This window comes from Phoenix dactylifera, chromosome 18 (assembly GCF_009389715.1).
Source record: "Phoenix dactylifera cultivar Barhee BC4 chromosome 18, palm_55x_up_171113_PBpolish2nd_filt_p, whole genome shotgun sequence".
Taxonomy (NCBI): domain Eukaryota; kingdom Viridiplantae; phylum Streptophyta; class Magnoliopsida; order Arecales; family Arecaceae; genus Phoenix; species Phoenix dactylifera.
In genome coordinates, this window is record NC_052409.1 from 2,146,323 (window position 1) to 2,259,716 (window position 113,394).

General features: G+C 39.1%; 13 protein-coding genes and 1 non-coding gene across 31 annotated transcripts in view; 7 read left to right on the forward strand and 7 right to left on the reverse strand.

The window, feature by feature from the left end:
- Positions 1-1,328, reverse strand: part of LOC103698799 (protein WALLS ARE THIN 1-like) — a 3,359-nt gene extending 2,031 nt beyond the window's left edge. Inside the window, exons 1-4 of the mRNA XM_008780847.3 lie at positions 1,002-1,328; positions 594-656; positions 386-502; positions 1-304 (exon numbers count right to left, since the gene is read on the reverse strand). The exon at positions 1-304 is cut by the window's left edge and continues 114 nt beyond it. Of these exons, the coding sequence (XP_008779069.1) occupies positions 1-304; positions 386-502; positions 594-656; positions 1,002-1,210 (693 nt within the window). The 5' untranslated portion in view covers positions 1,211-1,328. The remainder of the gene's footprint in view (positions 305-385; positions 503-593; positions 657-1,001) is intronic.
- Positions 1,329-9,272: 7,944 nt separating this feature from the next.
- LOC120104456 lies at positions 9,273-12,109 on the forward strand. The gene is made up of 2 exons (XM_039115652.1): positions 9,273-9,499; positions 11,457-12,109. The coding sequence occupies exons 1-2, from the start codon at positions 9,490-9,492 to the stop codon at positions 12,107-12,109; spliced, it is 663 nt and encodes a 220-aa protein (XP_038971580.1). The 5' UTR covers positions 9,273-9,489.
- Positions 12,110-17,571: 5,462 nt separating this feature from the next.
- Positions 17,572-19,404, reverse strand: LOC103698792 (polcalcin Phl p 7-like). The gene has a single exon (XM_008780842.4). It carries the CDS (start codon positions 18,028-18,030, stop codon positions 17,806-17,808), a length of 225 nt encoding a protein of 74 aa, XP_008779064.2. The 5' UTR covers positions 18,031-19,404; the 3' UTR covers positions 17,572-17,805.
- A 370-nt stretch (positions 19,405-19,774) lies between these two features.
- On the reverse strand, positions 19,775-27,030 carry LOC103698773. Of its 10 annotated transcripts, none has more exons than XM_039115352.1 (6): positions 26,823-27,030; positions 23,363-23,538; positions 22,917-23,194; positions 21,897-21,984; positions 20,224-20,314; positions 19,775-20,093 (listed from the first exon to the last, which is right to left on the reverse strand). In XM_039115352.1, exons 2-6 carry the CDS (start codon positions 23,434-23,436, stop codon positions 20,040-20,042), a joined length of 585 nt encoding a protein of 194 aa, XP_038971280.1. In that variant the 5' UTR covers positions 23,437-23,538; positions 26,823-27,030; the 3' UTR covers positions 19,775-20,039. The 10 variants fall into 10 exon arrangements, with proteins under 10 accessions (XP_038971280.1, XP_038971279.1, XP_038971283.1 ...); XM_039115351.1 differs by having other exon boundaries at positions 23,363-23,541; XM_039115355.1 differs by having other exon boundaries at positions 22,917-23,169; positions 23,363-23,619.
- A 7,748-nt stretch (positions 27,031-34,778) lies between these two features.
- Positions 34,779-37,140, forward strand: LOC103698764 (probable xyloglucan endotransglucosylase/hydrolase protein 32). The gene is made up of 4 exons (XM_008780811.3): positions 34,779-35,247; positions 35,336-35,436; positions 35,590-35,807; positions 36,679-37,140. Exons 1-4 carry the CDS (start codon positions 35,052-35,054, stop codon positions 37,040-37,042), a joined length of 879 nt encoding a protein of 292 aa, XP_008779033.2. The 5' UTR covers positions 34,779-35,051; the 3' UTR covers positions 37,043-37,140.
- A 13,451-nt stretch (positions 37,141-50,591) lies between these two features.
- Positions 50,592-56,127, forward strand: LOC103698750 (ACT domain-containing protein ACR10-like). 2 transcript variants are annotated; one of them, XM_008780796.3, is made up of 6 exons: positions 50,592-51,051; positions 51,233-51,460; positions 52,247-52,352; positions 54,160-54,499; positions 55,032-55,316; positions 55,639-56,127. In XM_008780796.3, exons 1-6 carry the CDS (start codon positions 50,898-50,900, stop codon positions 55,774-55,776), a joined length of 1,251 nt encoding a protein of 416 aa, XP_008779018.2. In that variant the 5' UTR covers positions 50,592-50,897; the 3' UTR covers positions 55,777-56,127. The 2 variants fall into 2 exon arrangements, with proteins under 2 accessions (XP_008779018.2, XP_008779027.2); XM_008780805.4 differs by having other exon boundaries at positions 50,851-51,051; positions 51,178-51,460.
- A 397-nt stretch (positions 56,128-56,524) lies between these two features.
- Positions 56,525-56,596, forward strand: TRNAH-GUG. The gene has a single exon. It is a non-coding gene; the product is annotated as a tRNA-His (tRNA).
- Positions 56,597-59,599: 3,003 nt separating this feature from the next.
- On the forward strand, positions 59,600-64,128 carry LOC103698744 (dnaJ homolog subfamily C member 28-like). The gene is made up of 3 exons (XM_008780792.4): positions 59,600-59,921; positions 63,307-63,637; positions 63,730-64,128. The coding sequence occupies exons 1-3, from the start codon at positions 59,659-59,661 to the stop codon at positions 63,811-63,813; spliced, it is 678 nt and encodes a 225-aa protein (XP_008779014.1). The 5' UTR covers positions 59,600-59,658; the 3' UTR covers positions 63,814-64,128.
- Positions 64,129-66,283: 2,155 nt separating this feature from the next.
- LOC103699987 (serine carboxypeptidase-like 51) lies at positions 66,284-75,901 on the reverse strand. The gene is made up of 14 exons (XM_008781973.4): positions 75,622-75,901; positions 75,210-75,503; positions 74,986-75,080; positions 74,749-74,856; positions 74,390-74,630; positions 74,267-74,310; positions 74,103-74,170; positions 73,918-74,023; positions 73,600-73,811; positions 73,399-73,468; positions 73,130-73,180; positions 68,578-68,630; positions 68,305-68,437; positions 66,284-66,529 (listed from the first exon to the last, which is right to left on the reverse strand). Exons 2-14 carry the CDS (start codon positions 75,346-75,348, stop codon positions 66,452-66,454), a joined length of 1,398 nt encoding a protein of 465 aa, XP_008780195.2. The 5' UTR covers positions 75,349-75,503; positions 75,622-75,901; the 3' UTR covers positions 66,284-66,451.
- A 1,640-nt stretch (positions 75,902-77,541) lies between these two features.
- LOC103698713 (serine carboxypeptidase-like 51) lies at positions 77,542-90,196 on the reverse strand. Of its 6 annotated transcripts, none has more exons than XM_008780759.4 (16): positions 89,922-90,177; positions 88,947-89,157; positions 87,566-87,609; positions 83,300-83,597; positions 83,101-83,195; positions 82,859-82,966; positions 82,524-82,764; positions 82,377-82,420; positions 82,211-82,278; positions 81,985-82,090; positions 81,697-81,887; positions 81,497-81,566; positions 81,246-81,296; positions 79,566-79,618; positions 79,333-79,465; positions 77,542-78,006 (listed from the first exon to the last, which is right to left on the reverse strand). In XM_008780759.4, the coding sequence occupies exons 4-16, from the start codon at positions 83,436-83,438 to the stop codon at positions 77,917-77,919; spliced, it is 1,389 nt and encodes a 462-aa protein (XP_008778981.2). In that variant the 5' UTR covers positions 83,439-83,597; positions 87,566-87,609; positions 88,947-89,157; positions 89,922-90,177; the 3' UTR covers positions 77,542-77,916. The 6 variants fall into 6 exon arrangements, 5 of the variants coding, with proteins under 5 accessions (XP_008778981.2, XP_038971289.1, XP_008778988.2 ...); XM_039115361.1 differs by having other exon boundaries at positions 87,566-87,604; positions 89,731-90,177; XM_008780766.3 differs by having other exon boundaries at positions 89,731-90,177.
- Positions 90,197-95,057: 4,861 nt separating this feature from the next.
- On the forward strand, positions 95,058-104,534 carry LOC103698700. 3 transcript variants are annotated; one of them, XM_017841044.3, is made up of 4 exons: positions 95,065-95,509; positions 95,607-95,831; positions 95,939-96,206; positions 104,044-104,534. In XM_017841044.3, exons 1-3 carry the CDS (start codon positions 95,303-95,305, stop codon positions 96,191-96,193), a joined length of 687 nt encoding a protein of 228 aa, XP_017696533.1. In that variant the 5' UTR covers positions 95,065-95,302; the 3' UTR covers positions 96,194-96,206; positions 104,044-104,534. The 3 variants fall into 3 exon arrangements, with proteins under 3 accessions (XP_038971294.1, XP_017696533.1, XP_008778965.1); XM_039115366.1 differs by lacking the exon at positions 104,044-104,534 and having other exon boundaries at positions 95,058-95,509; positions 95,607-95,826; positions 95,939-96,097; XM_008780743.4 differs by lacking the exon at positions 104,044-104,534 and having other exon boundaries at positions 95,066-95,509; positions 95,939-96,368.
- On the forward strand, positions 97,351-101,622 carry LOC103699979 (histone H2B.5-like). The gene has a single exon (XM_039115365.1). It carries the CDS (start codon positions 100,577-100,579, stop codon positions 101,312-101,314), a length of 738 nt encoding a protein of 245 aa, XP_038971293.1. The 5' UTR covers positions 97,351-100,576; the 3' UTR covers positions 101,315-101,622.
- Positions 102,525-106,385, reverse strand: LOC103699971 (probable ADP-ribosylation factor GTPase-activating protein AGD6). Its single transcript, XM_008781958.3, has 3 exons — positions 105,445-106,385; positions 103,413-103,502; positions 102,525-103,079 (listed from the first exon to the last, which is right to left on the reverse strand). The coding sequence occupies exons 1-3, from the start codon at positions 106,084-106,086 to the stop codon at positions 102,717-102,719; spliced, it is 1,095 nt and encodes a 364-aa protein (XP_008780180.2). The 5' UTR covers positions 106,087-106,385; the 3' UTR covers positions 102,525-102,716.
- A 5,526-nt stretch (positions 106,386-111,911) lies between these two features.
- Positions 111,912-112,271, reverse strand: LOC103699962 (cyclin-dependent protein kinase inhibitor SMR1-like). Its single transcript, XM_008781950.1, has one exon. It carries the CDS (start codon positions 112,269-112,271, stop codon positions 111,912-111,914), a length of 360 nt encoding a protein of 119 aa, XP_008780172.1.
- Positions 112,272-113,394: the final 1,123 nt, after the last annotated feature.

The window sequence follows — 113,394 nt, forward strand, 5'->3', positions numbered from 1 at the left end:
CGAGGTCACCGACAGCCTCGCCGGGTACTTCTTCAGCACCGGCGCCTGGAGAACCAGCCACCCCGACCACGACAGACAGTGTCCGATGAGATATACGCAACCCAGCGTCCAGTTCTTCCCCTCGGCGTCACCCAGCCACAGCATCGTCGGTGCGGAGCGAGGGATAGGCTGGTTCAGGGCATGAGACGGCGAGAAGATGGTCGGGCCCTTGTATAGCGTTATGACCGATGCGCCCGCGACGCAGGCCAACGTGCCCGCCACCTTTGCAATCCCGTCCCTTCGGTGGATGCGGACCGTCTCTATCCTGTTGGAGAAGTGGCTCAAAAGCGTTGCACGCGACGAGGAGAGCTATGAGTTGATTAAGGGAGAGGTGGTGCGAGCTTGCCTGACGAGGGCGGCCATGAGGAAGGTGATGGCCGGGACGGAGTTTTGGATGGCGGAGGCGAACGTAGGAGAGGTGTTGTCGAGGCCTAGTAGGTAGAAACCCTGGTTTGCAGTTATACTTGCATGGAGAAAAACACACGCACATACGTAAATAAGTTATTAACAAAAATAAAGAGCGGTATACATGAAATAGTAATCTCTGATCTTACCCACACAAGGCGAGGAGGAAGAATTGAACGAGGAAGGAGAGTGTCATGGCTGGCCTGTCTTTCCTGTTACAGACAAACACCAGAACAAGAGCTCAGAATCTCAACTTTAAGAGGCAAGTCTAAATCATCTATATGTATGCCATCTTTATGAATTGATATGGCCGCTTTGTCTGGTTCCTCCAGATCGATGACTCATGGAACGGCGCCAACCCTTTAAAAATTGTTGCCGATCAATTCTTAGTCTGCTGTACGTAATAAAATATAATGTCCAAGTCGAGAAAGTAAAATGAATATCAGTGGTTACATACTCTCATTGAAATGAGGACAGCTCTTCAAAATCTGGGCTACTAAGAAAGCAATTAATACATCACAATAAAAAAAAAAGAGCATGCTTGCAAGATATCTTACTTCTCGAGGAAGTAGGCAAAAGGCACGAGGAGGATCAAAGCGATGATGTTTCTATAGACAGGGAACACCACCTTGCTGATCCCCATATTAAGGGCCGCCCGGGAGACGACATGAAAGCCGGCGTACCCAAACTGCAGGGCCAGCATGGCCACATGCAGCTGCACCCTCTCCGGCACGCCGCATACACTCTTCCCCGCATCGTCCGCCATTTCTCCACCACCACCACCACCACCACCTCAAGTGACCGGAGGCACAGATGGCGAGAAAAGTAGACTGAGGATGGGTGGAAGGAAGAACGCAGAGAAGTGAGGAGTGATGGGTGGGGGTCTAAATATGGGCGAGAGATGGGGAATAAAAGGGAGCCAAAGGAAGGCGTGGGGCCTAGGAGATGTTAGTGTGGGAGTTGCCCCCACTGTCACCCTCTAAAAAGACGCTACGTCAACTGTTTGTTTCTGGTTGTCTCCCACATTCTTCTCTCTTCTCTCACGCATTATAACTAGCACTCTGAGTCCCTAGTCTATGCACGTATATACGTATGTCTGTGTAATAGTTCTACTATATACTAAGAGAAGTGTAGTACGTAGTAGATATTTTGTAACGTATGAAGCAGAAACTTGCGTATAACTCCTTACAAGTTTGGCTGACAAGGCACCAACTAGCGCACTAAGGGTGCTATCGGATCCATTCGGTGCCGCAACGCTAATGATCATGCTAATTGAGGAGAGTGATTGGAGAGCACGCACGAGGGAGTTAAGTGAGCCCCATGCTTTCAAATACTATAGTATAATATAACATCCTACCTAATAGTTATTAGGCATGTCCCTTGCGTTACATATATATACATATATATATATATATATATATATATATATATATATCTATATCTATATATATCTATATATATATATATATATATATATATATATATAATCAGGATGAGAAACTCATTGTATTGTGATAAGTAGACAGCTGCTCTCAAAGTGTAGTTAGACACCCTAATCCGCATGCTCGGAATCATGGTACAAAGACCAAATAAAAAGAGCAGGAAAAACAAGTTCAAGAAAAAATAACCACCCAAACGTGTATTAAACAAATTAACAAGATACAATATAGTTGATTTGGAGACACTTAATTAGAAACTATTCACTCACTTGGTTACCACACTGTCAAAATGGCTGATTACAGGAATCTACATCGGTGCAATGTGGTCATTTGCATATGATGGATCGCTAAAACCCAAAAACACAATCATCAAATAAATAGGAGAAACCACTTAGAAACGTTAAGAGACATGTTCTTGGATTTCACTATTTACTAGTAATCAACATTTCATTAAATCTTATTTAGCGTGTCTAATTTGTTTACCTAGCAGTAAACACCTCTATAGATGCTAAATCCTAGATCTTGTAGATTCAAGTAATCTTTAATGCCTAATGCTTTTAATTACCTGTCCTTTCCTCAAAAAAGATAGATTCTTTATTCTCTAAACATTCCGTATTTAGTAATTAGGTTCATAAGAGTTTCGTGGAACCTAGATATCAGTATCGACGTGCTATCCATGAGCGAACCGACACCATATCCAAATCCAATCACTTTTGCCTCCTTCCAACTTGCGTCGGGTGCAGTTCAGGATGAAAGACAGAAAGTTGACGGCCTGAATGCTACATATTTAGAAAGTTGATATTGATTTATGATGCATAATAGCATGACAGTGCTTAAGCAGCTCTAGCTAGCAACTTTTATAACTTCTAGGTCCTTGCTTAAGACAAGATACCATATGGAATAGCACTAATTAGCTGAGATCATCAGTATATCATATTTAGGGATCTGATGCTCTAAAAATTCCTTAAAATATAATTATTTTTTATATTTAAACCAAAATATATGTCAATTTTCATATTAATAGAGCCCAAGATACCACTTGCCTCCATATCATTGCACGAACCTCCTATAATGATAATCTTGCAGGTATCATGCCAAAAATTTAAGAACCTCGGTATATTAGTTAGTAAAAGAGGCCTAAATTAGACAATAATTTGGACTAGATGAGGTTCTTTTTCTTCACTACTTTTTCTTACGAGTATCAACATTTTTTGTCCTGATTATCGGACACTTGGTTTGGAGTTATTTAGTTTCTTTTTCTTACATCTGCCCCTCCTCTGCGTCAAAAAAAAAAAAAAAGCTCATCATTTTGCCAGCCATTCTGACCCGCCGTGATTATTTGTGCTAGAAAAATACCATCATTCTAAACTCCTGTGTATGGAAATACAATAGAATCCATGGCATGTATGGATCGAGTTAGCCAAGAAGGGAGCAGCTTTGGAGCCACATCATAATGGACGTACGCCCCGGCCCATAATTAAAATCAATTGCCATACACCTGTTCTCCAACCTCCTTCCCACTCCCACTCACTCCCTGTTCTCAGAGAATCCCACGCTTTAGCTGTCGTTATTAGGGGATCACACGCTTCAAGTGTCTCTTTTTCCTTTACTTTGAGGTACAACCATCGACCTTTCCCTGTTCATTGATCCACCAGCCACTGTCTGGTGAATTCACGAGACCTACCTTGGAGAGTGAGAAGACTCGATTTCTTTCCATCGCCAGTGTCCCAAATAACTCGTATGTCCCCAAATAACGGATCCCTTCCTCATCATAACCCCTAATAACAAATAATAATAATAATAATCCTCGATTATAGACTTATATTTAAAAAATATTAAAAATTAAAAATATTAGCTATTGTACCGGCTATCGTTAACTATTGTGATAAATTTTCTTCTCTTATATTTTTTGAGGAGAAGAGTCGGGCAAAGCTTAGCTCAAACAACAGAAAATCATGATAAATGATGGAAAAAAAACATGATTTTTAAAGTCCTTATTCACTAAATTCTATTTTTTAGAGAACAAAGCTTTAAAAAAAAATAATGGTAATTTGTTTCAGAATATTCCAGAGATTCAAATATTTTTGGAAAGAAGATATGTGGCATTCATTAATAAATTATTAAGATCATCAACTATAGCGAAGGTGAGATGAAAACCTATATTTTTTTTCGTATCAACACACAAACACACACAAAAAAAAAAAAAAAAAAAAACAACTGAACCTTTCTTTTGTTGAAATAACGGCCGTTATTTCACCTCTCGCCTTCCCTTGGTTCACCAAGTTCAAAAACTGGAAAGCCGCTTTTGAAGCTCAGTGAGGAGCCATAGATAGTTTAATGGTGCCACTAAAGTCTCCACTCCCAAAGTTGTTCTCCGGGCGTGGGCTCTTCTTTTCCTCGCATCGGCTTGCGGGCGTGTTCAGGTGCCGAGGCTCTCCTGCTTTAAGGGACAGCCTGCCCGCCCCGGTCGAGACAAGCCATCATTCGTATTATCGCCAAAAGAACTCCAAGAACTGCTCCTTGTTTATAGTGCATTGTTTAGGTGTCTCGATCTCTTGCCTTTCCCTTGCTTCGCCCTTAAATTTAACTTATAAAGCGAAGCCTCCACCTGAGTTCTGAGTTCTGACGTACGACCATCCCATCTTCTACTCTGTGCAGGCTGTTGTGAGAAAGCTTTTCCAACCTTGGGCTGTTGCTTTGTGCTGTGATGGCGAAGTGTTTGTGTATTCATGGGGATCCACGTGAAAGAGATTGTTTAGTGCGAAGCTATGGGGCAGCAGCGGCCTTTTCTTTCGTCTCTCGGTGCTTTCAGCTTAGCTTCTTCGTTTAAGCAATGCCGCTAGCTTGGTGGGTAGTTGGAGGGTTTAATCAGGTTTTTGTGTGTCCATGGATGAAACCTCTTGGCTCCACTAGCCAGTAAGAAAACGAATTTTCTCTGATCGCAGATATCATTATAGTCTTGAGATTTGCATTAGTGATTCGTTCTTAATGGTGTATCTCAACACATTCTTTTGAGTTTGATATTATTTTGAGGAAATATGATGGGAATGGCACCGAATTTGAATCCTAGGCCACAGGAATGCCAACCAGCTGAGCAAAAACTTGATGGGCAAATACTGATACGATTTGAATGACCAACAAAAACTAATTGTATTGGTTAACTCGGGTTTGGCCGAATGTTTCATGCGAAAAAATTATTGGTCTTCTTAATTTTATGACACCGACTGTTGGTCGAGCCTTGCAAAAAATCATAAAGCACTTTAAACTTTTTCATTCATTTATGCATGATAATCTGATCTTGAAAAGGTTATTGTGCGAGATCCGACCAACAGTGGATTCGAAGGAAGGTGAATCCTTCGTTTTTCACACCTGTTCGATCAATCGGTGGGGCAACTTTCTTGGTCATTGGAAGTGTTTTTTGTTAGGCCATCTTTCTTTGATTGTCCTATTAACTAATGGTTTCCGGTGTCTTATTTTAACCATGCGATCAAGTCGCTTGATTTCATATGAAAACAATGGGTTTCTAACCTTCACGCAGAAGATGCTTTACCCGCGGTGGACATGGCATTTGGAGCTTTGTTGGTAATGTGAATTATTGAGAAAAATGAGGACAGCAAGTACATTGGTTGGAGGACAAATTAAGAGTAAATAATTGAAAATTAAACAAGAAAACGATACCAAGACATTAGGATGTGATCTTCCCCGAACATTCACTGAATCAGATCAGTAGTCTCTTTCCAACTAATCCAACTTCTTGTGATTTGTAGCATCATTTGGCATGTATATTGTGTGCCAAATTAATCAACTGCAGAGTTCCAAATCAATTGGATTTACGTGCCATGCATAAATAAGTTACAGCCCGCTGGAATGATAGGAATATGCTCTCTTGTGATCTGGCAAAGACCTGGAAGGTCACATTCTAATAAGATGTAAACTTACAAGACTAACAATGTTTTATCCCCCAGGTATATATGTCCTCGTACGGTGCTTGGCTTTTATCATTCCCAAGCTGGCATTAGGGTTCGGATTATATCTTTCGCGCGAAAGAATAACCAATCTTCTTTTATGATGTCGACCGCTGGATCACATACTACAGGTCTCCAAACTCCAATCTCATTCATTTATCCATCTGCATAGATTTCGAAACATCCAATGGTGGATTCATGTAACGTGAAAGATACATGCACCCCCAACCCAGCTGCATTATATATAGTAACTAATCTCGGTTAAAAACAAAGCTAATTCCCTTAACATCACACCCTCCTGATATAGTAACGGCTACAATATCTAGCCCAAAAATGGACTTCAAAATACCATAGGAATCTTCCTTTAAAATTCACCAACAACTCCTTGGAACATCCTTACCATCATTCAGGAGGATGGATGGGTTTACGTAAAATCCTCGAGACTAGTGGAAAAGGCGCACTATAGAACCTCTGGTGACTTTTGTTTGGCCGCTTGGTGAGGCAAACTTATTCTCAGGGTCCCAAGCCGAGGCTGCTGGCTCGCAAAACGGCAAAACCATGCCCTGTCCTCGTCTAATTGGCCTCGATGCATGCTTCTAAATACTTGCGGCTCCGAGAGGACCCCAAGTTTGTACCTCTAAGCCACGTCTCGGAGTCTCGAATTCCTTCCAGAATTCCAAGCATTCAGAGAGTACGAGCCACTAATCGAAAACTCTGACCAGGACCCGGCAAGCATGCCCAAACCCATCCAAAAGAGTAGGATACAAATAGGTCATTTTCAAAGGAGAGCAAAGCTACATGAAAATTGGTACCATACATAGAAATGGTTGAACGATGAATTGCCAAGGCAACCGAAAAAGAATGAACCTAATGAACTTTTCTAAAGCATTTTTATACCAGGGAGGTCGCAATCTAGTTTATAGTTTAAAAATAAAATTTTAGTACTTTCAACTGGATGAGGCTCCCAATTAATGATAAATTCATTAAGATCGGATGCTGGTATCTACCCATCTCCTCAATCTGATCATCAATCGACCGGATTCTTGTTTGTAACATTTTAAAGAGCACAACAACAAAAGGGTCAAAAAAAAGGAGGGAAAAAAAAACACCAAGCCATCATGTGGAATAGGTACACCATTTTGTGGTCGTGAATGTCCATTCGACACATCAAATCAAGAAAGAGGTTGTACAGAGTTTATCTTATCTGGTAGTTTCTGTGATGGATGGAAATAATTAGAGATAAACTTTATGGATAAGAATACGAGTCCCTATCCTAGCAGTATAAATAAGTTTGTAGATCCATCACCTAAGGCACTCAAATTCTGCATAGATTTAGATGATTCGAGTCTTCTCTCCCTCGTGGACCTTTTCTTCCCTTCTTTTTTTTTTTTGGTGTGACAACCAAGCACAGTATGAACGGACGTCAGCAAAAATTTATTTATTATTTTGCTATATACATTATATATGTCCATTCGCCACATCAAATTGAAGTTTTTTGGCGCATGTATTTATTAACCACAGCTTATTTTATCCCCAAAATTGATAATTAAATTCCATATGAACCCCTCCGCGACTCCCTCCCCATCTGAAAGGCCACTTTGGTGCGGCGACTTTGGCACCCTCCTGGGTCCCTCCACAAAAAAAAAAAAAAAAAAAAAAAAAAAAAAAAAAAAAAAAAAGGCCACTTTGGTGCGGCGACTTTGGCACCCTCCTGGGTCCTCAAAAAAAAAAAAAAAAAAAAAAAACAAAGAAAGAAAGAAAGAGAGAGGGAAAGCCAAAGACGTACCATCCCCTGCAAACCTCCCCCAGATGACATGATAGCACATTCCACCGTCGGCATGGAGAGGATACGAATTACCCGAATATCCCAGATCGGATGCAGTAAAGATGCCGCGATATCATCCATCCCTGATCCCGAGGCCAGAATCCACATTCCTCCTTTGTCGTTATCCAGGATAACATTAGTCGCTGTTGGGGACCCATGATATCGACCCCTTGGCGGGCGACACTTGGAATTTAGAATTTGGAGCCGGTCGAGTTAACTCGGCATCCGGGGACCAATTCCTTGGTGTTGCGGGGAGCAAACTCTGGATATCCGGGATTCGAGAGAATATGTCACGCACGTTTAGCACCTGGTTGGACCCGGAATAGCAGTGATGGGTGTCCGGCGTGGAGGCGTGGACAGGGACAGCGTACATGTACGTGCGATGGATTTCGAGCCGCTTTGAGCTCTGCCGGTGTCGGAGGCTGTCCTGGCCCGGGACACGGCTTTCGGTAGCACCAAAGTCGCCGATGTCCCCAAAATGACGGACCCGAGCTTGCTTTCCATCTCCAATTGGCTGAGACCATCATTGGCCGGAGGATTCGGCAAGCTATCCGTGGGTCCATCTCCTTAAAACATTTGTATAGTGCAATTCCGGGCTGGTCCGTTGGGACTAGGTGACTTGCTCTTCAACAATGGCTCCTCATTGGCTGGGATCTCTAATCTTGTTGAAGCATGATCGTTGGTTTGAAAAAGGCACTTAGTAATGCTGCTAGGGGATGTTGAAATTCTCCTGGCTACATCTTGTAAAAAAATTAGTGTAACTCATAGAAATTGATATGATGCACGAGGTGATTCAATATCAAATCATCGAGCTAGTATATGTGAGCCTGAGAAGCCTTCTCTTCCACACTTAATGGGCATCTTGAAGTGTTTTCCAATAATTAATGAGAAAAGCTGCACACCAGTTGATTGCTGCTGTCTGTTGGGAAATATGAAAGGAGTGAAATGCTTAAATTTTCTTAAAGAAATCAAGTTCTATCTATTGTGTATTGTAGAAAATCTTATCAACTTTCTTCAGCGAGAAGCATTTGTGTTTAGAGAAGCTACTTGACCCTCATCTCAAACTTGGAAATAACCTCGCAGCATTGGCGCCGCACGTTGAGAGATGTTGATCTATTTTTTTTAGAAAAAGGTTGACTCACACCAGGATGCAGAGCTTATATAGTTGCACATTGAAGACACAGAGATCCTTCAAATTACTTATAAGATTGTTCAGCTTATTGATAAGTCTACTTATAGACCACTAGCTTTTATAATAGTTTTTTATTATTTCTTTATATTTTTCTTTCTTGAAATTTTTTTATAAATATTTTATGTAAACTCTATTTTTCTAATAAAGGTCGGGTAGCTTTGCCTCCCTCCTCATTAAAAAAGAAAAAAAAAGAAAAAAAAGAAAAAGAGGAAGTGTTTTCCACTTCATTACCATTATCATTCATTGTCACAAACCACCGTGTATGAGTCCATGTCTGTGCATCAATGCCACCAATTTTCAATAGGTCTCATACAGCCACTTGAATTTTACAAGAACATTCTTTTCTTCATTAAAAAAAGGAAAATAAAAAAATAATATATGAGTTTAGATCTGCTGTTGGTTTTTGACCCACATGACCACATCGTGGTCAGTTACAATCCCGTGAGAAGTGGACGCATTATCCTTGATGGTAGGATAACATAACGGGTCTCACCCTCTGCCTAGTAAGTGAACACAGAAAAAGGACTCCATCGCCTGGGTGTTCGAACAGGGGCCAAGAGGGAGATACGAACAAAAGATTTGATCATCTGGAAGGAAAGGAAGCTTTAAGCAATCAGTCTATCAATGGATCCAGGTATGCTTTGCTTCTTAAAGTTTGGTTCTATTATGATCCTCTATAAAGATGTTTTTACATGTGGTATCAGAGCCTGGTTCATCCTAGAACCAGATCACAGTAAATGGTAAAACCCCTATTTTGACAGTCCCATGGATAGTCTCCACGGCCGCAGGGATGGATCATCCCAATGTTGGATCTAGCCGGCCATGGCACCGAGAGCCGACACGGGATCCAGCGTCGACTCTCGGCCATGGCTTCCATCCCAGGGCCGGATTCATGGATTTGAGAAACAACCATAAAAAAAAAAAAAAAAAGAAAGAATCACCCTGCTGACGCCGGATCTGGCCGGCATATGCCGCCGTGAGCCATCAGAAGATCCGGCGTAGCCGCCGGCCATGGTCTCCCTCCCACTCCATAAAAAAAAAAAAGGGAGACGGGTCGGAAGATAAAACTCACCGGATGATCGCCGTCGGTCGGCGTATTCCTGCGGGTGACGCCGTCGGGCGGCGTTTCGTCCGGCGTCGGGCCCATTTCGGTGGCGCCGTCGGGCGGCACTTCGTCCGGCGGCATGATCGCCTCCCGCTGCTCCTAAGAGCCGACGGGTTGGGTTCGGCGGAACCCCAACCCGCCGGCGTTGCCTGCTGGCGTGCGACCGCCGGTGGGCTCGCCATCGGGCGGCGAGTCCACCGGAGGGAAGCGGCGCGCTCACCGCCCCGGCGACCGGAGGCTGGCGGGCTGGGTTCGGCGGAACCCTAGCCCGCCGCTAAAAGAGGAGGAAGACGGGTCGGGATCGACCCGTCTTCAGTTCTTTTAAAAAAAAATAATAATAATAATTTATTCATAACGGGTTTTGGGCATGAGTTTCGACCCGAACCCGGAATAGATAACCCGTCTGGGGCATAACAGGCATAATGGGTTCGGGTTTTTGGGTTTCGATCCAAAACCCGAGTTCGTTTAGTCAATTGATGGGAAAATTTTCAGTTAAGCCCTTATGAAAATTTTATTGTTTCATACAGCCCTCCCGGGGATGATAAAAGAATGAAATGTTTCTGTTTAAGTCCCTGTGAAACATACCATTTATACTGAAGTCTTAGAGGGCTGTTACAAGTTGAAAATGTTTCTATTAAGTCCCTATAAAATATTTTATTTATTGTGAAGTCCTTAGAGGGCTGTTAAAGGATGAAATTGTTTCTGTTAAGCCCCTGTGAAACATTTTATTTATGCTGACATCCTTCTAGGGCTATAAGAAACAAAATATTTTAATTTAGTCCCTGTAAAGCATATCACTTGTTTAGAGGTCCTCAAAATATGTTAATTTAGTCCCTATAAAATATATTATTTATGCAGAGGTCCTTGTAGGGTAATGTGATAAAAATTTTGTCATTTATTTTACATTTTAGCATACTTGATAGCATGATATGACACATGTACTGATTGTGTAGATTAGTAAAATATTAAATATATGTTTTATTTTAATTTGTCATATTATGAATTGTCAATTATGTGCAATGTCATTATTTTAATTTGATGTCTATATTATGAAATAGTTTGGTAGTTGCCAAAGTAATCCAACTAGAATGTTTAATAGACATCAAGTCATCAAATACTCTAATCCCATGTATTAAGATAATGACTTTGCAAATTATGACTTACAGTTTTTCAATCATGAGATATTATGGATTGGCCCAAAGGTGCACCACTTTCAAATGATTGATTTGCTGAGTTAGGATAATTAATGAGTATCCTTGATTTAATAGGTTTTGGATGCTCAAAGGCAACAGACCTATTTGAATTTTGGACCTATATCATTAATTATTCCTAGGTGAATTGGGAATCACCATAATAGTAATTTAGTATTTCATGATTACTACCCAAAGGTGTATTATGGTAATACTATTTATGTTATTCATCATTATTGCTAACTCAAAGTGTTAATGTTGTAAGCATTTTCTTATTGTTAATTTTCTTATTGCAGTATCTATTCCTGTTTCGCTTCATTCGCAAGCTTCATCTGTTACGATCTTTAATGGAACTAATTTCTCAGAGTGGAATGAACAAGTCCAGTTTCACCTAGGTGTTCTGGATCTTGATTTAGCACTCCGATCTGAGAAACCGGCTGACATTACTGATTTGAGCAGCTCGGAAGAAAGGTCTTTTTATAAGACTTGGGAAAGATCGAACAGATTGAGCATTATGTTTATGCGGATGAGTATAGCGAATAATATCAAGTCAACGCTTCCTGAATGTGACAGTGCTCAAGCATTATTGAAAACTATGGAAGAACGTTTCCGATCTGCTGATAAGTCTCTGGCTGGGACATTAATGGCTAAACTAACCACCATGAAATTTGATGGTACTTGTGGGATGCATGAGCATATCCTTGAAATGACAAATATAGCAGCTAAACTGAAGGCTCTAGGGATGGATGTGAATGAATCCTTTTTGGTTCAATTTATTTTGAACTCCTTGCCTCCTCAATTTGGATCATTTCAAATTCACTATAACACTATTAAGGATAAGTGGAATGTGAATGAATTGACCAGTATGCTTGTTCAAGAGGAGACAAGACTTAAGCAACAAGGATATCATTCTGTCAATCTTGTAAGTCATGGAGCCAGGAAAAAATGAAAGAAGCCAAGAAAGGGCATGAAGAGTGGACCATCCAAGGGTAAAGAGCCTCATCATGATACCGAGGTTCATAAGAAGAAACAAAACAAAGATAGATGCCATTTCTGCAAAAAATTGGGACACTATCAGAAGGACTGCCATAAACGCAAGGCATGGTTTGAAAAGAAAGGTAAGCCTTTGGCTTATGTATGTTTTGAATCAAACCTTACTGAAGTTCCTTCTAATACTTGGTGGTTTGACTCAGGTTCTAATGTTCATGTTTCTAATACGATGCAGGGATTCCTTACAACCCAGATGCAAGATCCAAATGAAAGTTTTATCTTTTTGGGGAATGGGGTTAGAGTTCCTGTAACAGCTGTTGGAACCTATTGTTTGCTTTTAAATACTGGTTGTCATTTAGATTTGCTTCAGACTCTTTATGTTCCTTCTATTTCTAGAAATTTAATTTCTGTTTCTAAACTTGATATTGAAGGATATTTCTTTAAAATTGGAAATGCTAGTTTGCGTCTTTTCAAAGACAATGTCTTTCTTGGTTCTGGTGTTTTGTGTGATGGATTATATAAAGTAAATCTTGATAATCATTTTGCTGAAACTCTTATGACCTTGCATCATAATGTTGGAATTAAACGAAACCTGATAAATGAAAAATCTTCTAACTTGTGGCATAAAAGATTGGGTCATATATCCAAAGAAAGATTAGAGAGATTAGTAAAGGATGGAATTTTGTCAAACTTAGACTTTACTGATCTCGGTATGTGTGTAGACTGCATTAAGGGAAAGCAAACCAAACACACAAAGAAAGTTGCCACAAGAAGTGAAGAACTTCTTGAAATTATCCATACAGACATTTGTGGGCCTTTTGACTCCCCATCATTTGGTGGAGAGAAGTATTTTATCACCTTTATTGATGATTTTTCACGTTATGGTTATGTCTATTTGTTGCATGAAAAATCTCAGGCAGTGGATGTCCTAGAGGTATACATTACTGAGGTTGAAAGACAATTAGATAGAAAGGTGAAAATTGTCAGGTCTGATAGAGGTGGTGAATATTATGGTAGGTATGATGAAACAGGACAACACCCTGGCCCATTTGCTAAACTCTTAGAAAAGCATGGCATACGTGCTCAATACACTATGCCGGGAACGCCACAGCAGAATGGAGTAGCTGAAAGGCGTAATCGTACTCTTATGGATATGGTTAGGAGTATGTTAAGTAATTTTCCGTTACCCATGTCGTTGTGGATGGAAGCCCTTAAGACCGCTGTATACATATTAAACCGGGTTCCTAGTAAGGCAGTTCCAAAAACTCCTTTTGAGTTATGGACAGGAAGGAAACCGAGTTTAAGACACCTGCATGTTTGGGGTTGTCCGGCGGAGGCCAGAATTTATAATCCACATGAAAAGAAATTGGATTTTAGAACGATTAGTGGATACTTTATAGGTTATCCCGAAAAATCCAAAGGGTATAGGATTTACTGTCCTAACCATAGTACAAGAATTATAGAGACCGGTAATGTCAAATTCATTGAGAATGGTGAAACCAGTGAGAGTGATAAACCACAAAATGTGAAAATTCAAGAAGTTAGGGTGCAAGTCCCTTTACCCATGACTTCTAAGAAAATTGTTGTTCCTACAGTTGTCACACAGTTTAATAACAATGAACAACAAATTAATGATCAAACACTCCATAATGAAGTTATCACCACTGAACAAGTTGTAGAAGAACCACAAGGGATGACATTAAGGAGATCTCAAAGAGAAAGGAGATCTGCCATTCCGAATGATTATATGGTTTATCTACAAGAATTTGATTTTGATATAGGGACAAGAAAAGATCCGGTTTCTTTTAAACAAGCCATAGAAAGTATTGATTCTATTAAATGGATTGATGCCATGAAAGATGAGTTGAAATCAATGGATCAGAATGAAGTCTGGGATGTCGTTGATTTGCCCGAAGGTTGTAAGACAGTTGGGTGTAAGTGGGTCTTTAAGACCAAGCTCGACTCAAAGGGTAATGTTGAACGACATAAAGCCAGACTGGTGGCCAAAGGTTTCACTCAGAAAGGAGGCATTGATTATAAAGAGACCTTTTCTCCTGTATCTAAAAAGGACTCATTTAGAATTATTATGGCTTTGGTTGCACATTATGATTTAGAGTTGCACCAAATGGATGTAAAAACTGCTTTTCTGAATGGGAGTTTAGATGAAGAAGTCTATATGGACCAGCCCGAAGGTTTTCCATTAAAGGAAAAAGAACACATGGTTTGCAAATTAAAGAAGTCAATATATGGTCTTAAACAAGCTTCCCGACAATGGTATCGCAAGTTCAATGATACCATCATTTCCTTCGGTTTTAAGGAAAACACTGTTGATCGGTGTATATACCTGAAGGTCAGTGGGAGCAAGTTTATCTTTTTGGTCCTATATGTTGATGACATATTGCTTGCCAGTAGTGATCTTGGCTTATTGTATGAAACTAAGGTTTTTCTCTCAAAGAACTTTGAAATGAAAGATATGAATGAGGCAACCTACGTGATAGGCATTGAAATATTTCGTGATCGATCACGTGGATTGTTAGGGTTGTCTCAAAAGGCATATATAGACAGAGTTCTAGAGAGATTTGGTATGGAGAATTGTTCAGCCAGTGTTGTTCCAATTCAGAAAGGGGATAAATTTAGTCTCATGCAATGCCCACAGAATGAATTGGAACGTAAGCAGATGGAAAATATACCTTATGCTTCTGCAGTTGGTAGCTTGATGTACGCTCAGACCTGTACCAGACCGGACATCAGTTTTGCAGTTGGAATGCTAGGAAGATACCAAAGTAATCCAGGGATGGATCACTGGAAAGCTGCAAAGAAGGTGATGAGATACTTGCAAGGAACAAAGAATTACATGCTTACATATAGAAAGTCAGATAGCCTTGAGGTGATTGGCTATTCGGATTCAGACTTTGCTGGATGTGTGGATAGTAGAAAGTCAACGTTTGGCTATTTGTTCCTATTAGCTGGAGGAGCAATCTCATGGAAAAGTGCCAAACAGACAAGCACTGCTTCGTCCACCATGGAAGCAGAATTTGTGGCATGCTTTGAGGCCACGGTTCATAGTTTGTGGCTGCGTAACTTTATCTCGGGACTTGGGGTTGTCGACTCTATTGCCAGGCCGCTGAGAATCTTTTGTGACAATACTGCAGCCGTCCATTTCTCCAGAAACGACAAATATTCTAATGGTGCCAAGCACATTGAGCTTAAATATTTTGTTGTCAAGGAGGAAGTTCAGAAACAAAATGTGTCTATAGAAAATATGAGGACAGAGCTCATGATTGCAGATCCTTTAACAAAAGGTTTACAACCGAAGACTTTTAAAGAGCATGTTGAAAGAATGGGTCTTAGTTGTAATCCATGATATTAGTTGAGGATTGTATTATGTTTATTTCTTTGACACTTAGATATAATTGATTATGTTTCTGTTTTTCCTGTTCTTCAAATATATGTACATGTATGGGTTTGAATGTATGATTACAGGAATTGTCTTTGACAAAGACATAATGTTTGACCATTAAAGATACTTCTCATTTATGGACTATGGTTAAATAATTTGCTAGTGTTGTGGTACTTGGAAGGAACTGTGTCATTATATTGATGTGGAACCGCCTTGACTCGCATTAGTAAGTTGTTTAATTATGGTATTATGATGACCCAAGTGACTATATATGGATTAGAATGATGCGCGCCTAATGTTTATATCATTTCTAACTAAAGTATGGTCATATGGGTCAAGTGGGAGAATGTTGGGTTTTGACCCACATGACCACATCGTGGTCAGTTACAATCCCGTGAGAAGTGGACGCATTATCCTTGATGGTAGGATAACATAACGGGTCTCACCCTCTGCCTAGTAAGTGAACACAGAAAAAGGACTCCATCGCCTGGGTGTTCGAACAGGGGCCAAGAGGGAGATACGAACAAAAGATTTGATCATCTGGAAGGAAAGGAAGCTTTAAGCAATCAGTCTATCAATGGATCCAGGTATGCTTTGCTTCTTAAAGTTTGGTTCTATTATGATCCTCTATAAAGATGTTTTTACATCTGCCACTAATCATCTGAATTCCTTGTTTGGCCATTTAAATAGCACATAATGCAATATTTTTTTAAAAGAAATTCAACTCTATTTCGAGTACTATTATTTCGGCAAACATGTGACTGTGGAATCCTGATGAAGTATCTTCTTTGTTTCCTCAAAAGAATTACTTTTAATTTATCAATCACGAATATTGATTAGGACTACAATTCCTATGCTGTGACAACATTGTAGCAAATTACTAGTTACGCTCTGGAACAGCTGGGCCTTGAATCGGCTTGCAGCCCACTAAACGTGTTTCGGACTGGGCCACTTAAATCCACTAGCTCTGGCCCAAAGCCCAGCGCCCTGGCTCTGTCTCATTTCTATCATGATAGACCGAAGCCCACCCGTCCTTTTGGCCCGTACCTCAGCGACTTTTTAAGCGCTGGGCCGAGGACTGGATCGTTGGACCTCTATACATTGATCGCTGGATTTTGACAGGTGTAGTGCACGCGAACAGATGCCATTAATATTTTTATTTATTCCAAAAATACAGATTTTTAAGCTTTCTCTCATTTCTTTTTTTATCCTTCCCGAGGAATCGATCGCATCTTGTGCTGGATAATTACATGTACCGCAGATTCCTTGTTCATCCAGCCCATTCCTAGATCTAGTACGCGTCATAGGTCAGCACGTTTGAACAACTTCCGGAGGCATGGTAGGGCCCCACCCTTGGTCATTTTAAAGTAAACTTTGATGGTAGTATATCGGTGGATGGTGCTTTGAAAGGTATGGGCTTTATAATTAAAGACCGTTTTAGCAGACTGATTGCAGCTGGAGGTCGGCGCACTCCAGGTCTGTCCATTGTTGGAGCGGAGTTACGGATAGCCTGAAAAGACATCTCTTATGCGAGGCACGAACTCGATGCCGATAAGGTATGCTTCAAGAGAGACTTCTCCACGGTGATTGACTGGATTCAGAGAGTGGATAGGTATAAAGATGGCCACCCACTGATCCGCAAGACCCGTAAACTGGTCCGAGAGTTTGCTTCCTTCCAGACAGCACATGTGTTTCGGGAGGCAAATCACTTCATTTGTAACCCGACACTCCGAAAAGTTCATCTGAACGACAACAACAGTTATATCCCCTTGATTGTATCTTTTACTTTCATTTGACTTGGCAGGATGTACTTACGTTAGAACCATATAAAATGCTGTTTTTACCAAAAATAAAATAAAATAAAGCAATTGAATTAAATCAAATAACATCTGTTGCCTACATGGGGAGGGGACGAAGGGTTTTACTCCTTTTCCTATAATTCTAAACTAGCCTACTCTTTTCTGCCGTTGAAACGATTTCAAATCACAGTCAAAATCCACGCTTAGTCGAGATAGATACTGTAAAGCAAACCACATTTTCGAATGTTTTATCACGAATTTTCATGACGGTGCACATTAAGCTAATAAAGCTCCATAAATCGTCATTACACAATAAAATATGCATGGCAACGTGGAAGGCCACAAAGACTTCTCAACGGAAACAAGGTATAAGAAAACTCTCAAAAGAAAAAGAAGAAGAAGAAGAAAGAAAGAAAAAACAAAAGAAAGAGAGAAGAAATTAAGAATGGAACGAGCCTAGAACACCTTAGCGACGTCCTTCATAAGGCCAGGGTTGGCGCGGCAGAAGGCGGAGAACTCGCTGAAGTCGATGTAGCCATCACCATCGGCGTCGATCTCCGCCATCATGCGATGGACGTCATCAGCGGAGGTGGAGCCGAGGGTGCGGAGGGCTTCCCCAAGCTCGGCCAATGAGATCTTCCCGTCGCCGTTGGTGTCAAAGCGCTTGAACATCCTCTCCATCTCTGGTGTCAATCCCCCATCTTTGTTAGCCTTATCAGCGCTCTGGGAGTAACTTCTTTTTCTTTCTTCTCTTTATCTCTACGTGTGTGTTTGAGAGAGGAAGGGAAAGAGAGAGAGAGATGGGTGAAGAGGAGGTGGCGAGAAGGGTGTATGATCGAAGACGGGGAATGTACGAGAAATAGTTGGATCTTCCTTTGGAAGCGGGGATTTTTCTTTTGAACAGTAGATCTCTCTGTCTTCTCTTTAGACCCAAAATGGATCATATTTTAGACCCAGTCACGGAACCGAAAAATTAGATCAGGCTATGCCTAAACAAGTTGGGTCATGAGTTAATCCGACTCATTCACAGTACCAGTTGACGGTGTTTTGAAACCATGCTCCTACTGACAATACCCTAGTCTCCGTCACAACTTCCGGGGCAGAATATTAGCCAAGTTAGGATGCACAATTCTTGTGAAATTGTCATATGGAAAGGTATTAAAACTCATTTTAACTTATTGGACATGCTTGAACAAACCTACTGCATATTAATTCCTAGTTTTATTTATTGAGATTTTAATTTTAAAAAGATTTAAATTTTTTCGTATCTTCTAAATTTTAGTTGGTTTAAATGATTTAATTTTTTTTTCTACGTTTTTTTTAGAAGAATTGCGACTCTTTGAAAGAAAACTTTGGTTTCCAATAAGATGCAATGTTTATGAAATATTACGTATCTTTGAAAACCATCATGTCTTCTTAATCATCTGACAGAGTTTATAGGTAGGCTTTACGTCCAGCATCTTAAATTACTCAATCCACTCTCCGCTTTATTTTCTCTGTTTCCTTTGCTTCCTAAGAGTGATTGAGACAGAAAATACTTCTTTTCTTTTTTTTTTTGATTCTTCTATTTTTTTCTAGGCATTTGAAAGAATCAATCGGATAAAGTCTCCTAGCAATTATGCTTGTTAGAGGAGGATCAGGCTGAGCTGGATTGTTGCACCTGGAAGATGAGATATCTGCAGACCCGCATATACGAGGCAAATCACATTCTTAGAGCAGTGTGCATTACGCTTCGATCTAGGCAAATTTTTTTCAATCTTCTAAATTTATTTTAGTAGGTTATTCTTTTATAACCCAGTTCTATAATAACAAAATAGCAATTTCTAGGTAATAGTTCTAACATTATTTACAAATCATGTTTTAAGCTTCGTCTATGAACAAGCCTATCATTTATGAATCATGCTTTAATCTTTCATTTGACTAACTCAATAGCCTATTACTAAAGACTACCCTGAGCTGTTTTGAAACAGCTTGGTTCTTTTGCAACCTAGTAATCCTTAACTCTACTAAATCATACACCATAAACATGATTATATGATTACTCAAAGACTTCCACTAACTACTAGTGTATACTAGGAGGATCAAATAAAACAATCCAAACGGCATCCTTTTTCTTCATCACCACATGATAGAAAATAAATAGTCTTTGTCAACAGATTCCACCTGCCATTGATCCCCCTCTTTTTGGCGAAACATTGCTGGACTGTTCCACAAACGGGGCTGGTATTCAGAAATCGAAATTATGGGCAAAACAATCCTAAGTTCTGATGGATGATCAACAGATGACGCATAAAATTAGCTCGACACATCCTTGGAGGAGTAACATTTTGCTTCCCACATGCAATGACAGGAATTCTAGGCCTCTGAAATATTACTTCCATTCAAGAGCTTTATCTTCAATACTATAATAGGTTTCTTCTAAAACTCATATAGCAAGCTTCCCAGACTTTCCCAAGCGAAATCTTTTTACCTTACTTAACAAGGTCCTTGCATCACAATTGTAATTGAGTATATCTAATAATGCCTTTCTTTAACTGTCAGAGAGAAATCTAATATCGAACATTGTTTTTGTTCTTGACATTTTAAAAAACAAAGTAGATTCTTGTCATGATGCTAAAAGAGCTGCAAGCTGGTGATTATAGGCCTATAAAGAATAGCAACAGCGAAACTGCCATGTAGAGATTCCTCATCTAATCATAGAGCCCTTCTTCATACCAGATATCCACTAAAAAATCTACCATTTCCTGCATAGTTGCTCGAAGTGATAAATTATCATGCATACAGTCAAAAAAGGATACATTTCCAACACCAAAGCACCTCCAAATTCAAAATGGAAAAGCTGCATAAATATAAAATACAAGTGCCATCACTTACAGATAATGGGATTGGCTGAGGAAAAGGTTGACCGACTGACAGTAAGTCCTCGTACGTGGTGCACCAGCTAGAAGGGAAATTTAAGTTCGCACTGAATTAGCCAACAAAGAAATTAAATAAATGGTAACAGATAAGATCTTTCTTAGGATCACTGCCAATGACTTATGCATGAATTGTATGAGACCATAACAACCAGCAAGAAGCTTTTTCCCAACTATTCAACATCTTTGAACACCTATATAGAAATATAAGAAAATAGGAACAGAAATCATTTTTTATAGGAAAATGAGGACTCGCTGCATGTTTTTCTGGTAATCTTATATTGCACAGAAACCCCATGATTTTCCATTTTATTTTTGATGAGGCCATGGATTTACTATTTTATAATTTGCGTTACTGTCTGGCATGGACAAGAATACTTAATACACAATGGAACCTTGTAAGTGCAGTAACACTTGGATAGAGAACATCACTTGGCACTGACCGGCGGGAACCACCAGCAAGAATGCTCTCACCCACCCTTCCAAGTTAAGAGGTACCCTGTGGGCTTAGTTCTTAGTGCCAACAACAAATACTATGGCAAAGAAGTTAGGATTCATCAAAAGGTTTATCATTTCTTGTGAAGAAATTTAGTCGCTTAATAAATTTATGAAAGTATGTTACTTTGGAGTAAATCAACGAACATACTTTCATATCATCCAAGATGAAAGGATTCATTAACAATTTGTAATTCTTTTTTATTATGTTGAATGATCTCAAATACGCTATCATATTCTGAATATTGATAATGCTATATACAAATAGTTATATCAATAATTAGTGACTTTTATGAAAAAGAGCTCTCTTTTTTAGGACATATTTCAAACCTGTATGCTTTCAAGTTAAACAGCAAGAATGCTTGAAAGTCCAGTGCATTATGCATTTTGACCCCAAATACAAATGAAACGTGCTGTGCTTCCTAGAAAAAAAAGAAACAACTAGAAACCAACAGCAAATTATTCATAGTATCCTTAGCTCCACACTGGAATTGACAGCATATGCAGCTCTTAGTAGGATGCATGGAGAAAAAAGAAGCATGTAACTTAAACCTTGGAATAAGGCAACTTTGTATTATTATTATTAATAAATGGGGAGACCTTGCACTATATTGAGCTTAAGAAACGATGTACTTCCTTAAAGCATTTCATCAGCCTCTTAAGACAAATTAAACAAGTTCAGTAATAAATTTTAATGTGATCCATGCACCATAAGAGATGACATAATATATATTAAGTTTTATCCTTTCAGAATACACATACACATATAAATACAAATATATGTAGATTTTATAAACAGATATACTGTGACTTTGGCCAGAAGTAAGACTGTAGGCCTACAAGATATTTGCAGAATAGCAACAGAATAACAGATGATGCTAACACAACATAAGAAGATACTAACATACCAAAGAAGGTTATAAAATTAAGGCATGTAGGGGAGTTCTATCAACCGACAGGAAGCAGGTGGGAAGAAAAATAAATAATGCTTTAATTATTACAAAATAATAGAAGCAAAAAAGCTTATATTGTTGGCTCAATCGAAGGAATTGAATTACAAGGCAAGCCATAAGTACCAATCTAGTTACTGAAAGAACAGAATATGAATGCAACCGATATTCAAATAAGGTACCTTACCTTATTACAGGTTCTCTTGATCTTCTATGGGAATGTTTTGACCGGTCTCCAACCCATTCCCTTCTCATCTCATTCCAGGCTATAGAAGCTACACAACAAAATAAGCAAATTCCCTTAACATTTGTCACAAAAGCATTTTGTACTTTTAAACCAAAGTACAGGAATAAAATAGAAATGGATAGCAAATGGCCGACAAAGTTAAAACTTTCTACCAATGTAAACATACTGAAACCAATGTAGGACCCAAGGAAGAAGACTGTCCGCTAAACTCATGATTGCTACATGATTTAAATTAATTTTTTCCCTCTTAATATTTCTTGTGTACTCTATATTTCACATAAGTTATAGAAATTTTTAATGGACTTGCCAATGAAAATTTTAGGAAATTGAAGTCTTGCTAATTCTTCATAATCTATAGACAAGCAATGAAAAATTTGGTAATCTGCTTCCTGCTTAGATTTTAACAATCAGTTTAAATCAATCAATTCAAACATGTAAATATGTCTTCATTCCCCTTTTCACCCTTGTGGGTTTATCCAAACCTGGAGGACCGGCCAGAGTTTATTTTTTAAATTCATTTTACGGGTGTTACAAAACCATGGTCAAGTCAATCTATCATGGATAAAGGTGAAAGATGTGCATAGCAAGAGAACTTTTGAGCAACTACAGGCTCTTCATTTCCATCCTTTATAAAGCCTTGATATAGATTCTCTAAAGAAGAACAGCCAAGGATATGATTATGTAAGAAGCAACATTAAAGAGGTGGCTACCATGTGTAGGATTAAATTGAAACTATAATTATAAATCAATTGAGGATTAAACTAAATAATGTAAAAGCTAAAAGAAAGTAAATTATGAATCAATAGACTGATCCAACAAGATGAATGGGCATTCCTTTAGGATGTCTTGGAACTTAAATTATATGGTGTGTAGCACAAAGTAGTGAAGCATTAGAGTTATATGCAATAATTTATAATGTATCATGCTCAAAATCTATATCACATTTCAATAAAAACTGACCTTGGTTGATAAATGAAGAGTTATTCCCATTTTCCTCTGAAAATCTCTTTTCTTCACCTACAGAAGCAGGACTTGAAGACAGATGCGCTTCAGGGGAGTGAAAATTGCTGGTATTATTTTCCATTTTGTCTGGACTTGATGACCATAACCTTTTTCTATAGATTGATGAGCAGCCTAAGTTCCACTCTTGATGGACGTTCAATGCTCTGTCTGTTGATTCGCTTTTGGCTAGACCTCCCAAACAACAACTGTTCTGTATAATGATTGACAAAATTGAGCTGGTGCGGTTGGTAGAATGAGTACATACACTAAAATCTCATTACAATTTTAATATCTATGAAACAACAGGACATGCACAAACAGACAAGCATAAGCACAAGAGAATTGCTTTAAAAAGGAAGAAAGGGTGTGTGTGTGAAAGCAGCTTTGTGACAATAAGCACCTACCCCATATAAACCCGGTGGACTATCCATCTAACATCACACAGTAAGCCTGCGTAACAGGTCAAGTAGCAGTACATGGAATGAGCTTCTCACTTCGAATCAGTACCAAAGTCCCAATGTCATCTTCTTGTTCACCAATGTCAGCATCAAAGTCCCAAACTCTTCTTATAGTTTCTTAACTTCTTAAGCAAATGTTTACACCCATTAAGGATCAGAAAGGATAACTAAATTAAAGAAGGTGGATGCCACAGAGATGCAATCTGTAAGTAGTATGCAATCATAAAAGCTTAAATGAAAAGGTTACAAAATAGCCAATAAACCAGCTTTACAAATATAAGAATGTCACCCAGCAAAACTAACTCATGAGCATAATAAGAGCACTGCATGCACAAAGCTAAGTCCTGATAAAACTCAGAAGAACAGAAATCAAAATTAGTAGCTTATAACAAGGTTAAGGGTAGTACTAATAACAGCATAAAAAGGAGCCAATTTGAACTCTTTGGCCACATACAGCATAAGCCAGAGATTACTCCTTAAAGAGGGGGATAACATTGATTTAAAATATCCAAAACTATTAAAAGATCAAACAGAAGTGCCAAAATCAACTTAAATGGGGGTAGTGGATTTCATGACATTTTGCACTTTGCAAGTCTTAGACTTGGATTAGAATTATTTCATAAGTACGAGACACAAAACCAACCCCAAATAGATAGCAGAAGGCAGTTTATTTTTATGATTAACATTCACATCAGCGCGTTTACCTTGTACTTTATGTATCAAGGATCATATTATGTCGGATAGCCTATACTTTCATTACATATCAAGGTGAATTATGGAGTTAACCAGAGACAGGCTCCCTGGCAGTTGCTAGATTGAAATTTTATTTATTAGTTTCTGCTATCACCGTCATTATTGTTCCTTCAATTGTTGTATTCAGTTGCATTGGGCATTTTATGCTCACATGTCTTACATCTTGCCACAGTTCACAACAAAAACATTTAGGGTCTGTTTGGATGCTCACACAGGCTATTCAATGAATATTCTTTATATAGTTGGAGAAAAATATTTGCGATGGGAACAAAGAATTTTTTTTTTTAAAATACAGAAACCTTAGGATCTAAAAATTCCTGAAGGAGCCAGATATGGTAGATCACCTTTTAGATGGAATAAGTAGTCCCAATCTTTTGAAGGAATTGTGTGCTTAGGAGAGCTTTCAATCTCAATGATTCTTCCTCTACGGTTTCTATCTCCTCATATGAAATTCTGATAAGGACCTTATCCAAAGCATAGGTTATTTGGGCATCCAACCACACCCCCCCTTAAGAGTACTATCTTATCCACCTTTTGCAAAACAAAATTGCCTGAGTGGGAACTTTTAGCTCTTCAAAAGCAATATGACTTGCTGCCATGTACTTGGGTTACAACTACCTCTAGTATGGAAGCTTTCCAAGACTACCCCCAAGAAAGCTGTATCAACACTTTACAAAACGAAAATTGTATCAACTTGATTAAGTGTGCATTTAAAGCATAAGAAACTGCCTGTACTTTCTCAATCCATAGTGAGTTACTTATATCTCAATCCATGACTTTCTTGAATTACAACTTGACATTTTAAATAAATTCAACATGATTCCTCCTTCCAAGTAATGTAAGAATGAATGGGATGTTCTCCAGCATGACAGAAGTAACCATTATGTGATAATTTGTTACGATGAAAGTTGATCCTAAATCCATTTTCTAAACTGGCAATAATATATTATCCTTTAGCTCATTAAGCCCAACAACAACTGCATGTTGGAACAAGATCTATGTACCTTTATAACGAGAACACAGAAACTACCATAGATCACCTTTCAGGAATTATATTTATTAAATGAAAATCATTGCATGAAATGAAAAAATATAGTTGCAATGTTGTAATATGTACTATATTAGTCTTTTATAAAAATTGAAACTGTGCATGACTTGACCATTTAGTAAGGGGCTGTTTGGATGCCCAGGCTAATTATTCACAGCTTAGCTGTCCGGGCCACTGAAGGTTCCTTTTAGAAAGAGGCAAAAAAAGTGAGGAAGTTTAAGCAATCAGGGAACCTCTGAATTGCAAATTCTGATTTTTCTTTTTTCTTTCCTTTGGGCTTTTTTTTTTTTTGGGGGGGGGGGGGGGGGGGGGGGTTGGTTAAGATAAATCACCTCTCAGATCAATCAAATTTTCCCCAAAATTGGCATGGATGCTTCAATTTGATCCCCCCATGCCCCCCCCCCCCCCCCCCCCCCATCTCTTCTCTCCATCCCCCCCCCCCCCATCTCTTCTCTCCATCTTCATTCTTGACTTTAAATTCTGCTCTGATGCATGATATATCCCTGAATATTGAGTTCGAGCATCCAAACAGACTCTAAATGTATAATTACCTTTCACCTAATTACCTGCAATTGCCGTAACAATAGCAAGATGTGGCCCAATGTTACTCTAGAAATAACTTGCTTTACTTGAAGAAGCTATGTTTCCTTTCACATGGAAACAAAAGCTTTTTGACCATTTTTAAGATTATCAAGTTAAGTTAATGCATCAGAAAAAAAGAAAAGAAACAAAAAGAAAAGAAAGGAACAGGAACAAAAAATGCAGAAAACTGCATAAAGCATGCTCTGTTTTTATATTTCATTAGCATGAAAGGTAAAATTTACATTGTGTTCATTTACACCTATTTTCATTTTTTCCATAATAAAAAAAATAGAAGCTACTAATAGGATATTCTTAATAACTTAATCTGGTAAAAAAAGAGGAGTAAAAAAGAACAGACGGCATAATAAACATTCCATGTGCGGTATTTGTCAGCTCCAAATTCCAATCTTCAGTCCATTACCTTCCCCATTTATATGATCCCAAGAAAGAAAGTCAATTCAAAAGCTCAACCCAGAAACACTCTTGCCCCCAAAACAACATCGACTTCCATTTATAATCACAACCTGACATTCTTGACCTCAAACTCCATTATCGATCCTAATCTAACTACATGGACCACTACAAGTGAAAGTGTGAACACCATAGTTTAACCCCGCTAGAGAAACCCGTACACAAAACCAATTCCCGATTTTTCTTTCTCCTTTTTTTTCCTATTCGCTTTCAAACTCTACCACCACTTGGCATTGTCGTGCAGACAGTTTCGGGAACAACAAAATGGATTTTACCCAGATGATCATGTCTCTAAGAACTACTTCAATTAAATCAGATCGGAATCCAAAATCGAAAAAAAGAGCACTCATTTCACTAATGCAACCATAAATAAGCAACAAATGATCAAGAAAAAAGGCCCAAAAAAGGCCAAAAAGCACATCAATCAAACCAAATTCATCATCCAATAGAATCGATAACCCAGAGAAGGCTATCACCAGATCGAAAACTCGAGAGTTAGAATGAAACAAGAGATCCCTGCAAGAAAAGCAAGCACGAAGGGTGTTTCCATACCTTCGGTGGGGGATTCGTGGAGAGATACCGGAGTAGGGTAGGGGGAGGGAGCCGGTGTTCTTGGTGTAGGTTGTGGGAGAGTTCGATTTCAGGTGCGGAGGCGGCGGCGGAGACCGGATAAAATGGATTTTATATTAGGACGGCGGATTGCCTTCTTTCTTTCTCTCTCTCTCTCTCTTTCCTTCTTTCTTTCTTTCTTTTTTCAGCCGGATACAATGTACCGTTTAGTATGACTGCGTTCATACAAAAAAAAAAAAAAAAAAAATTGAAGAGAGAGTGAAGCCAACTCATAGCTGTCACAAAACTAGCCGCCAAAATGCTCCAAAACATGTAAGGCCACTCGATCAGCTGTATTATTCGCCTTTTGACAAACATAGATAACCTAAGAAGCAACACAATTCCTCAAAAAATTACAGGCAGATGCTCATCGCTATCCAAACGTGGCTCTGAATCCATCTAATCACAGTCATCAAATCTTTTTTTTTGGGATAAAAATCGTCAAATCTCTTTTCAAGTCTCTGAAACTGACTTGCACATGAGTAATCTCTTTTCAAGTAGCTCTTAGCTCAGCTTAAAAAATAAAAGTATTATAGAGCCTAAAATCAATGTCTCTATAAAATCAGCATCTTTTTGAACTCCATAAGTATCCACACAACCATCGAAGTTCATATGGGAAAAAACCAATCATCTTGCCAATTTGTTCTCTCTCTCTCTCTCTCTCTCGTTTTTTAGTTTTCATCTGATTTTATCTTTTGTGGGAAAGAAGGATTCACCTTCCTCCGCGCGGCTACGCCATTGGATCGCTCTTCGGAATGCTTTGAGATATTTGCGGGGCGCGATCCTAACGGCCAACGTCGCGAGACAACATCAAGCATTCATTCGCCCAAAAAATACAACCCGAACCTTCGTCTTTGGGGGCCCAAACTTCAAACAGTAGGCGCCGATCCACTTTTGGCCACTCAAATCATCCTTCATTCAAACTTTGGGCCGCCATGCTGAGGCTATCCACTACCATACATTTGTTCGCGCTTGCATGTTTTAATCCTCTTTATTATATAAAATTAATTATCTAAAATGTATTTTATTAAAATTTAAGTTAATTATAGTACGTCTCATTGGCAAAAAGATTGTAACACTTTTGCAAAGATGAAATCTGAACCAAGAACCATAGACGTATCCATAAAGTACTTTATATTTGTGGTATTCATATTTTAATTTATTTTGTTAGTAATAATGATGATGATTAAAATTAAGAATAAAATTATTTACCGACTCTTGCTATTTTTTTGAAAAAGTTTCATACAATTGATTGACTATTATTGTCGGCACTCCCAATTGTATTGCACACTGTAGTGTTGCGGAGGATTTTTCGCGGTATCAATTTTAGATTTTTTTTTTTTTGGTACAATGGTTGTTCACATTATTTCAGTATAAATACAACCAGCAGAGTTGAGAGAAAGGAGATGGCGTAAGAGTGGAGGGGCAGCTATCAAATATGTCCGAAGAACTTCTTCTGAGTGGTTTTAAGTACGATAATACGGAATAGCGGTAGTGTAATAATAACTATGGTTTTGAAATAAAACGGTTCATACCTTCTTTAGTACCATACTTGGAGGTGAGTATTGTGAGAGCGAGAATCTCTTTTAACTATGAATTAATCTGATAGTTAATAGGGCTCTAGATTTAACTGTATAAAAATAAGCGAGGACTATATTAAGAAATGAAATATCCTTGTCCTAATCACCCTCCAGCATGAGTACAACCAATAAAATTGAGAGAAAAGAGATGGCGTAAAGGTGGAGGGGCGACTATAAAATATGTCCAAAAAAACCTCTTTCGAGTGGTTGTAAGTATGGTAATATGGGGTAGTGGTACTATAATAATAACTATGGTTTTGAAATAAAACCGTTCATACCTTCTTTAGTACCATACTTGGAGGTGAGTATTGTAAAAGAGAGAATCTCTTTTAACTGTGAAATTAATCCGATAGTTAATAGGGCTCTGGATTTAACTGTATAAAAAATAGAAGGATCATATTAAGAAATGAAGGATCCTTGTCCTATTCACCCTTCCACTGCCTTGATATGTAATGATCAAGCGCCATTAAACTATCCATTGAATCATCTAGACCTTAAGAGGACCTCTCTTACATAGAGACACCCAATAGACTTTCTAACATAGTCTAAATCCATTCATCTTTGGACTTCCGATAGATGAATTAGGGTTTTCATTTTACAATTTCTTGGATTGATTTGGGCTTTTGATTGTGGAGACTCTAGCCCTTCTGTGTCTCTCTCTATTCGGTTATGAACAATTGAATTAATATCTAATAGTTTATATTATTTTTTGAAATTTTATTATATATTAAGAATAGCTTGTGTCTATATCCTCATGATCTAAGAGGTTAAGAATCTTTACTTGAAACAGGCCCAATCGTGAGGTGGTCAGGGATGGATGGCCTGGACCCAAGCCATGAATCTGATCGGTTAGGTTGCATAAGTTAGGTCCAAGTTGGGTCCAGTGATGATAAACAGGTCTAAACCAGGACTATCACCACCGCTACAAATGCATGTTCTCAAAAAAAAAAAAAAAAAATTTGTATAGGTAGATGATAAAGAATTCCCACATTATGACCTTAACTTCCTTCATGATTGCATTGGATCCATCATGTTCAAGTCTATTTTGGTAGTTGGTTTGCAAATTTGCTATAAATGAACCAGTACTCAAATGGTAGGCCAATTGTCATATATCACAGCTTCAACCCAAGCCGATTCGATTTGGAGAAGAAAAGTTTCTTTCAACCTAGTTGACTCGAATCTTTTAGAATCTAATAACAGAAAACAAAAAAATTACGAAAGTTGGGTCATGAATCCCTTTTGTTTCACTAATTCAATAAATAAATTTGATTATAATATCTAGTTTAGGTCCGCCCTTACAAAATTAAAGTCAGAGTTCTCTTCTAGAATAGGTCACGACTTCCTCAAAATAGTCATGAATAAAAAAAATAATCATAAAGAGCTAGTATTTCCTTGTAATAAGATTTTTGCTCCAACCTCAATTTTGTCTTCAACGGCGTTGTCTAATTTTTTCTAGATTAAAGTTATGCCCTATAAATTTTTTTTGAAATTTTTTTTAATTTTGACCAATCCATTTCAAAGCTCAAACATTATTGTATACCTTCAATTATTATGTGAGCCAAACCCTTTGAAGGTAGAGGCATCTTCTTAGTACTCATCGAGAGCTTTGCTTTGGTATTTGACATGGTAAAAGGAGATGCTAAATCATCGAGAGCTTTGCTTTGGTATTTGACATGGTAAAAAGAGATGCTAAATTAGAAAGTTATGCCTTCCAAAAGTTGGGTTCATAGTCGAGCATCATAAGGCAGATTTTGCCTTTGAATCCTATCCAAATCTATGCGAAATGGCCAGAATAATCAGCAGTAGGTCTGGTGATCCGTCCTGATCATAAGAAAATGTTATAAAGAGGGCTTTTTTATCATTTGGACATGTAGAGGTATTGTAAAATATTTACTGAGATTGAACAATGATTTACTGTAATGGTGTATGGCAATGGCCCATACACCTGACCCAAGCTACAAGCCAGTTAACATTGCTTAACCTTCAGCTTAACAAATGTGAATGATCTTTTACCTGTACACAACTTAATTAACCTACAAATTAGAATTTCCTTGTTACATATTATAATTCGACTTGTCCTACCTAATATATCAGTAAGTTTCCAACATAATCTTGTCATGGCTCCAAGACCAATGATCCATCAGGTCACTGGAGCGTAATGCATATCCGAATCATTTAAGATGTGGGGTTAAATGTTTGACAAGAGTATGATTTGAAAACGAAATATGCCTATCAATTTGGGCATCCTATTACAAAAAAAAAGAGAGAAAAATTTCATAGGCTAATAAATTCATATCCACATTCTCTATTAGCACGTTTAAGTAAAAAAGATATTTTTATAAATAAAACAATTTTGTTAGATTACGACTAGAGGTGGCAATTCATGATCAACTTGCCAACTTGACAAGAAACTTGAACCATGATGAGTAAGTTTGAATTTGACATGAAGGGGTTCCGATGAATAGACTCATCAACAAAATCTATTCATTAAATGGACTGGGCTTAAACTTAGAGGTGACTCATTTGATGTATTTGAACTGTTTAATAATTAGACTAAGTCAGGTCCACCTGCTTACAATTCATTTATTCATGTCAAATCAGGTAAGCATCTCATTGCATATTTGACCTAACTTGATCAGCTTTCTTAAGTGTTGCGACGTATAGTTTGTTTGTTCCAATGGTTTAATTCAAATTTTGACTCTTGATCTAATTACTTAGCAAGTTGAGTTTGCATTGATAATTTTTCTCAGATATTTGTATCTCAATCTAATCTGAACCTCACCTCGTCTATCCATTACCACTTCTACTCATTTGTGAAATGGTTTATAGAGACCCAATTCACCTTTGCCTTTGCTTGGATAGAGATTGTATCTTTCACACAGAAGAAATATTCATCTTTCTTCATGCAAATCTACTGTTGGATCACACAATGATCACATCAAAATATGTATAGATGGATGAATGAAAAAAAATGAAATGCTTCTAGATCCATGTGAGGTGCAATACAACGGTCGACATCGCGAAAAAAAAAACACACACACACACATAGAGAGAGAGACACAATCTACCATGCTTTTGCGCCAAAGATGCAACCCCAGCCTCACCTGAACTGCCCCAAAAACTTAGGATGCCCGTCAACACTAAGGGCTCGTTAGGTTCGCAGAAAAAGAAAGGGGGGAACTGTGGTCAACGGAAAAGTAATGAGATGCCTCTTGTTTGGTTGGAGTTTTCAAAGAAGAGAGACGGAAAAGTTGTATTCTCATGGAAATATGATTCATACATTTCATGGGAAAATCTTTTCCATGAGAAACATAGAAAAATTACTTTCCCATGAGCTAGGAATCACTCTATTTTTTTTTTCCCAAAAAGGTCCTTCAGCATTAAAGAGACATTAAAGATCTAATTTTTATTAAGAGTATAATAGGAATTACACATAACTTTCTTAGGAAAGTAGATGGTCAACCAAATATACTCTGAAAATCTGTCACTTTTTCATAGTCAACTAAATATGCTAAAAGTATTTTTTCAGGTATTCTTTTTCTAGTAATCTGATTTTTAGAAATCATATTTTTAGAAGAAAAAATATTTTTCGTGAACTAAATGGGCCCTAATCGGGTCTACACCTTCGACGTTAGTGTGAGGGGTCTTTTCTAGGCTCATGGATTGCTGGCCCCAGGTAGCCAAACAGGACCACTCAGAACTTCCCTTCCCTGTCCTCACAGGAAATCCTTGTCTTGGGGTGATGGTACCCTGACATGATCAGGTAACGTGCCATTTGAACCAACCAGGACCGTTGCCTAGTTGCTCCCTCATAAACGATGCTGCTTCCCACTATTTGATGCTTGTTTCCACGGCTCCATTCCACATCCCATGTACGAAGAATTGTGGAGAAAGATGCACTTCATCATGGGAAACTTGATGTTCACTTGAAATATGCGCAAATATAGCTTGACATGATTAGGTAAAAGACGTTGTTTTCTATTTTTGGTGCTTCTCCCAAGCGCTATATTCGCCTTCATCCTGTGCAGACCAATTGGGAGAAAGATCCACCCAATCATGGAGAAAAGACCAATTGAGCTCCTCCTTCTTGGACAGTCAAACTTTCTGTTCCTTGAATGATAGATTGAAAAATTAGATGCATGTTAGATATTGGAACCATCCTACGACATACATCACGTTGTTCGATAGAGCTTTATAAGTTGTGCAGTTGCGGAACATCCAGTGCTATCCAAGAGAACAATGTTGTGCTGACATTACATCAGACGATCAAATGGTCAAACATGCATTGGACTCATATTTGAGAATCACATAAAACTATGTCCGACTTGAGTAAATTTCAAAACATAATAGCTAATAACAATTGTTCAACTTATTAGGTTTAGCTGGTCTAAGTAGTAGCGAAGCCAAGGACCAAAATGGGATCAGGCATTTTGGAATTGCAAATCTTTTCTGCTGGAAAATCTTTTAACTTTACCTTGAAAATCTTGCACTTCATGATGTGTTTCCCCATGGCTTTAGGCTCTAAGCACAACGTCCTCGTTTCCTCTTTATGTTAGTTATTCCTCAACCATGTAACCAAGAGACCACAATTTGTCCCTAATTCACATATGTGACATGGGTCCGGGCCAAGTATGCATGCATAGCTCCACACAAACCCCGAAGTTACTCCAAGCAAGTAGTCCATGAAAACAACACGACCTTGCGCATAAGGAACGCAAATCCACTGTCCAACATTAGTTGTCACCACTTCTCATCAATGGAGCTGCCTAGCAAAAAACTCTTACGGTTTTAAATTACCACCAAGATTTACCATACCGATCGATACCGTACCGTATCAAACATATTGTATCGTACCGATATGTGGTACCGAACCGTACCAATATTCTGTATACTGAATCTTACCATACTACACCGCATACTGACATTACAATAAGATGATACTGATACGGACTCGGTACCACGACGATAAACTTTGGTTCTTGTTCATCCACGCCAATAGAAAGTTGGCTCAAAATAGTTTTAGCATAAGTCCTACATAGTGAAAATGAGACCAAAACTTTATTTGGATACTTGTATATGATTAAACGATTCAATGAAATTATTAGTTGGACTAAGTTCACCAGCTCAGCAGTGTACCAGTCCAACCACAAAGTGATATGCCTATATTGCTCCCTTCCCCTTCTATTTCTTTTTCAACCATATACATGCGCATCGCTTTGTGGTTAGACCGATCCACCGCTGGTGGACCTAGTCCAATGAATAACTTCTCATTCATGCATGTGTACTCTCACATCTCCTAGCAGGGGTGCTCTATTGGTTGTTTCCTTTATTGCTGTTGTAACCTAAACAAATGCACATATATAAACACATGGGAAAGCGCATATAAGAAAAATAGCATGCCTCATTGGAAGAAATGTGGTTGTATCAAACATAAAACACATTGTCATATTCTTACAAGCATGACACTGGTTCAGCGATCCATGAATATTATGCAAGCATCAAGCATTGACACAAATACTGAAGTCTAATCACACTGACTAATGGAAAACTAAGCAATTAGTCCAATAGCCACACTGCTTGATTTAAATCTTAGTAGGTTCTCACCAAATGTTTTTAACAAAGGTAATTCTCCTATAACTTATTTGAAATAATTAATAGTGTCCCACTGCATGCCTCCGAGCCATCTAAGATGGTAGAGACAACAAACAATCAGCAGTACAATAAGCACGAGACATGGAGCTCGATTGAGACTTGAGATTGGACCACTGCCCAATTTGGTGCCATTCGCCAAGGCTAGTTTTTTGAGGCAAAAAAACTCAAAGGCTAGTTAAAATTGGACTGATGCCCGGATCTACTCACCGTCGTAGATCCTGGCCCACACAAGATAAATATGGTGCAAAGGGGAAGAGTTTGAGAGGCTAACCGAATAGTAAATTAGGTAGTCTTTTATGTGGCCAACTATTTTAGAGATACTTTTTAGATGGAGAAGAGGGGGTTATCTGGTGCGCTTCGAAACTTGTTATTTTTTTATTTTTTTCTTTTATGTATTCGTACCTGCACTATATCATACATCCTTAATTAAAAAGAGAGAAAAAAAAGAAAAGCCAGCAAGCCAAGCCCTAATGATTGGACTGAAATGTCCCATATAATTTGGAGGACTTCACCGCAAGCTGGCAACCCAATGTGGAGTACTCGCACACAATGAGCACCCATCTACCCATGGCCCTCCTCTCTGGCATCCCTTTCCTTTTGCCGCAGGGCATCATAAATGGCCAGGTAGGTTGAAACTAGAGATGATGGGGAGTTGGGAGCACCAGTCCTTGCTCTTTACCACATTGCTCACCAAACTTCTCCAAGTTCTTCCTCTAGGAGACTTGGTTCTTATTGCCTCCTTTACTTCATTTCTACCCAGTCCCTCATATTTTGTCTCCAACTATAGCCTCACATCACTCCCCTTCTTACCAGTCTTCTGGTGGTAGGACCCTGAAATCTTCCTATTTATGCTCTCTGTAAAGCCACACTCTATCCTCATTGGAGCATCAGGCAGAGCCACTCTTGTTCGCCATTCTTCCTTCCCAATTTCCTACTCTTTATGGCTCTCCTTCTCCCATCACTTCTTCTCCTCTTGCTACATTGGAGCAATGCTCAGCCCTCCCCTGGATACTATCCAAGCCACGGGTTGAGCCCCCTGAGGTTTTATCATGGGTTTAACAACCTTTGGGGTCCTGAGCATCAGTACGTCTCCGGAGACCAGTCCTCAGTGACAATATGGCTTGATAGGAACTCGGGTCTATTTCTATGAACCTTTTTTCTAGTACTTCATTCTATCTGGAGTTAATTTCTCATGATCTTAGTTCTTATGTTCACTAAAATCAGGAAGTGGATTTAAGTCCAATCGCCCATTTCGTAGTGGATATTTTAGTGCTTCAATCAAGCTCCAGGCTGGCTACACTGCAGGAGTCATCACTGCCTTCTATGTGAGGAACCTTAAACTCATTACATGTGTGACTATCTCTGTGTTTCAGCATAGATCTATAAAGTTTTTTTTTTTATGATTAGTGATTAATATAGACATCGATGCAATTGTCGCTATAATTCAACACTTCTCTTGTTGTGCCGTGGTATTCTAGCTTTCGAACAATGAAGCACACCCCAGGTTCCATGATGAGGTCGATGTCGAGTTCCTAGGGACGACACCAGGGGAGCCATACACCCTGCAGACTAATGTGTACATCAGAGGGAGCGGAGATGGAAGGATCATCGGTAGGGAGATGAAGTTTCATCTGTGGTTCGACCCAACCGCTGGATTTCACAACTATGCCATACTCTGGAGTCCTAGAGAGATCATGTAAGCATCACAATTTATTGGAGTTCATCTTTACTATTGGGCTTAAGAATGATGCAAGGATAGCCAGATCTAACTTGATAACATGGGAAGCAAAGAAGCCAACTTAATTGCCGTAACAATCCAAGGAGAAGCCATCGAATGTATTCCATCACATCTGCACAACATTGGCATGGCTTTTACTGGAACTAATTTTACGTTCTTTTTAATGTTACTAGATTTATTGATTCACCTTCAGCAGCAGCTTTGATCCAAACTCCATTTGTTGGCCAATTGATATCTCTTTTTATTATTACATGTAACAAAATCGAGAAAAACGAATGCATTCAGTAATTGGCCAAGAAGTGGACGTTTTGATCGAAGCCACTGTTGAACATAAATTTATGATTTCTGCGGAACATAACAACTCTGTCTGTGTTCATGAATACTGGCAAGATGTGCAAAGGCCGTGCACAGGATAGATATCGGTAATAAAGAAGGCCTAGATGTTTTACTGAATGGACCGAGCCTTGTTAAGGTATAGTTCGTGCAAGGAGATGCGTACAATAAGGAAGGGAATATGTTATGTTTAACCTGCTAACAACCTTCAACTCATACAACAACAACAACAACAACAAAAAAAAAGATTTTTGAACATAGAAATGTGTTATGGAAGGAGAATAGAGCTGCTGACTGAATCGCCTCTTTTGCTACTGATCATGCTGAACAAATTTTTTAGACTCACTTTGTATCTATTCCTCCATCTCTATGGAGTATTTTGTCCCTTGACTCACTAAGCAGTGCTCACACGAGACTAATGTAAGCTGACAGTGTACAAAAAAAAAAATTTAGAAATTATTAGTGAAGGGTTGAGACTAATATTAAATCATGACAGATTCTATGTAGACGATGTACCAATACGCCGATATCCGAGAAAGAGTGCGCACATATTTCCTCTCCGGGCGATGTGGCTGTATGGCTCCATCTGGGACGCATCGTCATGGGCAACTGATGACGGCAAATACAAAGCCGACTACCGCTATCAGCCATTCGTCGCGAGGTTCACGAGGTTCGTCGCCCATGGGTGCTCCGCCTACGCCTCGCCCAGCTGCCGCCCAGTGCGCTCCTCGCCATTCGGCGTCGGGCTCAGCTCCCAGCAGTCCATGGCCATGCGCTGGGTCCAGAAGCATTACATGATCTACAACTACTGCCTGGATCCCAAGAGGGACCATTCCTTGACGCCTGAGTGCTGGAACTGATCTACTTGTTTCCTGATACGCTTCACTCCTCTATGGAGTATGGGGTTGTCTATCTCTAAAAGTATTTTAGGGGAGGATCCTTGCCCACTGCATTTTTTCTGTCAAATACTAGAGCCTGCCTGCCTGCCTGCCTGCCTGCCCTTTTCTACCCTTATCAGAGCCTAGATATTGTGTGCCTTGTGTAACTATTGCCTCGCTTTAATTGTATGTGGTGAAATAAATAGTGGAAAGTCTGGATAGTGGCTCTGGGAACGGGAGAGGGACGGGGGATGTGATCGTGGGATGGGATGGGAACTGTGGAAGATGTTTCGTTGGTTTGTCCTCTCCATCTGTTGGGTCACAAGGAAGGAAACGGGACGCGGATGGGAATTGTGTGATGTGACATAAAGATTATTACCCTTGCGTGCCGACGTCGATCCATTTCTTTTCATCGGACATCTTATTTGTGAAGTAGTCAGGTAAATTGATGGGCGGACTGTGGATAAGGATTAGAGTAGTTCCGAGCTCTACGAGCTGACAGTATACGTTGATACGTTTGATAGAAAACTGAACCGCAGTGATCAATAGTTGACGGACGAAAGAACTCATTAAATAAGTGCATGAAATGGGGACTATCATTCAATGCAAGGAGCACTGAATTCACCAGCTCCTTTCAGTCCTACATGGCAAGAGGAGATTGGTGGGCTTTCTAAGAAGAACGAGTGGCTCAATCGACTCAAATAGTTAAACTGACATTCTGATCGAGGTCATTTGCACCCCTATATAAGGGTGGACCCTTCTGTTAGTGCTTGAACCTTTAGCGCAGAAAGAGGGGAGGAGGGGATAACATCTTTTGCTTGCGGAGTTTTCGACCTGAAAAGGTTGATTGGCATACTAAGCCTTCAGCGCGGGACTTGGTCTTCTGCTTGAGTTATTTTTGACCTGAAGAGGTCGATTCACATACTAAGCTTTCGGCACAGAGGCTGGTCTTTTGCCTGGATCGTTTTCAATCTTAAGAGGTCAGTTGACACACCAAGCTTTCGATGCGGGAGGTGGTCTCCTGCTTGGGCTGTTTTTGACTTGAAGAGGTCGGTTGGCACACCAAGCCTTCGGCGTAGGGGCCGGTCTCCTGCTTGGGCCGTTTTCTACTTGAAGAGGTCGGTTGGCACGCAGGCCTTTGGCGCGGGTGTTGGTCTTATCATCTCTAGACTACGGTCCTAGAGGCATCTCTAGACTAAGGTCCTAGAGAAATTCTAAGTGGACTCGATCTTCTTCATCTCTGGAGTTTCACTCTTAGAAGGATCCCAAGCTAGCACGGTTTAAGAAGGCCCTAGGCGTCCCTAGGGTGTCTCCTTTATTGGGGCCTAGGCATCCCTGGGTGCCCCAGGTCGAATACGGTTGTCATAGTCCGATTTAAAAGACAAATTCAACAAGAGAATTTTTATTAAAAATAAGTTTGGATTACAATGGGTCTTATTGATAACAAACGCGGAGATTGTTGGAGTTCCACGTCCATGGGATCGGAGCACCGTCGAGGTGCTCCAGCCAGTATATCCTTGGTCGTACTACTTGATGTCAAGCGGCGCATTCGAGTCAGGACGCAGTCTTCTGCTGGAGACGAAGTGTGTTGCGAAGAGGCGGGCGAGCTGCTCGAAGAAGTGGATGGACTCTGACCGAAGCCCTAAGAACCAAACCGAGCCGCCTTGTGAAGGATTGCAGGGAAGGTCTTGCAAAGCATGATGTCGGTGGTTCCATACAACATTATGAAAGCTTTGAAGCTCTCCAGGTGGTCCAAGAGATCGGTAGTGCCGTTGTATGGCTCCACTTGAGGCATTTTGAACCAAGGCAGGATCGGTTCCTTCATGATCTGTCTGATAAATAGGGGCTTCGAGGAGAAGTCGAGGTCGTTGTTCAGCCTCAGAGCCTATTTTTTGAAGGCCTGAATCTATTTGCCCATCTCCTTGATTCTCCTATCGAGGTCAGTGTCCCGTTGGGGCAGGAGCACTACTAGGCGAACAAGCAAGAGGCTTTGGATGGAGTCTCTGTCGAAATGAGGGTTTGGAGTAAGTCGTTTTCCATCCCGACGGAGATTGTTCTGCCGGGCATGCTGGCTTTAGCGAGACCACCATGAATCTTGGTGTTGAGAGTGGTAACTGATGAGGCACATGTGGTGCATCGGTGATTGAGAGTGGTCGTTGGGCTGGCCGAATTTATGCTGGACCGGCTCCAGTCGTGCCGTTGCCTACTGCCAATCCTGGATCACCGCGATCAGTGCCTGGACCTATTGAATTAGCAGGTCGAATTGCTCGTTGCCCACAGGCGCAGCGAGTTGTTCCGACAGGGTAGGTTTCAAGCTCAACAACAAGCCTCGAGAGGTCAGAGCACAACATTGCGAGGCATGTGATGCATCGTGGGCTCCTCGTGATCTTATACTGGTTGTCTCTTCCTTCGTTAGATATCAATGTAGCTGGGATAAGGCCCTTCCTCTACCGCCAACTATTGCCGCCGAATCCAGACCGAGGTTGGAGTTCAGTTTGAACGACCGTGAGGTCGGCTGTAAGCAAGTTGAGCAGGCTGATGGTGGCGTCGAAAGACAACAGTGTGGAAAGGAGAAATTTTAGCAGAGTGTAGTACTCTGTGTGAAACGAATATCCTATCTGAGGTCCCGCAGGACACCCCTTTATATAGGATAGCCGGATTGTCGTTACCTGGGCTAACGTGGCATGCATTGATGGTTAGGTAACGACCGGAGATACAGCCGCGCGCGACGTGAAGTCAATCTATGTGGGCGGCGTGCGATGCTGGTTGGACGCAGATTGTGGTGTCGCCATGACTGCGGGGTGCCGAGCTGTCGGTTGTTAGGATTGTCAGTCCTTATTGACACAAGCCGATGAGCTCCTCGATCAGGACCAAAGTCAGATCTTCGGCTGGGGCCGAAGTCGTTTACTTCGGGCAGTCGGCTCCTCGACCGGAGCCCGAATCGTCTGAGGTCGAAGTTGGTCTTATTCGAAATCAAGGTGTCCAATATTTCTCCCATCAACATATCTAATTCCCATATGTTGTGCAGGTGGCTCTTTTAAGCAAAATTTCATATTTTTAAGGTTGAGTCTACAGGACGATCTAAACTTATTTAGATACAGGAGTTGAATAAGAATTTTTCATCCTTCACACGAATCAACCGTTGGATTATCAACCAGCAAATCTGGGCAGGCTAATGAATAATGGAGTTTGGATGTTTTGAGATTTGTCCCGTGGGTGATCTAACGGTGGATTTGCATGGAGGGAGAGGAATCCTGCTTATGCACAAAAGAAACAACCCTCTCCGGTTGCACCATAGATGGCACCTGCAAGCAATAGTTCAGTGCAAGTTATAAGTCGATGGTTCTATACATGAGTAGTTTGAGTAGACTACCCATATATAGTGTACGTTGCTAACTCCCTAGGGTGCAGCCCAAGAAAGACTCTGTACGCACGTTGAGGAAGCAAAATTAGTACCAACTTAGAATATTGATATTATCTAGATTGGCAACATTATGCAAGCGAATTAAGAATAGGAGGCTTCGAGACTCGCACGTATCACAATAACAACTCTTCCAATGAAAATCAAATTAAACTTGGCATAACTTGATGTTTGGATGCATGGTTTATTAAGAGGCAAGTATCTGTGGTCCATTCGTCAAGATCTTAACATCATTGTTGTGGACGCCGTTGCCCAATTATTAGATTTCCTTTGTTCCCTAGAAAATTGTTATCTTTTTTTCGTTTTTCAGTTGAGTTTATCAAAATGCAGGACTTCAAGGATGAGCCTATGAAAAGAAGTGAGAACAAAAGAATAGCAGAATTAAGATTAAAGCAGGTCATAAATTTCACTAGGTATTATCATTTTTAACTCCCTCTTGGATCAGGAATTCTGTGACAAATTCTTCAAGATCATAACATGTATCATCCCAGTAATCACCGAGAAAAAGAGTTAACAAAAATCTCTTCAGCGAGGGTTGATGCTCGCCAGCATGAACCCCACGGGACCTCACAGAGAGAATAGTAGTTGGATGTGTGCCTCCTGGACTGGACTCCTCACAACATTTTCCTTGAATTTAATGGTACCATCTTTTGGAAAGCTGGGGGGGACCGCTTTATTCTTCTTTATATCCATCATCGCTCAGAAGATATTTATCTATAGACCAACTCGGGGTGCTTTTCAGGCGATCGTCATCTCGGATCATCTGAAGATTAGCTGTGATGTCAGGGGAAGGCATCATCCTTGTCTTTTGACGGATTGATCAGGTGCGCCATTTCATCAAACACCTGGTAGGCGCCATCTCTTATGGCACCCGCCATGTCCGCGGGCTACAACGATGAAGGTGAAACCTCCCCCGCGTGTAACAGTTCTTATTTGCACAAATTTTATCGGCACAAAGCCGGATGGTGGCAGCGTTTCTTTGGAAGGTGGCACATGGCACGTCCTCAAGGGTCCCATTGCTTGTCATACTTGAAAAGCAAGGAATGGTCCTGCCTTCGATAACATCATGATTAGCCCCAGGTACGAAGGCATTCACCCAAGCAGCATCTGCACTTCGATTTACTTCATATACTTCCTCAAGATTAACTTTAATGATGGAACTAATGATTAGAGAATCTAAAACTCTTGTTTACTTGTGATGGGTGGGACCCACTTGCATGATGTTGCCGGAGCTGAGGAGAGATTGGGAAGGATCAGTGTATGAGACTAAGATCTTGGAGACCATTAATATTGTGCTGGAACAGAACTCCAACACAATTGTTAGTTGGGTTGGGCAGCATATCAATCAGACTGAGGGAGCTCACCTACTCTTAATGGACATTTGGAGAATTGGATCTTCCCTAGCATCATTGGAAGCTATTCATATTTATAGAGAAGCTACTAGTGTAGCTGATTGGACGACAACTTTTAGGGCTAATCTGGCTGAGAGCTTTAGGATTCGATCTCCCCTCTTTTTTGCAATATTTAAGTCTCTAATGCTTCTACTTGTGAGCCGGGGTGGTGTAGAAGGATTCACCTTCCTTCACATGAATCCATTACTGGATGGGACAATGGCAGGTTCTAGCAAATGCATGGAGTTTGGAGAGTTTGAGTTTTGTATAGGGTGCGATCGATGGTCAACATGGTGAAAGAAGATCAATCATTCTTCTATGCGAAAGATACAACCTAAACCCTCTGCTTGTATGCATTCAAGGACTTTGTAATTTGCAGTTCCAAAGAAAAAAGAAAATCAGAATATATTTTTAATAATTGGGATAATTATTTTGGAGGAAGTCGAGAAAAATTGTATATGAATAGATTTAATACATGACACACCAGCTCAGGACCACAATTGATGGAATGAATAATGATATTGGACTTCAGAATGTTTTTGTTCTATCATTCTACGTTTGCATGTGGTATCAGAATTGGATAGAAACCATGGAATTGCAATTTCCTAATTAATTTATATCGACAGGGTTGTACCTAATCATATTGTAAAAAGTAAAGGATGGATCTTGAGATGATGGACTGCATGATATATATTCACTTTGTGGAGATAGATTTGGGAAGAATGTTGGCGTTTGGGTGTAAGTGGTGTCAACAAACTTTTCAGTTTCTTTTTTTTAATTTGATTAAAGATTTTATATTCCTTGCCCAAACATATTTTAGGAGATGTGTTCTCCAAGTCACAAGTTTGTGATTGGGACAGAAAAAACATGGGAAATGTTAGGTCAAATGAGTAGGTAGTGAAAGAAAATTTATTTGGGTTGAAACTAGAGCATGCACTGCAGAAACTCGAAGATAGTTGCATACTATTCCTTAAGTTAGCAATTTAAACTACAAAATATAATTAACTTGCACTATTGTGTAAACTTTCTTACATCGGAAGACCAATCATTCTCATGTTTGGAAACTTGAAGATAGTTGCATAGTGCTTGTATACATTAAGTTAGCAATTGAAACTACAAAGCATGATTAACTTGCACTATTTTGTGAACTCTCTTATGTCTGAATATCAAACATCCTCATGTTTCAAAAGAAAAAACTTCATACTTTTCAGGTACGTGTATGTCCATGCAAAAAGATACTGACAATTCATCTGAATTCCCATTCTACTGTAACCATCTAAAACAGTACATCTACGGTCACATAAAAGAAGAAACAAAGAGATTCCATCTGTTTTAAATAAGTGCAACGTAAATTCATCCTAGACAGGTCTTACTATATATTTATGAATATAGGTCTGGTATGATTTTGTTTGTTGTACTGGCTCAACTCGTGAATTTTATAAGATTTTCAGTCCAATTATTCAGGCAAGTACTAATTTATTTTGTTCTCTACTCTTCAGATCAATAGTTAGACTTTTAATCTAATGGTGAGGATCATTCTGAATTTCTTTTGCTCTGAGACTTTTTGGGATAGGATGAGGACTTTTGACATTTATATCATATATATATATATATATATATCAATGAAAAAAAGACCTTTAATGGACAAAAAAGACAATTGATATAATAGATTATATCTTTCCAATGGGTTTATTGTGCTTTGATGTGAATGAAAATAATCCTCTATGTTGTTAGTTCTACTGCCATATTATTGGTAAACTTAAAACATAATCTTTATGGTCTACAATTTTACAAAGTAACTATTCTCTACATGACTTGTATGTTCATAACATTAGATTCAAGCAACTGATGAAACAAATTCATTATATGTAGTGTCATGTTAACTCATTTGTCATATGCTTTCAAAGTCCAGAATATTTCAATTATGGGTTATAAAGTTTGCTATCATAATGATAAGTTATAATAGCTGGTTCTTTAAATCTAGTTCAAGCCCTTTACAATTTTGCATTGTTTGAGATGCTTTTGCCCTATGGGTTCCCGTTCAGAAACTACACCAGTTGTTTCCATGCCTCTCATGGTTATAAGTCATCCCATTTGCCCAAACCACAAAACATTTGTCGAACACCTAGAAAATTAGTTCCCCAAAAATATCCCCTCGTATGCTTCTTCCCCCACCTTATGGCCGTTTATTTTCTTAGCTTTGTTGTATAAATCCTGTCCTAACCTATTCCTGCATCTATAATTCTATTTTTTGAATGGGATCTTTATCCATGCACACAACTCTGGTAAATAGTAAAAAAATTAAATAATAATTTTATTTTTATAATAAAATCAAGATTCGTCATTTCGATGCCAAACTCCACATCAATACTATTTTATTATAGTGTCGGTATATAGTACCATACAAAATTGCATATCGGTTCAATACCAATATATTATAGTACATCTGATATGGTATGATACCGATCGGCAGGATGAGTTTTGATTAAAATTTTTAGTAATGTCATATAGTGGCTACTATTTAGATGGTGGCGATCGTTGTAATGTTATTGTGGCCTATCATCTTTAACCATATGTCAAATATGTTCGAGAAAATTTTAGTACCCATTGTCACATCCGAAAGCACGCGTTCTCATAGTGAGAGTCTATTACCTAATCCCTGCCCATCACTAAGGTCCACACGCTTCCGGCCAAAGAAGATCTGAGGCGGATCTTGGTAGAAAACAATGCTCCATCCCTGATGATATATAGTAAGTTTGGTGAGATTAGTTAAGGCAAATTGGCGAGGTCCAATTTTATCCAAGCTAAGGTTAAAATAAGATTGAATATCGATTGGATATTAGTATATCCAAATCTATATCCAAATATATCCAAATATGATATATAGTAAGTTTGGTGAGATTAGTTAGGGTTGAAATCAGATTGGACATCAATCGGATACTAGTATATTTATATCCATATTTATTTTATTTTACGAATACAGATATGGATACTAATGTTGATCAGATGTAAAAATTCATATCAATATTTATTTTAAATAGATACATATATAAATCAAATAGTAAAAGTATGAATATAAATACAGATATAAATCAGATAATGATATTTTATAACAATGGAATCAAAGATATTACTAAACCGATGATAAATCAATTAGTAGCACATTAAATGAAGCTATAAATAGAACTAAATATTCAAATACAGATTGTGTAGTTGTTTATCCACGTCCATATCCAATTTTCTTTGATAAATATGAATATAGATACGGATATTAGTTGGAGGCTCGAATATTCATCTCTATCCAGATAGATTTGGATACACAATAGATCGAGATGGACATTATTCAATCTACCTCTAGTTGGAGCTCCACTATGGCACCAGCATTTGGATCACAACCTTCCTTCTTAGCATCCAACGTTCACCATGGACAGGCAGTCAACAGAAAGACAGACTACTGTCTCAGGTCCTTACAGAAGTCCTGTCTTATTTTTTAAAACCAACCTATGTAAAAAGGCTAAACCTACCCCTACCCGGGCATGCACTTAATATATGCAATGCCATTTAACTGCACTTCCCCTTAATATGTGGGCCTCTGATGAATGGACATGGGTGGTCATACTTTATGTAGCATGGTGAATTTAGATCATGCACTATGTATAGAACCTTTTTTGTTTTGTTTTTATTATTATTATTATACAAAGACTCTTATTCTTGAGAGCATATAGCTGGCTCTGAAGTCCTCTGTTACTAGGCACAGCCAACATCAGCAATCTAGCTAAGAACTAGATGTTGCCCAAACCATTCATCACCTGTAGTAACATCAATGTGCCTGTCATTAAGCCACACCAATTCTAAATCTCATAGGCTAGAGCAATTGTAGGAGATTTTTAGTACTCCTATCTTAATAAGCTCCATTTTATTTTAAATTTCACATTTTTAGTGCAGCATACAAATCAAGCAACCAAAGGCTCCTATGCAGATAGCATGTATACATGTAAAAAGCATGGCATGAATGGCGTATATGAAGCCAACCATCTACATAAAAATAATCGAATTACGCCTTAACCATATAAATAAATCTTCAATGCAAAATTTCCATGCTACGAACTTACAAAGATACAATAGCGATTCTCATCTATTGTGTAAGCTTGTACCAATCAAATTCATTATGTACCTTTTTTTATACTGAAATAGATGTATCATACAGAATGGATATCGATAGCACGGGCCTTCTTAGCTGTATAAATAAATCTTCGATGCAAAATAAATATCGACAATCTTGGTCAGCATTAAGGATCGCAAGCACAACAACAAAAAAAATTGTATATATTTAATTTGTTTAAAGCATCACTAAGTAATCTTTCTGGGCTTTGCAGGTATACATGATTAAAATATGAGGAAAAAATAAATAATACCCAATTGCAAGATTCCCAAGTATGCTCATCGGCAGGAGACAAGTGATGGTCCACGTCCAAGCCTCCGTATTTGTGGGTCCCTTAGGCCAAGCAACAAGTGTGGAAACTGGAGAGCAACATGGAGCCCAAGATTCCATAGCCTTGCACTACGTAATATATGACCCCTTAGATGTGCCTCATTAATATATAAATCTTACTTTGAACTTGGTAAGAAAGCAACATTAACCGCTTCGGATGCGAGGCCTGTCCTATTCTCCGCCCCTTTTGGTGGTTGCAACAACACCACCTTCCCTTCTTGCTTTGATCCTTATCTTACCTTGCAATTGTTACAATTAATTTGATCATTGACTTAATTATATTATATAAGATGCAATCAGACTGTATAGAAATTTGATAAGCGCTGATATAAGCTTCCATGACAGGCCATGGCTCTTGCTCATCAACAACCTTGTTTGCAGGGTATATATTTTAAGTTGAAGAGTTATCAGTATGCTGACCGCATCCACATCCGTCGTGTGTGAGCCGTCGTTGTACTAAAAAAAAAGAAAAGAGTTATCAGTATATGACATTAATTATGTTCATCTACATTGACCAAAAGTCATATGAAATCTAGCGATATGCTTTGCATGATCATCATGAAAGTAAGGCATGGCGGCTGTGATTCACTGCTCTTAATACAATTTTACTTTCAATTAATATTCTTTGTTTCCCTTTCAGAAAAAAGCTAAAATAATCAATAGATATTTTTAAAAATATATTTATATATGTTGATCAGTGTCTTGGTAGATGGCGATTTTTTTGTCCCGAACAAGACTTGGTTTGGGGACCATGAATAAAGGCTCAAAACATTTTGCAATAGGACAGGAGAAAACTTCTTGTGTTAGTTGCATGACCTTCAAAGAGCACCATCTTTTATCTAGGACTGAGGTGACTTAGATATTTTAGTCATCGACCTTCACTTTTTGTTTGTCTGTAAATTGTAATGTAGAACCATACACCTGAATTATTATGAGTGCAATTAACTTGCCTAGTTCGTTGGCTAGAACTCTGTGGGTGTATTAGGTAAGCAATGATGTCACACACAAAAAAAAAAATTCATAGCATCTTGGTCCAAAGTTGGACTCTAAATGTTGGTCGATAGGCCTCGTGACATCCCAAATCTCAATCAAATTATTCATCTTAGCTGGTTCAAAGCTTGACGTGAACTAGAACCTTATAGAACCATGCAATCTCATCTTCAGACCAAGCACAGCCTAAATACTAAAAGAAAGTTGGCTCTGGTCGGTATAAGAAAAAGATTAATGGAGTGGGACGCCTTGGTTGGTGCTCTCCGATGTTTACCGGTGCTTCTTTTTCCTCCTCACTCAGCTGATGTCATTTGCCACACGTGTTTGAAAACACTATGTGATAAAAATTCTACTGAGGGCCACCGCAAGTCATGTTCATGATGACATGTCCAGCTCTCCTGTTTTCTCTGAATCTCTACAATAGAGTTGTTATTTTGTTCTAAATTAACATTGTGTCATCAAAATAAGTATGGTGATGTGGTATAATCAGATTCGGCCGACTCACCGATATGGTAGCCCCGACATCTTTTTAATATGATCAGACTAAGTCCACTCCCACCAACTAGACAGTCAAACTAAGCAGATCATAAGCAACCAACCTCTAAGGTTGAATTCTTTGGCTCGACCAAACAACCACTCAGCTCTGTACTAAGCTAACTAGAGCTCTCTTAGCTCGGACAACGGTCGAAAATGCACTTCCCTCACTACACCTAGTATTAAAGTTAGGCACTTACTCACCTAGGCGATCAAAACACATGCTGCCACATTTCTGATACGATCTTAAGCTATTACAAGCATGATTTCAGATGATTATAATAGGATTTCACACAATTACAACAGAATTTCTAATGGTTACAACCAACTCTAGGTTGTCAGAACGCAATCTCCAGAAATTCTATATCTTTCAGCTATAAATAAATTCAGAGATTCTCCATAAAAAATAACTACTAAATCTCAATTAAAACAAAATTATCTAATTTGATTCCTCGTTTCTTCCCATGCAAACACTCCCTCTCACAACATAAATATCGGAGGGCATGAACGAAGCAAAACTCTGGTGAATGATCCTTTTATTATCTCGCAGTCCATATCAGCAATCCAAAGATTAGCAGCAACAGATATATTAAAAAATTTAAATTCACATCACAACATATTTTAAGAAACAATAAAAACTTAAAAAAAGAAATATTAAAAAGCATAAAAGTGATGGTGATCCGAGGAACTTTCCTTGAAGCTTCAATTGACAAATGGCACGCGATTATATATATATATATAGGAATCTTTGACTCGTCTAATATCCTCGCAAAGGAGATACCGTGGGCCCGACAAATAGCAGCCGTCCAATTTAATGCCTGCCGTGGTTGGAGCGGTCCGCAATCAGTTAATGGCTCATCAATTTGAACCGTCGAGTAGGTGGATCTCTGTCCTGACGTCCGAGAAGACGATCCACAGTCCTCGGTTTAAAAATCGACGGTCTAGATTACAACCTTTTGAACTGGTCGAGCCCACATGAAGCTCCCCTTTTTGTACGATTTATCCAGAAATTATTATATTTTCACCTCATGTTTTCGTTCGTCACATCTAGAAGATTTTGGAGGTGTCTGGACGGTGCCATTTTGACGTAGGAATGGAGTAAATATGGGCCGCTCAACCGAGCAAGGATACTGTTTTCATATGCAATTTTTTTATTAATTCACAAAATTTATTTATTTCTACAAGAAAATAAATAATTAAATAATCTTTAGATATTATTATTTTTAGTTGAAAGACTTTTCTATGTCTCTCTCTTTTTCTTTTTTTTTTGCAGCTGGGCGTTTTGGAGCATAAATATAATTAAATTATTGAAGAGCCAAAAAAAAAAAACAGCTTTAAATGCAATTCAGGGATTAACAAAAATTATATAGGACAAACACCAAAAAAAAAAAAGGCGAGCTTCTTATTTTGCCATATTTTTTCTGGTACCTATTTTCAAAGAAAAATTCAAAAATCATAAACTTATTGTACTAACAGAATCATCAGTCCCATTATTAAAAAATACAAAAGAAGAAAAAAAATCGCAGTACATACTGCATGGCCAAATAATAACACTAAACAAATTAGTTATTTAGCAAATCAATACACATATATAGATAAATCGATATACAATTTCTAGAACATAGTGTTTATCATCCTGCAAATTAATCATTCTGCAAGCCAATATATACTCTTAGGTAAAACGATGCATAGTTTTTAAAAACATAGTATTCATCAAAATTGATATACAGTTTTCTAGATTTGTTTAATATAAGAAATTTCGTACATATCATTCATTAGATTCCATGAATCTTTAGGTGCAAAGATTCTAAAAAAGAGAGACATTTGAAGGAGGAGAAAAGAACTAAAAAAAAAACTACGGATGTGATAAACAGCTTGATAAAAAAGAGGATAGATGAAGAGGTTGGACGAGAAAGAAAAAGAATGCAAACGGTCTTTTTGAGAATGATCACTTTTGAGGTATGTAATTGTTTTTATTTTTAGTTACAATAATAATGGACTTTGGTAATCTTAGGAGTTCTATCCCCGTCCGGTTTCTGATTTTTTTAATTAGTGCTAAAAAAATGTGCCGGATTACATATAAAAAAATTATAATTATTGGCATGAATCCTGTGCATCAAATGCAAAAATAATTAATTTTTTTTTAAAAAAAAATTGGCATAAGCCTGCTGGTCAAATAATGTCAAAATAAGTGTGGGGTGCCCAACCCAGGCATAATTGGGGTGACGTTATCACGAATCTTTTTTTTTTTTTGCTAATAAAAAGGGGTAGGGGGAGGAAGGGACAAGCCCACCCCCGCGTAGCAGCCCTCACTGGGCCCCCGCCCCGCCAGGAGAATGTTCGATGCGGGCAGAAATGGCCGTGTGTTGGGCACCCCGACCGGTTTTACTCATATCCTCCCCATCCGTAGGCCCGGCTCAGCTACTCCTCTGAGCTCTGGCTCAAGTCCCATGTATGAGTACATCACACCCGGCACCACCCCGGCAACTAGCGGTTCAAGAGCGGTCCTACACCACAAGTCCAAGCAGTGGCCAAAGTAATGAGCTTCGGTCCACAATTTAATCGTCGCCGCAGCGATTCGAACTTGGGACCTTATGGTTAGAATTGCTGCCTAGTACCACTAGGCTACCACCTTGGTGGCATCACGAATCTTTTTGGAATATAAGAATAAATCAAGCAGAAAAATCTCAACAGTTACAAATATCCAACTGCTCCAAAACGAGAGGCAAAGAACTAGAGAGTAGCATGAGGGATCCGCCGCCACCTCTCATCTCCCTCGCATCTACGTCTCTCTCTGTTTTTTTCTTTAATGGATATTCCAGTCCAATTGGGAACCTTGGCACCGGAATCGAGAACACCATCCTCTCTTCTGTTTTCCCGAAGCCTCTCCTCCCTCGTTAAACCATAGTAGAAAGGGGAAAGCAAGAAGCAGACTTGTTTGATATATATAGAAGGGAAGAAAGGGAAAGAGGTCAAGAAGAGAAGGAAGAGAGAGAGAGAGAGAGAGAGATGGGCCTACCGAGCGACGAGGTGGTGGTCATCCGGCAGCCGGAGCGGCCCGGAGAGCCAAGCGTTATCACCATCAGTTGCCCGGACAAGACCGGCCTCGGCTGCGACCTCTGCCGCGTGATCCTACTCTTCGGCTTGAACGTTGTCAGGGGGGGTAAGTAAAAGTCCGATCTTGGCTTGTATTTCGCCGTTCCCATGAAGAAAGGAACGATCATTGATGTGATTCTTCTGCAAATATCTGAAATTTATGTTTTTTTCGCCGGTCCTGGTTTAAAAAAAGGTACGATTTTTAGTGCGATTCTTTCGAGGAAACTGAAATGGGTGCTGGTTTCCAGACATGAGCACAGATGGGAAGTGGTGCTACATACTGTTCTGGGTGGTGGAGAGGGGAAAGAAGGCGACGAGGTGGGGGCTGCTGAAGAAAAGGCTGTTGGGGGCCTGCCCAGTGGCGTCGTCGCTGTTGGGGATGGATAGCTACTACTATGGGCAGCTGGAAACAGAGCATCAGTCTCAAGTTTTTCTTCTCAAGTTCTCGTGCTACGATCGATTGGGCCTCTTGCATGGTGATTCCCTGTTTCCCCTCTCGTTCCTCTTTTGTTTTTTGGAATTGTCATGTCATTTTTCCTGTTAATTTTTTGTTTTTATGTGGAATCTAATAGTTTCTTTCAGGCATGGAATATGGGATCTTATCTTTTTGTGGAATCTGAAAAATTATTTTATTTATAAGATTTGTAAATCTTCTTTCTGTATAGAATTTTTGAAGTTCTTGTTTTATGATCCTGATATATTTTGGAACCTTATAGGTTAGTAGGATGAAGTGGTTTCTTAATCTCCTTTTCCCTTTATTTTGGAAGAAAAACTGGGAGAAAGAGGACGGGGGGCAATATTTTGGATATTTGAATTTAAGGGTTCCTATTTATTTGGAATTTATTCTAGTTCACAAATAATGAATGACATTTTTCGATAATTTCATCTATTTAATCACTTATATTGTGTAAATCTGGATGTTTTCAAGATTGGTGGTCTGGCACTGCCAAGGCTTTTACAGATTTCTTTGAAATATTGTGGACTTCATTATATAATTTTCTTTTTAGAATACCATATGGAAGTTCTACTGTGGTTCATGTTTGAGTTATTTATCTGCAGATTTGAGATCCTCCACCCCCTCCCCCTCCCCCTCCCCCTCCCCCTCTCAAAACTTTTTTTTAATTTGTTAAAAGGACTTTTCCCTTCTTAGAGCTTTTAAGTTGTTTTAGAAGCAGCTGAGAGTTTTGGGACATGGTTTGGATTTTTAGGTTAAAAATCTCATGGGTCAAAATCTAAGATGATTTTGTCTTGGGGTTTGGCAGATGTGACGCAGGTACTGTGTGAGCTGGAGCTCACAATCAGGAGGGTTAAGGTATCCACCACTCCAGACGGGAAAGTTATGGATCTCTTCTTTATCACTGACACGAGGTAGCACTTAATCCTCTAACTCTTTAGTTCATTACAATGCGAGCTTCTTGTTTTTCTTTATCTATAATACGTAATTTTTTTTATTGTTTTCTCTTCTTATGTGTCAAAATTTATCTTAAACAAGAAAACCATCTGATGCTTATAATGCTAGTGTCAAATATCACTTTGTTGTTTTGCTTAAAATTTTGGAAGTTTTAAGAGCTGTATCCTAAATGTTTAATTACAGAAAACCCTTGTGTTGTATCCTTAAAGATTTAGAGATATGATAAATCACTGTTTCCTTGAATTCTGTTTCATCCACAATGAAAAAATGCTATATATCTGTGCATATTGAAGTATTTAACTTAAATCAGTGGTCATCATATTGAACCTGGAACGCCAGCTCCTCTACATGCAAAAGGGTTGGTGTATCACTTGGGTGTATATGATGATGATGCATGTCCACTTTAATGGTAGAAAAGAGAGGAAGAAGCTGGCTGCCTGCTTGTGCAGGGACATATAACTCATCCTGAGGGCAAGTGTTTGGTACAACTCTCTCTAGTACATGGCCCAACACATTTTGCATCCTAACCAGTTAGCATGACTATATGCTTGAATGTAGGCTCAGAATTACTTTAGGGATTACATATTTGCAAAATGGGTTTCAATTCCACATGTTGGATTATAATTATTCGCACAGAGTTACTGTGCAATAGTTTATTAGGTTTTATTCGAATATCTATTTCTGTAAAACGTTTAATGGTGCACCATTAATAGGTTCTATAGCATACTGATCACCATCACTCTTTTCGATACTTCAACTTGTTTCAAGGGGCAAGGTAATCGACTTTAGGTAGTTGTTACTTGAATTTAATGATGTGAAGTTGCACACAGTATCGTGTTTTGCTTACTGATGAAGTACCTTTTTTCACATGCTTTCTTTAAAATGCTTACTATATGTCTTTCACCAACTTATGGGCCATTCACCCCCCCTGGGATAATCTCAAGATTCATGTGCCACAAGAAAGGAAGCTCTAAATGCTATTTGAAATAAGGAAGCTTCTATATGCAGATTCCCATATTGCAGTTTAAATGATTAAACCTACTTCCATTTCTTTCATCGTTTCTCCTCATGTAAGTGGAAGTGGATACTCTTCTATTAACATACTGCTTATGGAAATTGACCTTGAAGGCGTGCTGCTTTACATCTTTGTAAGCTGGTTTTAGAAGCTTATACTGTAACGGTTATAGTCATGAAAAATAGCTATAATTGTTTTGGGACTCTATCTTTATGTTCAAGTAGTTTAAGGATGTATGTTTAAATTTCTGAAAGTATGGACTTGAGAATAATACAAGGCATAGGGGTTATTGTTACGCTTTGTATATGATGATATAGAAAGAGAAGTACCTTGTTTTGCGAACTTTCAATCCCTTGACTCTGCCTGAAGTCATATTGGCACATGCAACGATCCTTGTGTACAAGCAGTAAGCTTCTCCTGGATTATTATGTGTTTTTGGACTAAAGTATTCTTCTGTTTGGTATTTCTTTTGAATTTCTCATTATTGTAATAAATCTTCATTAGGCTCATATCTGATATATGTAATTGCATTTATGCCAGTATTTGTGACACCAGTCCTAAAACATGAATCGGTGCAACATATAGTGTAGCATATATGTCCTCTTTCTTGGTCTTGCTTTATTCTATCCTGTTGGCATGGATCTCTCCGGCTTTCTGGATTTGATCCTTGTAATTAATGATCTTATCTTGATGTTTATGCATTTACATTAGCTTATGCCTTTGTGCTTCCAATCTCCACATTGTTTCAGAGAACTTCTTCATACAAAGAGCAGAAGGGATGAGACGTGTGCTCAATTGAAAGCTGTTTTAGGGGATTTTATGACTAGTTGCGACATTGAAGTGGCTAGTTCAGAGGTTGCTGCATGTTTGCTGGCTTCATCTTCTCTACCCTATTCAGTCATGGAGGAGATGTTCAACCTAGAGCTTCCAGATGAACCATCCACAGGATCTTTTCCAACATCTAACAATCCTTCAGTCATAATGGATAACACTCTCAGCCCTGCTCATACACTTATTCAACTTTATTGTCATGACCACAAGAGCCTCCTTTATGACATCATGCGAGCTCTGAAGGATTACAACATCCAGGTAATAACATCAAAATCCAACTGGGAATTATCTAACAAATTTCTCCACAGTGGGGGCACACATTAATCTTGATTTGGTAGTTTTTTAAACCTAAACTGTATTATTGTGATAAGGGATTGTTGTACAGCTATTGTCTAAATGAGTTACTATTGAGCCGTAAACCTATACTTCCAGTAATCTTGATTTGGTAGTTTTTTGAACGATATCATGCCTTTGCTGCCCTAACAGAATGAAACTTATTCTCAATGGTGCCTAAGTCATCTGATGATGAAAAAGACTTTTTACAGTTATAGTGATACAACGAACACCTGCCAAGCAACAGGACCATTTTAAATGTTGCAGCTATGCTACCATTCATTGTTATTTTATACCAAACATACTTATAATTTGAAAACTGTCATTTGATTATTTTCCTTACAATAGTCATATGCACAATCTGCCTATACAAAAAAGTTTACATGTTAACAGATAATTTCTTGTTCATTTTTGTCCTACTGTATGATACTGAAATGCCAATACTTGTTCCTGTCAGATTTCCTATGGGCGATTCTATGCATCTCATAATGAAAACTGCGAAATAGATTTGTTTGTGACGCAAATAGATGGAAAGAAAATTGTTGACCCAAATAAGCAGAAGGCATTGTGTGATCGCCTGACAATGGAGTTGTCTCGTCCACTCCGTGTGATGGTGGTGAACCGTGGACCTGACACAGAGCTTTTGGTTGCAAATCCAGTTGAATTATCTGGCAAGGGTCGCCCTCTTGTTTTCTATGATATCACCCTTGCCCTCAAAATGCTCGGCACATGCATCTTTTTGGTTAGTCTTTGGCCCTTTTTGCTGTTCGTGTCATGATGAACTCTTGTTCTTGATTGCCATCTATTCATGAAAAACTGCATTTATGTTCAAAAACTGTAATGAGAAAATATATTATTGCTAATTTATTAGTTCAGTATCATTCTTATTAAACTTTTTGTGCAAATATTTTGCCGTAACATTTGACTTTTTTTTTTCTCTCGAGTCTTCTAAGTTCAGAGCTTCTACTTGCAGATCTATTCCTATGCTAAGAATAATTGATTTAAATTGAAGTTATGAAAGCACTATACCCCATTTCAACTAAAATCTGAATCTGGATATCCAGGCTGAGATTGGGAGGCATGTTGCTGCTGATAGGGAATGGGAGGTTTACAGAATCCACCTTGGTGATGATCTTGAGCTTACAGCATCAAGGAACAAGATTGTGGAGGGAGTCACAAAGATGTTAATGGGTTGGGACTGATTTGCATCGACACTTACACGCTCTCTGCCTCGTTTGGGCATCTAGGAAGTCTTTGACATCAATGAGCTATTTTCAGCATATTTATTGTACAGTCTACTCCATGCTGTATACTTTTCTACTGGCTGTATACTCAGATCGAAGAGTGATCTGACCTGTTTTTCTTGTTTTCCCTTGTACTCAAGAGTTGCTATGTAACAAAGAATGTAGCTCATAAAACATGTTAGTGTATGTGGGAGAAAGAGCAGAAACCTGTGCATTTTTTTAAAAAGAAAAGTTGTAGTAGATGCTGCAAGACATGGGGGCTCATTGTCTGACCATATTATGGTTGCTGTCTTTTAGCAGCTGGTTTTTCTTTTGAGCGAGTAAGTGATCAAAAGTTTTCTGCTGCTCCTTTTTCCACTGGATGACTATGGATCGGTTATGGTTGGCTTTGTTTTCTTTTCTTTATCTCTATGACGTGGGTGGAGGGTGCTCTCTTTCCCTTTTACTAAAATAGAGAAACTTGCTCGATTTTATTTCGAATATGTATGTTTTGACAACTATAATTATTATGAGCATTTCATTAGCTAATTAGAAATTTTCTCTTATTTACTCAAGTCTATGTGGTTCTTGTTTTCCTTTTCTTGTTCATCATGTAAACTTTGATCAATTTTTTTTGTGCTGCCGATTAGCGTGTAACTTTTACTACCGAAAAACTGTGTTTCTTTGCTCATATTTATAAAAAAATGCTTGTCACCCCTTCACGTTTGTGGCTGTAGTTTAGTGGTAAGAATTCTACGTTGTGGCCGTAGAGACCTGGGCTCGAATCCCAGCAGCCACAATCTATTAAAATTTTTACCGCATCTCTTTTTAGGACTTTTTATTTTCACCTCCTTTACTTTTCTTTCTTTAGAATTTTCATCAGGTTTGACTCCTATCTTGCACTGATTTTCTTTCAATTTTTTTTCTTGAACTTTATTTACCGCGCCCCCCCCCCTCTGGCGCTCTTTTACCCATTTTGGCCTTTAATTTTTACTTGGTATCCTTTTAAGGCATTTTATTTTTTCCTCCTCTTTTACCTTTTTCTTCCTTCTAGAATTTTTATTATGGTCCTGCCTTAAATGATCATCTCGATCAACTTTGGATCTAAGTGATCTTGTGGTCCATAGAACAATTTAGCATATTTAGCATTATCTTGTGGTTTCCCTCTCGGTAACCAATATCAACAACGAATCTATAATTTGCAAATAATACAATCACTGTCCGATAATTTTTTTTTAAAAAAATTATAATAGCCTACCTTTGTTATCTTTTCAAGGTAGTGATCATGTTTTTTCTTTATAAAGCCCGTGCTTTTAGAAAATTTTTCCTTGACCTTAATAAATTCACTCCAATTATATACTTGAACATAATATTTTTTCTAGTATATGTACATATTTTTTCTTCCACAATTTTAGATATTTTAAATACTAAATAGACATATTTGTTGAGCATGCAAAGCACAATTACAGAATAGAGTAGCAAAAACATCTAAAAAATTTAAGAAATGCCATTCTTGTGAAAAAAAAGGTGAAAAAAAACTTGTAGATATATAAGAACATAAATTAAGGTAAGCAATACTTTACAAAATCTATAAAATTTTTTAATATTACAAACTCTTCTTTATGAGCTACAGGTAAATTCATCACTATTAGTTTGAACTAAAAAAATCATGTCATTGACAATCATTTGATTCTTCTGTTTCCAAAAGATAATCATTTGATTCATGCCAAAATAACAAATTAAAACTATTGTCTTTTATCGCTATTTTTTATTTTTTAGTCCTATAAACAACTAACCAGGTTAAGTCTAATACCATGCATGCTCTAGTAGACCAATGATATATCTGATTTCTTTATTTGCATTTGGATGATGAAATCAAAATTGTAACGTACGTTTTCTAAATATGGATCATTTGGCGGCAACCTAGAAGTTTGCATCATTAGTAGGGTTATTATCCTATTTGGTTTCTTTTGGAGGAAATTATAGCGGCACCCTTCAATTTTTCGTAATTTTTACTTGCATCCTAAAACTTCTAATTTTTTTAATTAGACCCCAATACTTACTTTTTCGTTGCAATGTGGTCCAACCACACATTCGAACTCTAACATCATTAACAACATGTATGAAATGACTAAATTATCCCGAGGGAGATCCTATTTCTTAATTTATTAAATGATTTTCCAAAACATAGGCATATCTTTTAGGAATGAAGTTCATGGGAGAAGAGATGTGGCCGTGTTTCTCCTTTTCAGGCTGCAGCGCCGCCACTGGCAACGAGGACATTAGAACCCTCTTCACCACCTCCCTCCTCTTCACTATTTGTCTCGCTCTCCCACTCCCTAACTCTTTTCCTCCTCGCTTGGGCATGTCTCTATGCCTCCTCCTCGCCCCTTCACCTTGCTTTTTGCCATTAATGGCAACCCTCACGATGGCCGCGGTCTGCTCCTTCTTGACCCTCCTGCTGCCCCCTTCAACCTCGACGAGCCTCGCAAGAGGACCAATTTGAGAACTATAAGAATTTAGAGATTTTACTCTCTTCTACCTACCATAAGGAACTTTTTCCTCTCTGAGTCCTCCTACAAAAAAACCAAGCTTCATACTTTCAATCCTTGATCATGGGTTCAAGTTGAAAGAGAGAAGCTTTCGAAATCCTCCTTTTTTTTCTCCTATAGGCTTCTGTTGTATCTTTCGTTTGTTTTTACTCTAATTTGATTCTTCTCAACTTCTTTTTTCATTCCTTTAGACAAAAGTTTTATATTTTGTTCCAACCTTATGTGTCATCTAGGCCCTCTAGGGCAAGGGGAAGTTTTCTTTTCCCTACTTGAAAGATTCTTATTTTTTTGTCCTCCAACTTGGGTTGTAGTGAGGACAAAAGAAAAGATGAAGGGTAAGTAATGAAAAGTTTTTTTCTTGAAAAAAATCCTTTCTAATTAGTTTTAGATGTTTTACACTTCTTTTTTTCCTTCTTGTTCACTATTATACATCCGTGTTACATGGGTGTTGAGATCAAAATAAGGACTCCTTTTCTTGATGATAGTGGTGCGATAGAACTTTAGCATAAAAAGAAGGGATGGTAGTGGAAATGTAGGTATAATGAAGTAGCTTATATTGTAACTTTCTATCTATCGTTATCTTAGGAATTAGAACATATTTATTATACCAAAACAACAAATATCTTTCCAAAATAATGGAAGCTTTTCTACCTCTTCTTTGTGCCTTTATCTTTTTCCTTGATTTCATTTTGTTCTATACCTTCATTGCCATCTGCTGCTTGAGATTCATCAATGTTAGATTTTGCGCTCTCCTTCCTCTCTATCTTCATCACACTCTATCAGGTCTAGAAAAATTCAATCAGTAGAAAGATGAACAGGATTGGAAGGGTATTGAAATCTAATCGAAGAAATTAGAAGTTTGGGGTGTAATAGCAAATTGTGAAAAGTTGATGAGTGCCGCTATAACTTTTCCAAAAACTAACTTTTCTCCTAATTCAGGATGGAAAGGTATCTATGAAATATAATGTCTGAAGCTATATCATATGATAATCAAATGCTGACAGATCCTGGACGAATGAGGTACATTATAATCAAACTTAAGTTTTAGGATCTAATTGAAAGAAATTAAATATGTTGGAATGTAAGTGCAAATCATGAAAGTTGAAGGGGTGCATGGGTAATTTTCTTTTTTGTTTTTTATAAGTTCGGGTATTTGATATTACCACGTGGCGTGAACTTATCCGGCAAACGTTGCTGGACGCTGTGGCGGGCACGGGAGGCGGCCACGTGCCCACTCCACCGACTCCAAGGTCTCGGGAATTCTGGTTCTCAAGCCACCGTTGCCTGCCCTCTGCAGCGCTCCACCTCCATGGCCGGAGCGCTCGTAGCTCCTCCGGCACGGCGGCTCGTCGGCTTCCTCCCCCACCTTAGACCCGGTCTCCGGCCCATCTGGTCGTCCTCCTGGATCGACGACGACCCCGTCTTTCCCACCAGCTCAGCCTCCTCCACCGGCGCCGCCTCTTCTTCCCGTGCCCGCCAGAAGAAGCTCTCCCACCGCCTCTCGTCGGTAGTCGACGCCGTCAATGATCGGAAGCTTCCCCCCGAGCTCCGCGGCGGGGCCAACGCCGTCAGGTCCCCCTCCCCTCTCTTTAGCATAGCTTGCTGGCTTGTAGGTTTTCTTAATTCCTATTTTTAAAATCTAACCCATGTCTTGTTTGTGAAATTTTAAATCGAATCGGTTTATGAGTCTCGTTCCATTGTAATCTCCTGAAATATTAATTTGATAATAGTCTGAAAAAAGGTTCCTCGTAAATTTTCGGGTGAATGAGGGAGTTTAAAGGGATTATGATTTCACCCCTCATAAAATGAGGGGTTTTCTGCCATCAAATTTTCGTAAAAATACCGCCTTTTGTGCAGTTCTGTTTTGAAAACCGAAGCTAAAATTGTCGTTCATGAGGCTAATCAATGGTTCCGTTCCTTTCGTATTGATGATCCAACTGGTTTAGAAGATGACATGACATTTTGGAAGAATCTGTGGGTTCGAAGTGCGTGAGATTTTCCCTTGATTCTGCTTTGTTGGTACTGATACCAATATTTTTCTTCTAATTTTGTTTAAATATTTGCTCTTACGTCTCTCGCTACCCCTTTGTTGTGGTCTTTTTGGATTGTTTGAAGACTTCAAGAGGGAAGTATGACATCGAACCTTATCTATCGTCAAATTATAAACAACTTATTGCCCTTGTTATATGCATCATAGTCACAACCAAAAGTTTGGTGAGCCAAATGTTGGAATCAATAGATGTAGAGCATTCTTGAACTTAAGAATCAATTCTTGTACCCCTATGATATTCCATGCAGCCGAAGATAGAGCATTTTTTTTCTTTTCATCTTTGATGTTGCTTGTTTATGTGCCTCCCCATGTATATGGTTATAGTTGATGATTGATTACTCTCATCTCTTCAGGGCTATTAAAGTGTCTATTAGAAAATGGTGCCTCTCTTGATAGATTATCTGTCTCCACTTCATGCCACTTGTTTTCCATGCCTACGTGTAGTTTCGAAGTGATTCCTTATGCCCTTTCTCTCATTCTTTCTTTTGAAATCATCAAAACTTTGATACACTTTCTCAAGCATATTAGGTTGAATTAGTTCGTTTTTTGTCTCACTTACATTAAATACATGTGGACTGGTGTAAAGTGTAGACATTTAATTATTTGCAAAATAAATACTCATTTAATTTCATCATTGTTGTCCTTTTCCACTATTCCTTGCATGTTAGGAGGGTAACCACAATCTTAGATTGTTGGAGAAGCTGGATTTGTTGAACTGCTATTGTTATTCAAGGTCAAGACCCATTTTAGTGTAGTAATTGCTTTCAATGGACACTCCATTAATTGAGAAAATATGATATGTTGAATAGGCTTTTGCTTGCCCATATTAATTGTCCAATTTTCTAACCAACAAGTTTTCCCTCCAACTCTGCTAGGAACTCTTCTCTACTAGCCATGCCAATATTTTTGTCTTGATGTTTACTATTGCATTTCTGAGAGGAATAATAGTGTGCGGTGTCTAAGAATGTAGATTAGTTTTCTAGTAGTAAACAACATCTCTATTCTTCATAATAAAGCTACCCAGTATATCTGCATGAGAAATTAGTCTTTTGGTGTGCATATACTATCTTGAATAGTACCCATTGATATAGTTCTATATCTGTCCGAGCATTTGACACATCATGCTTATTATACCATGGCCCTGACTGCTAAGCTCCTCATAAGCATTCTGTTCAACCCATGGTGGCGACAATGTTGTCTCTTGTACCTAACTTTATAAATATTACAATCCAAAAGCTAAGGAAAAATCTCAGATGTGATGTTGGTAGGGTAGGAAGTTTGGCTTCTTAACTGGAATGTCAAAAAATAAAAGGAAAATATTTGCTTCCAATTTCTGCCAAATTAAGCCATATATTTTTAATGCACAGAACCGTACATACATTAGCAACCATCAATTTGTTGCCCATATATATTTCTCTTCCAGTAACAGGAATGATGACATCACCGGACATCTCAGGATCAACTGCTTCAAAACAAAGTAGGGCAAAATTCTTCAGTTAACAGATCAAGTCATTTGCTACAGCTTCCTTAACCAATGCTAGAGAATTCATCATTTTGTTAACGATAGTCTTTCCACTTGTCTTTTATAATGCTTGAAACATCAGATCAGATCATTGCTGTACATTTATACACAATCATCTGGGAAACCCAGTGTGCATGGAAAAAAGAATGGATAAGTCCCTTAGACATCTAAAGTCAGTGGCTAATTGTTTTATTAATTGCCAGATTAGCATTACCCTGATATAAGAGTCATGCTGCAGTTTTCTCATCAGCATGATAAGAACCAGCATAGAATTAAAATTGTTGTGTGTATCCGTTCATCATCGTTTGTGCTTATGAATCTGTGCATGTATGTTTGCAGAACAAGGTCGCAATGAAGCGATTGTTCGACATGTCAAAATCAGCTGTCAGATTTTGTATATTGATATCTCCTGAGTTAATCTAGTAGACTATTCTCTTTTTCCTGTTAATCATTATGTTAGAAATCTTGTACATTCATAAAATAATGAATGGACTTATCTCCTTCAGTTGAATTATGTGCTTGTTTCAGACTCTTGGTAGTTCATAACTCAGAAAATCTTAATAAGTTAATTAGAATGTAAAGAATGATGACTTTAACATTTAACTATGTTTGGGAACTTAGAAATAAAATCTGGTAACTATTTTGCAATATGTTCATAAGTATACCTTTTAAATAACATTCTGTTTTAACTAAAGACCTTTTAAAAGATGGATTCAGCTCTCTGGAACATGCAAAAATCTGACTCTTTTGTATATTCCCATGCAGCATAATTATTATACTTAATGATGTTTCTCCTCTGTGTGTGCGCGTGCATGTGTGCTTGCAAGAAGCATTTTGTTATTTATGGAATAATCAAATTGAGTAATCATTCTCTTCAACTAATTCATTCAATTCAATTTGGCTAACATTTTGACATGGATTAGAAACTTGAAACTGAGCTTAAGATCAATTTTTAATCAAGGATCATGGCCTTTTGTTTTTAGTGCTGTCTAAAAAAGTAGATAACTGATCTTCGGAAATCTATGGTGTTTGACTGGTTGATCCTGATTGTTATATTTGTCAATAAATTGCGGTAAACAGTTGAACACCCAGTCCCACCTAGAAGTACATTGGAGCAGTGCTAGGATGGCACACAACTCGAATAGCTCCCACCACTGACCTCCACTGTACTTATGAGAATTCCCCCAGAGGGGAAAAGTCACCGCCCAGGCACATAGCCTTTCATTCCTTCTGTAGATTATCTGGGCCTAATATTTTTTCATGGTGGGGATTTGCCAAGTTATATGATGTCATAATCATTGTATTAATAGACTATTTTGGCAAGATTTGGCTATCTGATCTGAACTTGAAAATCTCTTTACTCATGATATTTGCATATTTGGCAGGTCAGAAACAGACATAATTAATGTTGTGGAACGAAGAATATGGCACTCCATGGAAGAAGGCCACTTTGAAAATCTGCCAGGAAAGGGGAAACCTCTCGACCTTAGTGCAAACCCTCATGCAGATCCTGCAGAAGACACCTTGTATAGGATCCTTTCTAGAAATGGTTGTGCGCCTGAGTGGGTTGAATTAAACAAGGAAATTCGTTCGAGCATTGCAGAGTGGAGGTCAGCCTTGAAGAAAGCTTGGGCCAAAAGATCCAATGATGAAGATTCTGGATGGCTTGAGGATTCTGAGGCTCTCAAGGCACAGATGCGCGGCATCAATGATAAGGTGAGTGATTCTATGAAGCAAATTCCTGGTTTTTTTGGTTTGAAACAACAGAGTGAAGCTCTACAGGAGATTTCATGGAGTTAAATTTGCAGGTCTTGCGTTACAATCTCATAGTACCCTTTGGCCGTCAAATGTTTGGACTTAAATGGGAGAAAGAAATGGATAAGTTGGAGTAGCCAATTACAGACGCATCCTTTTATCATGATTCAGACACAGGAGTACATGGATAGGTTCTGAATAAATGCAATAATTACTTGTTACATTATGCTGCTATGGAAGCATAAATGTGATTAACAGTGCAAAAATACATGCTTATTTTTTGAGTAGAAAAATACATGCATGTGGACATGAATCTTTTCAGCTATAGTGTTTAGATGATTTAGAATGTGATGGTTTCTTCTTGTTGCACAAGCTCCATTCAAAATATGCATTCTGAATATATTTGTATTTGGTAGAAGGTCAGCGGAATGACTTACTGCCGTTTGCTGTCATTTTGGGCGTGTCTGTTGCCTGTGAATGTTAAATGTATGCAAAGACTGCTTACTGACCTCTTTGATATGCAATTATAGACTTGTTTTATGTAAACAACATCCAATTATACACCAAAATGATTTGGAGATTTCATTTATGTATATCTTAAAACAGGCCTCTTTGATATGCTTGTTCCATGTTTTTCAGGTCTCTGAATAACTATGATAAATCTTAAAGAAAAGCTACATCTCTTTCTCTTTCATTATAAACTCTAGGAATCACCATAGACACATAGTAACCAAAACAAAAGATCAAAATGCATCTGGGCAATACAAACTGAGAACAGGTAATCTGCACATGATACTAGAAATAATGTGCATAACTTGGCCAAACGTAAAGCAAAAACAAGGGGTGACTAAGGTCATTTTCTTCTCAATAGGAGCCTACAAGGGGTGACACCCATGACACTACATATGGTTAGAGCTTAGGTAGTGTTCGTGGATCCTAATGCGATGGCTAGGCTAACTGTTTATGACTTTTTGAAGGACAATATAGCCTAATTTCTATTTCTGGCTTTGAGTTGAGATGAGTGCTTTCTTGGTGGTAAAATTCTTTAAATGCATATTTTTTAAAAAATAATATCTCCATATAATCTCTTTCTTCTAGTTAATTAAAAAGACTCATCTTTTTATATTTACAAATCAATATCCACCCTATTACAAAAATTATCAATTATGATTTTAATTAAAACTTTTTATTAACAACAACAAAATTTTCTTCCCCTCCTTCTCCTTAATGAATCCTTTGGGTGTTATGATTTTCGTGAGTACCCTACTCCTCGAGATCATCATCTCCATATTTGAGGTAGAAGTAAGATCTTAATTTTGACAATGGTGATAACAAGAAGCTTATAGTTGATTACAACGATGCTGATGTTGCTACTGAACTATGAGCTTGGGGTATTATTAGGAAATTTTTATGATAGAGAAGTTTTGATTTGCAAATATATAAAAGGGAGTCTTTTATGTACAATTAATCAATAAAGGGAGAGGTTGCATGCATTTTATAAAGAATAATATTGGGTTCGCCGCCAACTAAAAGTGCTTATACCGAATAATTAGGAAGGCATTGTCTGAGGTTTGAATATGTTACACCCATTTCCTCCCTTTTAATTGGGTTCTTGTATAATGCTTTTCGTTTCATCTATTTTGGGCCTAAGCTGCTTGAGTTCTTGGCCTTTTTCGTAACCATAGCCTAGGTTTTAGGAATCGCAATTTATGACCCAACTTGACATGCAACCAACCTGATTTAAACTAGTTCATGATTGGTATAAAACAAGTCTGGATCATAAACAAGTAATTGGATTTAATCTTTTTATTAAACTTCTTGGTTTAATTTTAGAATCCTAACTCATTTAACTTGATTCATTCAATAGTTGAAACATGACTCATTTAAAAATCATTCAACCTAATTTTATCAGACTGGGTCGGATTACCAATTTAATAGACAGGTCGAGCCCAAATTTGAACTTTTTATTTCTCTAATAAATGGATTGGATTTGGATTGATAAATATTTGATCTAATCCGGCTCCGACCTTTTACTTTTTGCCTATTTTGGTTCTATTTCTTTAATCCTTTAGGTAAATTTGTGGTGGCCGTATATCAAAAAAAAAAAAAAATCCGGCTCTTGTCACAGTTTTACTCCATAAATAAAGACTATCACACTTTATCTTATTGGGTTCAACTTGTATTAGGATAGGTGGTTTGATTTGTGAGAGACATGCCAAGGTTCCACACTGATACATCCTTACAACCATTTAGAATCAAATGATTCCTTCCATGGGGCCTTGAATAAAGAAAATTAGTGGTAGGTTACCATCTTATTATACTTCATATGAGCACCCGGGTCCATTGGCTGTGGCATTCTTGTCCCATGTTCCGTAAAAGTAGAGAGAAAAAAAAACATATCCAAGAAACTTAAATAAATATCTTAATCTTTTCTATTTAATAGAAAGGAATAAAAAGAAAATGCTGCAAGAGCTCACCCTTAGTTAAGGAAAAAATCAAAAAAGAAGTGTCTGCAATGGAATAAATGAAGACCACTGTGTCATGCTCATCGACCAGCATGACTTTTTGTGCCAGCACCAGAAACTTTACCTTCTCCAGCAGCATTTCAGTCAAACACATGCTCCTTTCTCTCTCCTTTATAATGTTAAACAATTCCAATTGCTAAGACAAAGATAGTACCCAATTTTCTTCCAGTCATTGTGCTTTTATTGACAATGAATTTCTGAGAAAAACTAATTCTTTTATTGACAATGGATTTCTTCTTGATTTCTTTATCTACGGAGAAAAAGCTGCAGGAGATTGAGTAATATAACTCAGCATCTTTAATGCAATGCAAGGTTGGTCGACTGGTACCTGCCCAAATTAAGAGATATTTCAACATCAGAGTATTACAGTAGCTTTTTGTTCTGAACTTGTACTGTTCACATCAAGAGGCTATTGCAGTCACTTTTTCTCTCATGCATTTCTTGGCAATAAACATGCTAGCTAGTTTTTAGGCTTGTTTGAAAAGGGTTTTGTTTTGATCTGGTTTTGGAGAAATAAAATTGGATGCTGTGATTGAGATCTGATTTTATTAGTTTCAAACTCATGTTGTCATCACTATTAGTATGCATGTTATTGGGTCATTGGATATGTTGATGAACTTAACCATTTGTGCGAACGTGGATGGATGCTAAAGAGATTTTAGAACATGTTGTTTTTAGTTGTTTATTGGAGTTGGAAAATATACTTTTAGGATTTGTTTGGCTAGGGTACATTAGATTATAGAGTAATCTGATATTTTTTAAAAAATATTTATCTAAAAAATATTCTATGCCAGATTATCCTCAACTAAAAAGCCTTTTGGTAAATGGATAAGTTTATCCCTCGTTAACCCCTTCCAGCTAATTCAATAAAAAAATTAAAATAAAATAAAAAACATAAAATAAGATTATTAATTTAATAAAATAATAAATATATATATTAAAATATTCTAATAGTATCATGCATTATGTTATAAGATATAATTATTTTATTATTATATATAATAATAATTTAGTGCATAACTGTCTATTCTCCGAAAATCCCCAATCCACATTATTATGTTAGCTGAGAGTTGGGTGCCTTGGACCAGGGCTTTGGTGCTATTAGCTTGGCTCTATTAGCGCACAAGACCCGGTTGACGTGCCGGGTCTCGCAGATCTCAGCCAGGCCGGGGCTTAAAAGCCCGTCTGGCTATTTATCCAGGATAAAACGGGGATAAACCCCCCCATAAAACCCAAACGAAACGGTGCATTAAATGTCAGGGTTAATACTACGGGGCCCACACAAAGGCAGGCAAAATCCACTGTCCCATCAGTGTACAACTTAAGTTATTGGTACCAAGATTGCCAGGGTTCTGTTGTTGAATGGTTCAAGCCTTGAAGGGGCCCACGTATTCGTGCGAGGACAACTCCTATTATAGTGTTCTAGAGGTGACCCCAAGAGGAGATGCACCAAGAAAAGCACTGCAAAAGTTATGAGGTGTGGATGCCTTTCTAGGCCATGTTATAGAAATAATATAAAGGTTCTCAGGATGAGTTTAATTTGTGCTGTCAAAGCCTGCATTGCTGATTGTTTCTTATAAGTTAATAAGCAAAATTCCAAAACCACATACTCTTGAGATGGTGTATTGTCAGAAAAGAGAGAAGTTTTGTGATCAAGATCCATAAACTGTTCTATGGCAGAAAAGGATGATATATTGGATGTTTCAAATTTCTACTCAACTTATTGGTTATGCGTGAGGTAGACCCACAGTTAGGATTTAGCAGCATTGTTTCGTGCAAGCATGGTGGAACTCAACTTATACATTGATCCTTGATTAAATTAACTTATAAAACTCTCGGAATGTCAGTTTTGATGGTCCAACTTGCTAGCTGCTAGGTTGGTGCCATTGTTTCCAACGTAAGCAGCGAAGGTTGGTCGGCCAAGTTGTTGGTCCCATGCAATTACGTGCAACTAAAACCGACCTTATATTGATGACTGCTTCATGTTAGTTAGATATATATATATATATATATATATATATATATATATATATATATATATATATATATATATATATATATATATATATGATGGAATGATGGCGTGTGTTGGAAAATACTTACAAAATGTCCTGCGCCCAAGATCCAGTAGAAATGTAAATTCTTATAGGACTTCACAAAGCCTCTAGTAGCACCATCATCATTGCAGTACAAAGGCTTTCGCTCCAAGTTGTTGAAATCCTTCATCCCCTCCCATCTGAAATGCATGAGACAAAGATACCGTAGTTCCTCAGCTAGCCTCAAACAAAATAAATGGAAGAAAAAGAACAAAGAAATTTACTGAACTACAAATAGAGAGAGAGAGAGAGAAGAGAAAGAAAAGTTTCAGATACTTACTTGAGCTTTCGAACCCACGCCTCGGTGCCCTTGGTTGCACAAATCAGATCAACCTTGACACAAGCGGAAAAAAAAAATCAATGTAGGTTTTATGTTGGTTTATGAATGGGAAAAAAATTACTTCTTCGTTTGTCAAGTATACTAAATGATTTAAACTGGCTTCATCTTATGAAATTAGACATAGTAGAAACTTTTGGCAGGAATTAACTACTAGCATAAAATCAGAAGATTGGAAAGAGGTTGCTTGAATTAAGGTGTGTGATATATATTGTCCTAAGAACGTGATTCACTACCTACATACAGGTCTGTGGTGATCTCGTCTTTAAGATATAAAAATTTGGTGCAACCCGATCCTCCTCTAACGAGCACGATCACTAGGGAGGCTTGACCCGACCAACTCCTTCAGATGCTCAGATAAAAAAGAAAACTTTAAAGAAGGTTGGAAGAAGAGAAAAGAAAAAAAAAGAGAGAAAAATTCTCTGTTTCGTCTCGAAAAATAGAAAAGTAGTAATATGGATTGAGTAATCCAATACCCTAGACCTAGAGCATGTTCATAGACTTCGTTCGGTGACAGATAGGTATGGCATTTTTGAGGTAAAACATTGTATCCCTACAAAATCAACATTCTTTTTCGAAGAGTCACAACTCCTCTGCAAAAAGAGTCTGAAGAAAAAAATAAGTATGTTAAAGTATTTAAACCATCTAAAATTTATGAGATAAGACTGATTTATTTATTTTTTAAATTTAAATCTTTTTATAAATTTAAAACTCCAACAATCCCCCATAAAAGATTTAAATTTAGTAAAAAAATAAAGAAGAATATCAAGGCAGCTTACACTGTGCAATGGGTGATGTGTCCTGCAGACTTGAACCTCACTTAGTATTGATAGTATCTATCTGAAGAAACCATAATGTATTAGACCTTGAACTAGGTTCTTTGACTCAGACTTCTACTTATCATACGTAGTACGAATCAATTGAGTCTTTGTGCGGTCAGCGCTATTTAAAGGTCTTGCGCTTATTGCGTTGATTTTTTTATGAGAATTTTGTTAGGATTAGCCCAAATTGCTAGTCATGGCATATACGACAATTCTCATATAAGTAAGTCCTCTAAAAATATTTGTGACTTAATATCCTGCAGATTTTGTCTTGGACTCATTAAAAGTATAACTCAACCTTTTCAATATAATTTTGTCACTGATAAGAGTACCTCATCATAGGGATGGAAGAAGATGTACTCCAAAAATATGCTATGACATAATCACTCAATCAGCTTTGTTTCTACCATATTGAACCTCCTTCATGGGATCTCCAATCACAAAGGTTGGGTATCCACTATCAGTGACCAAATAATAGGCTTAAGCCCCATCCCTCTCGATGATTTTAAGTGTAACAACTCAGGACCTCACCTACAAAAGCTAGCCAGAAGATATTTTTTTGGGTTCAGGAGAGATCTCTAATCATAGAGGTTGGGTATCTACTGTCGGTGACCAAATAGTAGGCTTAAGCCCCATCCCCCTCGATGATTCTAGGTGTAACAATCCAGGACCTTATCCAAAAAGGCTAGTCGGAAGGTATTCTTTTGGTTCCTCAATCCTATATAAGTATCCAAGATCTTCTCAACAAATATCCGATATAAGACTAAACATATGCTTGCATTGATTTTCGCATACTCCCTCCGTTCAAGCCATGATGTCCTCATCAGGCTTAAGGTTCAAATTCATTCAAATCTAATTACAAGCATCACGATCGGCCTGTGATCAGTCTCCATGAATTCATGCTACAGTGTCCCCTAGTCCACATAGGCTATGGGCCAAGTCTACTCTAATACCATTTATAACAACCCAGGACTTCACCCAAAAAGGCTAGCCAGAAGGTATTTTTTTAGAATTTCTTAGTCCTATATAAGTACCCAAGATTTTCTCGGCAAATAACTGATGTGAAATTAAACATATGCTTGCATGGGTCCTCATACTAGGACTCCACTCCTAGACAAACCCTTTATTAATTGATTTGCCAAGTTTTTCTCAAACTTGACAAACTCTAAACCCTATGAATGACCATTGGACTGCCCATTGGATTCAACCATATTCACTTGAGGTTTAGGTCATCCTTTCTTCCATGGTTTAGTCTTCTTGTGGTGGCAGTCCTTCACCATTTGATTTGTTCGCTCGCATATGAAGCAAAAGGTCTCCTTCCTTTTTGGCTTCTGATATGGATGGTTATGGCTTCTAAGAGGTTTGAAGGAAAAGATAAGGTTTGAAGGATTCTGGATTTTTTCTTTTTAAAGAATTTTCTACGAGGCTTGAAATAGGTTTAACGAATTTGAAATTGTTCTTGGGTCCAAAATCAGGTTTAGGCTTATGTTTAAGTCAATGCTCTTCTTCGATCTTGATAAAGTTTATAATCTCTGATAGAGTTAAGTCACTTTGCTTATAACTTAAATCATGAGAAATATTCGATCAAAAAGGAGGGAGAGAATCAACCAAGGCTTGGACTTTATAATTTTTAGAGAATTTGCAATATGTCGGTTCAACCTTTCTAAGAAGATCTTGAAATTTATGGATTTAGATACTAATAGAGTTGGAATCCACCATAGCATATTTATAAAATTGGATATGGCAAACCGATCAAGACTGGCATTATCTAATCAATATTCTACTTCAAGAGCATCCCAAAACTCCTTAACCGATTTGGTGGAAAGGTATACACCATATGGAGAATCAGCAAGGGCACTAAGAATCCTATGACGGCAATAGAAATCAATTTCTTCAAAGGTATTTGAGTGAGAGTTAGAGGATCCAAAATCTTAAGGACTAGGAGAGGGTTGAGGATTGATTCCGAAGATGGTCTAAGTTTAGGATATTTTATGGCAGAGATCAACTTTAATGTGGTGAGCCAATTTCTTACTTGACTTTTCCACCTTCTAAAAGAAGAATCACTAAATTTTTCGACTTTGATAGAACTATGATCGTCAAAAAAGGCTATTTATATGGTTTTGGTTGTTTAATTGATTCTGCAAGCACAAGTTTCAAGAGGTTTAACCCTATATATTTGAACAATTAATTAATAATCTCTGCACGTCTTTCAAAGCAGCGGCAATATATATTTTGAAAATAACTGATAATATGCACAGTTTTTAAAGATTCAAGAGTTTTCTGTACAGATTTTAAAGAAGCAGAAAATTCTACACAGAAATAAAAGATTGTAGAAAATAGTTTTCACAGAAGTTAAAGCAGTAGAAAATATGCACAGATTTTAAATTTGCAGAAATCTATTTGCACAATTTTTTAAGCAATATGACTTTCTTAAAAGATTGATTTTTGTGAAGAAAACAATCTTTTGAATAAAGTTAAGGCTTTCAAATTTCTACACAATTATATTGAATCTAATTCTATGCTATCAATTAAATTTTGATATTGAAAATATTTTGTCTAAAAACTGCTATATCTTTATTTTATAAAAGTATAACAGTTTTCAGTCAAAATATTCCAGCAAGAATAGTGTAATTATTCAAAAGTGGGTGACCAAAAACTGTTTAGGGTTTGGGCAGATTCTCCGACAGGTCTCCAACATGTTAGGGCATAGGTCCAATGGCAAAATATTCCAGGACAGATGAGTCAAAACCTTTGCTCTCTTCCATCCTCGGATAATGTGCTGATGCTGTCTGAATAATGATGAGAATATCCACATCAACAGAGCATAGGCTTTCACCTCTTCTCAGCTCTGCTTTGTTCATGAACCATGTTTTCGTTTCCCTACTTAAACTTGTCCCTTTACAAGACCTCTCAAAACAAGATTTTGTTTTAAGAGCCATGATGAGCTTGTTCTCATCCTTTCTTACAGCTTGAATTAATTAACATGAGTTTTAACCCCTTCCATGCAAAGACAATAGCATGTGTTTGTGCCTCTAAATGTTTTTAAGTTTTCGATTACTTGCTCCTGATGTTTCTAATATAATACTAACAAGTGGCACTGATCATAACAAGAAAAAACACTCGAATACCGAGTCGCCATACTTAGGGGGCAAAATTAGGAATCTGATAAGCAAATTTTACATTCTTATGCGCAGTTCATGCAGCAAAAAAGCAATGCTCATAACGAAACAGATGATTCGAGCTTCTATAATTTGCTTGCATCATCAAAGCAGCAGGATGAATGAAATTGGAGTTAGTTATAAGTTTAAAATCACATAACATGAAGTGTTTAGTGAAAGAGGGAGCATCTTTTTTGACAAAATATTTAAAAAGATTTTATTTGTTGAGTGAGAAATATCTAGTGCAATCACTTTGGGGAAAAAAGGAAGGAATAGCATATTGATTTTAGAACCAAAACTGACTCTTATATTTGTTTAATTGGATGGATATTTGCATCTTGAAAGTCCTTATCTACTTTTTTATCCAGTGAATAGAAGAATTGGATGGATATTTGCATCTTAAAAGTCTATTCATGCAGTCGAGAAGTTGGAATAAATGCAAGGACTTTGTGCATCTTGTTGAACTGGCCAACTTTCTGTGGGACATGAGGTGAAGACTAAAACTTAGATTCATACCTGTCCATTATAGATAGTGACATTGACTCCCAGAGACAGGAGCTCATCAACCTGTAAATTCCATCATGTGGTATTAGCATTTCTTCGATGGATCTCGAAAGGATCATTGTAGCACCCAAGAAATGAATTTTATTCGAACATATAAGCGAATTGATTAGTTGTAACTCATTAAAATGTATCAATAAATCCTTAATCGGACATAGGTGAAAATATTAATATCAGAAATAAAACAAGCGAATTCTAGGTACTAGTTTAGGCGTTTTGGTTACCTCGTTAATCCTGGGTTTCATGAAATCATTCACCAGAAACTCAAAGACATCACCAGCCTGCCCACCCCAACTGCAAGAGATAAACAATCAATTCTCAGCAATACACAAAAGCTCAACAAAATCCTGCACATCGATCCAAGTGTTAATAGGATGCAGTGAGATCTCATCTTCATATTAGTTATTCTGAAAGTAAATCCTCACCTTACATCCTTGGGGATTATCTTTAGCTTCTTTTTAATTATTCCATTCATGAGATCATCAAGACTACCAGAAGAGGAAGCCTTGGAACCGAGGTACATTGAGTAACTCTTCTTCATGGCTAATTTCTTAGATGTTACCAAGTTATTTGATGATGCCACTGCCATTGTAGAGAGAGGATCGTCTTTGGAATCCAGCAAGAAATTATAAAAATCCTGCAAAATATTTAAAAACAAAACTCTGAAACTGTTCTGAATGCTACTTTATATGATTAAAATCAACTAATTCCCGAGGTCTTAAAAGTATAACAACATCACTTACAACACCATTACTGCTCGAGATGATCACTCTCTCCAGATCGCTCCATGTTTCTGTGGCCTCCCCATACTGCCCTGTTGCTAGTTGTTGCCTAATCTTCTCAGCTAAACTGAAATATGAGAGGGCCATATGTGATCAGAATAAATAAAATGCAACAAAATCCATATTTTCTCCTGAGGGATTTCAACCTGTTTGATTTGTTTGCGCCGATAAAATCGAGCCTCGACACATCCAATAGCAGAGGTCCCCATGAGAACTGCATTAGAGATCGCACACAAAAAAAAAAATTAGTGTAGAAATGAAGCTGGCCGATTGAACTCTGCTCAAGTAGTGCAAAGTTCTCAGAACTAACCACAAAATCTTCTGGCGAAATCCAGCTATCTCCCAGAGCAACCCCTATCAACGTCGATTTCATAAGATGCTGAAATTCTTGCAACTTTATCTAGAATAAGGAGACATCAAAATAAACTGATACCTCCAAATGTAAGTTTCAATTCTCCAGCCTTAATGGCTTTGGCGACTGATATGCCGAGGGTGGCGGCAAACTTCCCACCATAAGACTCTGCTACAATGTAGAGCGGGCTCCTCTGCAATCTTCCATTCTTATTGTAGAGCTTCTTGAGAAGGGTAGTTAAGTCGGTTGCTGCCTCCCAATCAGTCTTCACCAGAGCTTGTTTGTCCTCCACAAAACTGTATCCGGTCCCAACCGGGTTGTCCTAAAATTGGCATGCATGTATCAAAAGGAACAGCCACTAAGTACCACAAAGAAAAAATAAAGCGCAGATAAAAAAGAAGTAGATATACAGAGGAAAAAGGAGAGGAGAGGCGATTCACCACAAAAAGGAGATCAGCTTTCTGCAGCCATGTCGAATTCCGTGGCTTCAGATCGGTATCCAATGGCCCAATCTCCTGGAAGTTTCCAATCCCGACACCCGAAGCTCCCTTTTGCCATTCATGGCCACAATCACAGTTTGGAATTCGGATATAGAAGTTCTTATAAGAGACTAACTTCAAATGTGTGCATGTGTGCATCTACAGTTACTAGTTTGTAGTATATCGATGGAGACTTACAGGTCCACCCTGGAGCCATAGTACTGTCGGCCATGGCTTCGAGGCACGGTCGCCTCTTTGCGGACTCCGGTATAGCCACCAGAACACGTGGGCTTCTGCAGTAGATACTCAGAAACAAAGAAGAGAAACATGGATACATGAGATCTAATTATTTTGAATTGTCACATGAGACCATCAGGAGATGTCTTGTGAACGAATTAGATAAAGAAAGAAGAAGAAATTACTCGGGCGAACTTGAACGTAGCCCCACTCCTCTGATCCATCGGGAGTCCCGAAGGCATCAACAAGCTCAATATGGAATGGAGAGAGGCAAGGGAGAAGGGAATAGAGGAAGAGAAAAAGAAGAGAAGATGACTTCCCCATTGCAAAAGTTGGTGAGGATGTTGAAACCAAACTGAATGGGTGAAGGAATCAATGAACGGATGGAAGATGATGTCTAACAGAAGGAGAAAAAGGCTTCAGAAAGCAAAAGAGAAGGAACGGAGGAAACGAGGAGTCTTCTTCCTTGATGACAAAACCTGAAAAAAGATTTGTATCTATTTATAGCTTTCATATGACTTTTGAGAAGGAAAACAAAAAAAAAAAAAGCATATAAAATAAAAAAACATGAATAACTTTTATAGCTTCGATGATTACTATGGAATGGAACCAAGTGAAGGAAAAAGGAAGCAAATTCTGAGGATTTGGCTGTGGCTCTCCATTTTTCTGAAGAGATGGATGCGTCTCTCCTTGTGTTAAGTAGAACGAAGGTCTATATCCAGGGCCGGTTTGGTTGAATTGACTAAAAGGCCCTATACCAATGACATTTTATGAATGCTTGTATTTATAATTTTTGATAGCATTCGGTCTTGCATGTTATGTTTTCTACAAAACGGAAGAGGCATAATTGTGGATTGCAGATGATTGAGGTTGATTTAGAATTTATATCTATTATTAAAAGATTATAGTTATTTTCCTATTTTATTGAGTCCAGGTCTCTCTCGGAATAAGCTAAAGTGGAACTTTATATTTATTTTCTATTTTGTCGAATTTTTATCTGCATAAAAAAGAAAGAAAATAAAAGAAAGAGGAATCAGCCGACGCATCTCTTTCTTTCCCGCTTTGGTTTCGGCAAGAGTCCATTAGTTTATATGAGGTTTGACATTTGAAAAGTCTCTCAGCGTCCCATGTGATGATTGATTTGGAATTTTTATGATACAGAATTCTATTATCATGAATCCATTAAGAGCCTATCAATTATAAAATTCCTCCTTAAAATAATAAATGCTAAATCTTAAAGTACTTCATCCCCTGTTATCCATTTAGCTCTACAGATCTTAAAGCACTCCATCCTCTATCATCAATCCATTTGTACAGATATGAAAGCACTACGTCCTTCTGTCATTCATCCATCTGCACAGATTTTAAAATATTCCATTCTCTATCATCCATCCACTTACACATATCTCAAAGTGCTCTATTTTATATCATTTATATGCTTGCATAAATCTTAAAGTACTCCATCCTCTATAATTCATCCATTTGCATAAATCTCAAGACGCTCCATTCTTTGTCATCCAACCCCCTACAAATATTTCAAAGTGCTTCATTCTTTGTTATTCATGATCTTCAAGTGCTTCGTCCATGTGACACTCATTTTCCTTCTCTTCAATTCATGTCAAAAGAAAAGCTTCTTGCTAAGTTTGTAGAAAGGGTAGTTTTGAGATTTTATAAAAGTTAGTTATCCGGTGATTCTCAAGTAATAATAATTTAAAACAAAAATAGATAGGAGGGCCACATGAATTTAAATTTTTGGTGGCTAATTGATATTTTATTTTTTTTATCTTTTAAAACTTAAATGGCCCCAACTTGAAGGATGCCTATATTATTTTATCTTCCGTTCCACACCCTCTGCTTCCAAATTATTCAAAATCCTCGCCTGCCATAAGTTGATCCAATTCTCCTTCAACTTTCCTCCCATATGCTGCCTTTGGTACCCCCTGCTTCAAGCCAAGGCGTAGAATAGAGCCTGTAAAAGAAAATGACAGGCTTAGAAAACAGAAAAGAAAAGGAAAGACGACAGAGAAATATATCAGCAGGGCTGTTCACAAAGGCTGAGAGAGAGAGAGAGAGAGTGGTATAGGGATTAGGAAAGTGTGGAAGAAGGTGATCTTTTCCGGATTCGCTGGGCTGTTCGCCCTCCGCAGTCCACCGTCAGTGACTAAGGAACATCAGTGGAAAAAAATATTCATGCTAGAAAATACCATTAAATGTGCAGGCGCATGGATCCACCCCGCTAATTAATGAACTGACAAACTGTAATTCATAGAGTAAACCGGCTTGCTTCCCAATGGAAAGAGGTCCGAATAGGTATCAGATACTTTGCCAATTGGGTGATTGGGCCTTGAATACTGAAAACAAAAATTTGAAGGTAGCTTAATAATGATACTGTCTTATATTTGATAAAATATGCCTACCTCTCTCTCTAGTCCAAGCATTACAGAAAGATCCAGGGTTTGAAACTGGCTGGTGGCATTCCAGTCCAACACGGCAATCAAGAAAAGGAGAGAGATTTGAAAAACAGAAACTTGAACATAACTCTGAATTATTAATCTGCTCCACCAAACTAGAAGTAGCAACAAAGCAATAAGAGGCTAAAAGAAAAGAAAAAAACACACAGAAAACTCCAACATGGTAATCAAGACTATGCGACGGCAGACAATAAATCAGCAGAGTGGACACATGAGACCGACCACCAAGAGTTTATTGTATTCTGTTTTATTTTTGATATTTATCTAGCAAGATACAAACAGATACTTCGTCCACTGCCGAAGTATTCCCACTCAAACTCTGTCTTTCCTTTTCGATCCTAACAAGTGGAATTGCTAGGGGAGCAAGAGGCAGTTTTATTTTTAGCCACTATTACTAGTTTTAAGAATGGATTTTCTTCATTTATGTCTTCATATATGAAGAAGAAGCCGCCGGAGATTGAGTAATATCACCCAGCATCTTCAATGCCATGCAAGGCTGGTCCAATGGTACCTGCCCAATTGAAAGACATGAAAACATCAGAGTAGTATAGAAGCAATGCCGTTGGCTTGTACTCTTTCAACAGAAGGCTATTGCAGTCGCTTCTTCTAGTACGAATGCCTGTACTTTGATGCAGTTCTTGTGCGTGGTGATGAACTTAGCGGTTAGATTCAGAATTTAGAGCTACAACCACAAGAAAAAGGTTTAAATGTACTGAAAATTCAAAGAAACGCGAAACCTCTAAGTCCCACTAAATGTATCAATTTGCAACTTTGGTATTTCATAAGAAGCCTGCACTTGGTCCACCGCTGGATGATTTTAGCATTAATATGCACATGTATTCCAAACAGCATCCTCCATGCAAGGACCATTGCTTTTTTTAGTTTTTCAAAAATACACAAGTGATTGATCCAAGAGGAGGCAAACCAAGAAAAGCACTCCTATAAATATGAGGTGTGTGCGCCTTTTAAATCTATGTTGATAGAAAGTGATGGTCTTGGGATTCAATTATTTAGGCAGACTCTTAATATGCCTGGTTCTTTTTTTTTTTTTTTTTGTGGAGTAATATACCCGGTCTTGACAGAGTTTTTAACTACTGTCTAAATGGGCCTTCTTGTTTTTGTTAACTTAATGGGCACTACAAAACCACTGACTCTATAACTGTGGGTAAAAAAATAATAATCACCTACTTTTAGATAGTTAATATACTACTCCATGGTTAGACTGGTATTAATTTGGATACTTCAGATTCCTACTCAACCATTTGGCTATATATTGGGTAATGGCTGCTGCAGACTCACAATTGGAAGTCAGTAACACCAGAGCAGGATATGCATCGTGCACATGAACCCGGTCAATGCTGGCCCATGCAGAGTCCGAATTGCACTCGTATAAGCAAGTGGGATCGCACTTCTGAGTATTTATGTTATCAAGTAGATTATTCCATGCAAGCATGGCATAACTTATTTGTTTGCTGATCCTCGATAAAGCTCTTTTATCATTTTTTACACTCATGATTCACTCTAGCCATTTTTTTATGCAAAAAAACAAAAACTGCAACTTTCTGAAGATTTGATCAGCTCATGGTAGCCAATTCAAGTCTTCATCAAGTCTTCAACCTATCTCATTTTAAACAATGTAAAATTTGTAAGTCATCATTCCAGTGATCCCACCTGCTAATCGTTAGGCTGGTGCCATATGGTTGGCTAAGTTTTTGGTTACCATTACCCATACAACTACATAGTTGTACAAAACCACAAACTGATCATATAAAGACGACTATTTATTCACTTGGTATATATAAATGGTGCAATGATGGAAGTGTTGGAAAATACTTACAAAATGACCTGCTCCCAAGATCCAGTAGAAACGTAAGTTCTGATAAGACTGGATGTAGCCCTTGGTACTTCCATCATTATCACAGTACAAAGCATATCGACCAGAAGTGGTGAAGTATTCTAGACCCTCCCATCTGCAAAAGCAAGAAACAAAGGACCCATCTGAGGAAGTGGAGAAAAGGAAAAAGGTATCTATTGAACTGCAAAAATATAGAAGAGTTTTAAGATGCTTACTTCAGCTTCTGAACCCATGCTTCAGTGCCCTTGGTTGCACAAATCAGATCAAGCTTGACGAACCAACAAAACCCAATGTTAGTGTATGAAGCATGGTACGCCGTACCAGCCCGAATCAGACGGCATGAAGCGTACCATACCGTACCGGTTCGGTATTGGTATCTAGTGTCCGGTACAGGTGGCGTACCGATACTCGGTATGCCAAAAAAATTTGATACTATACCGCACCGACACTGTACTAATGTGGCATCGGTATGGGATCCGATACCGAATATGAAGTGATAAATAACAACTTAGTTTACTACTATAATTAATTTAGACCGACTTCATCTGATATAGTTACTAATTAAGCTCTTTGATAGATGGGTTATATTTGAAAATTTTGTGGGGAAAAGTAATCACAATATGACTAGCCAAATCATCCAAATCATGACTTACTCCTAGTGTATTGTTGTACATGGAAATATCAACAAGGCTTTTCGAACAGATTCTCCAGTAGGTATTAAGCATGTTACAGCACAAGTCCAATGCCCATTGCCTATATTCTGTACCTCAGCCTATCTCATTAGTTTCAATCAATAAACTCCAGTTTGTTGGACATGTGATTTGTTGGCAGGACCGCAGAGTCAAAACCCTTGTCCACTTCCACCTGCTGCTGACCATCCAAGTTTGGCAGAAGAGTCATCAGAGCATCCGCATCAGGAGGATGGACTTTCACTCCTTTCTAGGAAAATGATTTCGTTAGTGAACTGTTAATCGAGACAATTATCCTTTCATGTCCCTAGTTAGAATTCTCTCTTATAGAACCAGGCAGAGTGGTCCATTTAACATGACATATGGCTGCAACACCTGTACCTTATCCTCAACAGCTATGATAAGCTATTTCATATCCCTTCTCACAGCTTGCATCAATGTTAGTTTACGCATCCCCCTTAACTCCTTACCATGGACCACTGCCCATGTCCATGATATGTCCAGTTTGCTAGTTTAGAACCCTCACATCTTTCAACAAACATGTCCATCTCAATAACAATGTTACAAATATTTTTTTCTATTTTTACTCAAAAGAAAAAGGTTACAAACATTTTTGTTGGTGGCTCCACATTCACTGAAAAACATAATGGATGATGGATAATCTTTAAAAAATTCTTTTCTTTAAAACTATATGCTAATAAGAGACCGTGATAACGTGACTTCTTGTTCTTTTGTTTTCTTTTAAGGCCTGGTAGTGGGGACATCAGTCTAGAACGCCAATAAATTTATGTATTGCAACATGCATACATGTCTAAACTGCTAAATTTTCTAGTACCTGTTTCAGATCTCCTTAATATTAAACTACGCCTAGCACTAATCGCAACAAGAAAAGACAAAGGAACACTGATTCACCATCTCAGGGGGGCAGAGTGCAATAGAGTGTATCGTTCACAAAGCCTCTTAAGTTGGGGGAAAACAAATCTTAAATACATAAGAGGTATTCATGTGTGCAACATCTATACCATAGATGTTACTACATGTTCCTCAGAATTTTCTTTTCCCAGGCTGTCCTCGTAACCATAAAAATGTAAATCCATAATAGGTGACTTTAGCTTTTATAATGTATTTGCATCATTCCAGGGGTAGCCAACTTTTTTTGGGTCACTTAGTGAAGACTACAATGAAGTGAGTTGACGGAATTCATACTTGTCCATTATAGATAGTGACATTGACTCCCAGGGATAGTAGCTCATCAACCTGTTAGAGAGTACACCAAGCATTAATCTGATATTAGAAAATGTCATGATGGATCAAGAAGTATTCTAACACTAAAAGGATGAAAAAGAAATGGTAAATGCCATTGCAAAAGGAATATGGCACTCCTTATTGCTTCCAAAATATAGAGAGCAAGAATTCAATGAGCAGATCAATTAATACAGGTTTAGGTGATTAGTTACCTCATTGATCCTGGGTTTCATGTTCTCGTTCATCAGAGCGTTAAAGACGGAATTGAACTGTCCACCCCAACTGCAAGAGATAAACAATCAAGCAGTTCTCAACAACACCCAAGCTCAATACCAACCTATGCATTGAACCTAGTTTTCATGCCATGTCATGTGATCTTGTCTTCTAAACGATTATCTAAAAGCAACCACACCTTATATTCTTGGGGATTATCTTTAGCTTCTCCTTAATTACACCATTCATGAGACTACCAAGATCAAGAGAGGAAGCATTGGAGCTGAGATACATCGAGTAACTCTTCTTCATGTCTATTTTCTCTGATAATGCCACTGCCATCCCAGAGATAGGGTAGCTTCCAACATCCCGCAAGAAATTATAAAAATCCTGCAAATGATTTGACAAAAATTATAAGGTGTACTGGGTGCTATTTTATTTGAATAAAAATCAAAGAAAGTTTTAAAGAGATAGCAAGATTACTTACAACACCGTGACTGTCCCTGACAATCTGACTCTGCAGAGTTTGGCATGTTATTGTGGCCTCGAAATACTGCCCTTCCACTAGTTGTTGTCTAATCGTTTCAGCTACACTGATATATGAAAATCGGTGAATTAGATAAAAATAAATAAAAACAAATAAAATACCACAAATCAACAGTTTCTCTTATTCTTATACACTCTTTGTTGTTTAAGAAAGAATATATCATAACCTGTTTGATCTGTTCGCATCATTGATACCGAGCCTTGAGACATCTAAAAGCAGAGGTCCCCACGAGAACTAAACACAAAACACCGAAACTTTATATTCTGAAACTAGATCTGGCTAGTATACAGTTCTTTCTTGAAAAACAGATGTACATGGTACTCAGAACAGACCACGAAATCTTCTGGCGAAATCCAGCTATCTCCCAAAACAACTCCTAATAGACAGGTTAAATTATGAGATGCTAAAATGCTTATAACTTTTTCTTTAAATGTCCTTAATAGCAAATTAGGATAAAATAATATGAGAGATATTCATACCTCCAAGTTTAAGTTTCAATCTTCCAGCCTTAATGGCTTTGACAACCAATAAGCCAAGAGTCACAGCAAATTTTCCTCCATAAGACTCTGACACAATGAAGAGCGGACTTTTTTGTAAGCTCCCGTTCTTATTGTAGAGCTTCTTGAGAAGGGTAAGTAAGTCAGTTGCTGCCTCCCAATCAGTCTTTACCAGAAGCTTTTCATCCTCTACAAAACTGTATCCAGTCCCAACTGGGTTGTCCTAAAATTTATATTTAATATCAAAATGAACAGCTATTCAAGAATAGAAAAACATAACAAAAAAATAGACACAAAGGTTAGGATAAGAGATTCACCACAAAAAGGAGATCAGCTTTTTGCAGCCATGTCGAATTTCGTGGCTTTAGACTGGTATCCAACGGTCCGATCTCTTGGAAGTTCCCAATCCCGACACCTGACCCTCCCTTTTTCCATGAATGGCCACAAACATGAATTAGAATCCAGGTTTTAAGGTTTCTATAGGACACTAAATTTAATATAGTGCAGGTGTCCACAGCTAGTCCTCCTTTTTTTCAAAAATATAATAAAAGAGGCTTACAGGTCCACCCTGCAGCCAGAGTACTGTAGGCCATGGAGTTGAAGCATTCTCAACTCTTTGTGGACTCCGGTAAAGCCACCAGAACATGTGGGCTTCTGCATTACTCAAAGAGAAATATAGATGCATAAGTTTTTAAAACTTAAAACTTTCTAGGAAACTAAGAAATATGTAGAATAGCTAAGAAATGTGAAGAAAATACTCGGGCGGACTTGAACATAGCCCCACTGCTCCGATCCATCAACAGTTCCAAAGGCACTAACAAACTTAATATGGAACAGAGAGAGGCAGAAGAGTAGATAAAGGAGGAGGAAGGGAAGAGGAGAAAAGGATTTCTCCATTGCAGAAGTTGGTGAGGATGGAAACCAGACAGAATAGATGAATGAGACCGCCTCGCCAACAACTCAATATAAAGGGATGAACGGTTACCGCCTCACCGACAACTCAATATAAAGGGATGAATGGTGACGACATGGCATAGAACAGTCCTCTGTCTCCATCTGCGACAGCAGGATAAAAGTCTTCACAAAAGAAACAGAAGAAACAAAGGACGAACAGAGTCTTCTGTGATGACAAAACCAAAGGAGAGAGTTTGTATCTACATTCAGCTTTTATATGATAGACATCATGGGAAGAAAAAGGCTCAAATAAATAAAAATAAAAATACATAAATAAATAAATAAATAAAAGCAAATTAAATGCATTTGTAAATGTCAGGATCGATCTCTCTCTCTCTCTCTCTCTCTCTCTCTCTCTCTGATGAGTTGGCCTGCAGCAGCATCTCTCTCTCTGCTTATATATGTAGGAATAGATCTTTTAGCAAAAATGGTTAAAGTATTGGAGAGCCTACAAATTCCTAGGTTGAAGTAATTGTCTTCCAGGTATATTACCCACCAAATTCTCTCCTATTGTACAAAAACAAAGGGTAGAGGATGGAACACTAGATGGATGGTGCAACTTTTTTTTTATAAAAGAAATTCTCTTCTTTGATTTTGATATCAGCATGAGTGCTAGTATTTAAACTCAACGGTTAAACTGTAAGACTATAACTTCAGGTCTACATATGACTAGAATGTGGACTCTTTCTATAAGTACTCCTTCTAGGACTGGGAAATTTCGAGTGCTTGAATTTTATTTATGATATGAATTCTTTCTATCAGCAACCTAAATCCATATTGATGCTGCCTATTGGGGTGGGGAGTAGGGAATGATGGAGAGGGGTTCTCATTTTCTTCCAGACAAGGCTTAGCTTGCTTGGAAGTTCAGGGAATGAGAAGAAACATATAGCCAGTCAAACTATAGTTTTATATAATTTCTTTTTTAGAGAATAAATTTTTAAAGTTTAAAATTTATATCAGTAAATAATAAAAGTAAAGCCAAGGTTAGATCAGTTGTAGACAAGGTCCAGCTTACTTGGGCCCAGATTTGTATGGTTTTGGGTTTGCTAAACTATCCTATTTGGATGCTAATATACCTGCAAGTGATTTTTCTTTACAAAAAATACCTAACTGCAACTTGTGTAGGTTCTAGTCCTATTTGAACTGCAAATATACCTTGCAGTGGTTGCTCTCTCTCTCAAAAAAAAGGAGTAAATTACGAAAAGCACCCTGAGATTAGGAGTAAATTACACTTATACCCAATAGTATGAAAAACCTACACTTACCCTCCTGAGGTTTATTTTTATCCAATACTTCAACCCATAACTTAACAATGTTAGTCAAGCCATTAACTTTTAATAGGACCCAAATGCCATGTCAGAAAAATTTTTGAAAATGGCCAAAATAATCTTAAAAAAACCTTTTTGAGGTTTATGTTTATTACACTTACACCCAATATTTTATAAAAACATACACTTACACTCATTTACATTAACAGCGTTAGTGAAACTGTTTATCTATTGTAAAAAGTCAAAATTACCTCTATAAAAAAATAAAGCTCCTCTTTCACTTTTCCGACTCTCGAAACTCTTCAAAATATTACATCTTCAAGAGTCTTCTTCTCTTCGAGATTAAGCGGCTAGGGGTTCTTTCCCGCTTCACCCCCCACTACAAGCGTCCCTTCTCGTCGAGCGACCAACAACAAGCTTCCTTCCCAACCGACGTCCGACGACGAGCATCCTTCCTGACCAGCCTTCATCCTTTCTAATCAGATTTTGTACTCACTTCCCCACCCACCACATCATAGAAATCGGGATGTCGGTGTTTTATTTGCTGATTTTGAGTTCTACTTGTCCAATACTATAGATATGATTTCTTAATATTGTCGCTGTGAATGAGAATTCCTATATATATAGCTCTAGCATGCTATCATCAAGAGGATCCAAATCAATACGTGCATGAGAACTCTTCTTTTTGGATGTTGCATCAGTTGCGATTCCATAGCTTGGCTTGGACCATTGACAGGCTGGCTCAAGTGACAAAACTCTTAATGTTAGTTTCTGCAACAGAAAATTTTAGAGACATCCACTTGCTTAAGAGATCTAAATTATTTTTTTCTTGACACATGGCTCTTTTTTGATAATTCATCAAGATCAAGCTCAGACCCATGGCGCCTGACAGTTGTTCTCCTCCTTGGATAAATGTTATATCACTTAAGGCTAGTTTCGTCATTTATTAAATTTTTTCTAACGTGACATTTAGTCCCATTTAAGTTAATGGTTTAGCTAACATTCTATTAAATTATGGATTAAAGTGTTGGATAAAAACAAACCCCAGGAGGATAAGTGTAGATTTTTCAAACTATTGAATGTAAGTATAATTTACCCCTAATCTTAGAGCTTTTTGCAATTCACTCATCGTGTAGGGGCAATTTTGACTTTTTCTATGTGGTAAACGGATTTACTAACGCTATTAATTTAACTAGGTGCAAATGTAGGTTTTATAAACTAGTAGGCATAAGTGTAATAAACATAAACCTCAAGGGAATTTTTGTAATTTACTCAAAAAAAAAACTAATGTTGATTGGTTTAGGCTCTAGTACTAATCCAAACGAGCCTATTTTTGGTATCAACCTACCAATTTAATAGGCTAGTTTAGTTAAAAAATTTCTTATGTCAAATGGCCAATCTTAATTAACTGGCCTTTGCTGCAGTGGCCACACCTCTACTCCTGAAAAGATCAAATGAATCTTCCAGTATTTGAACTTGGATAATTTATAATAATCTCTCTCTCTCTCTCTTAAAGATAAAAGGATAAAAAAAATGCATCGACCTTCGGGCATCCCTATTGACGTCAGTGAGCTTGAAGGTATGTGTAGGACTAAGCCTAATATGTGGCTCTTTTCTATTGTTCAGTGCCTATCGTTGGGACAAGTTGCCAGGTCAAGTAACACTTGTGAAGCACTCACCAATGGAGATAAATCACCTTTTAGGGTCAAATGCAGGGCTGCATAGTGCAAGGCATGTTATTGTTGGAGATGTCTGCATTTGAACAAGGCTGGATTGGGGAAGTGAGAAGGTATAGAAGATACTTGACTATATTATATGCCAAACTAGTTGTTGGAGATATTAATGGTCAACATCGCTTGCTGGAGATAATTTTACTTATTTTGCAATATATTTATAATTTATGGCACTCTTCAAAAGTGCATGGGTGACTTACACTCACAAAGAAGAGAACATTCTTGTGGTTGGCTGGTTATTTTTCCATGACATGCAAAGGACTATTATTGTATGCTTGTAACGATGGTTCAAAGGGATACGAGAGAAAGATTTGCTGTAACATATTACTTATTAGCTCACATTTTTCTTTTCTTTTTGTTTTGTAAAACAAAAGAAGAAAATGGGCTCACAAGTGGTAAGATTTGGGTGTATAGCTGAGAATTGGAATTCCATAGATGGTCAAATGTGTCAATGGGCCAAGCTGAGCTTTGGCCTTATTTCAAACTAGGGTTGAAACCTCATGCCTAATACAGAACCGGCGAGGCTTGCATACCTTGAGATTTGGCTCCTTGTCAAGCTAGGCCCTTGCCCAAACTAATTTGGACTTCAAGGTCACATGCTTGAACAGGACCTAAGGTCCTGCTTTCATAAGCTCGAGCATCTTTTTTCTTTTAAGTCAGATCTCTATTCCGACCAAATCTATTGACAGCCCTAAGAAAATCATTGTGTGAAGATCCATCTGCCACTCATTGGCATGCTGAGATTGGTGAACACAAGTCTTTTCATGCTTATAATATTGTAAGAAAATCATTGATGCTAGCGAATGGCAACTGAATGGTAGCAGAAATGCTATTGACAAATGGGTCAATATCGATATGGGGCAAAATAAACTGAACCCAGCTAAGAAAAGTTTCCCTATCAACTTATGCCGAAAAGAGAGGGTGACAAAGCTGATTTAAGAATTCAGTTGTCATAAAAGAACGCTTTAGAGAAACACTATTGAACATGAAAAACGGAATGAAAAGTAAGCAATTCAGTGTGACTCTCAAATTCAATTTTTCGCCTGGTCAAGAGAGTTGAAAAAGGTACTGTATGTCTCCTTGTCGGTCAAAGGTTTTCTCAACTCATCTGTGCTGCACACAACCCAGAATAAAATGATGTTAGAATCAGAAGGGAAGAGAATAATAGTACATGATTGGAAGCTATATAAATACACAATGCATGAAGTAACTTGCTATTTGCTATCCATATCTCAAAGAACATGAGCAACAAACACAGACACCTGGCCCACCTACACACGGATTACCAATTGAAACACCCATTATGCATCAAAGTAGAGTAGCTCTTGACCTTTTAATTCACTTGTTAGCATGAATAAGCTATGAATAATTGATCGTAACAGATACACACAAAAACCAGCACCTCCAATGATTGTGTACCACAAAATAGGACAAAGGGGTATTTTGGGAACTTACTCCACGTTCCTATATCACTATATCCACCAGCTCCATGCCTAATTCCCATCTTTTGGTGCCCCCCCACCACCACCACCGCAAAAAAAAAAAAATGGAAATCTTACATCACCTTGGCATATCCCCCCAACTCTTCCTCTTGTCATAAACAAAGCAGGCACCCCATGCTCTTCTTACAGCAATCATCACTACTGCCACTAAGCAACAATTTCGTTTTTCAAATTCCAAACAGGGAGCTACAGCCCCTAAAGCTATTCAAAGCCATCGAAACCACCATCAAACACATTTTCCTTAAGTGCTGCTAATTATGCCTGATGGAGGAGGGCTAGGCATTCTTAGGTATAGTTTCTTCTAAGGCAGCATATGCAGGAAGGTAGTCTCTGAGTTTGACAAAGCAAAGGCTTTTCTAATTTTCCTCTATCATTAGCATACCATGCATTATTGAATTTTTTTGAGGAAGCATTATTGAATATTAGAATGCCATTAGTTCTTTGTTGCTCACTACTTAATTTATCCTTTTTCCACTCTATCTTTGAATGAAAAGAATGTATTCACTTTGAAATATTAATCGATCTTTCATATTTCAATTTCATGCACATGTAACCTGACTGGCCAAAATATAGTAGTGAATTTTTTATCAATATGAAATTATATTCCAAACTGATTTAGAAATTTCATTCATATTTGTCTTAAAACAATCCTTTATAATATGCTTATCCAATGTCTTTTCAACCTATGTAACCATGATAGAACTTAAAAAAGCAGTTCTCCCCTAGAATACCACTATAAACTCTATGAATCGCCACTAGACATGTAGCAAGCAAAGTCGCCCCCGAGAAAAGAAAAAAGGGTCCAAGTTCATCTGGGCAACATAAACTAAGAATATTGGAAACAATGTGCATAATTTGGCCAAAAGAATGCCAACATAAATCATATATAAAGTAACAGCAGGACTCCAGACTGTGGCGATCAACTGGAATTAAGAAATCAATGGTTACCTTTTACCCTTCGAGCAAGCAATTATCTTGCCTCAGCAAGTGTAGGCTGCTCCTGTGATAGAGACTCGGAGCGTTCTCAAGCTCTTGGATGTATACTAACAACAGAGGCTCTACTTGGTGTGGAAGGTTATGAAGATGAATTAACCACCGATGGAGCGTACCAAGATTATGGAGGAATGTGTTGGAAACGTGACTAGGTTGTAAATTTTACCTGCAAAAGACACCATGGTTGGTTTCATCACATTTCCTACCACATGGCCATATAAGTGAAATTAAAACATTCGTACTACAACTTAATCATTTGACTGACTGAGATTAAACACTTCACGTTTTATACCAGATAATATCAGAAACAAACATAAAAGAAGAAACTGCGCTTATGACACAAACCAATCTAACGCCAGACCCTCAAATCATCCTCATATAAGAACGACAGAGAATAAAAGACAGCGTTATGTCCACAAAACAGATCAGAAACAATACCCTAGAACTCGAAATTGTCAGTGCATCTCTAAGCTCGCCGAAATCCCCTATCGCTCGATGGGAAAAGATAGAGAAAAATTTATACCAGAATGCCTAGAGACACACCCTAAAGAAAAATAAAACTAAAGGAAAAGGGAAAAATTTTACGTATAAATTCTCCAATTATAACAACACCCACCTACAAATCAACGACAAAAAACTTTAAAAAAAAAGTAAGAACTGTTTGTTTGAGAATCACAAAGAAAGGTATAGAAATCGGAGCCTTGAGAGGGAAAAGGAAATATTGAAAAAAATATCATACATTTCAAAGATATTTCGAGTTTGGGAGGTCTGTTGTTTCAAGCAAGCCTGGGGAAACCCTATCTCCGTCCGACGCAAGAAGTGCAAACCCTGCCTACCCAACCTCCTCTCCGAGGATACCAAGAGCTCCGGCAGCCGTCGATGACCGTTGACAGCGGTGGATTCGCTTTCCACGATCAGCTTTGAACATACCTAATCACCCAAGAATCAATATCTTCGTCAGCGGCTCCCATGCCAACCGGGAAGCATGGATGGAAGTGCGGACGAACAAACGGGCACGGTGGGGGGCGGCAACGCCGGAGTCGATGCCGGTGCCAGCGATCGGAGAACCGGGGCGTCATCGCAGAAGACGAGGCGAGGAAAGGAACACACGCTCGAGTGCATATCACGCTGGAACCGGTCACCGACTTTAGGTTCTCGGGAGACCGGGAGTCGGCACACGCGTCCGTGGGTATAACGCAGGCACCGATCGACGACTTCAAGCTCCAGGATGCCCGGAAGTCGGCAAACGGAGCCACTGAGAGTTTTGAGTTGACATGTGAGAATTTTCCTATTTTTTTATTGTGGGAGAGGAGGCAGATGAGGTGGGATTGAATAAATTTTGGAGGAAAAAAAAAACAATGCCAGATTTCTTTGGACGCACTACAGTGATGGCATCACGAAGGCAAGATCATTGGGGGGAAGAAAACACTGGCATCATCATGAATTAAACTGGAAAGTTCATAAAGTAAATGCAACTACCATCTCATCTACTTCTGATAAATTTTTTTCCTGTAGTTTTTAGATGCCTCCAATCTAATAAGTAATGACCCATGACTATAACATATTGGGACGCTGATCAATCGACAGTAAAACCTATTCAACTAACAAGCAAATGTTTACGTTGTGTTGGGGAAAAAAATAGACCACCCCACACACAATTAAAGCACCCAAATCTGACAACAAGTCTGAGATCATCATGCAAGCCGAGCTCAGAAAGCTGTCGAGCTCATCCAGGCCGAGCTCATGCAGGCCGAGCTCAGAAGGCTGCCGAGCTCATCCATGCTGTCGAGCACAGAAGGCTGCCGAGCTCAGAAAGCCGAGCTCATGCAGGCCGAGCCGAGCTCATGCAGGCCGAGCTCAGAAGGCTGCCAAGCTCATCCATGCTGCCGAGCACAGAAGGCTGCCGAGCTCAGAAGGCCGAGCTCATGCAGGCCGAGCCGAGCTCAGAAGGCCGAGCCAAGCTCATGCAGGCCGAGCTCAGAAGGCTGCCGAGCTCATGCAGGCCGAGCTCAGAAGGCTGCCGAGCTCATAGGCCGAGCCGAGCTCCGAAGGCTAAGGCCCAGAAAGCCGAGCACAGAAGCTGCCGAGCTCATCCAGAAGGCCGCCGAGCACAGAAGGCTAATCATAGAAGGCCGAGCTAACCTCAAAAGGCCGACCTTGTCCACATGCTGCGGCCATGCCCTGCAGCAGCCTTACCGCACCATGCTTTGCTTGCCGGCCACGCCATGGCATATCAATCAGGGACCATATCCTGCTACGACTGTCAACGCCTCACCATTCCCAAGAATGTACTGCACTGCGCGCCACAAGCAAGCTCTGGCTACGCGCCATCTCCTCCCATGATGGAAACGGGCCATCCACGGCAACTCAATTACTTCACACGCCCACGTCCAATCGTGACGGTAACTCATTAATTTGTCCAGTCACATCACAGGTAACCCTACCACTCTTTCTATAAAAAAGAAGGCTTCTTCCTCCCAAAAGGGGGCTTCGGACGGGGAAATACGGTCCATCTCCTTCTCCAAAATTAAGCCCCCCTCTGACTTAAGCATCGGAGGGCCGGCGCCGGAAACCCCGGCCACCGGCTTTTTGCAGGCCCCCCATGGAGGATGCCGCTCGCCGACGGATCGCCGCCCGCCAATGTTCGCCGGAGCCCCTTCCTCCTCAGCCGACGGCCGCCCCCGGGTCCAATTTTCAGCAACACATTGTACTCTATTCTCTTTTTGAGCAGCACAAGATTGAAATTTGAAGAATATTGACATAAGCAGCCAGCACGAGCATTGCCATGACCGAAGCTTGGAGAATACTCATAGCAACTCTTTCTTGTTAAAGCGGAAAATAATCTGGCCTTTGGCTTTTAGATGTTGCAACTCATTCATTATTGACACCGTAGTTGGGTGGAGAGTGTGATTTACATTGACTTTCTTCTTATCTTGTCCATAGATCGAGGCTGGTGCTAGCTGATCTAGTAATTATCTTGTCTAATGGACTTTATTAAGAAGGCGAACATGAATTTAAGGAAGTGCATGGGTTAAGAGTAATGCTCATTTGTCGCATATCCAAATCAACAGACAACCCGTTTGCTATTCAATTTAGCCGCAGGGCTTATCGAATAGCCATCAGTTCCATTATGAGTAGCAATCTTTCAATTAAATGACTGCTTTTATGCGGCCAGACTGAACCTCCGTGTGAATGATATTAACATGTTAAGTTCAGGCTATCTTGAATTTTGCAAAGAAAGCAGATGGCCCCAATTGATCCCCGGGAAAAGATTAATCATGCTAATTTTGTAGACTTAACACACCATGGGATCATAACGCTCTTCTTGGCGTATATTCTATGTGTTTGTGTATTCTACAGTAGGGATTTAGACTTGAAGCATGAGAATAATGTCTATCTTGATAGTTTAGATTTATTTAAGTAAATATACGGTAATAACTCAGGATCTCACTCAAAATGGATAGTTAGAAGGTATTATTTGGATTTTTTGATCCTATATAAGTATATAAGATCTACTTAGTAGATAACCGATGTGGAATTAAACACACGCCCGCACGGATCCTTACATAGTGGTTTGGAACGTGACTGATAAATGGTATCAGAATGGACCCGGCCCGTAACCTATGCATACTAGAGAATATTGTAGCACGGATTCATTGGGGCTAACCACGAGCCGATCGTGGTGTTTGTGATTAGATTTGAATGAATTTGAACCCTTAGCCTGACAAGAACGTCAAAACTTAAACAAGTGGAGTATGTGAGGACCCGTGCGAGTATGTGTTTAGTTCCACATCGGTTATTTGTTAAGTAGATCTTAGATACTTATATAGGATCACGGAACCTAAATAATACCTTTCGGCTAGCTATTTTGGATGAGCTCCTAAGTTATTACATATGCCTTAACAACTAAATAAAATATAGATCAGAGTTCTATTCCATAGAGTATATAGATAAAACTCAATGCCTTACTTTCGCATGTCTTACCAAGTCGAGAGGAACCTTGTATCAATCAGAGATAGGTTAGCATCCTTATCATAATTAAATGAACACATGCTTTTGTTCAATCAGAGAATTCCTTAAAACGACGAGGCCATGTGAGAAGGAGAGCATCTTCCAACATTGTCCGGTATGCATCTTTTGCACATGGCGTACTAATATTTTAAAAATCAATGACAGCATTTGTATTGAGATAGGAGATTTAAAATTTAGTTCTTCATTAAAAAAAAAAATCAAAATCAAAATCCAGCAAAATTTTAATTAGCAGCAACAAAATTTCATTACGACCCCATATAGATATACTACTACTACTTGTCGACTGTTTTATATTTATTTTCTAAAAAATGTAATGATATTATTTATGATGTGATCTCTTTTCAATGAAAGATGACAAATCAAAAACAATAGCAGCACATACTTTAAGGTACATATTAACCAATTTTGTTCATACCTTTTAAGTTCTATTTATTTTCCATTAAATGTATGGTTGGTGTAACTTCAATTCCAATCTTCATATTATATAATCATCTAGGACTCGAAAATTTTGTTGTCCCATTATTACTTTTTTTCAAAAAAAAAAAAAAACACCGGCTGTCCTGCCTCCTTTGAAGCACTCCATGCACACTTTTACATGTTTTTCTTGTTCTTCCTCATTTGTAGAAATAAACTTATATATCTTTCTCTTGTTTTTATGTCATTTGTCACTGTAATATAACAAGATATTATTATGGAAGGGCTTCTATTGCATCTGTAGATCCATAAGCGCATGTTTGTATCTCTCCAATGTGAATTCTATTATTGAGGTTTGTGATGGATAGAGCTATCCATCATGCCGTTGAAGTTATTGAGACTACTATAGTTGTTTTATTTGCGATGGTTAGGGATATATGGGTTTCTCTTTCTGCTACTATAATGCCTAGGTATGTTCTTGCATTTTGGGAGCCCCCACCTCCTGACCACCTAAAGATAAACTTTGATGATAGTCTGCCAGATGGCGGAGGTTGTACCAGAGTTGTATTTATGATCAGGGACCACGATTCCAGGTTGATTGATGCGGAAGGGCGACGTACCTTTGAGGCATTAGTTCTTGAGACGGAACTCAAGACCGCGTGAGAGGAAATCTCCTATGCGAGGCGAGTGTTAGAGGTTGGAAGCATCATCCCTAAGAGGAATTGAGCGGAGGTGATTGAGCATATTCTATAGGAGGGGCCAGGAGAGATAGATCACCCGCTTCTAGATGACATTCGAAGGTTGTTGAGGGAGTATGGTGTCTTTCAAGTTGTGTATATGTTCTGGGAGGCCAATAGAGTTGCTGATTGGATCGTCTTCTTTGCTACTCACCATTCTGAAGAGATTTTTTTAATCTATTTTGTATCTCTTCCACTACCTCTGTGTCGTATCCTGTCATTTGATTCAGATGGCAGTGCTTATGTGAGCAGCCGATATATCAATATATATATATATATATATATATATATATATATATATATATATATATATATATATATCATTAATTAAAGTGGTTGTCCTAAGTCAATAGTTACGAACCAAACAAATTACAATGGGAACTTTCTGTGGAAATAGACTATAAAATACTTTCAGCCTTGAATTGATAAAAGCTCCCACTCAACTAGTATAGCTCAAACATATTTTGCATCCAGTCCGTGTGTCATTGGACGCCACTCATGTCACGCCACATGTGCCAACCGATCCACGTGTGATCCACGTGGCCCCCTTTTTCTTATCGCAAAGGCCATGTTTTCGACCCCCGCGGGCCTCGCGCCGCTCATCCATCTCCTCCCAAACACCGTCTCATGCCATCCTCTACGAGAAACACCGGGGCCCACAAACAATTCTCGCTCCCGACCGATCAAATCCCGAAACCTCGCCAAACAGCATTCTTTTGTGTTGGCAACCAAACAGCTGATCCGCTCCATTGGACTCTTAGGTGGCGGTGGTGGCGAGGTGCCGACCCGGTGATGGTAGCGGCTGCGAACCGGCGCAAAGTACACCCCAAGAAACGTAGGCCTAGACGTACTCCCCCCGATCCCCTCTCCGCATCCGACGGCCCAGGGTCCTTCCCGTCCAACCCCTCTATATATCAGCCGTCCGTCCGTTGCACCAGCTCCCGTTTTTTATTCTCCTATCAATTATTAAGTTAATGTTATAATGTCCGTCCCTACCGGCCGAGGCGTTGGTGTAGTTGAGTTCTAACTTCGCAACTCCTCCACACCTCCCCTCTCTTTTATTCCTCTCTCTCTCTCTCTCGTCGTCGCATTGCCGGCATTGCGATCTTCGCCCGACCGCCGGCGGCGATGATGATGAGGAGGGTGGCGGCGTCGCTGGTGCCGCCGTGGCTGGAGCCCCTCCTCACCACATCCTTCTTCGCCGCCTGCCCTTCCCATTCCGACGCCGCCAGGAGCGAATGCAACATGTACTGCCTCGACTGCTCCTCCTCCACCTCCGGCGCCTTCTGCTTCTACTGTCGCTCCGACCGCCACTCCGGCCACCGGGTCATCCAGGTCCGCTGCATTTCCCGATCTATCTGATGATTTTAGGGTTTCTTTTCTTTCTTCTTGAGATTAAAAATGGGATGGTGGGCGGTGGCCGGGAACGCAGATAAGGCGGTCATCGTACCACGACGTGGTGCGGGTGGCGGAGATCCAGAAGGTTCTGGACATCACCGGGGTGCAGACGTACGTGATCAACAGCGCGCGCGTGCTCTTCCTCAACGAGCGCCCCCAGCCACGTGCGGGCGCCAAGGCCGCCGCCTCCCCTCACACGTGCGAGATCTGCGCCCGCTCCCTCCTCGACCCCTTCCGCTTCTGCTCCATCGGCTGTAAGGTTACCCCCACTTGCTTTCCCCTCTCTCTCTCCCTCCTCTTCTCATCAAAATTCGTGCGTGCATCCCCTCGTCATTCTCACTTTTGTTCCATCTTCACTCTATACAGCTGGCGGGGATAACTAGGAATGGGGACGCGAGCTTCGTGCTGAAGGGGAGCGGCGGAGAGACCGATGAGCAGGCGAGCGAGAGCGGGAGGGCGGAGGAGGATATCAGGCGGTTACCGGACCGCGGAGGTGGATCGCGTGAAGGGCCAAGGAGCGGCATCGGGCTCCCCGCGCCTTCTTCTTCGTCTTCGTCGTCTGCTTTGCCCAGCTCGAGGAGGCGAAAAGGAATTCCCCACCGCGCCCCTTTTGGCTCCTGACGGCGAAAAAAAGGTCGCAAGATTTCTCCTCTCTCTTACCATCGCATACCAAAAAAATAAAAAAAATAAAAAAATAGAAAAGTAAAAATAGTGGGGGAAAAAATAATGTTATATTTGAATTAACAATGTAAGTTGGGTTACAGAATGGGATGGATGATTTGATTCTATTTTGCTACCATTATCTCTCGTGGTTGGGGTTTTGTGGGGTTTGTGAGTTTGTGTGGTGGCGTGTCAAATTGGAATTAATACGAGTGGGGTCCGGGTCGGCCAAACCCACCACATGGATGGTGATTCGGTTAGGGGTGGAAAGGGCGAGAGAGGCTCCTAAATTTTATTTCAATACCTTAGCCCTCGCCAACCTTGTTAGATCTTGATTGGGTTTGGAGAAACCCATGCTTCTTTTGGGCCCTCTCCCCAACAATAACTACGTGCTTCATAGCACCATCACCCACCCAACTGCCCGTCCAACGTTGCAGGAGGGGATTCGTTCATAGAGCGCCACATCAGCATGACATAGGATGGGTGACTTGGTGGGTGCCGTAGGGGTGCTGCTTGGCGTTGTCCGTTGCTCGATTCCTGCGTCTTATCAACTGGCTTGTGGAAGGTTGACATCCATTTCAGGGACCACTGTGGGGCCTTGGGATTAAAAAGGGGACCGCCTTGAGGGGGGAAATGGAGAAGATTAATGGGAAGTGGGTGTTAAATAAAGGGTAATTGTCGCTTTTGGTCGTTCTTGTGGGGTTTTGTAGTTGATTTTGTTTGTCCTTAAGTTGTGTCCTTGAGCGCTCTAAGACAAGGTTATGGCGCTGTTAGGCTGTTAGACGTCCATCATTGATAACTAAAATAATAGAATTGAGATTCTTCTTCTAGAGAATTTATTTTGTTGACTTGTTGCCTTGCAAAGAATTTTAGTCTTGATCGGTTCCCGATGCGTTTCTTTATTGAGTGCATGGTATGGAATGACACATGAAGGTATGATGCAAATGAGTATTTTTGGTGAGCAATGTGATCCCGTTGTTTCCTATTTTCATCACTTTTGATGTCCTCGTTTTCATGTTTGCATCATGATGAACAATCTTTTATGTTGGCCCTTTCGTCTTGGAGAGTTTCTTGGTGTGAAGCCAAATTAACATTGTCAAAAGCTATGAAGTGTCCACCAATTCTAAGTTTGAAATGCACTCAACCTTTTAATAAGCATGTTTGAACTCAATTCAAGCTTGAATAGAAGCTAGATTCTAGTTTGAATTAAGGCTTGGTCCAAGCTTAAGCTAAAGTTTATTTAATTATAACACAAATAATCCACTAAGTAGTTGATTGATCTAAGTGTTTCAGGTATGTGATTGATCTAACCGTTTTAGGTACTTGTCTCAAAATTAATTTTGAGCTAGAGATCCAAGTTCAATTAAATTGAGCATGCCAGACATAGATTCAAAGTTCAAGCTAAGCATAGACAAAATTTGAGTTGCTCGGATATATTGATAGTTGTACAATAATCCCCTCTACATGTTGGATGGGGAAAATAGGCAAAGTGGTGGGCCAAACTTTACAATACAATTTTTTTCAAAAAAAAAAAAAAAAAAAATCTAGTTGTAAGCACTTTAGTGAAAAGGAAGGAAGCCAACTGCTAACCACATGCCTCTATGAAAGATTCTTTCTTCTATCTAATGTGGGACATCTTCCAAGGAAAAAGTTTCCTTCATTAATAAGCCATTCATTATTCAATTATAAATTGGACTAGAGCCATTTAGACATATTTCTTTGAATTTCAAGGTATAACGTGATATGTTGTATATCAATCATGTGGTGGTTCCAAAAAAAAAAAAGGTTAGAAAGGCACTGCTTATAAGTCCTCAAGTGCAACATTGGCTCCCAACTACTGCTTTGCCCACTTTTGTTTTGTGCAGGATAATTTACAGGGACTTAAAAAAATCTCAATTATATCTCAAGTTTTATAATAAAATTATGATTATATTTGAAAAGAAAATGATTACACAAGAAGGAAAAACACATCTTTTTCACATAGAGTATTTTGCCTTATTTATCAGAAAGGAGTAATATAAGTAGATAAGCATAGGGTTTTTTTTTTTAGAAAAAAAAAAGTCCAGTAAACTGTGGCATGTACTTGAAAGCATTTGCTGCTAGAGATATCCATTGGACAGAAAAAACTAGCAAGATACATACATACATGCGTGCGTACGTACATACATACTTATGTGTGTGTGTATTTATGTTTATCATAAGAGCAACATCCTACAATATGAAATGGTTGGTGGTTATTGTATCAAAAAAACTAATGGAAAAGGAAAAGAAAAGAAAAGAAAAGTTGGTGGCTATAAAACTTTCTTAGAATTTGATGTGCCGCTGTTAATTGCGTATCACTTTTCTAAGACTTGTCCACCTATTCCACAATAATTGGAGTTCTATAATTTAATCGCATCCAAATATTCTGACACTGAAAATGCCATAGACATTCCAAAGGAAGAGAAGGAACCCAACACCTCTTCAGATCAGCACCTTGGCCATAACCTGGTCAGGATGGAAACTTATGTCGCTAACTTGACTCACCTGTCTCTTTTTCCTCCCTTTGTACTTCTTTTGTAGACTGCAGTTACAGGCAGCATTTTGTACTACCTTCATATATATCCTTAATGAAGAGAGGTGGACTTTCACTCCTATTTCTCAGAAAAAAAAGTACCAAGAACATAAAAAAAAAAAAAAAATCAAGTGCTTGCTTCATTTCAAATGTATCACTTTGAAGGGAAAGTGGTACTACGACTTGGCGACTTTCATGTGACAATAATAATGCTATTTAATATTTTTAACATAAACTGTAAAATATAGAACTATTTCTTTTGATCTATAATGATATTTTTTAATTTTAACACAGTCAGCAATCTCAAATCATGTTTTCTATAGTGTTCTCTCTCTTTGCAATCTTTTCTCATATTGTATTAGGAGGATATGAAGAGAAATGAGCATGCTTTAGCAATGTTCTAACTCTAGGCAACTTGCTCTAACTCTAAGCAGCAGCTTTCCTTTTGAAATTTGAACCTTGCCATGCATATCTAACAAATTTTAACAATCTCATACATTAAAACCTTGGAGGTGCAATTAGGGCTTGCTTCAACATGAACCTATCCACCCAAACTGCTTGTCGACTAGGGTTGGCTTGAAGTTTTATAAACTTGATTAGGCTTGTGTTCAAAAATCTCATCCTGATCCGAAGCAAGATTGAGTTAGGATTGACCTTCAATCCAAAACCCAACCTCTATCTAATCAAAATTTGATCCAACCCAACACAATCCAACTTAAGCCGATTCAACCCGATATACAAAAGAAATAAATAATTTATATTTATATTTTATATAGATTACTTATATATTCATATAATTATATCTTTAATTTTATAAAATTACGTAAAATACGTTATTGAAATTTATGAACAATGGAAATTTATAAGTGATTAGTTTACAATCAACAGATATTAGATCAATAAAAATATCACAAACATTTTTTTTTCTATTTTAAAATTTCTATTTAACTTGATTTAAGTCAATTAATATTGCGCAAACCAACTCTAGCCGACGAATCTGACTTAATCTGGCTTGTCCGCCCCAACTTGAATTTAGCTCATAATGAATGTGGGTTGGGTCGAATTAGAGTTCAAATATTTAGAGAATCGATTGGCTTAGGGTTTGCCCCTCAGGTTGATCTAAGGTGCCTGAGTTGTAGCTCTATCAAAGCTATTATAACATTTGCATGATGGAACAATTCAGCATTAGCAAACAACTATTACCATATAGATAACCAGGCGAGAACTTTGACATTGTATGTGTGACATAAACAACCAATGGAAATAAAGTTTCCGTTCTGCAGATGTCATTCACAAAATCTACTTCATATGGCAATGAGGCTTTCATTGTTGTTTTTCTCTTTTTGGCTTAGTAGGCTGGAATTTTAATAGGCAGATATACCAGAATACAATTGATATTATTATGCTATCCTGACCCTGAGATGACCCTCATCCACTGCCGTCCCAAGTCGAACCAACGCCTCCTTTATAGTACCATGTCCTCACCGAACCCCATCCCTGGCCCACCAAATTCATTGAGCGTGCGACCGCACACATGCATCGGTCCTGGGGACTTCAAAGGGGTTCAAAGTGACACCCAACTGCCCAACCGCCTGATGGAACTGCCTTCCGGACTCCTTAGAAGATGCCCGGCAACTCCCCACGTTTCCCTTTGCCTCCAACCGCTGGGACACGTGTACCCCAGGTGTCAACTCCCGAGGCCACGATTCCCACGTATACATGCCCCCTACTTTGCCTTGCTCCGTTCCAATCGCCACAGTTCCTACCCCTGCTGAGAAAACAGAGAGGAAATGGCTCCAAAGGGCCAGAGAAGGGTGGTGGGCACCTTCGTGAAGACTACGAGGAAGTTGGTCGAGGAGACCCTCCAGGTCTCGGTCGAGGGTGGAGAAGGGAGCGGAGAACAAAACCATTCCAAGGAGCCCAAGGTGGTGGAGACGGCACTGGAAGAAAAGAAAGCACAAGAGTCCCAAACTTCGGTTCACCCCAACAAGAGACAGGAAGAGTATAAAGAAGCTCCCAAAGAGGGAGCAGAGGAACCTCCTCAGAGGGATGAGAAACAAGGGAAAGAAGGCAGAGGAGGAGGAGAAGAAGATAAGGAGGAGCCTCCTAAAGGAGAAAAGAAACCAAAGAAGGAAGTAGCGGTAGTAGAAGAAGAAGAGAAGGGGAAGAAGAGAGGGAGAGGAGAGGGGGGGAGGAGGAGGAGGAGGAAGAGGTATGGTGGTGGCGGTGTGGACGGGGTTGGAGGAGGCTACAAGAGGTATGTGTTTAGGGTGCTGAAGCAGGTGCACCCAGGGATGGGGGTGTCGTCGAGGGCGATGGCGGTGCTCGACGGCATGATGGCCGATATGTTCGAGAGGCTGGCGGACGAGGCGGCGAGGCTCTCCAGGTACTCGGGGAAGGCGACCCTGTCATCCAGAGAGATCCAGGATGCAGTGCGCCTGGTGCTGCCTGGGGAGCTCGGCAAGCATGCCATCTCTGAGGGGACGAAAGCTGTGTCCAACTACATGTCAGCCGACCATGGCGCCTAGTCTTTAGTGGTTCAATGTTAAGTGGGGATAGTTTGGTACGGGTCTTAGTTTTTGTTTCACCTCTTTTGTCCTTTCTTCTTAGTCCTTTTTTTTTTATTTTTTAAGGCATCTTAGGGAGGTTTTGGGTTGAAATCCCCTACTGTTTTGGTGCTGATTAGGGGCCCTAACGACTACACTCTGTCTTCACTAACTTGGATGATGTTGCTTTTCTCCTCCTTGAGAAAGCTTCGTTTTCCTTTGTGTTTTTGGACTGATATATGTTGTTTATGTTCTTGCTCTAAATGTTATTGGTGTTCTGGCGCCTAAGGGAAACTTAATCTTGTTATGTTGGCTGATGTCGTGTCATGAATAAGTAGTTGCAATTTGTTAGTTATACTGGGAATTCGACTAATAATAGACGTTCAGGTTACTAGCAACTAAGAGAAGACAGGGCTGTGGATTTCTCTCTCACTCTCTCTCCATCAAGTAGGTAATTAAGTAATGAGGGGAAGGGTGAGGACTTATCCACATAGAGGATAGAGCTTTAAAAGTTTGCCAGGACACTATAAGAGCATGTTAAATCAGAACAAGAAATCTAGTGTGCCAAAATTTAGGGGAAAAGGGCATTCTAATAAGTCAATTAAATTGCAGGGGATGGAAGGAGAAATATTAAGGTTCAAGGAGGAGAGCAACAAAAGTCTCTTTCTATTATCAGCGAAATGGGAAGAGCACGGAGGTCCGAATCTAATAGGGGGCGGCCGAACTAGTTTTATGGGTGCATGAATGGTCTTAGAAGGGATGGTACGCAAGAAACTGATTCAAATTTTTGTGGTGCTTTTCTATCGAGCCAGGAGATGAAACATTAACATAGTTCAATTAAAAAAATTAAAAAAGTGTACGTAGGATACAATGATTGATTATTAAAAAAATTAAAAAAGTGTACGTAGGATACAATGATTGATCATTAAGACTACAGAGCTGATACGAACCGCAAAGATTAATCAATGAAGCCATTTGAGTGCCAACAAAAACTAGCAGCCACGCTTACCAGCTGAGTTACAATGGTCGGCACCTCTATTGAGCACTTCAATAATTTTTCTTGTGCTCCTCTCCCCATCTCATCCATCAATGAGATATGCAGTGGTTCACCACCTTTGTGCTCACAAAACTAATCTTTCTTGTGTTCAAATTATTTAGGTCTTCACCAAATCTAGATTCAACTAGCTCTACCTTGTCCAAATTCCATGCAGTTGAGTAATTGAAAAATTCTCCACTTTATCCAGACCTTGAGCATGAAGCTCGATCAGTATTTGCCCGGCCTTCTACATGGAGTACGAGTAGGATGCAAAAAAATATACTAACAATAGTTTACAAAGACTAGCATTTTATTCAGAGATCTTGAAATGGGCAATCTTCATCATCCCTAATCATCCCATTCTATGTCTTTGTGAGCTCTATTAGGATTGCCTCCATCTTTTTGCCTGCCAGAAGGAGAAACTGGACTGTCGGTATCCCAATCATCCAATTCATTCAAATGGAAGCTGGTGCTGTTGATATATTTGTGCCGAGGAGTCCCGGCGCTGCCATCGCTATCGATTTCTCTTCGGGGCTGAAGCCCTTCCATTTTCCACCCTGCACCATCTCCTGCATATTCCTCGACCTTCTGGGATGCCATTGTCATAATGCCCTTCATGATTCCCCAAGTCCTTTGCCCAAGTTCGGTTGTCTTCTGAGCTATCACATTGACAGTTTCATTTACCTTCTCATCATACCCACCTTCAGCCACCTGCCAGCAAATTCACAAGTGCAATGTGTTCAGAATTATATACGTCGGGGCTTTAGGAGGCCTGTTCTTTTTCTCAGGGCCATGCTTTCTTGACTTGAACTTGATTCTTTTCTTGTTATCCATGCAGCATTCGCAGAAATATTTGGTGCCGCTGCATCATGCGCTTGGCTAAGCTTTGTGCATATTGCAGGAACAAGTTGCATCTAACTCTAGAATGATATGAGTTATTGCCTTTCTATTAAGAAATAAACTAATCATAAGGCTAAAAGGATTTGTAGTTCATTTCAAGTGACAGACCCTGCTACGAGTGAAGAATTGGGTAGACGAGATTACCTTGGAGCTCAGCTCCTTCGTTCCAGTCTGAACTGCATTAGCTGCAGATTGTACAGCAGATGATGCAACCATCGATAACTGGACAAAGCTCTGGTAGACGGAACGAAGAAAAATAAGTCGCATGAAAGTTAGGTTTATTCTCTCCTAAAGTGAAATTCTTAGAAGAAGGTAATATTTTGATCAACAGCAGTGCAAGAAAAGCTTCTAGCTTGGATGTGAAACAAAGGCATGCCCAAAAAGGAATGTATGCATTACATGAATCAGTGCTTTACTACCCTTTTACCAAAGAAAAACAGTGATCAAATGCAGAACCTGTAGCTCCAACTGCCATATATAATTCAGTGAATGGGGTCATCTGTCCCAAGAAAGTACTGAAAAGCAATGATGTATGCTCTGCTTTGTACTTAAATCGGCGAATGCTATTGTTTACCCAAAGAAAGGCCATGGGCAATGATGCATGTTGTAATTTGAGCTTAACAAGTAATTTGAGGCAGTTAAAACAAAATTTTAGTTACCAACTATTCAATTTTGAAGAGCCTTAGTTGGCTGTTTAAGTGTTCACTAAAACTGCCAACTAAAGCCGGTGTGCATGACCTGCTTAATTGTTTACTAGTGTTCTTTGCAATGCCAGGGTGGAATCCTGCAACTATTTGTTTCTTCACTGTCCTGTAAAGTAAAGGGCTTATGGAGAAGGATAAGACGATGTGCAGGTATTATTAAGGGAAGACCACCTTCCCTACCATCCGTCTGGACTCAACCAATCAGATGGGCCTGGGATCAAATTGTCCTTGCTGTTTGCTGGCAAGTGTGGAAGGAGGGAAATGACAGGTGTTTCTTAGGAAGAAAACCTCTCCTACTGCAGTGCTCATGGCAACTTTAATCCCATGCTTGGAGTGCTCCATGCTTTGGCGAAAGAGCTGAAAGTCATGGTAATTTGCACTGAACCTAAGTCATCTGTAACTCTAGCTCTTTCCCTGTGTAAACCTTTCTTTTTTTTATAATAAAAGCTGGTTGAGGGAAGTGTTCAGCTTTCTCCAATCTTCTCTGTTTTTTATTTGAAAAACTGAAAAAGTATTTATTAGCCGGAAGCAATGAAGAAAATTTTGATGTTTGTTAAGATGTTCTAATCTATGTTTTTTTGATGGATGATGTTCTAATCTATGTTGATTAGCTTGGATTGCATGTTAAAGGTCAGAAAGGCGAATATCATCTGAATCAGCAAATGTACAAGACTATTTTCGCAGTCTTTGCATCTTAACATATGAAGCCATTAAATTCAATTAGCTTTGAAATTGATCTCTGAACTTCTCCCATCTTCATCTCTCTTTCCACATATAAACCATCTCCTAAATTCAGCTTAAGCTCTCTATGAAAAATTTGTATCAGATATATGATTCGAATTGCCATATTCGAATTGCTGTATATATAAGTTGAGCCGCCAGATATAGTAAAATACAACAATAAAATTTTATGATTATGAAAAAGATACTAGAGACCGGAGATAGTATAATATAATAGTAAAATCTTATGATTTGATACAAATACTAATTTTGAATGTGACAATCAGATCCCATAATTTTTAGAAATTGATCTGAGATATCATATCAAAATTGTGAATACAATATGTAACAGTTGTGATATCATACCAAGACTGTATATGTAATATGTAGTAGTTGTAATATCCAATATCATATATACTATAATAAACGAGATTGTGCATGATTCTAAGATGTAATACTCTATAATCATGTTCCTATTCTTTGTCATATATTTTTTCTTCTGCTTCTTAAAATTATTCCTCCTCTGCTCCTTGCAAGAGAATATCATGTACAAAGTGCAATAGGATGCTAGAAACAGCAAAATTATTACTTAGGAGGCACAGAGTTTATCTCATTCATTCACCTCTTGTCAAACAGCAGCCTAATTAACACCAGATATGGTAATAATTATGACAAGCTAAATTTGGATGGAATAGATTCCACATTGCTGCCGCCAAATTCATCAGTAATCATCAACAATTCAACGAACTCACCTCAGACATGGCCATCACTGCGCCGGAGATGAGATCACCACCGCCTGTCGACCCAAACCCGTCCGGCCGCCGCCTATTCTCTTCCATCTTCCTCTCTAGAAGCTCATCTTTACCGATCCCACTCCCGTTCACCGTGGCCGCCAGTATACTCCCCAAGGACCATGACCGGCACGGCCGCCCGCCGCCGCCGCCGCCATCTCCGATCCCAAGGTCTGACTCCAGATCCTCCCCTACCGACTGATTCCTCCGAAGCACGCCGCCGCGGGCGCCGGCGGTGGATTTGGATCTCGAGGATAGGGAATCTTGGAGGTAGTAAATATCGTCGTCGTCGTCGTCGTCCCAGTCGTCGGAGGGGAGGGGGCGGGGTGGTCGGGGGAGACGGCGGAGGGGCCGCGGAAGGGGCGACGGTGGGCGAGGGCGTGCAGGCGGGAGCGGAAGAGGGCGGCGGCGAGGGAGGAGTACTTGAGGGGGATGGCGGCGCGGGGCGGGACGCCGCGGGCGGTGAGGAAGGCATTGAGGGCTCGGTTGCCGCCGGGGTTGGAGGCCATGAGGCGGAGGTGGGGGCCAGGCCAGGAGGCGTCGGTGGCGACGGGGCGGACGAAGCTGAGGCGGACACCGAGGCCGCGGTGGACGCCGGAGCATCCGGAGCACATGAACACGCCGTAAGTCACCGACGCCCACTCCGGCTGCTCGTTCCGCCGCCCGCAGTCCACACACCGCCCGTTGCCCGGCCGCAACTGCAGCTCTCGGAGTCGCCGGTGGCCCGGCGACGACGGCGAAGATGGCATTTTTTTCTTTTTTATGATGGATTCTAAATATTAGAAATTTAGAAGAAGAAAAATCGGATTTTAGTAGAAAACATTGGATTTTTTTTTTATATTTTTTTTTTGTTATTCTTTGGACCTGTGGAAGCGGAAGGGGACGAGGACGGAGGTGGAGGAGCGCGCGATGAGGGCGGGAATTGGGCACGTGGAAAGAAGGTGAGGAGGTGGCGGGGTCAATGGCCGGGACTGGGCCGGCCCAGGTATGACTCGTTTGAAACAGTAGGCCCCGGGCCATCACATAACCCGATTATCCTGTCAGGCCGGGCTGGGCGCAGACTTGGGCCTGAATAAAAAATTTGGGCATATCACATATGACACCCATATGGATTGCCTGGTAATGTGGACTTGAGGCAGGCCATATATTCTTGCTCCTTACAAGAATACTTAAGATAGGAGTTCTGCTACAAATTATCCATCGGTGTGCCTGTTTGATGTGGCAATCAGGGATTAGTGCAGTATACAGTAGAGTCGATGGTTGAGGCCTACTGCTCGGCCTATCACAACCGTTGATTTGGCAGTGATCTTTAGCATTTTCTTTAATATAGTGAACTTAAAAAAAGCTGGGTTGAGCTTGACAAATTTGTCATGGGTTTTGTGGGCTTTTTCAAAAAAAGAAAACAACGGTCTGATTAAAGTTAAATTGGAGCCATGAGATCAAATGAAGGGTGGAGTCCAATTTGTGCTCCGAAATGCGTTAACTAAGCAAAACTCATGAAGATCACATTACATTACAAAGCTACAAAATCCCGGCCGCACCATTTTAATCATCAAAAACAGTGGCAACAATGATCAACCAAATGATTGTTTTAAATCTTAACATTCGGTAAGATAAATCCAAGGCATGCAATACTTCCATCATTAATTTGATTGAAGTCCTTTTTGAAGGAAAGAGAAGATAACTTCTAATGCACTAACTAATGCTGAGAAGATAAAACAGACCAGGTTGGAGCATTTAGCTATTAAAATGGTATTCCTTTTCTTTTCTTTTCTTTTTTTCACTCTTTTATTGCCTATGGTAACTTTGGGCAGCTTGACGATGACTAGTTTTGGTCTTCTGAGAAAAGCCAAATTGTATGCAACGACCTTGATCTTTAAGAGATAGGAGGCCCACAAAGTAGTTCGCTTTAAAGTCGTTTCTTCGACCGAAGACCGCTTTCTCTTGAGTTCCCCTCCCTTTACAGGCTTGTTATGGATTCGCTTCCAAAGTTTACTCTCGCTTTATTCCCTCATTACTAGATTTATCAACATGAGCTCATGTTCTAAGATGCCTGGGGTATATATATGCTAGCTTTAATGAAATTAAGCTTTCAAGCTGAATATGCTTCACTGGTCCGGAAAAAAAATGAATAAAAATATGCTTAATTGTGGATAGAGCTGTACTTAATTATTGTAAGCAAATAGATTTTGTTGCACAAAGTCCGTAATCTTGCATGGGGATCGCCTAATCTACAATGCCGGTTTGCGGACCCTATCACACTTGAGAAGGTCTAGATTGATCGACTCCTTGGTCGAATGCTCAGTATATTACCAGCTTGTGCTTGGCAATTCAGCTTCATAATTAAGCATCGGCCAAGAAAAGATGGTATCCAAACAATCGAATTTATGAGCCTCCATAGTTCTCCACCAGGTGAATATGCTTCTTCTTTGGGGATATCACTCATTTGAGAGATATGCCATCCTAGAGGTTGGTCATGTGCTATCTCTCCCTAGCTGGATTTTCATACATATGAGTGGAGTTCCATTTTTGTTCCTTAATGGGTGTCTAAAGCAAGGGCTCATGGCATACCGTGCCAGCTCGAACTGGGCGGTACAGAGCATGTAGTACCAATTTAGTATTGGTACACGGTAAGAATGGCGTATCTATAACAACTCAGAACCTCACCCAAAATGGCTAACTGGAAGATATTATTTGCGTTTCTTGATCCTGTATAAGTACCCAAGATCTACCCAGCAAATAATCGATGTAGGACTAAACACACATCCGCACGGATTCTCACATACTCTTCCGTTCAAGCCCTGATGTCCTCGTCAGGCTAAAGGTTCAAATCCGTTCAAATCTAATCACAAACACCACGATCGACCCGTGGTTAGCCGTAATGCATCTGTGCTGCAGTGTCCCCTATTCCACATAGGTTATGGGCTGGGCCCGCTCTGATACCATTTGCAACAACTCAGGACCTCACCCAAAATGGCTAGCCGGAAGGTATTATTTGGATTTTTCGATTCCATATAAGTACCTAAGATCTACCCAGCGAATAACCGATGTCGGACTAAATACACGTCCGCACGGGTTCTCACAGTACCGATACTCGGTATGTTAAAAAAATTTCGTATTGTATCATACCAATATTGTACTAGCATGGCACCGGCATGGGATCTAGTCCTAAGACGGCGAATTTTGCATTAGCCATTTTTAAATATAGAAATTTTGAACATCTAGACTTACTTATCAGAGAATTATAGAATAGGACCGCAAAGGGTAAATAATTTGGGGTACGATATCTACATCACCAGAGACTTTTTCTATGGAACGTGCTCTGACACCAGTTTAATGAGGTCGGGATTAATGCCCCTCTTCTCTGCCCGAGATTCTTGGAACCGGTCCGGTTTGAACTGGGCTACCCCACGACCAGCTGAACCCGTTCTACCACCTTTTTTTTTTTTTTTTTTAAAGGTTTTGCTATGGCACTCCAGCAGTTCCGTTCATTTCAAAATGAACGATCCAGATTGTCTCACAGATAGCCGCAAATTGCCCATTTTTTGAAGGAGAAGTGTGCACGGGAATTACGTGTAAATACGTCAGGACCAAATTGGAACCGAATCAGGGAACCAAATTGGTCAGGGCTTGTGAGACTGAGCCCACTGAGATGCTGCTCTTTGGCTCACCTCCAATAGACCGGCTTCTTTGCAACGTCGGAACTGCTTCTTTGTAATCGGTGGTTGCCAACTCACCTCTCTCATTAGAAAACTGGCCTCCACCAAGGCTGCTCCCCACCTGTTCGACGAAATCTCCCACTCGGACGCCACCAGCTGTAAGACCAGCCGTCCTCCATACAATCATCCGATTTTGTGCTCGATTAAACTTCCAAAAGTACGAATTCATGACAAGCAGTAACAATAATTCCAAATAAAATTCTGAAATTTTTCTTTTAAATTTTTAAGGTTAATGAGAAACCAGAGTTACATGAACAATTAGAGTTCCTAATAACGAGGGTGGCTTTCAAATTGGGTTGCATCAATTCCAACGCCTTATTTTTTTTTCGTTCGTTTAAACACCCGTTCCTCGGATTCCATGGAATGGCCGGTGGCTGCGATCTACGGGAATTTGGACACGCACACGTGCCGCTGCCGGGTTCGAAGCGCCAGAAGAAGGGCAGGAGCTCCCGCCCCACACGCGTTTTCCGCGTGGCTCGTGTCGTTACTTTGCGGCCACCGTCTTGGATCCGGCCCGATCCGTGTTTCCGTGTCCGCACAGGAACGACTGCAGAGTCTGGGATGGCCTCGGGACCAGCGAATCTTCAACGACCGATCCTCCTTGGTTTCACCGAGTCATACTCTCCGGAAGCACGACTATCAAAGCATCCCTCTGATGAGCTATGAATGAGTTCACATACTGTAATGATCCGTCGGTGCAGCGTGTGTTTTGTTGGTAAGATCAAAAAATTCAAATAATATTTTTCTGCTAGTATTTTTCAATAAAATTCTGAGTTGCTACGCATATGATTTTTATTAGATTACGAGCAAGTTGTACGTTTTAAGGAAGCTACCATTTGTGCCTTATAAGAAGAAAGACTAATTATCGTGGCCAGGAATCAGCACCTATGGAATTACTAGTTGATAAAAATTTTAACTTTTATATCAATCCACAGCACTTTAAATTCATAAAAAGAATTTTGTGCCTTATAAGAAGGATGACTTCTCTGGCAAGAATCAGAACCCATTAGATTACTAGTTGTTCAAATTTTCAAGTCTTATATCAATCCAACAACGATTTAAATTCGTTAAAAAAAAAATCAATGAGATGTACAATTTGATAATCTGGTAGGATTTCTTCTACGACTATACTTTTTGGGTGCCTATATCGCACATAACTTAGAAGATGAACCTACAAATTAAATCAAGGCAGCTCATAAAAATCTTCTGAAGAGGACATTACTAAATTGAATGATGCATAAGAGAGATCATCTTCTTTAAGCAAGGATTTCAATTTTAAAGTTAACATCATGTCTAGAGTTCCAAATACGAACTACAAGGTAGCATGAAGCATGCAATTTCAGAAAGGAGCCAACTATCTTGATGGCTGAACTGAAGACTCTTGTATCCAAAATGAATCTTACATGTCTCTTTCTATTTTTGATATCATAAAGAGAACCAAGTTCAAGTATTATGGAGCATTGCCTTGTGATTTGTTTCATGGTATACCTAACTCAACTTCCCCTTGCAAGTATCATTAGTTTAATCAGCGTTTGATCGATCTAGATTAGTTCTACAGTATGATCAGCTCAATATATTAATTAATTGTGGTCCATTTCTTCACTCATGCAATTACATTTATCTTAATAAGAAAATTCATACTTTCTTTACTTCTTTCTGGAAGGATAATTTCTTTATCTTATAGGTAAACCCTAACGGGCCGATGGTGAAGGAGTGCATATAAATAGTTGAAGGGTAAACATATTTATATCTTCTTAGATATTGACCGTGGGAATGCTGCCAAATGTTCAATTAAAGAAATGAAGTGGTAAGGTCTTACAGTAATTTTTATCTTTTACTCGTACAGTATCTCACCAACTTTATAACTAACCTCCGTGCCCTGCCTGTATATTAAACAACAGTTAGAAGAAAAAGATATATGCATGTATGCGTCGAGAGGCTACAGGGATTTGAATCGAGAACTTACCTTGACAGGACATGGACGTGCTGTTTCTCTATAACTACTCAAGAGAGGTGAATTGTTTCACAGAACAAAAAGGTAAAACAAAAAAAAAAAATTCAAAGAAACGTGTCGTTCACTCCAACTCCATTGATTTCTAAACCAAACATAAAACGTCAAAACTTCAAGCATGCATATTGGGATACAGCCAAAACCACCCACCTTCCCATCTCCTTCGACCAGCGAGGAATGACAGCTCCCTCTCCTTCCTCCTCCCCCTCCTCTCTCTCTTGATCTCTCTCTCTCCCTCCCCACCCCTCCCCGGCCGGGAAACTCAGAGTGCAACAAAGGTTCATGACAATATTACCATCAGCAAGAGAAGAACCCTAGTTGTTACACCTAATTACAAGAGATCTCTTCATATGTACAGCACTGAAATATAGCTCCAAGCTAGGTGCTCCATTACTATCATAACAAAATCTAATAAACCATAAGATAAAGTTTTCATCAAAAAAAAAGAAAAAAAGGAGAACATATGATAAAGCAACAACAAAAACACCACCTATCCCAAACACCAGGCAACCCTATCTACTATCTTGAAAATCTTACATATCTATAACCAAGGTAGAACCCCCCCAAAAAAATAAGAAGAATAAGAAGAAAAAATAAAGAGGAAATTAAAAAGGAAGTATCTTACAACAAGTAATTGACCCTATATTTCCCTGACCGCGTACTCGATAACAGAGAAAAACCTAATTGTCGATCGATATTCATTTGTCATCGGGACGACGACATCTTCGCTTCTTTGCAGGTCTCCCTGAACCAATAACATTTGGCTCATCCCTCCTCCGGAACAACCTCTCAAGTTCCTCAGCTCCAACCATGATTACCTCTACCTCTTCCACTAGTCTCCTCTTGCATGAGACCACCCTTCTGGGCTTCCTCGGTGCCGGCGGGCAGCTCCTGGGAGTAGAAGGTAGCTTGCTCTCTTTGGAGGTTGGCGTGCGGCACTCATCATCTTCTTCCAAAAGCGATGGATTCTCTCCACAGTCTTCTGCTGTCTGGACCCTCAACACAGGCCTGAGGATGAACTCAGGCGTTACACCGGTTAGCTCGGAGGAGGCCGACATGGTGCCGAGGAGATCGATCACCAAAATGGAACTAGAGGCTAAATATATAACTCTGTGAAAAGAAATGGGAAGGCTTGCTAGAGAAGGGATGGATTGGTGAAGGTTGGTGGTTGATATATATGTATATCCTACTCTTTTTATATATATGTTTATTCAATTCTTTTCCACCTTATCCCCTACTACCCTCTCCTCGTAGTCTCTCTTCTAAATGCTTTCTTCCAAGTTGATCTCCACAACTTTTTACTTTCTTGCATGGGCCCTTTGGAAGCTCTCTCTCTCTCTCTCTCTCTCTCTTCCACCACCCCATACTCTTTTAATACTCTTTATTCTCATAGAATAATGAGAATATACGCGATAACTTGCACCTCTATCAGCTTGGGCCTATCATCATCCGCCAACTAGTGGCCATCCAAGGGGTAGCTCATCACCCAAAGTTGTACCACGAGATGGTTGGGTCTAGGTTAGGTAAGCAAGCCCTATGGATTCGTGTATCCAAGAGGGTGGCCCTCTATTCTTTCCGACAGGCTTCATAGGATACCTTTTGGCCCGGATTGGGAACGGCACATGGGGGCCGTACAGCCGTCCGATTGTAACGGGGCGGGGCCCATGGGGGAACCGACCCGCATGGGATGCCGTTTGGGGAGGGGTGGGGGGTGGTTAAAATGCCAACCGTGGACCGGATTATTATTTTACCATTTTAAAAATTACAGGGGCTACCAAATGCCGTGCATCGAATTCGAGAAGTCCTGGCCAAAAGTGGAGAGAGACACCTTCTGCTTCGAGATATTTGGACAATAGTGAGTGATAGAGTAGCCTTTTAGACTAAACATGTGTTCAGCAAGGCCAACGGAGTCGCAGACTGGATGGCTTTTTATGTGGCCTACTACTTTAAAAGTAGCTTGTAGGCTGAGGACGGAGAGTTGCCTAGAGCATTCTGAAAGTTATTGTTTTTTGATTTTATTAGATATATCCATACTCTCAATATCGATTTGAACTGTTTGGTTCTCAATCTCAAATAGAATGTCGATTGCGTTTGCCGGATGATACTAGCAACAAGAAAAAAATGAAGTTTTTCGGCAAATAAATGACTAAATAAACAATAGAGAAAAAAAAAACAGAGGAA

Bases quoted from the DNA above. Each gene is read 5' to 3' on its own strand.
- LOC103698792 (XM_008780842.4), bottom strand. From the start codon at position 18,030: ATGGAGAGGATGTTCAAGCGCTTTGACACCAACGGCGACGGGAAGATC.
- LOC103698773 (XM_039115352.1), bottom strand. From the start codon at position 23,436: ATGTACTGCTACTTGACCTGTTACGCAGGCTTACTGTGTGATGTTAGA. The intron at 21,985-22,916 runs GTCAGTTTTTAT...TTTGTTGTGTAG, and splicing joins CTCTTCATTTATCAACCAAG to CTTCTATAGCCTGGAATGAG. The intron at 20,315-21,896 runs GTAAGGTACCTT...TGGCTAATTCAG, and splicing joins TCAAGAGAACCTGTAATAAG to TGCGAACTTAAATTTCCCTT.
- LOC103698764 (XM_008780811.3), top strand. From the start codon at position 35,052: ATGGCTCTCCTTCTCCCATCACTTCTTCTCCTCTTGCTACATTGGAGC. The intron at 35,437-35,589 runs GTGAGGAACCTT...GTGGTATTCTAG, and splicing joins GAGTCATCACTGCCTTCTAT to CTTTCGAACAATGAAGCACA. The intron at 35,808-36,678 runs GTAAGCATCACA...AAATCATGACAG, and splicing joins TGGAGTCCTAGAGAGATCAT to ATTCTATGTAGACGATGTAC.
- LOC103698750 (XM_008780796.3), top strand. From the start codon at position 50,898: ATGGGCCTACCGAGCGACGAGGTGGTGGTCATCCGGCAGCCGGAGCGG. The intron at 51,052-51,232 runs GTAAGTAAAAGT...GCTGGTTTCCAG, and splicing joins CTTGAACGTTGTCAGGGGGG to ACATGAGCACAGATGGGAAG. The intron at 54,500-55,031 runs GTAATAACATCA...TGTTCCTGTCAG, and splicing joins TGAAGGATTACAACATCCAG to ATTTCCTATGGGCGATTCTA.
- LOC103698744 (XM_008780792.4), top strand. From the start codon at position 59,659: ATGGCCGGAGCGCTCGTAGCTCCTCCGGCACGGCGGCTCGTCGGCTTC. The intron at 59,922-63,306 runs GTCCCCCTCCCC...CATATTTGGCAG, and splicing joins GGCGGGGCCAACGCCGTCAG to GTCAGAAACAGACATAATTA. The intron at 63,638-63,729 runs GTGAGTGATTCT...TTAAATTTGCAG, and splicing joins TGCGCGGCATCAATGATAAG to GTCTTGCGTTACAATCTCAT.
- LOC103699987 (XM_008781973.4), bottom strand. From the start codon at position 75,348: ATGGGGAAGTCATCTTCTCTTCTTTTTCTCTTCCTCTATTCCCTTCTC. The intron at 74,631-74,748 runs GTGAATCGCCTC...TGCCAATTTTAG, and splicing joins AAGCTGATCTCCTTTTTGTG to GACAACCCGGTTGGGACCGG. The intron at 73,181-73,398 runs GTAACCAAAACG...TGGAATTTACAG, and splicing joins TGAAACCCAGGATTAACGAG to GTTGATGAGCTCCTGTCTCT.
- LOC103698713 (XM_008780759.4), bottom strand. From the start codon at position 83,438: ATGGAGAAATCCTTTTCTCCTCTTCCCTTCCTCCTCCTTTATCTACTC. The intron at 81,567-81,696 runs GTGTGGTTGCTT...TATCTCTTGCAG, and splicing joins ATAATCCCCAAGAATATAAG to TTGGGGTGGACAGTTCAATT. The intron at 78,007-79,332 runs GTAAGTATTTTC...TCAATTGGGCAG, and splicing joins TCTTGGGAGCAGGTCATTTT to GTACCATTGGACCAGCCTTG.
- LOC103698700 (XM_017841044.3), top strand. From the start codon at position 95,303: ATGATGATGAGGAGGGTGGCGGCGTCGCTGGTGCCGCCGTGGCTGGAG. The intron at 95,510-95,606 runs GTCCGCTGCATT...CCGGGAACGCAG, and splicing joins CCGGCCACCGGGTCATCCAG to ATAAGGCGGTCATCGTACCA. The intron at 95,832-95,938 runs GTTACCCCCACT...CACTCTATACAG, and splicing joins TCTGCTCCATCGGCTGTAAG to CTGGCGGGGATAACTAGGAA.
- LOC103699979 (XM_039115365.1), top strand. From the start codon at position 100,577: ATGGCTCCAAAGGGCCAGAGAAGGGTGGTGGGCACCTTCGTGAAGACT.
- LOC103699971 (XM_008781958.3), bottom strand. From the start codon at position 106,086: ATGCTCCGGCGTCCACCGCGGCCTCGGTGTCCGCCTCAGCTTCGTCCG. The intron at 103,503-105,444 runs GTGAGTTCGTTG...TCCGTCTACCAG, and splicing joins CAGTGATGGCCATGTCTGAG to AGCTTTGTCCAGTTATCGAT. The intron at 103,080-103,412 runs GTAATCTCGTCT...ATTTGCTGGCAG, and splicing joins CGAAGGAGCTGAGCTCCAAG to GTGGCTGAAGGTGGGTATGA.
- LOC103699962 (XM_008781950.1), bottom strand. From the start codon at position 112,271: ATGTCGGCCTCCTCCGAGCTAACCGGTGTAACGCCTGAGTTCATCCTC.